Source organism: Neovison vison, chromosome 1, assembly GCF_020171115.1.
Source record: "Neovison vison isolate M4711 chromosome 1, ASM_NN_V1, whole genome shotgun sequence".
NCBI classification, from domain to species: Eukaryota; Metazoa; Chordata; class Mammalia; order Carnivora; family Mustelidae; genus Neogale; species Neogale vison.
Genome location: NC_058091.1, coordinates 147,718,644 through 147,840,935, shown reverse-complemented (window position 1 = coordinate 147,840,935; position 122,292 = coordinate 147,718,644). Strand labels below are relative to the sequence as shown.

At 43.4% G+C, this 122,292-nt stretch overlaps 3 protein-coding genes, 10 non-coding genes and 2 pseudogenes across 13 annotated transcripts; 7 read left to right on the top strand and 8 right to left on the bottom strand.

Moving 5' to 3' along the window:
• Positions 1 to 10,961: 10,961 nt before the first annotated feature.
• Positions 10,962 to 11,043, bottom strand: TRNAS-GCU. Its single transcript has one exon. It is a non-coding gene; the product is annotated as a tRNA-Ser (tRNA).
• A 5,940-nt stretch (positions 11,044 to 16,983) lies between these two features.
• TRNAP-CGG lies at positions 16,984 to 17,055 on the bottom strand. Its single transcript has one exon. It is a non-coding gene; the product is annotated as a tRNA-Pro (tRNA).
• Positions 17,056 to 24,792: 7,737 nt separating this feature from the next.
• LOC122909480 lies at positions 24,793 to 25,283 on the top strand (annotated as a pseudogene).
• A 5,947-nt stretch (positions 25,284 to 31,230) lies between these two features.
• On the bottom strand, positions 31,231 to 32,130 carry LOC122909426 (putative vomeronasal receptor-like protein 4). The gene has a single exon (XM_044253610.1). The coding sequence runs from the start codon at positions 32,128 to 32,130 to the stop codon at positions 31,231 to 31,233; it is 900 nt and encodes a 299-aa protein (XP_044109545.1).
• A 5,922-nt stretch (positions 32,131 to 38,052) lies between these two features.
• LOC122913849 lies at positions 38,053 to 38,446 on the top strand (annotated as a pseudogene).
• A 9,272-nt stretch (positions 38,447 to 47,718) lies between these two features.
• On the top strand, positions 47,719 to 48,660 carry LOC122909359 (putative vomeronasal receptor-like protein 4). The gene has a single exon (XM_044253480.1). The coding sequence runs from the start codon at positions 47,719 to 47,721 to the stop codon at positions 48,658 to 48,660; it is 942 nt and encodes a 313-aa protein (XP_044109415.1).
• A 2,717-nt stretch (positions 48,661 to 51,377) lies between these two features.
• TRNAS-GCU lies at positions 51,378 to 51,459 on the bottom strand. The gene has a single exon. It is a non-coding gene; the product is annotated as a tRNA-Ser (tRNA).
• Positions 51,460 to 54,420: 2,961 nt separating this feature from the next.
• On the bottom strand, positions 54,421 to 54,940 carry LOC122914140 (transcription elongation factor A protein-like 8). The gene has a single exon (XM_044260778.1). It carries the CDS (start codon positions 54,891 to 54,893, stop codon positions 54,540 to 54,542), a length of 354 nt encoding a protein of 117 aa, XP_044116713.1. The 5' UTR covers positions 54,894 to 54,940; the 3' UTR covers positions 54,421 to 54,539.
• Positions 54,941 to 66,584: 11,644 nt separating this feature from the next.
• TRNAI-UAU lies at positions 66,585 to 66,678 on the bottom strand. The gene is made up of 2 exons: positions 66,641 to 66,678; positions 66,585 to 66,620 (listed from the first exon to the last, which is right to left on the bottom strand). It is a non-coding gene; the product is annotated as a tRNA-Ile (tRNA).
• Positions 66,679 to 75,125: 8,447 nt separating this feature from the next.
• Positions 75,126 to 75,198, top strand: TRNAR-ACG. The gene has a single exon. It is a non-coding gene; the product is annotated as a tRNA-Arg (tRNA).
• A 4,763-nt stretch (positions 75,199 to 79,961) lies between these two features.
• Positions 79,962 to 80,034, top strand: TRNAV-AAC. The gene has a single exon. It is a non-coding gene; the product is annotated as a tRNA-Val (tRNA).
• A 467-nt stretch (positions 80,035 to 80,501) lies between these two features.
• TRNAA-AGC lies at positions 80,502 to 80,574 on the top strand. The gene has a single exon. It is a non-coding gene; the product is annotated as a tRNA-Ala (tRNA).
• A 3,126-nt stretch (positions 80,575 to 83,700) lies between these two features.
• Positions 83,701 to 83,773, top strand: TRNAM-CAU. The gene has a single exon. It is a non-coding gene; the product is annotated as a tRNA-Met (tRNA).
• A 7,682-nt stretch (positions 83,774 to 91,455) lies between these two features.
• TRNAI-AAU lies at positions 91,456 to 91,529 on the bottom strand. Its single transcript has one exon. It is a non-coding gene; the product is annotated as a tRNA-Ile (tRNA).
• Positions 91,530 to 104,151: 12,622 nt separating this feature from the next.
• TRNAM-CAU lies at positions 104,152 to 104,224 on the bottom strand. The gene has a single exon. It is a non-coding gene; the product is annotated as a tRNA-Met (tRNA).
• Positions 104,225 to 122,292: the final 18,068 nt, after the last annotated feature.

The following is a 122,292-nucleotide window of genomic DNA, read 5'->3' as shown; positions in this document are numbered from 1 at the left end:
GTCCAACCTAGGACTCCACTGGGACCATGACTGGGGCCTGAGGCAGACACCCAGCCCACGAAGCCTGCCAGGTGCCCAGAACGCTTTCCTTAGTAACCGGAGTGGCTGAAACTTCCTGCAGGTGCGCCCTAGCTAGTAACCTGAGCAAGGTAACCCCAGGCCAAAACTGTTCCTACACTGGGAACCCCTGAAAGTGAGCCTGATGCCCTTCCCCGTATTAAGCCTCATTTGCCTTATCTAGTCAGTTGCACACCTGACCTACATGCACCTGCATAATCGAGAATAACTGTAATTGTGTATAATGGTGCAGGGAGCATGGGCGGTTCAGTCAGTTAAGCGTCTGCCTTTGGCTCCGGTCATGATCCCGGAGTGGTGGTATCGAGTCCCACATTGGTGGGCGGGGTGTCCTGGCTCATCAGGGAGTCTGCTTCTCCCTCTCCCTTGGCCCTGCTTGTACTTGCTCTCTCTGTCAAGTAAATAAATAAAATCTTAAAAAAAAAAAAAAAAAAAAGAGTGTTTGATGGTGCAATAAACAATTACTGTTGACGAAGTGCCTGTCAAGAACTGTTTCAGGCATCTGGGAAGCAACAAGGAGTGAGGCATTGTCCTTGCTCTCACAGTCCAGTAGAAGAGAACAAAGGTGCTCTTGGACTTAACTCCAATAATCCCGCGGCCACAAATTAAGTTTTGTGTTCAGGGCCTTCCTCAACTCCGTAGCCCCCCGCTCCGGGAGCTAGTGCTGAGTTCCCATTCCTTCCCATTCCTTCCCACTCTCAGTCCTTCAGGCTCTCATGAACACAACCCAGGAGGAGGCAGAATGGCTTCTTCCGTAGGAGTAGGACCAGACCCTCCAAACTACTTTTGTAAACTCAAAAATCATCCTTGCCAGTTTCCTCCTACTCCATTCTGATAATAGGGCAGGTCAGTGCTGTAACATGGTGGTTGGGCTTTCCATCTTTATTTGATTCAAATACCATTTTAAAATATTTTTATTTTTATGCTTGATTAAAAAAGTCCACCTGATGTAAAATATTAACAAGTTGAGGATTAACAAACCATAATATATTTAAATTTATGTTTACATTAATTATGTTACAAAGTCAATACTTTGAAGTTTGTAGATTTAAATTCTAAAATTCCTTTATTGATTAAAAATAATATACACATGTTGGGGCAAGTGGGTGGCTCAGTGGGTTGAGCCTCTGCCTTCAGCTCAGGTCATGATCTCATCAGGGTCCTGGGATCGAGCCCCCCACCAGGCATCGGGCTCTCTGCTCAGCAGGGAGTCTGCTTCTCCCTCTCTCTCTGCCTGCCTCTCTGCCTACTTGTGATCTCTCTCTATCAAATAAATAAATAAGATCTTAAAAAAATACACATTAAAGTATTTGATTGACTCCTAATGGCATAGAAGTTATGGTGACATTTTATTAGGGCTAATGTGTTAATTTGTACTTTAAGAATGCTTACAAGACAATTTCAGGAAATGCTAACACTTTAAAGTTTAATGTCCTTGGTTGCTTTTCAGTTGCTTTTAGTTTTGGGGGCTATTATAAACTCTATGAATATTTTTGCATATGTCTTTTGGTGAACTTATGCATTCGTGAACTTCAGGTATATAATTTTAGGAGTAGAATTGACAGTTTGTAAGGTAGTCATATATTTACTTTTCATAAATACCGACAAATATTTTTCCAAAATAGAGAAAGCAATTCAGCATGAGCAGTATAAAATGATTTTAATTGCTTCCTATCTTTGCCTTTATATTGTCAGGCTTGTTGATTTTTGTCCTTCTGAGAAGATGTGCAGTGATATTTTGTTATTTTAATTTGAATTTTTGGTTCCTTTCTGAGTAATGATGTTATATACCTTTTCATATGCTTCCTGTACCTTGAACATCATTAAGTGGAGCATGTTATTCATACCTTTGAGTATTTTCTATTGGGTTATTTAACATTTATTTGTTGATTTTTACGAGTTTTTTCCATATGGGTATTTCCATATAGACATATGGTTGACCCAACACAATTTATTAAAAGACAACCCTTTGCCCAGTCCACACGCCCACTTGTCCGTCACAAATCAGGTGACTATATACATATCAGTATATTTTTAGCCCAATACCATCAGAAATAGACATTTTTTAAAATTTCCTTTATAATATGATAAAAACATGAAATGTTTTGAGATAAATTTGCCAAAAGATATTAACCACCTGTGCCTGAAAATACAAAAATATTTTTGGGAGAAGTTAAAGAGGACAACTCAATGTGAAGATAAAGTTCATTCAGAAGTCAGAAGACTCATATTGTTAACCTGTCAGTTATCCCCCAACTGATCTGTAAATTTAAAAAGCCCAATCAAAACTCAGAAGCTTTCTTTGTAAAAATTTACAATATGATTCTAAGATTTGCATGGAAATGATAAGGATCTAGGATAGCCAAAGCAACTCAAAAAGAACAAAGATGAGTGGCTATCAACTACTGATTTCAAAGAATTATTATAGAAAGTAAGATAGGCAAATAGGCCAATGAACATAACAGAGCATAAGAATAAACTATCGCATATGAACGACCGAGTTTTGAAAGAGGCCTAAAGGCAAATTGGTAGAGAAAGGATAGTCTTTCTAATAATTGGAAAAACTGAATATCCACAAGCAAAAAAAAGAAGAGAAAAGACAACTTGGGCCCATAATTTGCAAAAATGACCTCAAAATGTATCATAGACTTAACTATAAAATGAAAACCACAAAACTCCTAGAAGGAAATATAGGGGAAAGTTTTGTGACCTCAGATTAGGCAAAGACTTCTTAGCTATGACAACAGAGAAACAATCCAAAAAGGAACAAATTGATAAATTGGGCTTCTTTAACATTAAAAAATTCTGCCCTTCAAAGGACAAGAGAATCCAAAGTCAAGTCACAAACTGGGTCAGATCTTTGCAGAGTCACTTACTTGACAAAGGACTGTATTTATAGTGTGCTTAACATTCAACACTGGGAGAATAAGGGATCCAATTAGATAAATGGGCAAAAGATATGAACAGACACTCCATAAGAAAGTATGTGCTTACCAAATAACTATAGGAAAAGATGTTGAGAATTGCTAGCCATTAGGGAAATTCAAATTAAAACCACAACCAAAGACCACTACACACTTACTAGAAAAGCCAAGTTAAAAAAAGAATCATGCTAAGTGTTGGAGAGGAAATGAGGGAACAAGAACTCTCCTAGTAAACTTCTGCTGTCGATGGAAAATAATTTGACAGATTCTGAGGAAGTTAATCATATAATCTACAATATGATTCAGCTATTGCACTCCCAGGTTTTTACTCAAAAGAAAATCAAATACATGATCATGGTAGGCGTGGAAAGATCCTCCCTTCTTCCCTTCTGGGTCCTTCGGCTGGTCTAATAATTAAACTGACATAAGACAGAGTAATAGGAAAAGAACAGATTCGGCTTCATAGGTGCAGGGGCCCCATGGAAACATGACTCAGAGACATGAGCTAAGCAGGCAGCTTCTGTCCTTGGGAGACAGAGAAACAATGCATTTGTAAAGAACTGACAAGGCGAGCCGGACGTGCGGTAGTAAATTAGTGAAGTACCAAGATTTGTTTATACAGCCTCTTTGGGCCTAAATTCCCACCTCTGATGAGAAAGAGGTCTTCTAGCCTCCTTGGACAGGGAGGGCACCTTTCACATGGAAGATTTATTTCCTGCTTTCCGGGGAGGGGAAATGAGGGTCAAAGTTCTTCTTATACCAGCCTGTTCTCAAGTAACTTTGTTCGAAATAATTGATGTGCCAAAGTGGCACATTCTGTGAGGGCATACTGTACTGGAGGGCATACTGTACTGCCTTGCACCGTACGAAGACTCATACACCAGTGCTCACAACAGCCCTCTTTGTATTCGCCAAAATGTGGAAATTGTCTAATGTTCATCAGCACGAGATGGCTAAAAGATGCGGTCTATTTGTGCACCAGAATTCTACTAAGTCATGGAAACGAATGTGCAGCTGGTAGTCAAACATGTTGGTTTCCTACTACAGCATAATACACTACCACTGCTAAAAAAAAAAAAAAAAAAAAGTGACTAATGTCACACACACACACACACACACACACACACGAGGTCCCAAATTGAATTGTTCTGCCAAATCAACCAGACTCACTGAGGCAGACACTAACACCACGATTAAACCTGCCAACATTAAGAACTTACACACAGAATAGGCTCAAACATCATAGCCAGGACCCTAGTCTCTCCCATTTCCAAACCCTTCTCCAGCTACAAGTTCCCAGTCTAGAGGAGGGAGCAGGGGTTGACTTGCTATGAGTGTGATGCTGATAATCTTAGCTGTCCGCCACCCCCCATTTTTAGGTGACTGACCATCTCTCACACAGAGAAATGTAGTGAGCTATAACTCCACATGTCATCTCGAGAGGCAATGGATAAATGGATAAATGGATAAATATTTATCTTGCAGCTTCTCTCAACATTCACCAGGCCCTTTAAGTTAAAACAATGATCCCTCCCCACCTGGGCAAAAATAATGGAAGTTGCCTCTCCCTGTTAGGGATGGGGGACTCACGTTCAGCATCCAGGAGACCAGGCTGGTCACCAGCATCCTCCCTGGATCTCAGCCACCAGCCTCCCCAGGTCCAGATCCTTCAAATATGACTGATGTCAAGACATTGAGGACAAGTGAAGCCATGCTTGGTTCTCCCTCTCTAGACGTCTGACAAGGGAAGCAGAAGTTGTTTGCAGATTGTCAAACAGGGATTTTGAAGTAGTCCACGGGAAAAGGACATGTCAGTCAATGCCTTTCTGAGTTTTTCTGTAACTCCAAAGAAGAATTTACCATTGTGGTAAGTGAGAAGGACTGAGAATGTTCTTGTTTCCAAATGATGTTGTAACATATGCATAAAATGTATACATAACACTAGAGAGAATATTTGAATTAATTAATTTAGAGAGGTTGCTGGATACAAAATGATGTACAAACATCAGTTTTATTTCTCTCTATATTACAGTCACAGATTGAATGATGATATTTTAAAGGGCTCGTTTCTCCTCAATTTAATCAGTGGCAAAGAGCTTGTTTTCCAAAAAATTAAAAAACAAGCAAACAAACAAAAACACTCCCTAACCGAGTAAAGATAATGAAACCCATAAAAAAAAAAAAAAAACTGTCAAGACTTGGAAAGGCACTTTCCACGTTTCACTTTCCCTATAAGAGGGGGCATAGCTCAGTGGTAGAGCATTTGACTGCACTTTCCCTATAAGACTGCCCCTGTAAGATGTCAGTCAAGTCCCAAGCTGTTACCTGTGCTTTTGACTGGCTCCCGACTGGAGGTTCGCAGGACCTCCTCCTCTTTTAATTTGCTAGAATGGCTCACAGAACACAGGGAAACAACATTACCAGTTTATTAAAGGATGTGATAAAGGATATAAATCAACAGCCAGATGAAGAGATGCATAGGGCAAGGTGTAGAGAAAGAGCAAGGAGTATCTGTGTCACACCGCAACTCTGCATCTCCACACGTTCACCAGCCTAGAAGCTCTTTAAACCCAGTCCTTTTAGGTTTTCATGGAGGTTTCGTTGCACAGATGACTGACTAAGTCACTGGCCATTGGCTGATTCAACTTCCAACCGCACTCCTCTCCCAGAGGTGGGGGTTAGGACTGAAATTTTCAACCCTCTAATCACATGGTTGGTCCTCCTGGCAACCAGCCCTGTCCTAGGGTGGGATCCAAACATCCCCTTCACTAATAACAAGACACCCATTTCATTTTTATGGCTCTGAAGCATTTACAGGAACTGTGGATGAAGACCCAATATGTTTCACCATTATATTATGGAGATATACAGAGCAACGAGGTTATACCATCAAGAAAGTTTAAGTGTCCTATAACTATTTGGGATTCTTTCAGTCCTTTGCATAATGCCCATTATGTGGCAGGATGAGAGTTCAGTGCTTAAACCAAAATTGAGGAGTTAAAAAAAAAGCCAACTGGAGTTGCAAGTTTAAGTATGATTGATAACATTGAGCAAAGGCAGGCTATATATTCCATTCCAAAAATGTTTTGAAAAAGGGTCGATTTTCTTTTTATTGAATTAAGTAGTATTTATCTCTACATGCAATTAAGCATTCTTTATATCCTTTTTGCTCACTATGTCACTGCCTCATAAGATTTTGAGATCCATGAAATATAGCCCATGTTTCTGTGATTTTGATTTTAACCCATGTCAACAAATAACACTCAACCTAACTTTAAATGGTTCTACGACGTGGCAGAGCCATTTATATTTTTAAGGAGACTCCCCTATTATTAATGTTTTCTCTAAAATTTGCTCAAGGTTGAAGGGGTAGAAGAATTCCATTAGCAAAGGAATGGTATGAGATAATTCCTGTACTTCCAGATCATCTACTTATTGTGTTTATTTTTAAAAAATAAATGCCACCAATGGTAAACACATATTACTCACTGAAGTTGAGTTCTAATGAAGTATAGAAAGAATGCAAGGATTAAAACTCACTTCTTACACTGAGGAGCTCCCTTCAGGCATCCAACTCTGAAGACTGTGAGCTACATGTAAAGGACTCTGGGGCCAAGCTGCCATTTTATTGGAGCAGGTGAGATCACACCTTTTACCCACATCCTGCCACACCCATCTTGACTACTCTCTCCTTTGATTGGATTTTCCATGACAAAGCTAATCAAAGTAAGGCAGGAATTTCACCAGCCCATGTAAGACAGCCAGCTACATACACAAGAAAAGGATACACAGTAATTTCAAATACTCCTGGGTTCTTGGAGACAACAAAGCAAGGCAACGTTGGATTTTTAAATATGGGGTCTTGGAAGGCCTCTTAGACCTGATCCTTGAGGAGGAGGAGGGACCAGCCTCATGAGAGCCTCAGGGAAAGGGAGAGTTTAGAACAGAGGATAAGGCAGACCAAACAGGTAAAAATCCTAAACATGCAAGCACATTTATCAGCTAGTGACCTTGGGACAGTTTAAGTTCTCTGTGCCCGGATTTATTAAATTTTAAATGGAGATCATAATTGTATCAGATTTTTTTTTAATGGGAATGTGACCCACATTTGATTCGGAAGTGCTTCTCACCATGTCTGGCCCCTCTTAGACCTCCATGCCTTATTTAATGTGTGTGGGTGTGATCGTGTCTGTTTGCTCCTACATCTGTTTCTCACGTGTGTGTCTGTGGGGGTTCCTCTGTCCCTGTACCACTCTGGGTCTGTGTGTTTCTGTCTTTCAGTAGTACTGTGTATGGTTCAAGTTGCGTCTCAACAGCATGACTTTGTGTCTGTGTTAGGGTCTATGGGGTCACGGTCTGTATCACCTACCAGAAAGGACTTCCTTAGGGCTGTTCTGGGTCACCTCACTGTGCCCAAGATTGCCCAGCCCAGACCCACATCTGGGAGAACCGCTTAGTGATGATGCAGGACATTAACACCGGAGTGGATGAGATATGCTGTTTTGTGCCTGTCTGTTGCTATCTCGCAGCGTCATTGTGTGCCTCCATCATTTTATCAGTGGCAACCACCATACGGGTCCTTGATTAGATGAATGCCTGATTTGTATCTGGGTAACACTGTGTAGCAGTATCCGTGTTTTGTCCTGTCATGAATGTGTAGCTTTTCAGAATCAGTGTGTTCAGAAGTCATTAACTCTGGCTCTAGATTTGCCATCACGTGAACCTCACAAATGCCATGAGGGGTGCAAGCTCCTGGATTTCTGGGTTTTGCTATTCAAGGACTATATACAAGGGCTGTTTCTGCTCTTTGAACTTGACAAGACCCCAGACCTAGACCCATGTACAGATGTACCCAGACTCAGTACACAAAAATTCTATTCTGGAAGTAACTTTTTCATTTACTATTTCTTTAGAAGTCCATTATGTACCAGTCTTGATAGCACAGACACTCTATAGAGTGGGACACGATGCAGGCCCTTAAGGAGAAAGGGAGACACATATTATGGGGGATGGATATTAAACAAATGGCTGGGAATATTTAACTATAATTCTCATATGTGCCTAAAGAATTACAAGGGTCTCTGAGAACTTATCATGAGGTGTCTTAATCTTTGACACGGTGGTAGGCATTAACTACCGAGCTGAGGATAGCAGAAGGGCAGGAAGACACTGCAGAGTGTCAGCATACAGCTCATTTTAATTGGCATATTTTCTGCTTGAAGGAAGAAATCTCTGGAGAAGCTTTCATGTTATCAGAAGATACTGCATTGAGAACAAATTACCATGACTCTTCAGTGGTCTAGTAAGCTAGGAAGGTTTCTACACATTTCATATATATTTGATAGAAGCAGATTAACTGTACCCAGGTGAGTGGGGAATGGGCTTGTTGAAGAAATATCACCCAAAGCAGTGCACTTGAACAGATGTCTAATCAGCTGGTTCCATAATGAAGCGCCACACATTACAGAATGTAGAACCACTCAAAGTTGAGAAGTAAATAATCAGTCCCTTTTCTCCATAATCATTCTACAGAGGGTAAATCTGGAAGTGGTCTTTGAAAAAATATAACTCCATCAAGGCAAAAGGAGCAGTCCAGATTGCACAAACATCCTGAGAAATGGGTTAGGTAGGAAATCATAGGACACGGGTGAGAGAGATCGAAGCTTCACTCTGGGGAGTATTGAGTTAAGAGCATGGAGGGTTTCGAGCACTGACATAAGGACTTGGGTATTGATCTAAGAGACACAGTCAAGTTGTGACCATTTAATGTACATTTCTTACTTTACATATATATATATGCACACATAGAATTATATTATTATACACATGTGTGCATTATATTAATATATCTACCACATGTCAAGATTTCTCAACTTTGATACTAATAGCACTTTGTGCTGTCAAATTATTTGATGTTGGAGGCAGTCCTGTTCACTGGCAGCATTCCTGGCCTTTACCCACCAGAGGGTTCCTCTCTAGTTGTAACAACCAAAAATGTCTCCAGACGTTGCTGAATGTCCCGATGGGGAAAAGTAACCCGTGAGTGAGAACCGCTGCTATAGATCCCTCATTCATGAGAGGGCAAGCCTGGTGGGGCTGCAGAAGCCTCAGCCCTAACTTGAAAAAGCAGAAGGGCCAGAGGCAGCAACTCCTTAGGTTTGTTTTGGATCTTCTGCTGAAGATCCAAGAAGTTTGCAATGAGCTTTGGGGAATAAGAACATCTCCAAGAAGGATGCTATGTGTTCCTGCTGCGGAGCAATGTAAGTCCAAGAATTCAGATAGAAGGTTCATGTCATCTACCTTTATATCATCAACATTCAGTGAACTCATTAATACTTCTTAATCAGTTTTATAACTGCAGTAAAGTGCATGTATCACAGGAAACTTTACCTAGTGAGTGGATGATTGAGTCTTTGAGGTGGAGAGACTTCTCTATAATGGTGCCAACAGATTTATTCAAAATAAAGCTCACAGGTGTAAAGCAAAGGTGGTTCCTTCACTGTAAGGAGCAATGATCTTCCCTCCTCAGCACTCACCTCCCTCACAGTGCCAGAAATTAACTCAGGGTCGACTCCTGTCCAGAATGTTCTCAAGCTTACTGAGAGGGCCTTTCAGTAGACTATTTTCTCTCTCAAAAACAAATGTCCCATCTCAGTTTCAAATTCCCCACCCAGCTATTTCTTTCCCTAGAATTGTGTGCACTGGTGTGGTGGTGAAATGCTGGGCTATGCTCCTCTTGGCACTGCTAGTATGGGAGAGCGCAGTGAACACCGAGCTGACGACCTCAAAACACATGCGTATCCTCATCCCCTGGGGGGGGGTGGTGTCAGCATTTCCTAACATGACATTTCTGACTGCAGGCCTGCTTCTCCTCAAATCCACATCCACACAATGAAGAAATATCAGCCTTTCTATGACTAGCATATAAAAATAAACTGTATTTAAATGAATTAATAAACAAATTTTCAAAAATAATAGCATATGTCATAGCATATTTATATATACCATATTTAATAGCATAATTCAGATACTTAAATACAAATATCTAACATAATCTATGGCCTATATTTCCATGAAGAAAAATCATATAAGACACTATTGAGATAGAGAAGACAATCGAAGGGTATAATACGCATGATCCAATTTCAATAGCTAATGTCTATTATATTCAAGTTGATCTACGGATTCAAACAAAATTACACCAGCCTTCCCTTTTCTGGGGCAGAAATTTACAAAATGATTCTAAAATATTTAAGGAAATACAAAAAGACTATTGAGAACCGGCCAATCTTGAATAGGAACAAGGGGTCAAGACTTATCACAAAGTTATAGTACATAGGACAGTGGGTTATTGTAAACTAGGCAGATGAAGAGAGTAGGAACCTGAAAAGCACCACACACACGGACATTTGATATAAATAGCAAAGGTGATTTTGTAGAGCAAAGGCGGGGGGGGGGGGGGCTAAGGTAAGGCTTTTAGACAGTGGTGTTTGAATACGAAAATGAATATCTTTATCTATAGATCAATGATAGATCAATAAATAGATATTCCAATTGATTTTTCCTCCCACTAAAAATAAATATTAGTCCAGGTGAATTGTAGATCTACATATAAGAGGTAGAACAATATAGCCTCCGCGCGTTAATAAAGGGCAAGATCTGGGATTTCTAGAGACATTTTTTTCAGCCTCATCTAACTTTCACTTTCTCTCCTCCTTCCCCCGCTCCACCCCCTCCTTTCGCAGGCCCCAGAAAGGAAGCAGACCAGAAGGGACTCGATTAATCACATAAAAGCGCGCACCTAGACAATCAGCACTCGAACAACCATAAAGGGGAGAATCCAGTTTACCATAGTGAGAGTCTGAAAGTAGGGAAGGGAGGGAACCGCGAAGTCAACTTTCCCGGGAAATGGACTTTAATGGGATGTATTTCTTCCCGCTCGTCCTTACTAAAATAGCTAGTCGACGAAGGTGGGATTCGAACCCACGCGTGCAGAGCACAATGGATTAGCAGTCCATCGCCTTAACCACTCGGCCACCTCGTCACGGCGCGCCGAGCTTTCTAAGTACCTTATTCCAGAGTTGACACTCGGGAGCTCCTGGCTGTCTTGGATGGAAGTGCAGGAGGTGGCTTGGGGACGTCCGGGGGACATGGGCATGGCCTGCTCCCATACAAGCCGACCAAGAAGTGGACTGGAAAACTCGCCATGGGGAAAAGACGGGATTAGCGCTCCCAGGAGTCAAGACAAGTGTCGAGAGGCGACAGCAGCAGCACCTTGTCGGGGGTCAGACTCCCCGGCGCGGGTAGCCAGGCCCCTGGGGGCGCATGCGCGCAGGCGGTGGGCGTGGCCCGGCTGCGCGGGAACCCGGGGGCGGTCGGCACCTGCGCTCCCAGGGCGCGGCCTGAGCCCCCCGCGCGCAGACGCGCTCCCGGAGCCGGTGTCCCAGGGGCCCACCTCAGGGTCCTGGCGACTCGGGACCGGGGATTCGTGGTAACTTAGTCTGGGAGGTTAGACGACGGGTCCGAGCGCGGCCGTGCTGCGTGTCTACTCCGTGTCCTCACCGCCTCGACGCTGCCTGGTGACAGTGCGCAGAGAAGACCCCTTAACTCGTGGGGCTCTTTTCTCCGCCTCAGAGCAACGGTGGGTTCTGCTGTCCCCCCAGATACCTCTGTGCCTCTTGGGTGATTTTATTGGGGCAGGTTGCCCAACTTCCATTCGATTTTCCAGAAATGCGGTGCTAAATATGTTAAAAGATTCACTGCCGGCGAGAAAATTATTTGGGGGAAAGGATGGCGGGAGGACTATTTCAACTGCATTTTAAAAGATTTTTGACTTGTTTCACGGAATGAATAAAACGCACATAAATGAACATGGGTAGGGCTGAATTCTGACTAATCAGAATGAATCATAAATGCCTGGGGAAAAAAGGTCATGTTAAAGGTGGGTCTGGGGGCGCCTGGGTGGCTCAGTGGGTTAAGCCGCTGCCTTCAGCTCAGGTCATGATCTCAGGGACCTGGGATCAAGTCCCGCAACAGTCTCTCTGCTCAGGGAGCCTGCTTCCCTCTCTCTCTCTCTCTGCCTGCCTCTCCATCTACTTGTGATTTCTCTCTGTCAAATAAATAAATAAAAATCTTAAAAAAAAAAAATCTTTAAAGATGGGTCTGGCAGAGGAAGTTTCCTAGAAGGGGCCAAGAGAGGGGTGTCCTGAGGAAGGGGCCTGAGCAAAGGCAGGAGGCTCGCGGGATCTAGACAAACGTGAAGAATCTCTGTGGCTGGCGCTGGAGCATTTGAGTGACTGACCGAGCAGGGAGCATCCATAAATCTGAGAAGGAAGGTGGCCATGAAGATTTTTTCCCTGAAGCCCAAGCAGATGAATCATGGATGAACAACAGGGAACATGGGCGAAATCCTGCAGGAGCGGATCAAAGAACCATTCTCTCTTCTTACTTGAAAAAAAATCCTTCTATTTTAGTGCTTGCCGATTGACCTGCGTAGATCTTCAGGCTCAGCTTCACCCACTGCCCTCTACCTTGTTTTCCACACTCATCCAATTACTGATTTTTTTGTTTAAGATTTTATCCATTTATTTGGGACAGAGAGAGCACAAGCAGGGAAAAGGGTCAGAGGGAGAGGGAGAAGCAGACTCCCCACTGAGTGGGTCCCCCCAGGCGGACTCCATCCCGGGACTCTGAGATCACGACCAGAGCTGAAGGCAGCTGCTTAAGTGACTGAGCCACAAGGTACCCCCAATTCCTGATTTTTGTGTCAAGAAGGATCTATTTTTTGTCTTTCCAATAAGACCTTTTCCCTCATGGGGAGCTCTTGCCCTTCCTCATTTGAACCTGGATAGATTTTTTTTTATTTTTATTGTTTTATCCATACCTTGGTTCTCAGCTCAAAGCTTATTTTTTTTAATTAACATTTTTTGGATCAAAGTTAACCGCACATGTTTTAAAATTTTAAGTACTTCAAAAATACGTGTACATGAAGAAGTGATCTTCTTCCTCTTATTCCCCCTTAAGAGAGGCAAAGGTTTTCAGCCATTTGGCTTTTTGTTTGTGTTGTTTTGTTTTTACGAGCATCCTATCTCCAAATCTCATGCTATGGCAGAGAGGGCTAGTTGTCCATCAGTGTTTGTTCCTTTCTTCCAAGAAATGGACATTTTAGGGCTCACAGCTACCCATGAGAAAAATACAATGCACAACTTTCTTTAAGAGTTAAGCGTGGCCACAGTGACCGGTTTCTACACTAGTGCATTTGAGAATAATGGTTTGTGAAACTTGCAGGTTATGCCCAGAAGAGGAAAGAAATATGATCCACTTCTCTCTTCCTACTCTTGTTGCTTGCTGGACAAGGCAACACCATAAGAATGAAGGTCCATGACATACAAAGCAACACCATAGGAAGGAGGGAGCCGTGAGGTAGAATACTGGAACCAACACCATGGGGCCAAAGCACCCCCCTGGGATTGACTATACCTTCAGAAAAGTATGTGAGAGATGAGTAACATCTGCTTCCTTTAAGCTACAGCATGTTGGGGTCTTTATTACAAAGTCAAAATTATATTCTAATACACATGCTTTTATTTCTACTTATTGATTTTTTTAAGTTTAGTATTTTCTATTGATTACCCATTACACAAAAAGGAGTCACCTTTCCTGAACATGAGAATTGTTTTTTCCAAGTTGCCACAAATAACCATGTAAGTTTTGCCCAAAAAAGGGGAAAGAAATTAAAGCTTTCTGAAGTTGCTGTACAGTTTTCATCATGATCCTGTACATTTTCTTCCCCTGCCACTGGTGGTAGATATCCCATATCTTAAGTCTTTTTCTATCTTAATTTGCCTCCTCCTTTGGTGGGACAAAAGCTTCTCTGCATTGTAGAGTAGCTTCGTGGAAAAGAGTTCATTGGAAATAAGGGTTTTAAGTATTTGGGCATTGGAGAATATCTTTTATGTTTCTCTAACATTTGATTAAATGTTGTTGGGTATGGAATGCTGGGTTGGGGAGTATTTCCTAATTCATTTGAGAATTAAGAAGTCATTCTAATTATTGATACTTCATTTGTAATTAGCTTTTCTCTCTTCCAGGATAATTTCTCTGTCCCCAGTGTTCCTAAATGTCTGAAAGGTAAGCCATCATATGTTTCTATTTTTATTCATTGTTCTGAGAGCTCTATTATTTCATTAAATTTGGAAAATCATATATTTCAGCTTGGAAAATTAGCTTTACTTTTTTGTTGTTGATTTTCTCATATATGCGTTCTCTATTTTCAATCTTTTTTTCCTGAGATTTCTTTTGGCTCGGATTTTAAGCCTCCAAGATGTTTCTTCTTCTTTTTTCTTTCTTTCTTCTCTGCCCCACTTTTTTCCCCTTACTATTTGCACTCTTATTTTTTTAATAGACTTATTTTTTAAAGCCAGCTCTAGATTTACAGAAAAATGTTTAGGAAAGTACAGAGTTCCCACATACCCTCTCCCTTCTTCTACAGCTTCTCGTATTATTTACATCTTACATTATTGTGTTACATTTGTTACAACTGATGAACCAATGAAACTAAAATCCATAATTTGCATTAAGCCTCACAGTTTTTTGTGATTCTGATGTTTGTGTTGCAGATTCTATGGGTTTTGACAAAGATGTAATGGCATGTGCCCATCATTACTGTATGATACAGAATAATTTCACTGGCCTGTGCTCCATCTCTTTATTCCTATATCTCTCCCTACCCTTTTCAGAGTAGTTTTTTTTTTTTCACTTAACATTATGATTTTAAGATTCTTTCATGTCTTTTTTTGGCTTGATAGCTTATTTCTTTTTCTCACTAAATAATATTCCATTGCATGGATGTACCAGTTTGCTTATCCATTCATATTTTTTAAGATTTTATTTATTTATTTTAGAGAGATAGATTTTAGAGAAATAGAGAGGTAGAGAGAGACAGGGGGAGGAGTGTAGGTAGATGGAGAGAGATTCTCACCCAGACTCTACACTGTGCTCAGAGCCTGACTCAGGACTCAATCCCAGGACTCTGAAATTATGCCCTGAGCCCAAACCAAGAGTTGGACGCTTAACCGTTGAACCACCTAGTGGTCCACCCCATCCAATCATTTAATGAAGGACATTTTGGCTGGTTCCAAGTTTTCACAATTATGAATAAAGCTGCTATAAGCATTTGTGTGCAGGTTTTTGTGTAGTCGTAAGTTTCAACTCACTTGGGTATGTACTAGGCAGCATGACTGCTGGAGTTTCCCTTTATATTTTTACTCCATATTCTGGAAGATGTCCTTCACATTAATTCCAGTTATTCCATTAAGTTTTTCATTTCTAGTCTCACAATTTTAGTGTGAAGAGGCTTTTTTGTAATTAAGTTGTTTTGTACAGCATTCTTTCTCTCTGTAATAAGTTTCCTGAGAAGTTTTCTTCTCTCTGCAAAATATTTTCCTTTATTTTTTTAGTTCACTTTAATCTCTTTCATGTTAGACACTTACTGTAGATGTCTAGTGATCTTTGGTTGCTGCCCTAAAAATAACTGGAAACTGAGATTATGAGTCCAATTTATTGAATGTGCGCTTGCCTGTGCCATTTACTATAAGACAGTATCTTTAGCTTCTCCTTCTTGGGATAATAAAATGTCTTGAAGAAGGATTATTCAGTCTCTGGCTTAGATGACATAAAACTGACTTCCTGCCTCCTAAGAAAATTCTTGAAGGACAAAGTTTGAGGGAAGTTCCTTTTGAATTTCAAACTTAATGAGTGACACCATCTACTTTAAGTTAGAAAATTGTGCTTCCAAATAAATTATAAATTCATAATTCATGTAGAAAAAGAGACAATATATTATTACAACTTCTGAATAAGGACCTACATCTTCAATGCTAATTAAGTCTCCACAATTGACCAAAACAAGGAAAGGTAGAAAAGGTCACACACTTTCAGAATACTAAAATGAGCTGGGCCAGTTGAGCTTTGAAAGAAATTGCAGTGCTTTGTGTGTGTGTGTGTGTGTATGTGTGTGTGTCCACTCTGTGTTGGTCACAAAACAGCAGTTATTTCTAAGGAAGTATCTTAATTTAGCTGGCATGAACAGAGTAACTGGATTAATACCTTCCTCTCCATCTTTTTTTTTTCCTTTAAAATTTGTATTCGTGCCTTTACCTGAGCATTTTCAACAATTCCTAAGTGAGGGCTTTTTCTGGGGGGGGAGGGGACAGTACTGGTCAGTCTCGGGCACGGGGCAGGGAGTCCCCTGTGGTTTTAATCTCGGATGTACAAACCCTGGCCGGCAATCCCTGGTTCTCCCGGCGTTTATGGAAGTCTGTCCTTCCTTCCTAGGACGCATGAAAATGGTAACTATTTAGTTTCTTGTGATACTAAATTCCGCAGAAACGAAAGCTTTATTATTCCTCGCCCACTCCCACGTCCCTAGCACGGGGCACAGGCTGACACGCGGCAGCCGCTGAACATTCATTCGCCGAGGAGCAAAAGAACGAGCGCCCACCGGTGCGGCGCAGGGAGAGAGAGAGAGGGAGGGGAAAACAGAGAGAGAGAGAGGCAGAGAGGCGGGCTCTCCCAGCCGCGGACCGCAGCGCGAGCGGGCACCGTGCCTGGGGCCGCAGCGGACGCTAGCCCGACAACGTTCCCCGCGGCAACCCCACTTCCGGCCCGGCTCCCGGAAGGAAGATCCGGCCGGGCGCCGACCCTCGCGCCTTCCCCCGCGTCAGGTGTGCGCATGCGCGTGCGCGCTCGCCGGCCACACCCCCGACCTTCCTCCCTGAGAAGGGATGCGCTAGGACGCCGGCGCGGAGGCTCTGCGGCAGGTGTCTCGCCGCCCAGGAGATGCCGGGGTGCGTGCGGTGCTCTTCCCATGGCGGTGCCTTTGTGCATATGGTGAAAGCCCAGTGTTTTTGGCAAGAATATTTGGGAAAATACTTTTTTAAATTTCTTCCTTGATTCTGTAAATCCAATTGGCTGAAAAGGAAGCGGGCTCGTCCGGGATTTGAACCCGGGACCTCTCGCACCCGAAGCGAGAATCATACCCCTAGACCAACGAGCCGCCTACGTGCAAAAGCCTTCCATATTTTGGTATAAGAAGAAATAGAATAAAATTCTCCGTTTTACTTTGCTTAAAATAATTTTGTTTCCTGAGAAGGTGTAATTCCCCACCAATCGCTTGCATAAATGAGACAGCTGGAACAGTTGTTTGTGTGCACGGTTTGTTGATTGCTTAAAACACCGTGATATCACTTGGTTCTAAGAAAGACCGGTTACCTGAAGGAAATTTGGACATTTTCTTTTTCCTTTGTTCTACTTTGCTAAACTACTCTACGTAACTGATCTTGTTTTCATTTAGCTTTTAATTAAATTCAGTTAGAAAAATTCATGTTTTGGAGTTTTCCTCTTCTCACTATTATCCTTTTTAAAAGCTGGCTATTACTATTTCTGAAGGGATTGGGAAACCATTTGCTCTAACAAGAAGTCTTTGCAGCTACCAGAATCTCTGCAAATTTTAAGAACACTCTGAATCTCTAAATTCTGCTGATTCGATTACATAACATCAATTTTTTTCAGGGGCAAAAGAAGTTTGTATTAGGTGAGTTTATTAGCTTACCAAAACTTATGGTTAAAGTCAAAGTTTTTACCAGGGGTCATTAGCTGATATCTGTAAACACCATTTTAAATCCATGTAAATATGTATGCACCGAACTAATACACATTTCAGATTTGCTGTGCTAAATTCATTGCCTTCAAAATTTAAGGCAGTTTGCCCCATTACATTCATTCTTTCAATTATTCTATAGTTATTTATAGAATGCCAGTTTGTTTTTATTTTTTTACCCCAAATGAAATTCTTTTAACAAAGATGAATAAAAATAATGATTTTCTTGAATATGTGAGAAGAGAAATCAGTCCTTTGTGAAAGAGAGAGTGCACTTAAACTAGCACCCACTTGACATTTTGGGTAAATGGGTTTGGGTTAAAATTTACAATTTGGGTTAAATGATTATGAAGTTACTAGGCACTCCTCTTTCGATATCCTACTCACTTAATGTTGCAATAGTGTGATTCCAGAACAATCCAACTGCTTGCTTTGTACCTTGACAGTTTAAAACTCTTGACTGATTTCTCTAAAACATTTATCTTTGGGTAGTACTAATTCCTCACTGCCCTCAAACTCAAACCTTGATTTAGACTCAATATATCACTTTCAAGAAAACATGTTCTCCTCTTAAAGAAATAACATCTTATATTCATTTACAGCTGGGTCCCCTGATATAGGACTATAATAAGACTTTAAATCAAAGTTCACATACTTCATTGTGGAAAAGAATTGTTCAACCTGAACCCCCAAATTTCCCAAAGAATCAATTCCTTGATACTCACCAGAGTACTTCCTTTCATCTTGAAATCAACTCAATAGATTAGTTCACTAATTTTTGAACTCAGTGCAATGGTCTAGGAGTCACACCCTCCACATTCTAGACTTCAAACTTCTTTCTTCATTTCCATAGTGTAATATACTTTCCCCTTTCTCAATCCAATTTCCCTGAGAATAATAAATTAATCAGTGAGAATTCAGACTCCAAACAAAGGTCATTATTTAAATATTACTAAAAGTAGCATCATTTTACACAGTAGATGACCCACATGTAATTTATATTCCAGTCATTTTACTGAGACATTTATTGCCCTTGTCTAGGCCATGTAGGTCATATGTAGTAAGATGCTTAGTTATGTTGACAAACATGATTATATATTCATACTTAAATTCATTGGTAAACAGAAGGCACATCATAAAGCTATAGTTACAGAAGACAAGTTAGGACAATGATACCCTAACAAATAAGAACAAGACTTATTCACCAAGTTTCTATTTAATAATTACTTGGTGTCAGATTTTTAAAAAAATTTTACTTATTTATTTGACAGACAGAGATCACAAGTAGGCAGAGAAGCAGACTCCCGGCCAAGCAGAGAGCCTGACGCCAGGGCTCCATCCCAATGCCCTGGGATTATGGCCCGAACCAAAGGCAGAGGCTTTAACCCGCTGAGCCACTCAGGCAAAGGCAGAGGCTTTAACCCACTGAGCCACCCAGGCGCCCCTACTCAGTGTCAGATTTATGTTAGGCCTTAGGTTACCAAAGGCAAATTAGAGTTTCAGTCCTTATAGAGATTAACTGGCTCTCTGGGTAGTTACAACTTTCACTTTTCTAGATATTCTCAGCTGAGAGTTTTTTCATGTTCTCTCATACCTCTCACCAAAAAGCTTCCTTATATGGATTGAACTCTTCCGTTCAGACTACTTATACTTTGGATTTAACTGCTATGGACTTTCCTCAGGGATAGCTCTCATATGTTGTAATGGTAGGCTGATACAATCTTTACACCTGTCACTTAATACCATTATCTTTGGAACTATTACTGAATCACTAGGTTTATTACCATTTCACAGGTGGGAAAAAGAAGCAATTGTGGCACCAAGTATATAAGAGTTAGAGAGAACTTTTCTCTCTTCACACTTTCAGAATCAAAAAGAGGAGCCACAATCTTCTTGCCTATTTAATCAACGTAACTATATTTAAATGACTACTAATATACATTTGGGGGCCTTCTGATGACTTCTTAACTTAGGCTCAGGTTACTAAATTTTTCATCCTTCCCATCTGTTACGTGAGAACCACTGCCACCTGAGTTCTATCTGTAGACTAATCTGTGACTTGCTTAACATTATAAAGTTCAAAACTCTAGTTTTGATCCGTATTTTTACCTAAAGTATATATTTGGACTCTATTGCAAATTTCATAATCTACTCTGTGGTCTGACAAATGATTTGAGTGACATTCATATTAATTTCCTATAATTGACTTTCACAGAGGTAATTGCCTGACATTTTCTTTGACAAGTCCCACAGAATTTGCTTTCTCATAAGTGAGACAGAGTGGACACTGTGCTCAGGTCTCCTGATCCCCAACCACAAACTCCAGCATTTCTCGGCTGCCTCCATCAAGAGAAAAAGCTAAGACTCTATGCCCTTGAGTATCCTGTGTTGCAGGAATTGCAGAAGGAGGATGCTGACTGAAAGAGGGTTCTTGATTGTAAAGACGAGACCAAACCAGTCTGCCCCAAGACCGAGGACAGCACTGACTTTTCACCCAAGTTCTCCCTCATTATAATACTAAAAAAATTACCCCGAAAGGTAGAGATGTAACATGCTAATTAGACATGTGACACATGAAGAAGCTCAAAGACCTTTAAGCACATGGTAGCCAAGCCGTCCCCTCCTCTATATTCCCACAAGCCCTCTTTAAAGCTCTCCCTGACCCCCCAGAGCCAGCCTGCTAACTCCTCTGTGCTGCCTCCCTCCCGCTCCAACAGAAGCCCCAACAAAACCTTATCTTTTGCCTCCTGTCAATGTCTATTGTTCAGGGAGCCCTAGAGCCCAGTTAGGCGACAGAAGTCAGCATTTTTGCCAACGTATTTATTTCAATACGTGGATTGTACCTAACACTGGATTGTACCCCAAGTCTGGGTCATTGCTACTGTATCTGGTTTGTGACTTTGAAATCTCTGTATTCTGCTATAACTAAGCACGGAGTCCTTCAAAGATTTAACACATCAGTGCAAGCTGCTGTCTCCAAATTCTTTACAGACCGGCATCCCTGCTTGTTGGCAAGTGAATGCTTTGTGTGTGTCTCCTGTGTATGTCCTTAGCTTTAGAAGATCTGGACTTTTCAGTGGGATTGAGAAGGAGGAATTTGTAATGGCAGCTCCTTTGAAAGATGGTTCATCAACCAATTAATTATCTTATAAAGGGTTTTTTTTTAAAATCAATGTTTTTCTGAAAATTTTTCTTCATTCAAGGAGAAGACCCAGGAGACAGCTGATATTTCTGTCAACTCTAACTTCTTTGTCTTCATTAGTTTTCCTGTCTTCTATCTTGCGAGGATGCTATCTGCTTTGATCATCTCACACTTCATTTCTATTTGTCTGATCCAGTTTTTCCCAAAGATGACTAACAGGCCAGTTTTGGAGAGAACAGCAGGGCACCGAATCACCCCGTGGCCTGATGCGCCCATGGGACTTCTCAGAGCCAGAACAGTGCACCAACCTCATTTTCTCCTGGCAACACAAGTCACGATTGTCCTTTGGTTTGTATTTCTTTCTAGAATGAACTGAAGTATACCTGTGACTCTCAGCCTTCTGGAATTATCAGAGCTTTGGAGGGGGAGGGTGTAAGTTGTGGAATTCTTGGCTCTTCTGGATAGCCCTGAGGTCAGACACTGCCCACGGCCCAGATTCCAAGATTACACCCAGGCAAGGAGGGAGGCCACCTCCAGATCCAGGGCCATCAGCGGCCAGAGGCCCAAGGACAGGAGCACCGCTTCTTTAAATGTTTTCTCTCCACTTACTTGTTTTTTCGTCTTCTAGTACTCATTTGTTGTTGGGTTTTGGAAAGTTATGTTAGTTTCTACCTTTTGATACCTTTGTGATACCTGCTAAGATTGTTCTTTGACTTAATATTCTAGTTGACTAATTTGATCTTCAGGTATAGCACCCATGGTCTTATCTGATAGTCTGTTGAGTTTTCAAAAAATTCATTCATTGCTTATGCATATGCAGGGTCTCTATTTATTCCAGCATCACGTTTCTGTCTCCTTCCTTTATGACTTTGTAAATTTGTATTAGGTTTATTTTAAATCTATATTTGAATCTCATCCATAAGTTCTTTCACTTCTAGCATAGATTTCCTCATTATTGTCATTTTAAGATAGAGTTTGCACCCTGCACATGTCTCCTGCCCAACCTCTGGGCCCATGCTCTCCCTTTGTTGATAACATGTGTTTCTGGTAATAGGAGAAAAACCCCCTTCCTGATTGTGCAGATCCCAGTGATACAAGGTGAGAATGGCCATGCCACATGGCAGACCCTTCTGGTTTACCAAGTTGGCCACACTACATCTCATTTGCCCCCTCTCCACAAGGAAGCCATCCACCTCTGCCAAGAAATTTTCCTGTACCGTCTGCTACAGCGCTGTGGTTTTTCTGCAGTATGTCCCTATTTTTCCTGGGATGTATGTGAGAAGAAGTTGGCTGGATTGAGAGCAGGGAGACATTACTTTGTCTGCCTTTTAAACACAGGGTTTGAGTCCTAGCCTGAGTGATAGCAGGTACCTAAATCACAACTCTGAAATTGTTTCTACCACTGGACATTCTATGAATTCTTTGAGACAGGTAGTGACTACAGCAGCATAAAGCTCCAAAGAAGTGGTTTTCTTTCTACCCCTCTTCTCACTCTGTATTTTTTTATTTTTATTTTGGTTATTCTTCAGGAAATACACCCACTCTCCTCTTGTCTCCATCCTGGCTGTGTTACCGCATAGCTTCCAAAAGTGACTGATAAAGGGGAGAGGTAACAAGGGAAAAATCCAAACCTCCCAAATGCATACTTTAAGGAATATCTTTAGGATTTAAATACTTTGCAATAATGAATTGAGTCTTCTCATTAATGAACCTGGTATCGCAAAACTGTGTCCTTTCTCTCAATTACAAGTCCCAGCCTCTTTATTCACACTGATTTTAGCTGTTCAAAGTTTCATATACACTTTGCTCTCCGGCACACAGTTTTACCTTAATTGTCCCCGGCATGGGAGGGAATCAAGGGGCAGGACCAGTCACAGCTAATACTGTTCTCAGCTCAATGGTGTGGTCAGGGGTGCAGAACTCACACGTGTTTCGGGGAAACCACAGTGTGTCTGGAAACAAACGAGAGGTTGGTGTTAGTTTGAGACTTCCAGAACTTCCTGAGTGTAATCTGAAACTGGCCCCTCTGAGGAGAGCAGGGAGAGACTGAAGAAAGAGGCAGAGGCAGCCATCTCTAGGTTGGTAGGTGGCACTTTTAATTAGCAAAAGAATTTACATACTAGGCTTGTCTTTGGTGGCCGAAGACAAGTCGACCCCTGCACCTGCCTGCCAAATCTTAGAAGTTCATACAGAGGAGGTCCTAACTGGGTTCACTCTCATACAATGTCTAGAGGGTGTCGAAACACTATCTCACTATCTCAAAGCTGTGTCCTCGGGGTGGCTTCTAGAAGCAGGGAATGCTTACAGAACCCATATTCCAAAGACAGGGGAGGGAGTGAAGAGCTCCTGTTGCCACGGTCCAGCCCACGAGTCAGCCAGTGACCACATCCTCTCACTGACCTGCCCAACATTTGGAAGAATCCATTTAATTGGATTCATAAAGTTTCAACCTTTATCTCATTGTCAGAATCAGGGTCCAGAGTTCTAATATGTAAATCATGGAATAGTATTTATTCATTTCTTTACAATCAATGAGTGATTACAGGTACTGGGAGTGATCCATGTGTTCTGGACATTTCTCCCGTTATCCGTTGTAAAGGTCATGATGTCACTATTCTCAGCCCCAGTTTTCAGGTGAGGACTTTCTGAGACCTAGTGTATTTTACTCACCACTCGGTTATATTTTACCACTCAGGGTTTTATAATAACCTGTTAAAAGTTATAGGAGCCTGAAGAAAAAGTAACATTAGAGAGCCAGAATTTTGTTATTTTGATGAAAACACATTTACATGACACATAGCATCTCCCATCAGCAGCAATCGTCTTTAGGCATATGAATGCTCAGAAAGAATTTCCATAGTCCAGGCGATTCACGTTTTATTTTCATTGAGGTAAAACATACATGAGGAGAGCCATATATAGCTTACACACACAGCTCGAGGAATCTCTGCAAACTGTACATATCTAGAATACCATCCTCCCGAGGAAAGACAAAAACCTTAGCAGCAGTAAGCCAGGAGGATCTCCTGTTGCTCCGTTCCCCTCACCATCCCAGAGTCTTGACTGTCCCGACTGAACAGATTCGTTTCTTTGTCTGCGGCTGGCTTCTTTCAGGGGGAAAATAGACAACCAGCCCTACTTCCTATCTCTTATGCTTCCAACACTGCCACCAAAATATATTTTGAGATTTAGATTACTTGATTTGAAAACAATAAACTAGAGAAAGAGGAACTATAATAAGGGATACAGCCAGAATTCTGTGATGACCCCTGTGGTTCCTTTTTCTCTGGTATGCAGACCTCATATAATCTTCTCTCCTTGAGGAGAAGGAAAAATTCTTCCTCTACTTTTCAAGGTCTTCCAGCTGGTTTAAGAGTTAAATTGATGTGAGACAGATTAACAGGAGAAAAAAACCCCATAAAGTTCTATTACATATGCCTGGAGGACCAATAATGAAATGGAGAACTTAAGAAATGACCAAGACAGGTGGTTTTTATACTTTTTAGACAAAGAAACAATACATTTTTGAGGAATTGACAGGAGAAAGCAAACAAATGTTCGGGAACTTTACTGAGTAAGGAATTCTAGGTGGAATTTGGACTGAGATAGCAGATTAGTAAAAAACATAACCGGCTTGGAAATACAGCCTTATCCGCTCTTAAATTTTCCATCTCTGGTACAAAAATGTCTTTTACTTCTTAACACTTTCTTTCTTTCATATGAAAGATGTATTTCCTGCTTTCAGGGACACCACAGAGGGTCTGTTTCCCTAATAGCTTCAATTCAATATATCAGTATGTGACTGTGGTACATTTGGGGACAACCTGCCTATGGCCCCTACACTGCCCTGATTGGATTACATTACGTGACAAAGTGGAAGGGGTTTTTCAGATGTAATTAAAGTTCCTAAGTTAAAAATAATAATAATAAAAAAAAAACAAAGATTAGGCCTTACAGTTGCTGCCTCCTGGAGCCACCTGTGGGGCCCAGCCATGGTCAGCTCCACTGTGTTCTTCAGTGTCACCCTGGACAGCAAGCCCTTGGACCAACTCTCCTTCATGCTGTTTGCAGACAAAATTCCAAAGACAGCAGAAAACTTTCGTGCTCTGAGCCACGGAGAGAAAGGATTTGGTTATAAAGTTTCCTGCTTTTGCAGGATTATTTTGGGATATAAGTGCCTGGGTGGTGACTTCACCTGCCACAGTGGCACTGGCAGTAACTCCATCTGTGGGGAGAAGTTTAATGATGAGAATCTCATCCTGAAGCTTATGGGTCCTAACATCTCATCCATGACAGACTTGGACCCAACATGAACGGTTCCCAGGTTTCCATCTGCGTGGCCAAGACTGAGTGCGATGGCAAGCATGAGGTCTTGGGCAAGATGGGACGGGGCAGGAATATTGTGGACGCCAGAGAGTGCTTTGGGTCCCGGAAAGGCACAGCCAGCAAGAAGACTGTGACTTCTCACTGCAGACAAACCTAATACATTTGACTTGTGTTTTATCTTAACCACCAGACTATTCCTTCTATAGCTCAGGAGAGCAACCCTTCACCCATCTGCTCAAAACATCTTACAATCTTTATGCTCTCGCTGCAGTTCTATGGGTTCCCTATTTTCCTTACTCCCCTGCAAGTCTAGCTGGATTCCAGAGTTACGTTTATGATTGTGAAATAAAACCTAAACAAAACAGTGACAAAGAGGGTGACTGGTGATCCTGGATGGGTCTGACCTAATCAGGTGAGCACTCTGAACGAGGGTCCAAAAGAGACATATTTAGAGGGAGAGGGGCTCCCCTGCTGGATTTGAAGAAAATAAACAGCTATAATATGAACTGCTTCTGAAAAGGGTCATGTAGCAAGAATGGTGCCTTTAGCAACCAAGAGTCTGAGTTCTAAAGCAACAAGGAACAGAAGTTTGCCAACAGTTGAGTGTGCCTAGAAGAGCCTCAGATGAAATTGCCACCTTAATGACACTGAATTTAGTCTGCTGAGACACTAAGTAGAAGATACACCTAAGCATTATTCCTAGTCTGCTGAAACTATGAGATAATAAATTTGTGTTATTAGTCATTAAATGTGTAGTAGTTCGTTACATCTCCATAGAACACTAATCTACGAAACTATGTGAACATGGGGATTTCTTAACTGACAGTCATTCAAGTAGACTGTCCTTTTTAGAGAAAGAATCATCACCATGAACTGTGACACTCTTAGTATTTCTAGTATCAACAAGAAGTGGGGAAATGAACAGATTTCTTACAGTGGTTTGATCAATTTAGCCAGTTGTCAAATAGTAGTTTTTAAGGTATCATGGACACTTAAATATTTGTTCTTGGCAATTGGTCAAAGCAGCCCATAGGTCTCATTTAAAATTTTCTCTCACTTGGTTAATCATCCAACTTTTGATCTCACCTCACGTCTTGATCTCAGGGTTGTGAGTTCAAGCCCTAGATTGGGCTCCATGCTCGGTGTGGCACATACTAAAGAAAAGCAGAAGGAGAAGAGAAAATTTCTCTCATTTTCCAAAACCCTTCTTGCCATTTCACCTCCTGTGCTATTTTCCTTTCTTCTGTTCATGCATGTGTTTTACTTGCATTTCCTTATGGTTGATACAATAAGCATTGTGGACTAGAATCAGCTTCCCCACTTACTTGCTATACCTTGTTTGGTAATTGGACATTAATTCATTTACATGTTTATTCAATAATTATGAACTTTATTTGTGCAAGGAAATAAGATGGGATAAAAATAAGTAAACAAGAAATAAGATCCCAATTAAATCCTACCCCGTCCTTTTCAAATATCTGAGTCTCTCATTAGCTATCAAGTTTTCACTGGAAAACAAGGTTTTGTTTTGTTTTGTTTCCATTTGTTGTCTCAAGAAAGCAGGACATTTGTGTACTAGAAGTTTTCACAACTGAAGTTTTCCCATTATTATGCTGTCGTTAACCATGCTTGTATCCCCCTTAATTCTTGTCATTTCATAACTACATTTATAGCCTTCATTAAATTTAGTATGACACGTTACGATTAGACAGGTGCAAACTTGAAGGGGCAGATTTTCCATTAGGGACTGATGCTATAGATGATCCAAGTATGGTAAGCATAACTACGATAGTTCAAAATCCTGTATGGAGAGATGAAAATCCTGGAATAGACTTTAGAGCAAGAGAGGTTTTAGAGCAAAGCCGTGTGTATTTCAGAGGCTTATGTCACTTAGTCACCAAAAATAAGGATACCTTTAATGGACATGAATCAAACAGTCTGACCCACAGAGATCTTTGCATTGACTCATTTCAGAAAATATTCCATCTGTATTTCAGAAACAGTTAAGAGATAGTTCGTGTTTCAAGCTAGAGATGTGTGTATGGAAATGGACATGAAGGATGTAAAACCAAGTTTAAAAGAATATTGAGTTAGGGGCACCTGGGTGGCTCAATGGGTTAAACCTCTGCCTTCAGCTCAGGTCATGATCTCAGGGTCCTGGAATCAAGTCCCACGTCAGGCTCTCTGCTTGGTGGGGAGCCTGCTTCTTCTTCTCTCCCTGCCTGCCTCTCTGCCTACTTGTGATCTCTCTCTGTCAAATAAATAAATAAAATCTTAAAAAAAAAAAAAGAATATTGAGTTAAAAATGTATTGAGACGGATCCACTCAGCAGAGATTCTGAATTCAGGATTTTCATTTAAGTGGCTGGAAATGGCTCAAATATTTTGAGAGGTAGGATGACAGAAAGATGAACCCAAATGTGGCCTACACTTAGTGAAGTGGAAATATTAAGAAATCCTTAGTATATTTAGAGAAAGTTATGAAAGCTTTGAGATTATTGGAATTCTAAAGTATTTATTCTGTTGGATCCGTTCATCCGAACCAAAGGGTTCCACAACACATGCCTCTCACCATAGCTGTGACAAATAAACTCTTGAGTGTAGCCCAGCATCCTAGAAGAGCTTTGTGGGAGTTCTTCCTACACATACAAAATTACATCAGGAGTTACTACCGCTGAGCTAGAACGCCTAAATACAGTCAGAATAACTTGAACCCAGAAAGACAGGTGCCAAGTGATGTCACTTAATCACCGAAAATAAGTGCAGCATGATTCCCCTCATGGACATTAACGAAACAATCTGACTCACAGAGATCTTTGCATTGACTCATTGGTTATGGTTCTGTAGAACTGATGTATATAAGAGGTCTACTAAAGTCTTACTTGGTCTGGAAAAGGAGAAAATTCCAGGCCTTGTGAATATAAACCTGACTTACGTAATATAAATCACTCAGACATCAAGGATAATCACGGATCCTTAATCATTCCCAGACTTGAGCCAGTTCCATGACCCAGAGCCCCTTGAGTGACAAGAAACATAGATTTTCATGAAGAAACCCTAGCACACTGTCAAAAACATACACTGAGACCTTCCCCCCACCCCAGGCACCCCCAGAGGGACCTACACTCATTCACTGTGGTGACTGAGGAGTGGATAAAGGGATAGAATAAATCTTTGCAAAGATTCATGGTCATTGGCTGAAGTGACAATACTTCCTGGAGACCCAAAGTCTCCCTGGATCACCGGCAGAGGAGGAACTTAATAGGGTCGGATGGTCAATAAAATCTTGTCTCAGGTCCACAGTTTCCTCTAAGAAATTCACTGTCATTTAAGAATTGTGGGAATATATTGTTTAAGATTTCTTTTCAAGATATTTCATTTTGCCTGTTTTCAAGATATTTCATTTTCATTTTTACAAATTGGATTATAACTGATCTGAATATAAACATTTTTGAGTCTATACTGCTTAGAACTCTCTTACCTTTTTGAATCTAGAAGTTTGTATTTCATCAAATCTGAGACATTTTCAGTTATCATTACTTCAAAACTTACATAAGATTTCACAGGCCAAATCGATGCCAACTTCCCTTTCCTACTCTGTTTTCCTGGTAACAAAACTACGAATGAGAGGCGAGCCATAGCTGATGGGGCTCCCAGCCATGTCAGGGAGCGCTACACATCAGTATTCCCAGCCTCTGCTTCCTACCTCCCACTCCTGTCCGTGGGGGACAATTTCACCATGTGTTTCTCAACTTGAAATTACTTTCTGCAGAAGAAATTACTTTCTGCAGAATTTACTTTCAATTTCAATTTCTCAATTCATCTAACTTTTCTGAGAGAAGCACAGAATAGCACTTATTCAAGAACCCAAAAGCCAGGCTGTCCGTGATGGCAATGTTGTGTGTCAACTTGACGGCTGGACGGATGACCAGATAGCCGGTAAAACTGAATTTGTCCATGAGGGTATTTCTTCAAGAGATTAGCATGTGCTCGGTAGACGGAGTAGGGCTGCGCTCTCACCCATGCATTAGGGGCCCTAATGGAACAAAAAGGCAAAGGAAGGCTGCTTTCTTTCTCTCTTCGTGAGCTAGCAAGTCCATCTTCTCTGGTCCTCTGACCTGGGAGCTCCTACTTCTCGGGCCCTCAGACTTGGCTACTTAAATAAGGAGCCCTTGGTTCTCAGGCCTTGGGACTCACGGTGAGCTATCCCACCAGCTTCCTGGTGTCCAGCTGCGCGCAGCAGAATGTGGGACATCCCTGCCTCCATAACGAAGTGAGCCAACTCCTATCGCTTCAGAGAGACACAGATGTATAGATACAGATGCTTCCTATGGATCCTGTTTCTCTGGAGGACCCCGACTAACCCACGATCCGAACCAAGTTTTGTCACCAATCACACGTCTCCATGTTCATCTGGATACTTGTTATTTTTACTGCTTAATAATCTCTTCTTCATAATTAACTTTTAAATGCTATTCTCATTTTCATTTCCGAGCTCTCACATCCCTCCTTTTGGGTCAATTACCAGTGACCAGTTCAGGGAGTGCTTATTTTGCCCTGTTCTCTATGACAGAAAAAGATGTCATCAGAAAGTTATGGGACTAAGATAAATAGCATAGTCTGGCTTTAAGCACGCACAGTTAGATCAGGAAGTTAAGCTTCTATACATATTACAATATAATATAATAACTTAAATAAGTTATTTAAAACTGTGTTGACACAAAACCAAAGGGAATGTCTACAAGGGCAATCAAAGAGATATGGTACAGGCATTCTTAAAAATGAGATGGAAAATGTGTATATCAATTCAAATACTTTGCATTATAAAAGATGTAAAATCAGTAAAAGAGCATCCAGTATTTTTCCAAAACAGTTTGAGGATATATCTTATGGCCAGAATGATGAATTCTACCCAAATACATATTTGGGTTCCAATTTAAGAAAAATATAGGCCAAATTTCCTATTCAAATTACTGTAGAAACTGAATTATTGTGTAGCTCTCTGATGGGACACCAGTATGAGGCTGGAATACTGGCAATGTCAGGGCACTAACAAATGTGTCTTGAAACAAGCCACACGTTATTTTCAAAATTAATTTTTTATTCATCTTTTTTATTTTTAGAAATTTTTTTTAAGATTTTATTTATTTATTTGAGAGAGAATGAGTGAGAGAGAGCATGAGAGAGGAGAAGGTCAGAAGCAGACTCTCCAGGGAGCTTGGAGTCCGATGCGGGACTCGATCCTGGAAGTCGGGGATCATGACTTGAGCTGAAGGTAGTCGCTCAACCAACTGAGCCACCCAGGCGCCTATTCATCTTTAAAAAGCTATATTCAAAGATTTTAATGACTCAGAAAATACAGAAAGATGCAAAAGGAAATTGTACTTACTTGTTTCATTCACCCTGTTTCTCTGAAACCAAGTAATACTGCTTTAAGTTTCCTTTGCACTCATGCAGAAAAGGATCTAAGATCAAGTTAAAATACTCCATTCCATTTTTGAGTGCCATTGCTTTTGAATTCCTGTCTTTTGTTAATTACAAACACACCTTGTACATCATTCCATTTAATGTATGTTGAACTCACCCATTCTTTCAGAAGCTCAATAAAATTCCTTTGTATGGCTGGATCCTCTAGGATATTTCCACATAGCCAGCAAAAGAGCCTGCTTGCTGGAAATTTAGTTCATGATTTTTAAAAGCCTCTGCAATGCATAATAATCTTTATACTGCAATTCTCATATAAGCAATCCTCCTAGAAGTGAAACTTACAAGTCAAAGAGAAAATACATTAGCATTTTGAAGGAATTTGCCAAATTCTTCTCCTTCCCGGAGGAAGTTTCGTAGAGAAAGAGGCATCTTACAAGCAGGAGCTCTGGAATAGGCTTACCCTTCCCGAGGGGAGCAGGATGGACAGAAGAAGGTTAAATCGCAGAGGTCATTATGATCTCCTTCCTGTGTGAGCTCAGGGCTACTGGTCACCAGCTTTGTTGTATAACATCATACTTTAATTTTTGAAGCTACGCTTCATTTTTTTTTAACTCACAGCCATAAAATGTCTTATTTGAAACTTGCTATCTGAGGGATCAAGGAAATAGGGATCAAGTCTTAATGAAAGTTCCAGCATTTAGCCAGATGTGCATCTCTGTGAATCAGCACAAACGGGCTAACAGTTGCATAACCGAGGGTTAAAATTTCTAGAATGAATAATATTAGGAACTTACTATTAAAGGAAGAGTTTAAATATAAAGACATAATACAGTCTGTCCAATAAAAGAAAAGAAAACAAAGCATCAGCAGGAGAACACTGTGAGCAGCTCTTATCTCAGGGGGTTTGTGGTAGAGAACCTTGGATTTCTGCAGGTAGCGGGCATGCTGGTGGTGCCTATGGAGAACGCGTACCATGTAGACACTGGCCCAGCCCATCAGACTCAGAAAGAGGATGTCGCGCAGGGCCATGAGAATGAGAAAAACCCACTTCATTGTCTGGTTTGCTGGTAGGAAATAACAGAAGCTGCCCCTTTGACCAACCTGTGATCTGTTTAGGCTGTTGATGTTTTTGATGTAATAGAGTAAGTTCATGCTGACCAAGGAATTGAGTACCCACAAGAAAAGGAAAAAGGGAAGGATACAGCATGTGGATGCTGGCTTGAAGCTGGCACATGCAGAGGCTCTGGGGCTGATGGTGATGGCCTGGACCACAGTCAGGAAGCTGGTGGTGCTGATGGAGAGACCCCGGGCCACCCGCTCCAGGTACACAAAAAATGTACAGCCTACATCATCCGGGAAGTTTCTCAAACCAAAAGTGTCTATTGTTTTTAGCGTTACCTTGGAAAAAAGAATTATGATATTTGTAAAAGCCAAGTGGATGAGAATTAGATGTGTAGATTTCTTTTTAGTGTCCCAAAAGAATAGGTACATGTAATTCACAGCAACGAAGACATTCCCCACAATGCCAGGTCCAATTACAAAGAGGAATATTGTTCCTTTAATAATCACTGGAGACATTTCTTACTTCACGGGCAGAAACTCTTGGATCTATCAAACACCTCTTGAAGAAAGCAACAGTGATGATGATACGTGTCTGCAAAGAATAATGCACATCAGAGGGCTTCCCCGGTGTGTCAGGGACACTGAGCCATGAGTCGGGATATGTGCAATGGAGAAGGTGTTGTCCAAAGATCTCTATTTCTGTCCTTCTGGGCACTCACTGTGGGTGATTCTATGAGCCTGAAATACAGTTTTGGGGATGAGCAAACAACAATCTAAATTTGCAACTAAGAATTTTTTCTGTGCTCCATCCCAGCAAGACAACCCGCTTGTTCAAATCCTTATGTATTTCACAAACGTTTAATCTCAGCATGTGCAGAAATGAGCCAAAACGTCCCCCAACCTGATGTCACTCCGTGTTTTCTACTTCCTCATGTGATGTTACCATCAGGCAACTCCACAAAAGTCTGGGTTTTCTTAACCTCCCCACGCCCTATACCCCACAACAGAGACTTAATAACCCCTCTTGCTTCCACGTCGTTCACAGCGCTGAGCCTGTCTCGTCTGTCACCGCGCCCCTTCTTTTGTTCAGCATGCAACACGTACCTCAGTTTGATTAGTATCACAATTTCCTCGCTTGTCTCCTGATTCCCGTTGTTTTTCTGTGGGTTTTCTTTGAGTTGGGGGACGCAGAGGAAAGGCAGGTTGGGGAAAGGCAGAGGGAGCGAGAGAGAATCATAAGTAGGCTCCACACTCCTCATGGAATCCGATGCGGGGCTGAATCTCAGGACCCTGAGCTCATGATCTGAGCCAAAATCGAAAGTCGTGCACTCACCCACCGAGCCCCCTGAGCACCCCTACCAATCCCAATCTTTATATCTCTGATACATACATCTTAATAGTTCCAGAGCTGTCTTTCAAAACCCCAAACGTTCTCTGTATGTTCATTGTTAAAATTTCCAGTGAGTTTTCCTAGTTTTCAAGATCAACTGAAGCTGCATAGATCCCAACTTTTAAATGCTCCCCAGCCAGAGACTTCCAGAAACCGGCCTGTGGGCTGCCCAAACTCAGATCTATGACTTGCAGCAGCCTGGGCAGCCTGGGGGACCTTGGATTGCTGCCAGCGAGGGTGTTTATAAGAGGTCTGAGTCCCACTGAGGAATCAGAGGGTACACTAGGCAAAGCCTGGATTAGGTCAGGATGTTTGACATCTCCCAAAGGGTTAGCAAAGCTAATCATGAGGACCTGGGTGCTGCCTGGAGACAAGGGCAGTTTATGAATGAGGGATCCCCAAATTTGGGGACATACAGTGAAGGGAGTTAGTGCATCCTTGGGAAGAAAAGAGTGTCCACTGAAACACAGTTTCACTATGCCATTTCCTAGCTGCTGAAGAACCTGTGAAGAAATGATTCAGGCGAGTAGGTCCGTGTGACCGATATCAATTCTCTGAACCTGACTGACACTACAAGTGATTTGATCCTTACCAGTCCAAGCCGACTGTCATGCTTCCTGGCCTGAGTAAGAATTCCTCTTTCACTACTAAGCTTTGAACCTCACTTCACAGGTAGACATTTCTAGAGAACCACTGAGTATTTCCCGGGAGCCAAAGAAACCAGGATTTCTAACCTCCAATTTGCATAGGTTCCATAAACTTGCAAATCTTCCCAGAACCTTCTCACCGCACCGTGTCCTCCCCCATTTAAGGCCTGGCCTTAGCTGCGTCCTTGCCCGCAGGTGTCTGTCAGCATGAACCCCGAGAGCTCAGGCTCCTGTTCCGGTTTGGTACCGGGTGGCCTCAGGGCTTGAGGAACGTAGATTATGGCCATCAGCCTCCTGTTCCTTCCCCAACAAATAGAAAGACTAATGCCTTTCTTTCTGACTGAATAATAGGAAGAGTGTCAGAGTGGGGAGGGATGACACCCTCCCAGATTACTTTTTGCAAATGGTCAAGTAAACTATTTTAAAAGACAGGCTTTACACTCAGGCAGTTGGGTGACGCCCATTCTGGATCGAACACCTACCAGCTAGTCCAACTCTGTGCATCCCTCTCAGCCTGTTTTCTCCTCAAAGAAATGAGAAGCCTATTCCTGCTAGGGAAGACGATGGTAAAGGGAAAGTGGGCAGCCTCTGGGTACTCACAAGCTGGCGATGCAAAAGTAGGGATTTGCCAACAGCCCCTGTCACTTCAATCCTCATGGCTACTAACAGGGCCCCATCCAGCTGGCGTGTGGTGGGCGCAGTTGGCTTACGTGGATGGTGTTAATACTAGGATCCGGAGGCTTAAGGACAGATGCAGGAGAAACCTTCCAATTACACACGTGAACTTGGGGGATTTGGAACACGCTGGGGAAGACAAAGCTGGCTCGTTTGCAAAACACAGGAATGCACCAAATGAGGGCTACAGATTTTATCACTGTGAGTGATGCTGACACAGGCATAATGCAGGGGCCACGGACGCTGAAGAGGCAGAGCTGCTCCTGGGAACCGGAAACACTCTGACCCTTCTCGATTTCCGGATAAAGAATGTGGGTCCTTTCTCTGAGAGGCCACCCCACAGCTCTCCCATGGGACCATATCCTGCACTCAGGACACAGTGCTCGCCCATGTCTGGAGGCACATTTGGGGCACTGGTCCCCATCATCTCTCTGCCCCGGGGACATACCTTTGCAAGCTCAGGAGGCCACAGGCTCAGGCTCACAGAACCTCTCTCAATCTGCCTTCCTTAGTCAAAGAGAGAAGCAAGTTCCTACACCTGAGGGAAAGTTCCTCTGGCACAGGGAGTGAGACTAGGATAGGTCAGGTGTGCTCACCTGCTCCCTTCCATGCAGCTCAGCCCTTTGTCGCTCCTTCTGGCAGGTGAACCCCACACCTCAAGCCATATTTGTACCCTCTGGATGTGATGAGCTCTTGGCTAACAGGCACTGAAAGCAAGACTTCACTTTGCAAAGCTGTCAGCCTGTCAGGGAGGAGAAAACCCTCGGCAGGATCTCGGTCCCTGAAGTACAGCTTTCCCTGTCCCTCCACAATTACAGCAAGTGTTTGGCTCAGAAGTGTTGTCAGTCTTGATTAGGTTTAATTATATTCCTAGGAAGGATGTGCGGTGGGGAAATGAGCGATTAGCGAGGATTCCGGATCCAGCCTTTCCCGTTTTTCTGATCCTCCTCACCTTCCCTAAGTCCCAAGGCTGTGAATCTGAATGGGGACCTGCTCCCAGACACATGGAAGTCACTTTCCTTTCTTTCTCGAGGTTTTCTTTATGTGTGGGGATATGGCAAAGGGGATGGCTAGAGATTCTGTTTTCTGAGCACATGACAAGCGTGGATCCGGAGAAGACAAGAACCACCACGATCCTCCTGTGCACGTGGGGTTTTGGTGGGGAAATGGCTTTCCTCCTACCCTCTGAGTTCCAAGCTGGGAACTCTGTGATTCAAGACAGACGGACAAGGGAAAATCAGGCAAGCATTTATTATCCCTTATTCCTCATGTACACATAGAATTTTCCCAGAGAAAACTGAGCCACTCTCTGAGGTGGCTTGGACCTTGGGCTAAACGCCATTATACTGGAGCAAGGGTACTGGGGGTGTTGGTCTTTTAGGAGAAGGTAGATGATTTTTAAGAAAGATAAATGGACCTTAGGTGCATAATTGGGAGGTATGATAGTTTGTGACCAAGTTTGCTTGGGTATGGTCCATTTCCTCTCTCCTCTCCTGTGACGAGAGCCAGTCTTCCCTGGTTGATGAAACTCCCAGGGAGATAATTTATGACAATTGAGTTCCTTTAGAAGAATCTGTCTTTAAGTCAATGGGGAGGGAGGTTTGAGGACACCTCTCCTTGCTTTCCTATTTTCCAAGTGCCCACAGCTCAACAGACTTAACATACCAAAGCGGCATATTTTGGGGTAGCGTATTCTGCTGACTTCAGGGCTTAGAGATCTTTCCTGCAAGCAGTTGGCTTTTCTGTCTGTTTTTGTGTTTTTAAAAGATTTTATCTTTGATTTGAGAGAAAGGGAGCACAAGCCTGGGTAGGGGCAGAGAGAGAGGCAGAAGGAGAAGCAGGCTCCCGCTGAGCAGGGAGCCCAGGAAGGGATCATGACCCCAGCAGAAGGCAGAAGCCTAGCTTTTTCTCCCCCTGTTCTTGCAATCCCTTTAGTAGTTTGGCTAATGCACATCACATTAAGGTTGAATATTTTTAGATAATAAGTGTTTTCCTTCCCTTTTACTTTTATAGTTAAGTCTCGTAGGTTGGCAGGAGATTTTGTTTCTAATTCTTTTTCTCCAATGCTCATAAGTAGTAAATAAATGGTTGAATGGAGCAGGAACCCAGAGACTCTGACACAAGAGCATATGCTCCTCACTCCCAGCCAAGGCTCCCTTCCCCTGTTTGATATCTGTTCTTCTGGTCAGTCTCTCTTTCAGTGTGTTCCCCCTCAGCACCACTCCCGTGTCCCCTAGGCTCTGCCCATACCTTTCTGCATCTAGATGTGTGTCCCTCCACCTCTCCTTCCACTGGGAGTCATGCCATTGGTTGCAGGTCTGAGGTTTCACATGGATTACACTGGTTCCCGGTGAAGTGGAGGGAAAGTATTTCCTCTACCCTTCAAATTCTTCCAGGTCATGACCTCAGGGTCCTGGGATGGAGTACCTTGCTCAGTGGGGAGTCTGCTTCTCCCTCTCCCTCTGCCTCTTCCCCTTCGGATAAGCTTACTAGTCTATACACACACTCTGGAATATTAATCCAAATTGCACCGCAACTTAAGAATGATTTGAGGAAGATATGTGCACTCCTATGTTTATTGTAGCCATATTTACAAAAGCCAGGGTGTGGAAGCAACCTAAGTGAAGGATGGATAAAGAAGGTGAATGGTGTGTGTGAATATTCCTGATCCATAAAAAAGAATGAAATCTTGGCATTTGTGACAACACGGATGGTCTTCTAGAGGGTATTATGCTAGGTGATATGTATCAGAAGAGAAAGACAAATACCATGTGAGTTCACGTATAAGTAGTACCTAAAAGACAAAACAATGAACAAACACACAAAAACCAGAAACAGGTCCAGAAATACAAGAAACTACTGGATGCCATAGGGGAGCTGGATGGGAAGTTAGGCAAAACGGGTCAAGGGAAGTGGGAGATACAGGCTTCCAGGTATAAAATGAGTAAGTCATGGAAATAAAAGGCAAAGCATAGGAAATACACTTGATGGTGTTACAGCGGTGTTTTACAGAGACGGATGGTAGCTACACTCCTGGTGAGCCCAGGATATGATATGGAGTTGTCAAATTACTATGTTTACACCTGAAACTAATGTAACAGTGCCAACTACACTTCATTTTTAAAATTTCATTTTATTTACATTCAGTTAATGAAGGTATAGTATATTATTCCTTTCAGAGGTAGAGTTCAGTGATTCACCCATTGATGTATACTTCAATTTTTAAAAAGTAGAATTTGGAGAGAATTGACATTTTAAACATAATGAGTTTTTCTTTCCATGAACATGGGATTCTTATACATTTATTTAGCTTTAATGTATACCAATGTTTCATAGTTTTCAATGGAGAAAGCATAAGTGACTTCTTTATTTTTTCTTGGATTTGATTTTTAAGTTTTTAGTAAAATTTTCCATTATTTATTGTGAATATGTAGAAGGCAATTAGTTTTAAATTGACTTTCCATCTACTGAACTAGCTAGTTTTCTTTTTCACTCTTTCAAGTTTTCTGCACACACAATGCTATTAATGATGACTAAAAAATTATTTTATTTCATTCCATTTTCTTTTCTTTCTTTCCTTTTTTACTTTCTCATAATGGCTAGAATCTCCAGAAAAATGCTGAGTAGAAATGATGATGATAAACATCTGTCTCATTTCTAACCTCAGAGAAAAGCATTTAAAAATTTCTGCATTGGGAGCGCGGGGAGGTGGACGAAGTTTCTGGGATGCAGTGGACGGCGGGCGCTGTTGTGGGAGGAGGGCTGGCGGTGGCGGCCGTGCCCGCGGTGCTGGGCGCCCTGGGCTTCCCCGGGGCCGGAGTCGCTGCTTCCTCGCTAGCGGCCAAGATGATGTCCGCCGCCGCCGTCACCAACGGGGGTGGTGTGGCCTCCGGCAGCTTGGTGGCGACGCTGCAGTCGGGGGGGCAGCTGGACTCTCCACGTCATCCAACATCCTGTTGGGTCAGCTTTTGGAGCCTGGCTTGCAGGTTCAAAAAAGGGACCTCCTTCCTCTCCCCCAGCAGAAGAAGAGAAAGAGGCTGAAGAAAAAGAGCCAAAAGAAAATGAATCCCAAGTTGAACTTCCCAAACCCCCCATCGGGTCAGAGAAGCAGGAGAAATAAAGATCATATGCAGACACACACACACACACACACACACACACACACATTTCTGCATTGAATATGATGTTAACAGTGATTTTCCTGTAGTTAATCTCTATCATATGAAGAAACTTATCTTCTATTATAATTTTCCTGGGAAGTTTTATTTATATATTTTTAAAAGTCTTTATTTATTTATTTATTTGATACAGAGAGAGGGATCACAAGGCAGAGAGGCAGGCGGTGGGGGGGGGGAGCAGGCTCCCCACTGAGCAGAGAGCCGGATGCAGGGCTCCATCCCAGGACCCTGAGATCCTGACCTGAGCCCCTGAGATCATGACCTGAGCCAAAAGCCGAGGCTTAACCTACTGAGCCACCCAGGTGCCCCTTTATTTATATTTTTAATGACTAGGTGTTGGTTTTTGTCAAATGTGTTTAGGGCTCTATTAAAATGAATGTATGTACTTTCTCCTTTCGTTGTCTCTATGAGATTCATTATATTCCTTGATTTATTGAATAGTAAGCCCTTCTGGCATCTCTGGAATAAATGTTATCCCTTTTATATATTGTTGTGCTCCATTTGCTAATATTTTCTTTATAATTGTTGCATCTACATTCATGAGCAATGTTAGCCTGTGATTTTCGTATCTTGCAATGTTCTTTTTCCGATTTTGGCATCAAAGTTATGCTAGTCTCTTAAAGTGAGTTTGGAGGTGTTCCAGGGATTCTGCTCATGGCCAGATTTAGCTCCAGAACTCCCTTGTTCAACTCTCCTTAGTCTGGAAGCTGGTCTAGGATGCTTTCACCCAACTTGTACTATCTGTCCTTCACTTAGGATCACACAGCTGGCTCTTCACCCTTCCTGGCTCCCTCCCTATTTTCTTGAAAGCATTTGCCCTCACCACATCTCTGCACATTTCATTGCATCTTGCTGTTTGCTTCTTGGAAGACCCAGATTGGCCTACTAGTTCTACAGTACACTTCTAATTCATCTGGACAGAATTTGTGCTGGGCAAAAAAAAATAATGCTATGTGATGTACCTTTAGCTACAAATGGAATCAATATAAAGAACAGTTTTCCCAATTCCTCAGTGAGCACTGCAGCCATGAGTCAGGTGGGCATCCCTGCTGATCGTCAGAAAGGAGCTGAGACCAGGGTAACAAAATGTCAGAGATAATTTAATATTTAACATGATGGGGACGCCTGGGTGGCTCAGTCAGTTAAGCGTCTGCCTTCAGCTGAGGTCACGAACCCAGGGTCCTGGGATCGAGTCCTACATCAGGTTCCCTGCTCAGCGGGGAGCCTGCTTCTCCCTCTGCCCCTGCCCCTGCTCTCACTGCCTGTGCCCTCTCTCTCTCTCTCTGACAAATAGATGCAATCTTTTTAAAAAATATTCAGTATGGTGTAATTATTTGTCAAGAAGGAGCCTATGCAGAAGGAGAAAATGAAATGGTGTAATTATTTGTCAAGAAGGAGCCTACGCAGAAGGAGAAAATGAAATGTGCCCAGTAAAAGAGGAAAAAAAACAGGTCATGAGCACGAGAGCAGTCTGAGATGCTCTGATCTTGGGGCTGGAGTTTCTCTGAAACCTGGAGCTCTGAAGGGAGAGCACACTCTGGGGACATTTGTATAGACAAGAGCCATGGACCCATGAGGCTCTGAAAGACGGCATCGTGCAGATATCGCCAAATGGATAACCATAAGGTCCACAGGGTTCCCCTCCACCCCTCCCAGGTCTCAGGAGCAAAGTATATCCATGTCCCACCAATAAAAAGAGGTTCCCCCCACCTCCAGGTCCAAGAAGTGAAAGCAAGATTATTCCCTGGGTGATCTTACTCCAAATCATGTTCCGCTATCATACACGGAGCTAGGAAGAACTTTTGAGAGACACAAATAAGTAAAGATGACATAATTTAGGTCCAGGGAAAAGAACACTTTCAGTTCTGAAGTTTGTAAATATACATTGTTCTCTCACTTGTAAGTCTCTGATCTCATTCTTTGCTCTTTCTTCTTTTCTCCTGTTTCAGTTGATATGGCCAGGGTGAGAACTACAGTGTAAACATTCGGCCCAGACATCTCTCATATATTCCGCACTAGGACATCCACCTGCCGATCAAAGAGGTCCTTCTACCCTATACATGTACCCCTCATGTGTACATTTCACGTGACAACATTCTTCCCAAACAACAGCTGGGCAAAAGGCAACATCACTCCGTCAGTTTCTAAGCTATCATGCTGAACGTCATTTTAGAGGCTCCTCCCTCACTGCTCAGACCCAGTAAATGGTCTCACTGCAGAGGGCTGTGTTGGTGCTCCCTCTCGGTCCTCTCTACCAGCCTGTTCACTCCTCGCCTTCAGAGACCGTGAACGCTGGGCTGACAGAGTGGTAGTTTCTCCAAAGATCTGTACTGGGCTAAAGGAGGGTAGTTTCAGGAGGCAGGCTATGCTGCTTACCCCTCTCCTTCCAAGGGCAATAGGAAAGCCCAGACCCCTTGCCTCGAGGGGGTGCTGACTCTGGTAACATTTGTGCTCCTGACTTTCTACGCAGGTGGGGTCAAGTGGGAGCAGCAAACCATCAGTGGAAGAGCTCCGGCTGCACAGGATCCAACCACAGACACAAATCTTACTGACGCACCCTCTTCCCTGTTGTCAAATTTAGTGGCTTTCTTCATCAGAAGTGCCCCGCCCTGAAGGCCAATTCCTCAATAGCTCAGGTTGTGATTTATAAAACCACTTTATAAATGGTATCACTCTTTCTGTTTATCTTCTTTCTATATTATAGTCAAGATGAGCTTTTGACACACAAATTTCTTCCTTTTGCTTCACTGCCTACAAACCCTAAATGGCTTCCCATGTCAACCCTCTGTCTAAGCATGTTTGTCCTTCCCAATTTGGCCTCTTCTCCTTCTTACCAAATTTGTTTCTGAATGACCTTCACTCCCCGGCCCAGAGATGTGCACGAACTCCAGATGCTAAGATGGTCTTGTCCTCTGCCACGTCCCTTCCCACAGCAGGCTGCCTGCTGACTTTCCCTGAACTCCCTGGGCCCTGTTGCCACATCTACTTACCTGTTTCCTTCCTTCCCTCCATGGTGGAGCCCTGGAGAGGAGGTGCTCCTCTGCACCCAGGATCTCCGTTTCCCAGCACAGTGCGGCTAGGAAATGCCCACCGAACTGTTTATGGAAACGTTATGGAATGACACCTATGGTTATGGTCATAAAAGTGCCTGTTACCGAGGGAAGAGTTTGTGAGCCAATTTGGAGAGAAATTTGAGTTGATTTGTGATCACTTACAAATGTCAAACTGAATGAGTTGGAGAAGCCAACCCACCTAGAATGATTTGAGTGTTTCTTCAGATGTGTCAAAGCTACACACTTATATATGATCTGCAGGATATTGGAAAGAGAGAGTTTATATATATTTTAATAACTTTTCAAAGCCTCTTGCTTCCATCATTTAAGGGAGAACAGAATGCAGGCTGCACGAATCAACGCACATTCCAGAGGCTTGTGCCGGATCCTTGAAGGGGGAAAATAGCAGTATTTAATACCTACTTTCCTATAATCCAATATTCATAGGCAGCAAAGATTAATAGTTTGATCTATGGGCTCTGGAATTAATTTTCCTGTGTTTGATGTCGACTTCCATTAATTGCTAGCTTTCAGACCTTAGGAAAGTGATTTACTTACTTGTTACTTTATCATCAATAAAACAATGGTAGTAAAATTAAATTATTTAAAATTTGTGAAGCATTATATAAACGTTTGATGTTTGAAAGAGTAAAATCTCAGGGTGCCTGGGTGGCTCAGTGGGTTAAACCTCTGCCTTCAACTCAGGTCATGATCTCAGGGTTCTGGGATCGAGCCCCACTCTGCTCAGCAGGAAGCCTGATTCCCTCTCACTCTCTGCCTGCCTCTCTGCCTACTTGTGATCTCTCTCTCTGTCAAATAATAAATAAACTCTTTTTAAAAAATACATTAAAAAAGAAAGAAAGAGTAAAATCTCTCCCAGACTGAAAGAGTGAAAATCAGCTCATGCTGAAAAAGAAAAAAAAAAAATCCACGTTTATCAGGCTGAGAGAATATACCCAGATAAAACAGGCTGTAGAGGGAACAGGTAGCACCCTTTCCTCCAAGGTCATGGAGCAGCTAAAAACACTGTAAATGCCCCCCCTTGAAATGACTACTACTTTCATACTATGGTGCCCCAAACCAGTTTCTGTTGCTGGGAATACCCAATTGCTAAACCAATATAGACTCATGCTTGCACTCAGTTCTTACTTAATTTAATGCCGGCTTCCCCTAATTACTAATCCCATCTCAGAAACATTAACCAAAAAAAAAAAAAGAAACAAGATGGGATCAGGAGGGAGACAAACCATAAGAGACTCTTAATCTCACAAAACAAACTGAGGGTTGCTGGGGGGAGGGGGTGAGGAGAGGGTGGTTGGGTGATGGACATTGGGGAGGGTATGGGCTATGGTGAGCGCTGTGAAGTGTGTAAGCCTGATGATTCACAGAGCTGTACCCCTGGGGCTAACAATACATTATATGTTAATTTTTTTAAAAAGAAATTAAAAAAAAAAAAAAACATTAACCAGTCCTGCTTCCCTGAGCCCCTACTCAGAATCCTTTAGCAGAAACCCGAATACTAGAAAAGATGCTTCATATCTTTCACTTATAGGAGAGACCATTATATGGTTCCTCTGGAATGTTCTCCCTCTACTTCTTGACTGACAAATTAGACTTCTTTAGCCCATAACTTTGTTTCTAGAGATCTGATGGTTCCTGGATAAAGCTGCTCCAGCATTAATGTGTTGTATTAGGAGGATGTACGGATACCCTTGGATTTGTGTTCAACGTCCCCTTGATCTGTATTTTTCCCATATTTGTGTTTCTCGTTTCTTCTTCTTTGTCTTTTTTTATTAGATTTTTGGTTTTGCTGATTCCCCCCCCTTTATTTTACTTTTCTTCTCCTCCATACAGCCATGTGGTATTACATGTTTTCAGTTCTTTGTGGGCTCATTATGGATAATTTTATTGTGCATGGTTGACTTTACAGAGCCTAAAGTCAAGCTGCTTCATAACCTTCTCCAAGAACTATAGCACTTTAACAAACTTTACATGTAATTGCTTCTGCCTCTTAAACTATTCTGAGCCAGTATTTTAATTCCTACCTTTTTAATCAACAAAGGAGATATCATTTGTCATCATCACTACCTCTTATACTGGCAATGTTTGCTTATGTTTATCTATTTACCAGTTTTTTTTCTCCTACAGTATAACTCTCCTAGATATATATATATATATATATATATATATATATATATAAATTTTTGGTAATTCTCAAAGAGTGAACTTGAACATTCCTTAGTAAAGTTTGTCAGTGGTGACATTGCTCTGTTTTACTTCATCTCCTTTGATATTTATTTTATCCTCATTCTTGAAAGATAAATTTACTTTGTATAACCCTCTGAACTGACAGCATTGTTTTGCCTCAGCAGTTTCAAAATACATCTTGTCACTTCAGACTTTTATATTTTACTTCTAAGAAATCATTATCAGTCTGCGCATCCTTTCCTCAGAAATCTTTTTTCTGGTTGCTTTAAAATCTCTTACTCTTTTGTATTATGAATTGCACTACAAAGCATCTGATGAGATCACCTTTTAAAAAAAATATTTTATTTATTTGACAGAGAGAAATCACAACTAGGCAGAGAGGCAGGCAGAGAGAGAGGAGAAGCAGGCTCCCCACAGAGCAGATGCCCGGTTCGATGTTAGGATCCTAGGAAACTGGGATCATGACCTGAGCCAAAGGCAGAGGCTTTATCCCACTGAGCCACCCAGGCGCCCCTGATGAGATCACCTTCTATTTAATCTAAGACTGTGTTGTGCTTTCTGTGTCTGTGGGGATCCTATATTCCCTCACTTCTGGAAAATTGTTCTCTCCCATCCCCTTCCTTATTACAATGGTGTTTAGCTAAAGTGCCAAGCCACCTCAGAGAGTGGCTCAGTTTTCTCTGGGAAAATTCTATGTGTACATGAGGAATAAGGGATAATAAATGCTTGCCTGATTTTCCCTTGTCCGTCTGTCTTGAATCACAGAGTTCCCAGCTTGGAACTCAAAGGGTAGGAGGAAAGCCATTTCCCCACCAAAACCCCACGTGCACAGGAGGATCGTGGTGGTTCTTGTCTTCTCCGGATCCACGCTTGTCATGTGCTCAGAAAACAGAATCTCTAGCCATCCCCTTTGCCATATCCCCACACATAAAGAAAACCTCGAGAAAGAAAGGAAAGTGACTTCCATGTGTCTGGGAGCAGGTCCCATTCAGATTCACAGCCTTGGGACTTAGGGAAGGTGAGGAGGATCAGAAAAACGGGAAAGGCTGGATCCGGAATCCTCGCTAATCGCTCATTTCCCCACCGCACATCCTTCCTAGGAATATAATTAAACCTAATCAAGACTGACAACACTTCTGAGCCAAACACTTGCTGTAATTGTGGAGGGACAGGGAAAGCTGTACTTCAGGGACCGAGATCCTGCCGAGGGTTTTCTCCTCCCTGACAGGCTGACAGCTTTGCAAAGTGAAGTCTTGCTTTCAGTGCCTGTTAGCCAAGAGCTCATCACATCCAGAGGGTACAAATATGGCTTGAGGTGTGGGGTTCACCTGCCAGAAGGAGCGACAAAGGGCTGAGCTGCATGGAAGGGAGCAGGTGAGCACACCTGACCTATCCTAGTCTCACTCCCTGTGCCAGAGGAACTTTCCCTCAGGTGTAGGAACTTGCTTCTCTCTTTGACTAAGGAAGGCAGATTGAGAGAGGTTCTGTGAGCCTGAGCCTGTGGCCTCCTGAGCTTGCAAAGGTATGTCCCCGGGGCAGAGAGATGATGGGGACCAGTGCCCCAAATGTGCCTCCAGACATGGGCGAGCACTGTGTCCTGAGTGCAGGATGTGGTCCCATGGGAGAGCTGTGGGGTGGCCTCTCAGAGAAAGGACCCACATTCTTTATCCGGAAATCGAGAAGGGTCAGAGTGTTTCCGGTTCCCAGGAGCAGCTCTGCCTCTTCAGCGTCCGTGGCCCCTGCATTATGCCTGTGTCAGCATCACTCACAGTGATAAAATCTGTAGCCCTCATTTGGTGCATTCCTGTGTTTTGCAAACGAGCCAGCTTTGTCTTCCCCAGCGTGTTCCAAATCCCCCAAGTTCACGTGTGTAATTGGAAGGTTTCTCCTGCATCTGTCCTTAAGCCTCCGGATCCTAGTATTAACACCATCCACGTAAGCCAACTGCGCCCACCACACGCCAGCTGGATGGGGCCCTGTTAGTAGCCATGAGGATTGAAGTGACAGGGGCTGTTGGCAAATCCCTACTTTTGCATCGCCAGCTTGTGAGTACCCAGAGGCTGCCCACTTTCCCTTTACCATCGTCTTCCCTAGCAGGAATAGGCTTCTCATTTCTTTGAGGAGAAAACAGGCTGAGAGGGATGCACAGAGTTGGACTAGCTGGTAGGTGTTCGATCCAGAATGGGCGTCACCCAACTGCCTGAGTGTAAAGCCTGTCTTTTAAAATAGTTTACTTGACCATTTGCAAAAAGTAATCTGGGAGGGTGTCATCCCTCCCCACTCTGACACTCTTCCTATTATTCAGTCAGAAAGAAAGAGCTGTGGTATATTAGGTGATACAGAAAGTGGTCCCAATTCGGATTCAAGCTTTGAAATCTGGGGAAGATGGAAAGAAAGCTCAAAAAAGGGGAAACATTTTATACAGAGGAGTATTGAATATAGGCCATTAAATTTTTACAACTTTGGTAGGGTATGGGGCAGAGTGGAAAGGCTTCTCAAGTGTATAGAATCCATGTAAATCCTGGAAGTTAAATCAAACATCCTGGTTTCTTTCATTTAATGAAACTTGTCAGCAGTTTCATATAAATTCTAGGTGAAAAGTGAGATTGTTTAGGTTAATGATGAAAGAGTAACAAGTTTCTCTCCAGGCCTAACCAGTTGTCAATGGGCTTGGACTAGTAACAGTGGAGTCAGTTCTGTTGTTAACCAGGTTGGGAAAACAGAGATGGGTAAAGCTGACTGCTAAATTACTTGAAAACATTGTTTCTCCGGGCTTATTCAGGAGTGGTGAAAGCCCATTACAACCCTTGGTTTTAGTGATTTCTCTTTTCTTACAGAAGATGCCTTTCCCCGTTTTGCTTCCCTTCACCATTATTAGGGATCCCTAATTCAGAAACTGCCCTCATTTCCTGACCGCTCCCAGTTCCTTGTTAATTGTCTTTGCCTAAACCCCTAGCCCCCAGGGAAGTAGTAACACCTCCTGAACCTATCCAGGCTTCCCACAGAGCCTCCGATTCCTCAGTGAGACTCAGACCTCCTATAATGACCCTTGCAGGCAGCCATCCAAAGTCCCTCCAGACCCTTGGCCAGGGCACGCCACGTCAGATCTGAGTTTGTGCAGCCCACACATTGTTTCTGGAGGTCTCAAGCTTTAAAAGATGGGGGTCCTATCTCAAAAGGCTATGCTGTTTGATTTGATGTTGAGAACTAGGAAAACCCACTGAAAACTTGTAAGCAAAGAAATTACAGAATCACTTTGGAATTTAAAAGACAAGTTTGGAAATACTAAAGTGTATGCATCAGAGATTGGAATTGGAATAATCAGGAGGCAAACCAGGAAACTGTCATACTAATTAAACTGCGGTATGTGTTGCATGCTGAACAAAAGAAGGGGCACGGTGACAGACGAGACAGGCTCAGTTTGGAGCTCTGAACGACGTGGAAGCAAGAGGAATTATTAAGTCTCTGTTGTGGGGTGTGCGGAGGTGGGGGTGTTATGAAGACCCAGACTCTTGTGGAGTTGGCTGATGGTAATATCACATGAGAAAGTAGAAAACACGGGGTGACATCAGTTTGGAGGACTTTTAGTTCAATTCCGCACATGCTGAGATTGAACCTATCTGGGATACATAAACTATCAAGCACATAGGTTGTCTTTGCTGGCATGGAGGGAGCCAGAAACCAAAATCTAGATTGCAAATTTAGGTTTTTGTATTCTTGTTCCCAATATTGCATTTGTAACTACATAGAATAACCTACAAAGAGTGCTCCCAGGGAAAGGAATAGAGTTCTTGGCACAAAATTCTGCTCCATTACATGTACCTTGACTGTCCTATATACAGTAGAAAAGCCCTTTGATATGAATTATTCTTTGCAGATATATATCATCATTGCTGTTGCTTTCTTCAAAGGGTGCTTGCCAGATTCAGACATTTCTGCCCATGTGATAAGAAATGGTTGTGAACGATATCAAAGGACCAGGATTTCTCTTTCTCAGTGGACTGGGCATTGTGGGGAACGTCTTTGTTGCTGTGAATTACATGTGCATTTTCTTTTGGGACACTAAAAAGAAATCTACACATCTAATTCTCATCCACTTGGCTTTTACAAATATCATAATCCTTTTTTCCAAGGTAATGCTAAAAACAATAGACATTTTTGGCTGGAGAAACTTACTGGATGGCACAGCCTGTAAAACCCTTGTGTACGTGGCGCGGGTGGCCCGGGGTCTTTCAATCTGCACCAGCAGCTTCCTGACTGTGGTCCAGGCCTCCACCCTCAGCCGCAGAGCCTCCAAGTGTGCCAGCTTCAAGCCAGCATCTACCTGGTGTATCCTTCCCTTTTTCCTCCTCTTCTGGGTACTCAATTCCTTGGTCAGCGTGAACTTACTCTATTACATCAAAAACGTCAGAAGGCTAAACAGATCACAAATTGGTGAAAATGGTGGCTACTGTTATTTCCTACCAGCAAGCCAGATGATGAAGTGGATTTTTCTCATTCTCATGGTCCTGAGAGATTTCCTGTTTCTGAGTCTGATGGGCTGGGCCAGTGTCCACATGGTACACGTTCTCTATAGGCACCACCAGCATGCCCGCTACCTGCAGAAATCCAAGGTTCTCTACCACAAACCCCCTGAGATGAGAGCTGCTCACAGTGTTCTCCTGCTGATGCTTTGTTTTCTTTTCTTTTCTTTGATAGATTGTATTATTTTATTATGCTTGAATTCCTCCTTAGAGAATAATTCTTCCCTGTTACATATTCAAGAATTTCTAACTCTTGGCTATGCAATCGTCAGCCCGTTCTTGCTGATTCACAGAGATAGACACGGAGTTGAATGTTTGGCACACTTAGTGAAACTAGAAAAATGTCTGTTTTGTCATTGCTCCTTTCAGTAAGGAGGTTTGAAATAGCTATTTTGCTGTGCTGTGTTTAAAAATAAAATGGGCACAGGTAACGTGAACATGTAACAAATATGTGAAAGATGGAATGAAACTTGTTCTCATACAAGAAACTGAGGAACTTGGGCCCCGAGCTGACACAGGAGACCATGACCAGGGACTCAGCCTTCATGTTTTCCATTCCGACCCCCTCAAGAAGTAGCTTAAATTCTCATGTTGGTAAGAGGGTTCCTTCACTGCCAAGACTCCAGAAGTAGGAAGCGAGAAAACAATTTGGCCAAGTTTACCAAAATTACGAGCGCATTTACCCTTTGATACAGTAATGCTACTTCTAGGACCTGATCCCATAAATATAATGGTTTATGGGAGAATTCCTGTAGAAACATACTACACATTGCAGAGTTGTTTTTTTAAGAAACACCTTAAATATCCAGCCAAAGAGTTTATTTGAAAGCATCCCTACATCCATAAATATCCATCCTTCCAAAGGGATTTTATGAAATTTATGAAAGAATGAGCAAGTTCGAAAGTACAGATAGGGTGTGACATCCATGGGAGATTTTATTCAATGAAAGAAAAGCAATTCCAGAGTAATAGTATCAAATGGAATAAAATATAGTTAATTTGATGTTATATTCCAGAGTAATAGTATCAAATGAAATAAAATATAGTTAATTTGATGTTATATACATAAATAATCTTTGGAAAAATAAAAGATAAACTGTAAGAATGGTTTCCTGGTTTGAGAGAAAGCAGGTAAATGGAGGCCTAGTCGGCAGAAGTTCATTTTATATCATTCTGTATGTTCTGATTTACTAACCATGTGAATGTATCTTTTTGTTTTTAGTTTTTTTCAGATTTTTATTTATTTATTTGAGAGAAAGATAGCGAGAGAGAGAGGGCACAGGGGGGAGAGAGAGAAGCAGGCTCCCCCTGAGCAGGGAGCCTAATGTGGAGTTCAATCCCAGGACCCTCCAGCAGTGACCTGGGCCTTAGGCAGATGCTTTACCAACTGAACCATTCAGATGCCCCAGTAAATGTATCTTCTTAAATGAATAAATAAACTAAGTTTGAAACCAGTTTATAGTGTTTTTTTTTAGACATCATTTGTGAGTGCTCTGGTACCCCCACGATGCAATCAGTGTCTTTATTATCAAAGAACACAAAATAATCTGGCTTTACATTAATTTAAATGAAGAGTTAGTTCTTAACTTCTGAAATTAGAATTAATTATAGGCATGTGTGTACAGTGTATGGTTCTGGCAATAGTGTGGGTCCTGAAGGAGGACATCAGAGGTCACAGAGGGAAATGAGCTCGGGCTCACCTCGAGGAGGTGTCAGGGGTGCACGTGTTGCTCTCACCCATTCACCATTTCTCTTCATTATAAATAACCCAAAATGCTAGATATAGTCACAGGCAGGGCTATGAGGTTTTCAGTGGTTATTGTACTAGGGGATGTGGAAGAGGTGCTATGAAGTTTGTTTCCTGAAGATAGAATCCTTCCCCAAGGAGAGGAATTGGAAAAAGCTGGCAGACAGGAAGTGCGAGGGCTGGGCCAGCCCCTAGAGGACAGTCCTGAAGCTCTGAGATGAGTCTCAGAGTATTTTTATGTTACTATTTCCAATTTTCAGTGTGTTTTTAAATTGCTGTAACAAAATGCCTTTACCTTTTTTTAAAAGAAGATTTTAGAAAAATATTTTTAGTAAGTTATCTTAAATATCATCGTTTTTAAGCAGAAGGCAATGTAATAGCACAACCTAGTTGACATTTGAGGAGGGAAAAAAATTCCAGTCATGTTCCTGAATGGATAAATCTCAAACATCTATCAATCTAAAACCTATATTTGATTGTTATATAAATATAAAAAACGAAATTTCTGCTATCCTGGAGAATCTGACTTACACAAGTATCAGTGGTAACATTGTAAACAACAAATATGGAAACTGGCCAATCTGGCGGATTGCTAAAAAGATTTGACCAATTAGGGGCGCCTGGGTGGCTCAGTGGTTTGGGCCGCTGCCTTCGGCTCAGGTCGTGGTCTCAGGGTCCTGGGATCGAGTCCCGCATCGGGCTCTCTGCTCAGCGGAGAGCCTGCTTTCCTCTCTCTCTCTCTCTCTCTCTCTCTCTGCCTGCTTCTCTGCTTACTTGTGGTCTCTCTCTGTCAAATAAATAAATAGAGAAAATCTTAAAAAAAAAAAAAAAGATTTGACCAATTAATTCTCTTAATTCTGAATAGGTTAAAAACAAAAGCCCTTCAGGGAGTATGCTACATATCAAAAGAATAGATTCGATTGGGTAAAATTGAGGAATAATCTGCAAAGTCTGCTTTAAAAAATTAAATGTCACAAATGCAGGAATACACCCTTAAGGAAGGAAGGAAGGGGTGAACAGCAGAGGTCTTATAGTCAGTAAAGATGAAGGTAACTTTCTCCAACTGACACTCAGGACACTGAACAGATTTTCTCTCTCTCTCTCTCTGTCTCTCTCTCTCTTTTTTCTCCTCCTTTAAAAAAAAAATTATTGATATAAGTAATCTGGACACCAAAGTGGGTCTGGAACCCCTGACTCCCAGATCAAGAGCCACATGCTCTATCCACTGAGCCGGCCAGACGTGCCCTGAACAGCTACCTGGGGGGAGCATATCCCCAAATGGAAATGCCAGGAGGAGACTTTTGAAAATATTCATGCATCTGTCACAGCAAAAGCATACAAGCGACGAAGGTGGGACTTGAACCCACGCGTGCAAAGCACAATGGATTAGCAGTCCATCGCCTTAACCACTCGGCCACTTCGTCTCCACACTCTGCCTTCTCGTGTCCTTTATTCCAGAGTTGACACTCGGGAGCTCCTGGCTGTCTTAGAAGGAAGGACACGCAGGAGGTGGCTCGAGGACGTCCGGGGGACCTGGGCATGGCCTGCTCCCATACGAATGGACCAAGAAGTGGACTGGAAAACTCGCCATGGGGAAAAGGCGGGATTGGCGCTCCCAGGAGTCAGGACAGGGGTCGAGAGGCGACAGCAGCAGCACCTTGGGGGTCAGGCTCCCCGGCGCGGGCGGCCGGTCCCCTAGGGGCGCATGCGCGCAGGCGGTGGGCGTGGCCCGGCTGCGCGGGAACCGGGGGGCGGTCTGCACCTGCGCTCCCAAGGCGCCGCTGAGACCCCGCGCGCAGACGCGCTCCCGGAGCCGGTGTCCCAGGGGCCCACCTCAGGGCCCTGGCGACTCGGGACCGGGGATTCGTGGTAACTTAGTCTGGGAGGTTAGACGACGGGTCCGAGCGCGGCCGTGCTGCGTGTCTACTCCGTGTCCTCACCGCCTCGACGCTGCCGGGTGAAAGAGCGCAGAGAAGACCCCTTAACTCGTGGGGCTCTTTTCCCGCTGCTCCGCCTCAGAGAAACGGTGAGTTCAGTGTCATAATAGTTTCAGATGTAAAAGTCCGTGACTCGGCACTTCATACAACCCCCACGTCTCATCCCAAGTGCCTTCCTAAACCCCCGTCCCCTATTGCCCCATCCCCCCACCCACCTCCTCCCTGGTGACCGTCAGTCAGTGTGTTCTCCAGACTTCAGAGTCTGTTCTTGATACCCCCCCCCGCCCCCACGCCTTGTTCCTGTGTTTTGTTTCTTAAATTCCACAGGTGAGTGAAATCATACAGTATTTGTCTTTCTCTGACGGGCTGATATCGCCCGGCGTTAGACTCTCTAGCTCCATCCGAGTGGTGGCAAATGGCAAGATTACATTTGTGTGTGTGTGTGTGTGTGTGTGTGTGGCCGAGTAGTATTCCATTGTGTGTGTGTACACGGCCTTTCTTCCTTATCCGTTCATCAGTGGATGGGACTTGGGTGTTCCCATAGTTCGGTAACTGCAAATAATGCTGCTCTAGACCTCAGGGTGCGCGCACCCCTTCGAAGTGATGCTTTCGTCTCCTTCGGGTAAACATCCAGTAGTGCAACTGCTGGGTTGCTCAGGACTAACCTTCGGAAAAGAGAACTGCCCTGTGAAGTTTAGTCTGGAGCAAGTTTTCTCGAGGTGGCAAGGGAGAGGGTATCCCGGGCTGGGGAAGGGGCTGAGCAAAGGCAGGGAGGCTCCCGGTCCCAAGAGGAGTGCTGAGGAGTCCCTGAGAGTTCATGCTCCTGAGTCACAGCCCCTCAGGTTCAGTATTTGCCTTCTGGACTAGTCATTGTTATTTTTTTAAGTTGGTTTTTTTTTTTTTTAATTTAGAGATTTTTACAAACAGTAAAGTTTGAAAGGTCAATTTATAGCACCAAGTTTATTCTTGTGTATGGTGTGAAGAATAGATCTAATTTTAGTTTTCTCCAGACAGGTATATAATTGAATGAAAAGGCTTTATGAAAACCTTTTTCTCCAGGATTTGAAATACCACTTTGATCTTGGACTAGACTCATATAGGTAGTTGTAACTGTGAAATTTCCATTCAGCCCACTGTCTGGCTGCCTACTCATGTGCCAGTAAGGTACTGTTGATTAGAGATGTTTCGTTGTATGTTTTAGCGAGGGGGCCAGTTTTCCTTAAAGGTTTTCTCTTCGGTATTTTCCTAATTAACTTAATGGTAAACTTTTCGAGCTCCATGAGGAAGCTCACTGGATATTTTTAATGGGATCCACTAAATTTGCAAATGGCTTAGGAACTCTTTCCTCCAGTTTCCTTGCTACCATAATGGTGCCGTGATGTCCTGGCTGATGCTCTCAAGAGCATTAACATAGCCGAGAAGAGGCAAACGCCATGTTCTTATTAGGCCAAGCCCCAGCTGTTTCCAGCTGTGATGATGAAGCGTGGTTACATGGCTGAATTTGAAACCACTGTTGACCACAGTGCTGAGAAAATTGTTGTGAACCTCACGGGCAGGTTAAACAAGTGTGGAATCATCAACTCTCTATTTGATGTAAAACGGAAAGATCTAGAAAAATGGCAGAATAAACCTCCTGACCCACCAGTTTGGTTCCATTGTCCTGACAACCTCAAGTTGGTATCGTGGACCAGGAAGAAGCAAGATGAAAACCAACAGGAGGGAAACTCCTGGGATTCTTTGTCTAGGTATGTAATGCATACATGGAAATAAAATGCCTCAATGGACAAATACATTAAAATAAATAACTTGGGGAGAACTCAGTTCTTGATGATGATGTGACATCCTAATCAAGAAGGAGGGTTGTCTTTCCATTTGTTGAAGGCTACTCTATGTCTTTCAGTAGTGTTTTAAGTTTTTGCTAAGAATTTGTTTGTTGTTTTTGTAAGTGAGGTTTCCTTTTTTTTTTTTTTTTTTTAATCTGTAATAATTGCCAATTTTATTCCTCTGGCTAAGAAATCCAGAGGTAACTTGAGGTTTACATTTTTTTAAATAGTTCTTCCATCAAGAGTTTAGGTGCCCCCGTTGCCCTTATAAGCTGGTTGCAAATTATTTAACTCTTACTTATAAAACTTTAATTCTTTTTGTGTGTGTGACATGTGTTCGTGAAAAAAAAATACATATAAGCATAAAGAAAAAAGCTCACGCCACAAAGAAATAAGCAGTTACATTTTTGATATATGTCTTCATGTATAACACACATCCACACAAATTTGGGATTTAATCCTACATATGTGAGCTGATACTAAATATACCGCTTTATAACCTGTTATGTTTTACTTTACAATATAGAACGAATATATTTCCATGCAAATGTGTTAAACTTTCCAATTGAAAAACAGACCTGGAGAATGGGTCAAAATGCAAAATCCAGGGAGATGCTGGTAACAAGGAAACTACCTAAAACAAAATTTCACCAGATGATTAAAGTAAAACGAAGGTCAAAGATACATCAGAAAACACTAACAGAAAGAAGCAGGGGCCAGATTTTAGTATCAGACAAAAAAAATTCAAGGCCTAAAGCACACAGGGTAAGGATGGCTGCGTGAATGTCTTTGCTTCCAATGCATCATCACAAACTTGTTTCTTACTCTTCTAATCTCTTCCCTAAGCCTTTCCAACTCATCTACTCCTCTTATCATTTCTTCAGGGTCCAGATGCCTCACAGGAGTGTCCTCTTTAAACCCCTGGCCAGGCTGGGTCAGCCCTCCTCTAAGATTTCCTTCTGCTTCCTGGCTTACACCTTCTTGGGAAGGTTGAGGATTTCCATCTGCCTCCTGTGGTACATCTTCCGAAGGGCGGTCTGCCTCCGTCTTTGGCATGTTCTGTGGTTTTCCTTCATTTTCTTCACAAGACTTTTGCATGTTGAGTATTTTTCTGTTATTTCTTTTTTAATAAATTAATCCTGAAAGAATCCGGGGCACTTTTCTCTTTCTCCAGCAATACCGAGCGGCTGTAAGTGAGGTTTCCTAATGCATTGGTCCCCTAATTAGTAATTATTTGGGTATAGAAATGTTACTTTTTAAAAATTTTCTTTAAAAGACTTATTGATTGATTTGAGAGAGAGCGCAAGCAAGCAGGGAGAGGGACAGAGGAAGAGAATCTCTCACGCAAAACAGGCACTGAGCTCAGAGCCTGACGTGGGGCTCAATCCCACCACCCATGAGACCATGACCTGAGCTGAAATCAAGAGTCGGATGCTCAACCAACTGAGGCATCCAGGCGCCCCAGAAATGCTGTTATTTTTACATGTTAATTTTATATTATCTTGCTGAATTGTATTCTGGTTTATTTGAATTAGCTTTATCATTGATTCGCTAGGGCAGCATTGCCTAATGGAAATTTCCTTGGCAGAAATATCCTGTGTCCACACTGTCCAGTGTGGTAGTCACCAGCTATCTGTGGCTGTGAAACACTTGAAATGTGTGACTGAGGGAACTGAATTTTATTTTATTTATTTTATTTGATGAGTTAATTTAAGTGTAAGTAGCCAAGTGTGGCTAGTGGCTTCTGTCTTGATGTACGTCTAGAGCTTTCCCTGTATACTATATGTCACCTGTAAATATATTTGTCTATCTTCTTTTCCAGTTCCTACACCTATAATTGCTGACTTTAGTCTATCAGGAAAATGTTTCACATGTAGTGAAAATAACAGGCATCATTGCATTGTTTCTGCCATTAGTGCAAATGCGTTCAGGGTTTCCACATTAAGATCTTGGCCTTAGGATTAAATTATGTATTTTTAAATCATGCTAAGGAATAATTAATTCTTCTATATTTTTTCAAGGGTTTTTCTTAAAAATGGGTGAATTGTGTCTGAGGCGTTTTCAGCATCAGTGGAGGTAATCATTTAATCATGTGGGGCTTTTTTCCTCCTTAGAACTCTTAATTTGGTGTGATATTAATAGCTCTCCTAATACTGAATCATTGTTCTATTTCTAGTGTAGACCCTGCTTCTTCATGGTAGGTTAATATTGGGTAATGTTTTACTTTCTCAATATTGACTAACATTTTATTTCAGATTTTGCATTGGTTTTAGAACATGATCTGAAATTTTCTTTTTGTGCATATACTAACTTTTTCATGTTTGGGTATTAATATTATACCTGTTCATTAAGAGAGCGTGGAAGTTTTCTCTCATTTCCTACCAACTGAAACAAGTTACATAGTATTGGGACTATTTGTACCCCAACAGTTTTGTGGAATGCCCTGAGGTGTTTTGTTTTGTTTCGTTTCGTTTTGTTGGTTATGACATTTTCTTGATTACTTTTCATCATCCGTAGAAGTTTGGGATTGCATCTTTAAAATGCATGTTTTTGAAGATTTCCCAGACTTCCTGTGGGTCAAACAGTGTTTGGAAGGAAATATATTTTACAGAAACTTTTCGTTTTGACGTGAGAGGCACCCCCAGAATATTTGGTTGATCACATTGCTCCTCTCTGCTTCCTCCTTACATTCTAATCTGAAACTAGAAGATGTAGGTTGAAGTGATGACTGTCCTTTGGCCTTTGTTGCTTGTCTAGTTAATAGGTTAGCCATAGGTCAGAGTCTGGCTCTGGTGGAGAAAACTGACTTTTTTCAGAGTATATGCTTCCTGGTGAGGATTGTCCAGTTTTGAAAGTACTGTCACTGGCTAATTACTAGGGAAATTAGGAAAGTGAGAACACCTGAGTTATGAACTATTCCAATTTAAAATGTATTCAATTGATTATCCAGTGTTTACAGTTGGATCTCTAGCTTATAAAGATATCCAAGCCAAACAATTTATAGTCTCTAAGGCACTTAGCTATCAGTAATAAGTAAATACTTACAATCCATTACCTTTCTAGACAAGCAAGGTTAAGTTTCTCTTCTTCTGTGTACCTACAAATTACAACAGATCTTAGTCTCAGTAAAACTGTTGCATGAGATTTCCTCCTCAGTTGCTGCCAAACATTGCGCCTCCCTGTGGCTCTCCAGGCTCCTTCGGGTCACCACTCTCCCCAGCCAGCATGCCCTAATCTGTAGGCCAGGGGGGCGATGCAGCACCTTACATAGACACGGAGAGAGGGTCGGTGACCTAGAAACATACACTGTTTCTCCAGCACTGTGTTTGAGCAGTGAGTCTAACAGATGGTGTCTGCTTGTCAGAGACCAACTAGGAGGCAGAAACTACCCCAGTTCCTTGCACAGGGTGAATTTAATATCGAGAATCACTCCATCATGACAAGGTTATTAACATGGCAACTCTGAGTATAAAAGACAACGTGAAGGTTTAGCAAAGGCAGCAACCCTAGGAAGCAGCTGGTAACCCTAGGCCTAGGGAGCAAAGAAAGAGGCTGGAATAACTGATGATGACCCTGGGATCATGACCTGAGCTGAAGGCAGAGGCTTTAACCCACTGAGCCACCCAGGTGCCCCAACTAGCCATTTTATTTTTGAGGTTGACATCACTTCGTGTCAGAGAAGTGGGATGCAGAGAAGTGCCCCAACAACTTCGAGGCTGGTGAGCAAACAGGGGCCAGGACCCACTGGGTCCATCAAGCTCACTGCTTTCTCCCAACCCTGGAGTTTGAGGGTAACTCTCCTCCTGGATTCAAGTTCTTCTCGCTTTGCATTGTTTAGGCTCCGCAGGCTTTATCTGGGATCTGTTCAAAAGGCTTGTCCTTTTTGTTTTTATAAAGGCATCACTTTTCCTGATAAGTACTCTTTGGTTTCTGTTCTTGAAGCTTCCTGAAATCACCCATCCTGTTCAAAAAAACACATTGAGTTGCAGTGTTTTAGAAGAGCTATTGGAAAACAGAGCCCTCGTAATTAAAATACTGTACGGACCACTTATCTGGTCCCTGGGCCAAGCTCTTGTGCCTTTCTGGGAAAATGGGTGAACTTTTGAATAACTTGGAATTATAGTCACCATTATAAGGAACATTCTAACTGGATAAGATCCTTTAAGAAGTGCGCTTATAAGCAAAGGTTTCAAAATTCCAAAACTAGTTTCATTGAAAGCTTCATTGCAAAAACAGCTGATTCAAAATTAAAGACACAAGAAGTACCTAATACAAAAGACTGGCATAACTCTCACTGCCCCCTTCCACCCTCCTTTACCTGAGTACTCATTCTGCCAATCCTCTGCCTCAATTGCCTTCACAGGACCATGAACAAAAGTCTGCCAAATTAATCACCTACAGACACCCTTATATCTACTTTTTTTTTTTTAAGATTTTATTTATTTACTCGACAGAGAGAGAGATTACAAGTAGGCAGAGAGAGAGGAGGAAGCTCCCCGCTGAGCGGAGAGCCTGATGCGGAACTCGATCCCGGGACTCGATCCCAGGACTCTGAGATCATGACCTGAGCCGAAGGCAGCGGCTTAACCCACTGAGCCACCCAGGCGCCCCCCCTATATGTGCTTTCAAAGGAGGGTCCCAATCCGGGCTTTTCCCAGAATTGACAAAACTGAGAGATTTTCTGGTAAACATTATTGCCTTAAAAAATCAAGGGGAATCTCTAGTAGATATCAGAGCCTGCAGAGGGGATCCTGGAAAAACTCGCAAAAGCCAGTAAAGGGTTAAGTTTCTTACCAGAAACCACTTTTCTGAATCTGTCTGTAGTACTCCATTAAGAGAGGGAAAAAATTTCACATTGTCCTTTCCTTTCCAAATCCAGACACATTGGTTATTGATTCTTTGTCTCCCAGAGATGGCTACTGCTTCCTAGATCTTATTTTATGTCCTAAGAACTTGGCTTGACTTTCTGCTGGAGACACGCAGGTTCTTTTCTTTGAGCAGTATTTGGGAGTTGCTCTGGATCTCAGCAAGTTAATATCCTGTGCATTCTCTTTGGGGTCCTGTCTTACCCTCAAAGGGCGTATTTCCATACTGCCAGAAACATTTGTTATTTGTTCTAGCTGAAAAATGATAAGACATTTAAAATAATTTTGTTGGGGCACCTGGGTGGCTCAGTTGGTTAAAACCTCTGCCTTCAGGGATCAAGCCCCACATCAGGCTCTCTGCTCAGTCTGCTTCCCTCCCCCTCTCTCTGCCTGCCTCTCTGCCTACTTGTGATCTTTGTCTATCAAATAAATAAGTAAAATCTTTTTAAAAAAATAATTTTGTTTTAAGTAGATCTGTGGTCAAAAGTTAGCCAGGTTGGAAACTGATAATCAGAGACTGGTAGGAATTTTTCAAAGTCTTACTCCCTACATTAAATTAGAACTAGGTACCCAGAAAGAAAGTAGCAAACAGAGGATAATGAAGTTGAAGAGATGGATCTATGATGTCATTTAAGTTACAACCCAATTCTTTGAGAAAGTGGGAGCTACTCTCTTTACCTTACAACTTGTAAAATGAGAAATGAGGCTCTAGAGGCAGGTCACATTCTACCCATTCACTTCCACCAGTCCCAAAAGCTCCCCGATTTATCTCAAAAGGCTTGTAACCTCTTCAAGAACTCTTATCTACATCATCCCCAACTCCATAAGCCTGGAGAGAAAAGTGGGGGTGGGGGGTAGGGAGATGGAAGGGTGGAGGAAGACCTTTTAGAAGCTCCTCCTCCCCCATCTAGCCCACAGTTTCCTCGAGGCTACTTGTCAAGGACAAATACAAATTATCAGTGTCTTCTCCACAAATACCAGTTGAAAAAGTTTCTGCCATCTGAGCAGCTAACCTCAGTTTATCCCACCTGCCACAAAACTTTGGATCTGGCTACTCTCCTACGAACTAGTGAATTCCGCATTGTTAATACCCTTCTCATAGCTTAAGCTTGAAAACAATAAGGTCTCTGCGTCTCTCTGTATGTTCATATATCTGTGTGGTACGTATAAGGTATTTTCTACCTCCAGATGGCACTGTCAAGATTAATTTGTAAAAGAGGATTAAGGAAATTAAGCACTTACATAAATTAAATTATCAGAAATATAATAGAAACGTAACCCAAATGTTTTTAGGTTCACATGATCTAAAATTAATCTTTAACTAATAAAAGCTATCTGAAGTTTGTTGATTTCATTAAAACAGGTATGTTTTTAGAGTTGTTGGCATTGAATATAATACCTCTATCTGGGTTTACTAAAAATCAAATAAGCTTATGTTATCTCAAATTACAGAATTTGTTAGCAAGGAAGATAACTTAAAAATGATGTTGAGCTGTTTAGTGTCCATGTAATGTTCATAAGTCATCTAAACATAATTATTAAGAGCAAGTGAATTAAATAGATGTAAGGTAAAAGTATATATAAATTTTTCAGCAATATTTATGTCTATGAAATTAGTTTCCCCACATCTTTTTGGTAACTTAAAATATTAGAGTTACACTACATTAAATTAGATGATGTGTAGTTGTTCAACATGTACACTTCCAGATAAGATAAAATGCTAAGACATTATTTACTGTACTTAGGTTTGTTTACTTTTGGCTTCTTATTACAGAGAAACTAAAATATATTTGGATATGTTGGTGTTACCTTGGAGAATTTTTTAAAAAGGCATATGTTTCTAGAAATTATAAAATATATTCATAAATTTCTCAATCTAAAGAATGTGGTATAACAGTTCACAATTGCTTACTATTTGGTTTTCACTAGAAACTAAGATTTCTAAAAGTTAAGAATTCTAATTAATATATATAATTAAAACTACTAGAAATAGTTCAACAGTTGTATATGCAAGGGAAGTTAAGATGTTGGTTTTTGGTTTCTTGTGTGGTTTTGTTTGTTTGTTTTAGTTTTTGGTAAGAATAAGTAGAAGAAATGGTGGTATATTTTTGGTTAGGGTAATGAATGGAATTTTGTCCTCAGGTTAAGCTGGTTGTTTTTGAATGGGAAAGAGAACAAGAGACAAACTAAAATGGGCATAGAATGTTGTAGAATTTTTGTGAAAAAGGAATCTTGGGAAAGGAATTTTAAGCATGATCAAGAGGGATAAGATTGAATGAATTTGTTATAAGGGTTTGTTGGTTGATTTGTTTGTTTTTTTGTTTTTAAGAAAAAAACTTTAATAGCAACAGTGCTCTTATGTACTACTAGATCTTTAATTTCTTTCATCTGTAAGAAAGACAAAGTTTATTGAACTGTTGTTCTGCACTTGGTAAGAAATTAAAAAATATTTTGGGATTGTTAAAATATTTTTTAAAGTTATTTGCCTTGAAAAGAAGGATTCTATGTTTTGCCAAAATACTTGCCCCGTATTTTTCAGGTCTTTGATTGTTTAGGAAAATAGAACCTTCTCAATATTAAAAAAGCTGATTTTTGTGAACAACCATGTGACCTCCCATATTTGCCTTTAAAATCTTTTATTATCACTTTGGTGTTGCTTCACAGTGACCTTTGATCATATTTGACCAAGTGCTTTAAAACTTTTTTGGTATTTTTCTCAAACTTCCCAAAATCAAATTCTAAATAGAGTCTTTTGACCTGGAAGAACTTTGTGATTCTTCCCAGAGGGTTCTGGGAATACTTCAAAGCATGTGTTAAACTCATCAGGTCTATTTAATATGTTAAATTACATGGGCATTGTCAAATAAGTAGTACTGAGCTTTCTTTATGTTGTATTTGCATAGATATGTAAGTGTTCTAGAAATTATGTAAAATTCTCTTACCTTCTGAAATGGTTGTCATCAAAATGGAGGCTTACACCAAAATGACTAAAGCTAAGTATTGGAGGAAACACCCCAGCTGGCTTTCATGCAAAGTCAGTAGTAATGTTCTATAAAAGTTGTGGCACATATGCATGAAGTCCATTCTGCTTCTGCAAAAAATGGCCCCTCATTGCCTGACTTTTTCCATCTTGATGTCTTTGTAACATGACAACAGTATGCTCCTGAATCAGAGAAATTAACATGAGTAAACATGGTTATAGAATATGCCTAAGAATGAAAGTGGACCATTTCCTTACACTATACACAAAAATAGATTCAAAATTGATGAAAGACCTAGATCTGAAACAAATCCATCAAGATCCTAGAGGTACCAGATGACTGTTATTTCTCGGCCCAGAGCCAGGTGGGGGTCCGGGAGCCTCCACTCTGCCAGGTTCAATTCTGGGCGGGGGTTGTGAGGTTACAGAGTGCCTATAGAAAGTCTGCTGGTAATTTTCCACCTCCTCATGGGTTAACAAGCGAAGGTACAGAAGCAGAAATAGCGGTAATGGTTATCATTTAGGCATCTCAAAATCAATAGAGTTTGAGTAAAGCAGATTACCCACCATAATGTGTGGGGGCCTTGTCCAATCAGTTGAAGGTATTAAGTGAAAAAGATAGGTCTTCTGAGGAAGGGGGACCTCTGCCTCCAGACTTCTTTCAAACTTGAACTGCAAAATCTTTCCTAGGTCTCCAGACTCCTCATGTGATATCTATATCTATCTCTGATACAGGTATTGATATATTGATATAGTGCCATATATATATTGGTTCTGTATCTGTGTGGAGCCCTGACTAGTACAATGTGGAGTGTGCAAGTGGAGAAATCCAGAAGTGAGCCAGAGTCAAGAATCTGGAGCACAGGAAGGTGGTCCTTCTTAATATGATACAGGATGTCATCTTAGGCCATATGATTGTACAATATAGATTTATGGTTCTTAAATTTTATTCAATGATAACATATACAGAAAAAAAATTTTTTTAAGATTCTATTTATTTATTTGACAGACAGAGATACAGCAAGAGAGGAGACACAAGGAGGGGGAGTGGAGGAGGGAGAAGTGGGCTTCCCGCAGAGCAGGGAGCCTGATGTGGGACTCAATCCTAGGACCCCGGGACTGTGACCTGAGCCGAAGGCAGATGCTTAACAACTGAGCCACCCAGGCGTCCTACACAGAAAAATTTACACAAATTTTGAGCAGATGACAGATCTTTGAAAGTCATTAATATAGACCCACATTAGCTTAACATTAAGAAGTAGACCAAGGACAGAATCTTGGAGGGAAATGTCATAGAGAGAAGGGGAAAACAATGGGATAGGAGAGTTAGAGAAGGCAATAGAGAAGTTCACCAACAAGAGATTAGTCAAAGCCCAAAACTTGTTAAGTTCAAGTTAGAGAAAAATCTAGGGTTGGTGGGATTTCTGCAAGGAGGTCAACTGAATGTCCTTAATGAACAGTTTTAGGAAAATGGTGGGTGGATGCCAGTTTGCAGTGGGTTAAGGACCAGAAGGAATGGAGAGGTGTTCATTCAGATTTCTCTTTCTGGAAATAAACTTTAAAGAGAAGAGAGAAGGGGTATTATATTGAACCCGGCAGTATGGATCTTAGTTTTTTCTCTTCAAACACGGTGACTCTACTGTCAACTCTTCAGAGAAGCCTTCCCTGCTACCCCATATTTTGTGTGTCTTTTTAAAGATGGCAGGCTGATGTATATATACATGTCTTTAGGTTAAGTTGTCGGTAGGGAGTTGGAATTTGGAGGTGTGGATGAAGACTTTAGTCTCTAAAAGAGAGACAGAGAGATTTTTTTCCCTAGAAAGATGAGGTGGCAAATTGTGGAATCTGGAAAGTGATGCAGATGAATTATAGATGTATATTGAGATGGGATTGGGGGAGGTGATGTGAATCAGAAGAGCTAGTTTCTCTGAAATAGAAGGGAAGTTCACTTGCTGAGAGTGAAGACACTGTCATGGAGTTGGACACTAATGGGAGTTGAAGGAACATGCAAAAACTGTTCTGGGCGGATGGGGGGCATCAGGCCTAATATTGCCATAGGCTCTTGGGTTATATTGCCATAGGCTTTCTGGACCAGCTCTATGTGGTCCATAACCATGCAAAGCATATGGAATTAGTCTTACTTCCCTTTTTCCTCTAGGTCAGGTAAGAGTATATGATAAAAATTTAAAAACGGGAAAATATGGACATAGTGATGATGCTTACATATTCTGTCTTTTTCTAATGATTTTGTGACTATGCATCAAGAATTGAATTAAGAACTCCTCTTAAGATGTCTCTGATACTTCAACAAAGACAGAATGAAGGAGCTAGTCATTGCTGCCTATTAAACTATCCTCAAAGCTGAGTTGGGGAAGTCATCTGACCTAGGCCGGTTCCACTGGGAGACTCTACTTCTATCTGCAGGCAACAGGAACAGCCAGAAAGCTTTTCTCTTTATGTCTCTTGTCCTCCTGTTCACACCACTGAGCAAGCTGGGTCTTGTTCTTATGTCAAGGACAAAGGTACAAGATAGCAAGTGGAAATAGGCAGGACCTCTTAAGGTCCAGGCTGGGAATAAGGACGCTATTCGTTCTGCCCCATGTTGAGTGGCCAAACCCAAAGTCAAGGGACCATGTTTTTCAGTTATCTATAAAATCGGGGTGGGTGGGTGGCGGGGAGACCCACCTCAAATGTAGTAGGTTAAACACTGCATCCAAATACAGTGACTTAAAACAGTGATTATTTATTATGATTTTATAGCTTGGGCAGGGATTGACAGAGATGGCTTCTCTCTGCTCCATGGGGTGGCCTTCAGGTTTGATATTTCAGCTGGAATGTCTGGAACAGCTCGGAGCTCGTCAGGAATCTCTGTATAGGCTTTCCCTGTGATTAGCCGGAACCTCTTCAGAACATCACAGTCTTAGACTTCTTACATGGAATCTAGCTTCTCCCTAAAGGCAAAATGAAAGCTGACATATTTTCTTAATGCCTGGACTCACAGGCATTAAGAATGTTGCTTTCACTGCATTCCATTGCTCTAAAGAGTTGGCAATCCAGTCCAGCTTCAAGGGGAAAAGAAACAGAGTCCAATGATAGGTGAGGCAGTTCCAAGGTCAAATTGCAGAAGAGAATGAGAACTATTTCAGAACAATAATCAACTATGGATGGAGACATACACTTCACACACAATCTGGGTATGGATACAGAGAGGGACCAATAATTTAATCAACTGCACATCCTAATATAAATGTGTGTATTAAGATTTAAGATGAGGGGGCACCTGGGTGGCTCAGTGGGTTAAAGCCTCTGCCTTCGGCTCAGGTCATGATCCCAGGGTCCTGGGATCGAGCCCCACATCGGGCTCTCTGCTCAGCAGGGAGCCTGCTTCTTCCTCTCTCTCTGCCTGCCTCTCTGCCTACTTGTGATCTTTGCCTGTCAAATAAATAAATAAATAAAATCTTTTTTAAAAAATTGAAAAAAAAAAGATTTAAGATGATTCTAGGGTCAGGCCATTGTGTGGGTATATCACAATCTGGAGGATGGTGAGTTGGCATCATAAAGAGAAATGCATAGTGCAGAAGTGACCTGTAAAAAGACTTTTATTTTCTTTATCCTTGATTAACATCAGAGACTCTGCTAATAAACATAATGAAATATTAGAAGTTGGTTTTCTTGGGGGCACCTGGTGGCTCAGTTGGTTGGGCGTCTGCCTTTTGCTCAGGTCATGATCCCAGAGCCCTGGGATCAATCCCCACATCTGGCTCCCTGCTTAGCGGGGAGACTGCTTCTCCCTCTAACCCCTGCTCTTGCTCTCTCTCTCTCTCTCTCAAATAAATAAAGTATTTTTAAAAAATAAAAATAATTTTTAAAAACTGGTTTTCTTTAGTGAAGTTTATCCTTGTTAATCAATTATGATATTGGAAATATGGTCATACAGGATAAATTAGTTGTGCCCAAGAATTGTGAATTCAATATTCAAGAGATTCTTTCCAAAGATAGTAAGAACTAAATGAGCTCTGTAGTCTTTAACACAAGAGTCGGTGTCCTGCACTGGAGTCTTCAGTGGTCCTGTGTCCTGCTGCTGGTTTTCCTGCCTCAGGGTTCATGAAAAGTGAGTTTTTTGGCATGTGGGGTGGGGGGTGGAACCCAGCCCATCCATACAGTGAACAGACTAGTGGTTGACAGACAAGTGAGAGAGGAGGTTGCAAAATGGGTTAAGGCAGTCAAAAGTCAAAAATCACTATTTCCTACATACCTCAAGCACAATTGTGGTTATGCTCACTCCTGTGACTTTCTACAGACTTCTGGTTGCTGGGGCTCTTTATCACTCATCCTATTCCAGCCCCAGACAATTGCATCATCTGAGGACACCAGGTTCTGTTTCTCAGTTGGCAAATGCTGCTGTATCATCCCTCGTTGTTGGTTCATCAGGGTAGACTTAAGGGTGGTGGGGGACAATACTAGAGGTGATGCCACCATCTGAAATCAGAAATTTCATTGTTCTCCCAAGCTGGAACTTTAATCAGGCTGGGACCTTGTACAATTTCTCACTTTTGAGCTCCCTCTCATGGAGTTCAGTGCTTACCACTGCAAGCACTTTCTAAGTATGTGGCAGGGGCTCCCCGAGCAACCATCACCATTAGAGCAAAGTGGGAAGGCGGGGTGTCAGGAGCTGTGCATGGGGGAACTCTTGCAGGACCCGGTGGGGATAAAGAGAGAAGCTTAACTCCCTGCAGCGCAGCAGATTCAGTCTGTAAACGCTGGACACTGTACAATTTCACAAGCGCCACGGAGAACGGCGAGGACACAGGATTTAGAACAAATTCAGACACATCAAAGATGGTGCGACATGGTCCGGAAGGACCTGGGGCGGCAGAGGAAAGGGTCTGGGGAAGCAGAGTAAAGGGTCTCCCTCGAGGGATATAGCCTCTGGTTGGAAAACGATGCTCCAGGTGAGGCTCGAACTCACAACCTCGGCATCCCTCGCACACATACTGCTGTATAAGTACCGCGCGCTAACCGATTGCGCCACTGGAGCACCTGCTCCTCACTTCCGGTCACCGGCTACACGGCCTACGCAGACACGGCCGGCGTCTCTGCTGGGGGCTCCCCTGGAGCGCCGCGGCCGCCTCTCGCTCGCCCGGGCAGGGCCGGTCCTGACGGCCCGGGGGCACCGGGGCCGTTCTGCGCGCGGAGACGCCGGCGGCCACTTCGCAGAAGACCGGGACACAGAGGGGCGGACGCTCGGGCGACCCCGACGGGCGGACACTTCCCCGCCTAGCTCCCGCTCTCCCCCAGCCAACCGGTTGGAAGCCGAAGGATGTCAGAGGCTGTTTGAAGCCGCGAAGGGGTCCGAGCCACCGCCGGTGGGAGAGGAGCCCGCAGCTCCCCGCCCGCGGGCATCCCTCCCTGGGACGGGCACGGGCCCGAGATTGGGGCTCTCGAGTTCCCGGTGTCTCTCTGCTACGTTAAACGGGGGTTTAAAAAAAAAAAAATACCTCATACTTCGCAGAGTTTTGAGATGGGAGGATGGGGAAGGAGCTCTCCACAGGGGCGCGCGTGCGTGTGTGTGTGTGTGTGTGTGTGTGTGTGTGTTTACCCAGAGGGTGGGCGATGTGGGAGAGATTTTGTAGAATTCGCTGGCATTTCTATCCCAGTTTCTTTTCTTTCTTCTCTTAAAAAAAAGAAAAAAAAATTGTTCGTGGATAGGTGCTTAGGATCTGTCAAACAAAAACTGTGGTGTAAGATGGAAAAATGTGGAGAGTGGTGTGAAAGGTGCTGTGTATATTATGTTCCAAGGAGGAAAATGCCACTGCAGTCTTCTTGAAGTTTTTATATAATATTTGCTCTTAAAGGTAGATTGTCTTCCAACTCCAATAAAAGATTTCCACCGAACTAAAGGGCACTGAGCAATGTCCTACGACCCTCAACAACACAGATAAAGGAGATTTGGGCACCAGAGGAAAAGTGTACTGAGTTTTTTATAGATACCTAGACCCTGAGAAATCCTAAGCTTTTCTTTTCTTCCCCCCCCCCTCTTTTTTTCTAAGCTTTTTTATTTATGTGGGAAATGGTTGGGGGAGGCTCAGCTTTGGTCCATCTTTCCTTCCTCAACAAACATGCAGTGACCACCATGGGCCAAGCAGTGTGCTAGTCAGTAAGGATGGGGTCAGAGGCATCACATGTCCTGACATCATCCTGATGAAGGAGGTGAAAGGTGTAGTATGACCCATGGCACCCTTCATATCAAACTGTTTTCCACTTAACATCTTCCAGATCATTCCCTGATTATCCTGTATTCTCTCTCGAGTGCCCTTTCTTCACTCTTGAACAGGAAAATACAATCCTCCTGCCTACTCAGGATGAGAAGTGAGAACCAAGGGCATGAGCCATGACTCTTGAGGCACATGTGTGCCAAGGAAAACAGACCTTGCCGGGCAGAGACGTATGGGAAATGATACGTTTTTAATTCTTTTCTTTAAGATTTATTTATTTGAGAAAGAGAAAGCGCCCAAAAGGGAGGGGCAGAGGGAGAGAGACACTCAGGCAGACTCCATGCTGAGTGGCAGCCCTCACAACCCTGAGATCATGACCTGAGCCAAAATCAGGAGTCAGACACTTAACTGAGCTGCCCAGGTGCCCTTTATTTTTTTAAGTCATCTCTACACCCAGTGTGAGGCTCGAACTCATGACCCCAAGATCAAGAGTCACATGCTGCATGGACTGAGCTAGGTACCCCTGGGAAATGATATGTTTTAAAACACACACACACACACAAACAAAACAAAAAACAAAGGCAGCAGGGTAGGATTTCACCTTTTGTTGGAAGGCAGCATTCACACGCTTATGATGTCACTGAATGTTCCTACCAGTGGGGACACAGGAAAGGACCGCAAGGTTGTACTCTAGAAGAGGAGGTTAGGATGTACTCTGCGTAAAAAGGTGTAGAAAACAGAGTGCAGTCAAAAGATGAACGCTGAAACAGATTACAAGAAGAAATAAGAAAAGGTAAGCTGGGATCATTACCATAGGAGAAGTGGGGGGAAGGGGCTGTGATTTCTGGGAAGTGACCATGTCAGGGAATGCTGAGCCTCACAAACAACTTTACTTCTCTTGCCATCACCGAGGAATGTATTTGGCGTATGCCATTTCTTCCCCGCTTCCTGTTATCAGTTATTCGCTGAGCTCCTCCTGCATGTGAAGCAGGGGGCTAAGTGTGTTACTAGGGAGGCTACGTCAGGGCTACTGTCCTCCAGAGACTTCTAGGTCAGGTGGTGAGACAGGGCACCAAGACGCGCAGGAACACTGCAAGGCTGTGGGTGGTCCTGTGGGGTTCCACTGAGTGGGGGCGGAGGGACATAAGACCCTACTGGAGAGGGTCACAGGGTCAGCATGGGGCTGGAGAGGCTTGGGTTAGGGGAAGAGGAGGTAGGGGGAATTATGCCCACTGAGTATGAGAAAAGGCAAGGAGGTTGGATTCTCATAAAGGTCTTTAAGAATGGGGAGAAATCCCAAAGGAACTGAGAAAATAAAATGCATTTGCCTTCCCCTCACTTTTTTTTCCAATCAGTACCCTTTTGTGTGGCTGCACCCTAGTATGAGGGACTTGCTGCCTCTCCACCTGGGCGAGGAGAGAGGCCAGGCAGCTCCCAGCTCCAATCCGTGCTCTCTTCTTCACCTGCAGTGGTGAGGTCACAGGTGGGAGTCCTTCATCAAAATCAGGTCAGTTCTGGCCTCAAGAGGGAGGCCCCACACCAGCCCTGCTCCTCCCAGGAATAGTCAGCCTCTCTTTCTGCCCCATAGCCCCCAGCAGGAGCAGTGGCTCATTTCAGCATGGGGGGAGGGAGGTTTGGGTCAGGACTCTAGGAACACCACCCCAGCTAGAATCACTATTCTAGAATCACCTTCTAGATCATTTGGCCGCTTCCTCTTCCTCCATCCCTCTGCTTCCACCAGCTCCCATTCATTCCCACTCTGTCCTGTTTCTTTAGTGTTCTGGGGATTCAGACCCAGGAAAGAAAGGGACCTTAGAGGGAGATGTTGGCCTTTCTCCCTTCTCCTTCCCTAATTCAGACTTCACATTTGGTCAAATTTTCCTGATCAGCTCCCTTCGTCTCTCCTTCCTGAGTTTTATACTCCTGGCCTTCCCTCAGTCCCTTCCTGATACCTGGAAACAGGACTTTGTCTTCACAGTCACCTTCATCCTAGAAAAGGGATGGGAGGAAGAGGAGCCCCTTAACCACCCTGGCTCTGGGCTGGTGTGGGGCTTCTCTGGGCAGAGCCCCTTAGAAACTGGTCAGGGACTACTAAGGAAAAAGATAATCCAGTGCAAATGAAAGGAGAGAAACAGAGTTGGGGAGCTAACGTGACAACATAAGGTCTTGGGACTTTGCCCTAAGGCCACAGACCAAGCTGACCAGACACACTGTGGCCCTTTTTCCTGACAGGTGTCCCTGTGTTCCTGGCATGGCTGTTGCACATTCCTTATATTTTGGAAGAAACTAGCTCACACAAGGAAGCGAAAATCACCTTTCTCTACCTCTCTTTCATCCTCTCACTCAGCGCCACGCTGGTTTTCTTACCTGGTGAGTGCTTTAGGGGCTTTGGGAGTTCTTGGGGCAGGTCCTGAATCCAGAACCATATCTGTGAGAGAGAATTTGTAAGATAGATTATAGCAGGGTGCAGGGTGGGTGGGGGAAAGAAATGGGAGAGACAGAGGAGTCTCTCTGGCTTCCTACACCACACACCACACTCCCATTGGTCAAGCCTGTTTCTAAAAACTTAGAATTGTTAAATTTCTTAACATTTATGAAGTACCATAGTCATTTCTCTTCAATAGGATCATTCTCCCATCAGGAATTCTCAGATTCGTCAGCTCCCATCACTATTGGCTTCAGTGAGCTTTACAGCAACAAATCCAAGGGCGGACCCAAGCAAATACCAGTGGCCAGTGGCCCAGTTACAATGGTAGAGGAATCTGGGTAAAGATGGTTGGCTGACCTCAGTGGTGGTGAGAAGGCTAACTTTAATTGAAACATCGTGTCCAACCTGTTAATTCAAGACTTCACAGCCTCACACACACTCGTGTTTAATCACTGTGTAAGACTGGGAAGAGTTGGCCTGTTGCTAATCCTTGTATGGGTTAGGATTCTAGAAGTTTAGGTCTTCATAAGAGAGAAGACACACTTCGGGTGTGGGGAGGGATGAGTATGCTTTGGCTCTTGGGGACTTGACAGGAAAACCTTCTCATCTTGAAGATTCCCTAGGTCCACCCCTCAACCCCCCACTGATATTCCTGGTCTCCTGGAAGTAGTTCCCTAAAAGTAACCACAGCTCATTCTCCACCTGTGAATATAGAGCTTTGATAAAAACGCTCAGCCCTCTGGAAATTTCACGAATGGAATCTTTTTACTATTTTACTCTTCAAGACTCTTTGTTGCAGGGAACAAAACCTTATTCAAACTACCTTAAAAATGACAAAAGGCTGAATTTATTGGAAAGATGCAGGGATAGCTCAGACTCAAAGAAAGTTCTGGTAGAATCAGGGCTACACGAGAGACTTTGGGGACTAGAACCTGGAGCTCATATCCTTCAGGATACTTTTCTTTTCTTTTCTTTTCTTTTTTTTTTTCAGTATTCAGTGAAGTTTACTGGAATTTCCTGACCCACAGATACATGCATTATCCTCAATACACTTGCTCATCACTTTTGATGAATCACCAAGGTCCATCCTTTCCACCTCAGCCAGACCTCTGTTCCCCTTTCTGAGCCCTCCTCACACTCAGTGGCCAGACCAGTCCTTGTCATACCTTTCCAGACTACCCGGTCTCCAAATGTGGCTTCTCCCCCATGGCATTCTGTCCTAGTGGTGCCTGGTTCAATCTTCCCGAGACACAGAACTGAGAACATTCTCCTTAAAAACTCACTTTGTGGGTCTCTGGGTGGCTCAGTTGCTTAAGCACCTGCTTTTGGCTCAGGTCCTGATTCCAGGGTCCCAGGATTGAGCCCCACATTGGGCTTCTTGCTCATTGGGGAGCCTACTTCTCCATCTGCCTGCAGCTCCCCTTGCTTGTTCTCTCTCTCTGACAAATAATTTAAAATATATAATACATATTATATTAAATATATATTTAATTAATAATTATAAAATATTTATATTATTATATATTATATTATATTATATATTATATGTTATATGTTATATAATTTATATATTATATAATTATAATTAATTATAAAAATAATATATTAAATATATAAGTATATATTTATATGTATTTGATATATTTTATATATATATATAGCCTTCTTGCCCTCAGGATAAATTCCTTATCTTGATAAAGTTATTTACAAGTTGGCACCAACGTATCTCTCAAAATGTTTTAATTTTTTATTATGTGCATGCCATACGTGCAAAAAAGTATTAAAATATATAGGAAATGAACCACCAAATCTAGAAAAAAATATTGTCCTTATATGTGAAGGGACTGGTGCTCCCCCCACCCCCACCTTTCCAGCCTCTTTCCCTGCTGCTCCAGTTTCCTTTCCCCACCATCCAAACCTGGTTTTACCACAGCAAACTGCTTTCTTCCAGTATGTCAGGCACCTTCTGCAACTTTTGATCTTGCACAGCCTGAACCTCTGGCCCCGTATTTCCTTCTTCACAAGGTCAAATTTGTTTCTCCTTCAAGACTAAGCTTTGCTGTGATCTGGTCAAGGAGAGCCCCCACCCCGACTTCCCCTCCAGAGTTCATTGCTTCACTTCCACACCACTCACCCATTTTCTTCTTAATTTCTGGGGTAGCACGTCTCCTGTTTCATTGTAGTTATGAGTTTAGATTGGTCTCTCTGACTGGATGTTAGTTCCTTGAGAAATGAGGATGAAGCTTTGTCTGGGAATCCTTAGCGGTCCACATTTTGCTTGGCAAATGAATATGCAGTAAATGCCTTTCGAGTCATTGAGATGAAATTTTAGAAGGCAGGGATGGAATTGGACATTGCTGTCAATGATGATGACATTTTTTTTAAAAGATTTTATTTATTTATTTGACAGACAGGGATCACAAGTAGGCAGAGACACAGGCAGAGAGGAGGAAGCAGGCCCCCTGCCGAGCAGAGAGTCGATCCCAGGACCCTGAGATCATGACCTGAGCCGAAGGCAGAGGATTAACCCTCTGATGATGACATTTTATTGACAGTTGAAATATCTGCCAGGACTTTACTGTGTCCTGCTATTTGATCTCACAACAAACCTGCAATGTGACGATCGTCCTAATGTGACGATCGTCCTCATCTTGCAGACAAGGTCATGCTGTGACTGAAAAGTTAGTTTGTCCAAATTCCACACAGCTAATAAAAGACGGAGTCAAGATTTTAACCTGGGTCTCTCACTCCACCTGCTCTTACTTTCCACATCAACTTTCTTCCCATGAACAATGATCAGAATAGCAAGTAAAATTAAGACAGGAAATGCCAAACTGGTTGTGCTGGAGAGGAGCAGACTGTGATAACAAAACAAAAATATCAACAGCTATGAAGACGCTGCAGAAACAAGTGTGCGCTGAGAACATAGATGTTATAGACAAATGTAGGTGGCATAAATTACTGATTTCTGGAACTAATAACATAAGACACCTGCTCTGCCCCCAGAGAAGTGGGTGGAGGCCTCAGTTCCCGGTTGAGTGCCAGCGGACCTCCATTCTGTGCTGCACCCATTAGCCTCTGACACCTCACGTCTAGAAACCATAGGATCGTTTGACAGAGCAGTTATAAAGATCTGGGGTGTATGGCCTTATTAACAGCCACAATTATACAATGTCAATGTCAGAGTCCATATGTAATCCTGTACAATTAATGTCATATGCAAGTCATGTACTCACACCGAATACAGTAATGAACACAAACTATATAGGTCAAATTCCTTCTTTGAGGCTCTGGAAGGATCTAGAAATCTAGCTATGGTCTAATGTAGGTTAGTGTAAGCTCTCTGCTCTCAAAAATGCTTTAAAAGTAATTTGATTTCGGAAATGGGGCTGGAGCAGCTGACCCTGCTTGGCCAAGCCACACCAGTTGCTGGCACCCCTGCCGCCAGGGCTCTTTTCCAACAGCCCCAAACAAAGAATTATGATTGACCAAATCAGTCACAGTGGTCCTACTCTGGGAAATAATTGGATTAGGTGAGTGTGAGATGCAAATCTAGCCAGTGTGGGGGACATACACTGGGCGCATATAGAGAAGGGGTCCTCAACAAGATACCAGAAAGAAGCCTGTCTGTTTTCTGTTTTCTTCTGGACTTTATTTTAAGATTGTGAGAGTTTGAGGAACTGCAGGGAAACCAGCTGGAGTGTGAGATCCATCAGTTGAGAAAGGCAGAGTACAAAGAATTATTTAAAATGTGGTCCTGATGACATCATGAGGCCACTGAATTAAGAGGCAGACAGCTTGCCTACCCTCTGGACTTCTTATGTGCGATAACAAAACTACTTTATTTAAGCCATTGAATGTCGTACTTTCAATTGTTGTGGATCTACTGCTGAGTTTCCCATTACTGGGGAAGGATCTTGAGCGGTAGATCTCGGGTAAGTTTTGTAATAAGTTTTGCGTAAGCTTTATGTTCTAAATCCCCCTGATCACTAGCATTAGGGAAAAACTCAAAACCAGCCACATACATGGTATGAAAAATGTCAGTCTGGTGAGCATTTGGTTCACTAAGCCTTCTCATTCTTCTCATCACCTAGGAAGCCTACTTCCCTCAGCCTCTGGCTCTGGCCGTCACCAGCTTTAGCCTTAATGGACACACCCAGCCCCAGCCCCTGAGCACAGAAACCGCCACTGTGAGCCTCCAAGCTGTATTCAGGAAAGGAGACTCCCCTGCTGGACAGTCCTCTGCTGCTCTTTCATTTAAACATCCGAGTTAGAATAGCACAGAATCCCAGACCTGGGATGCCTACCTACCCCACAAGCTAGGCCTTTTTCCTGAAGCTCAGAGGCACTTGTCTCAATTCTTCACGCATGCGTGCAGACTTTTAGTGGAAAATCAGTTCCTGTAGACATTGAGGGTGCTGCCCTCAAGGCATATACAGTTCAGTGAGGAAGACCGCTGAGCAAAGAGCAGTTTACACCATAGGCCCCAGGTGCTGGGTGTGCTCTGCACCTAGGAACACAGGAAAGAAAACCCAGACCGGGTAAGAATCGTGTTTCCTTACTCTGTCTGTTCACGCTGGTCCCTGATTCCCGGCTTCCATCAGTTCTCCAACAGCTAAGCTGTAAAAATACCATCATCCAGGGCTTGGCGGGTGCTTCTCCATGAGGTCTATGACCTGAGGTTGGCAGGATAATGAACTAATGAGTCTTCAAGACTGACCACATTCTCTCAGCTGGGAAGCTGGAAAGCAGAAAAACCGGAAGGGGGCCGGGTGCACTTTGGCCTCCGCGGTGCCTTGTAAAGACTAATTAATGACGCTTTAGAAGACAGCACTGTCTGTAGGGCCAGTGGCGCAATGGATAACCCGTCTGACTACGGATCAGAAGATTCCAGGTTCGACTCCTGGCTGGCTCGGGATCCTCCTTTGTTTTGGGAGGAGATAGGGGTGGTATGCTCTGTTATTTATAACCAACGTGGATCAGATCAAATAATCCCTCTGAAGCCGTTTCATTATGAGGAGGGCCTCATAAAAGTTGCATTACACCTCCACACCCTGGAGGAGGACTGAGGGAAGAGGAGGGGGGAGGTTGGGAAAGATGCACAAAGGAGTAAAACAAGAGTTTGGCTCAAATTGACTATCTTCTGTACCAGCGCATTTTGCACGAGAAAGTCTCCCGTTCAGGAACGCTTGCCTCTTTGTTACTGCTCTCTTGAGAATCCCGCTTCATTTCCTCCAGGGTTCAGCTGTCCAAGCCCAGGCCAACACAATCTGCCGCCGTCCCATAACCGACGGAGCAGAGAAGCTGCTGTCGGATGACTGCAGAACGCGCAGGAATCACAGATGGGGAGGGAAAACCTCCGGGAGGAAGCAGCAGCTGGGAGGCGATGAGCCCTTCACAAGGCGACAGGACCACCTAGATCTCGTGAGTATCAAGGGACCAGGGTACCGGGCTGGGCTCGGCTGGGAGCGGGTGGCCGCCCAAAGTGCAACGGGGGTCCCCTCGCAGGTGTTCGCAGAACAGCCACCCCACGCGGCGCCAGCGGCAGGTCCCGGTGGCTCCCGCCGCGAGTACTCGTCCCTGGCGGGGCCACAGAGGCACCCGCGAGCGGGCCAGGTGACAGAAGGGCCCAGCAAAAGGACGAATTTTCCTATCCTAGTTTGAGACGGACGCTGGAAGAGTGTGGGAGGAGGCCCAGAGAATCTGAGTGTCAGGAAATAGGAAAGAAGGGTCTGGGGTCCGCGGCGCCTTCCATCCTGGCTCTGCTATGACCTGGTAGGATCAAGGAGCCCAAACTTAACCTTTTAAAGTTTGGAAGAGGAGACACATCCCTGGAGTCAAAACTGAGACGCCACCAACGGCACCGTCCTGCCAGTGACAACCACCATTAATAGCACTGGTATGTCCCCTGAAGAAGAAAAGTATTGAGGAATTTGCTCAGGCACTGCCTTTCTATTTTCAGTCTCATTGGTACCAGACCTCCCGTTGTATTTAGGCTTGAGTCCGCTTTGGAAATTCCTAACACAGTCATGGCTATCTCCAGTACCCGGATCACTAGCAAGGTCATGGATATTAGCAGCGTGCTGTAACCATCAAACTTTAAGAAAACTAACACTATCATCAGATCTCCCAAGCATTTCCCTGAATGGTGAATACTAATCCACATTCTAGAGGGACTCTACCTCCCCCTTCAAATGCATTTAGGAACTAGAAGACTTTATTACCTTCTCTTTAATGTGCCTCAACTTCGGACTGCAGTCCCAAACCTGCTATTTGTAAAAGGGACTGTGGGAGTGTATGTTTTCTTAACGTCTCTGTTGATTGGATTCATTGTGTTCTTGAAACAGATAAGTCGATTGATGTTTTGTACACAAGAAAATAAACTCGCTTTGAAACCCCCACACTGGGATCTTCAGACCAGAAGAGGTAAGTTCCACCCAAAACTCTGCTGGACAGAGTTGTTGCCTCCAACTTCAAAACCGAGTCCCAATTCCTCTTCCTTTGTGCCACGCTGCCTTAGGGAATGTCTTTTCTCCTCTAGGAGCAGTGGGTCCTCAGCACCTCTCTATGTAATTCAATATGAGGTCAGATTTTGAAAGGGTTTCTCACCCAAGGGCCATGGGCCAGTGCCACCTAGCAGCCCTGAATCCCAGGGGGCATGCTGACCCCCCCACGCCCCAGAGTCTAGCATGCAGTAGGATCTGTGGAGTGAATGAAGGTGTCTAACTCCAACAGAGTGTGCAGATTTTCTGCCCAGACCACTATGATATGATTTGACACCCCCCCCCACTTTGCAGTCAGCTCTTAATTCCGCCCCTGTTGGAGGGGGTACTGAGATGCAAATTCAGTTACAGTCCAGACTAAATTCATTTACCAGCAAACTTAGCTAAAGAAACTGTCCAAATACTTTATTCTGGCACCAAAGCCATTCATGAAGAAGCCTGGCCTGTCCAACAGTTTCACTCCTGGAATTTTATCCCATGCAGACTCTGAAAAAAGTAAGTCACTCTTAATTTACCTTCAAAACCTGTTCTCTCATTTTTCTGAGACTTTGCAAATTCACTTTGGTATAGCAGCTGAATGACCTCTCATCCTTAAAATGTAATTATGGGGGTGCCCGGGAGGGGCAGTTGGTTAAGTGACTGACTCTTGGTTTAGGCTCAGGTTGTGATCTCATGGTTTTGATCTTATGGTCTCGACATGGAGCCCCATGTCCATATCCGGCTTCCAGCTCAACATGGAACCTGCTTGAGATTTTCTCTCCCTCTCCCTCTGCCCCTCCTACTCATGCTCTCTCTCTCAAATAAATAAGTCTTTAAGAAAAGAAAAGAAAAAGGTTGTGAGCACTGCCTTGAGTGGAGGTGTAAAGGAAAAGAGAGCAATAAATTGAGAAAACTCAGGTTTTTGTTCCCTTTCTTGTCTGATTTGACAGCCAGTGCCCAGAAAGGAGCACAGAAATTTTCTCTATATATTTCTTCAGCATGCAACAAAACCTAGCTTCCAGCCAAAGCCTCAGATTCGGTTTCAGGGCAGAGGGAGTAAAAGCAGAAGATTCCAGACTACCATAGTCAGATTCCCACCAATGTGCTACAGTCATAACCAGAGTCCTTAACACTATCTGATCACGCAGGCCACTAAGAAAAGCCGATTACTTCTACTTCGTATGAGTGAATCATGGCAATTGCCTTCTCACTGAATCAGTAAGAGCTCCAAAGGGTGTCCCGTATGATTGCGAAGCAGAAACAAGTATTCAAAACATCACGGGTGAAGTAATCTTTCTTCTTTCCAGCTGTGCCCATTGACCTTGTCCGTTCCAGAAAACCAGAGGGCCTCACAGCTGCCATGTTGCCTCAGTTTAAGAAATGCTTCTTCTTGCATTTACCCTCTGGAAGAACACAACCCAGAGGAAAGCTTGTCCCCTCCATGTCACTAAGGTCTGAACAGGCAGTAGCTGAGAAGAGCATCCTAACTCTAGACCCTGAGAGGATGGAGACTGGCAACCTGTCCAGAAGCTTATCCCATAGAGGAAATACGGAAAATAAAACAATAATTTAGTATCCTTCCCAAGACAGAATTTTATAAAGATGATGAAGAGAGAGATAGGGAGGGCACTGATTCCTCTCGAGAGGTCCAGGAACAACTCTCTACAGCAGTAACATTGAAGTAATGGCCTCAGTGATGAAAAAGAGTCGGCTGTGTCCAGTCTGGAGCAAGAGCAGAGGGAAGACATGAAAGGCCCGCCACTAGGGCAGGGGCCTCCGTGCACAGCAGGAAGACAGCTCCTCAACACAACCAAACAGGAGATTTTTCTTTTCCTCAGTCCTCCAAGCTGGACATCATAGTCGTAAAGCAGTCTTGGGTCTCTGAAGATCCCCTCTGTTCCCAGAAGCCCTTGCTAGAGGCTCGTGTTGGGCTCTCTGTGTCTCTAAGGCTGAGGCTCAGACTCTCACTAGATCTGTCAGTTGGGGAAGGCATTACCTGACAGCATTTCCTGCTGGGCATTTACAGTGTGATTGGGTCAGTCTGCAGCTCAGTGGGTCCCTGGCGAAAAATCTGTCTTGCGAAACAGGTATGGCCTTGGAAAGGGTCCTCATGGGTTCTGTTTTATCATGTAGTACGCCACCCGGAAGAATTCGTTATGTTTGTCATTAAAAAGTGGGCTTACCACAGCAATGGGCCCAGGCGGCGACGGAGGGTGACGACCACCTGTAACTGCCTGCGGGGGGTTTTCTCAGAACCCTGGTAGGTGCCAGAGACTTCGGTTCCCTCGCTCTCGGATGTCACGTAATCTCTCCGTGCCGCAGGTCCACGCATTTCCACCTGGATCTCACGTTTCCTTCCAGGTGTCACGCTTTTCCCTTTCTTATTTCCCAGGCTCAACCTTCTCACAAATCTCGATCTCCAGGAGCCGAGAGCCCTTCCTGCCACCACTGAAACCGGCTCCCCTCGGTTCGGGGAACCGGGAACGGGTGTCCGCGCTGATCCCCTGGAACTGAGGGCGCTCAGCGCCCAAGACAAAAATGCCCCTCCCGGCGCGGCTGGGAGCGCCTTCTCTCTCCCGGGATCCCCGTCCTACACCTGCAGCGTCCCCTAGGCTACTCCCCGCCTTCCTCCACCTCCTACAGCCCATCACTTTCAGTGGGAGCGAAGTCACTGCCTACCCCGTCCCGTGTGCGCTCACGAAGGAGAGGAAAAAAAAAAAACAAAAACAAAAAAAAAACCAGAAAGATCCAAGATTGCGGTCCCCGGGCAAGGCCCCGCGGCTGCCATCGGGTGGTGAAGACCCCGCCGGCGGGGACCGGAGGGCGCGGAAGTGGGCACAGAGTGCGCTGGCGCGCGGCGGCCACTCCCCGCCTAGTGCGCGCGCTCCGCGGCCCCGCTCCAGCCGCCCGCAGGCTCCGAGGCCGTTCGTTTGTAATTCAAATAATTCAACAGGCATCGCCCTCCCCACCCCCACCCCGAACAATTCCTACTACCGCGCGGGCTTGCTTCCCCCGGGTTCCCTCCTCGTCTCCGTCCCGCACGGCTCAGCCTTGGTTCCTGCGCTCGGATGCCCCCGTGCTTCCTGGCGCGCTTCTTCGCGAGCCCTTCGTGGGTCCTACTGTGACTGCGGCTCGGCCCACTTTTCCCGCGGCGAACGCGCATCTCAGAAGTAGGAAATAGCGTTCTAAGGAAGCGGTTTCCGTAGTGTAGTGGTTATCACGCTCGCCTAACACGCGAGAGGTCCCCGGTTCGAAACCGGGCGGAAACACTTAGTTTCTTTTGCCGCCACAGCCCACCACGGTCTCCACCGCCTGCTCCCAACCCAGCATAGTCTCCACCGCCTGCTCCCGGATGCCGTAACTGCGCGGAGCCGGCGGTCCCCATCCCCGGAGCGCCGGGCAACCCCGCGGCCGCCCTGCAGGAAAGCGCGCGCTCCTCTCCGGGAAAACGCGCAAGGGGCAGTTTCGGCGGCACCAGGTCTTTGTATTGGCGACTTTCTCCCCTTTTCCTCCCGCAGAGGAACCCGTGCCGCCCCAGCCCGGGGTCGTCTGGAGAAGATGCGCTCTGCGCTCAATCCTGTTCTGCGTTAATGGCCTTGACTTGCCCTGTGTTCTCGGCACCAGAAACAGTGAAAAAAAAGAGAGAGAGAGAAAAGAAAAGAAACAGTGAGTAACGAAGCGGAGACTCGCGCATCGAGTCCTGGAAGGAAAATTGGAAAAAACGGGAAGCGTCGTAGGGGTATTAGCTCAGGTGGTAGAGCGCTCGCTTAGCATGCGAGAGGTGGTGGGATCGATGCCCACATTCTCCAGCTTTTGTCTGCCCGAGGCACTTCGGGAGGAAACCAAACCTTCTAGCGCCCTCAAAAAAATGAGCAAGTGGCGGGCATTTTCAACACTGTAGTGTTTTGGCCGTTTCTTTAAAGTTTGACGGCTGGGCATGGTCCAGCCGGGGCTAGCGACGGCCCTACCAAACGTACGCATGCAGACGGCCGGTTTGTAAGACCTGTTTCTTCCGCGGAGACGCGATCCCGAAAGGAGGAGGCATACCCTCTTGCTGTTTTTCTCCCTGTGTTGCCCTGCAACTTGGCCCTAAATTCAACCCAGTCCGAGAAAGTGCAAAACACATAAATCAGATTCAAGAAGTTCAGTAAAGCTCAAGAAGGATAAATCCAAAGAAAAATCGCGTCTGGGCACATCACAAGCAAATCGCTAAAAATTAAAGAAAGGAAAAGAAATTGAAAGCTGCCAGAGGAAAATGAAAAGATGTTGCATGTTTGTGGATTTATCAGAAACCACCAGAGCTAGAAAGGAATGGAAGAATATTTTTTAAACGCTGAAAGAAAAGTAACTCATTCTGAAATTTTATCGGTAGCAAAAATATCCTTCAGACATAAAGGTGAAATAAATACATTCTAACTTGAAAGCACACTGAGAAAATTCATTGGTAGCAGAACAGCTTTTTTAAAAAGATTTTAGACTGAAGAGAATTGAAAGGAAATTTAGAACATCAGAAATGAGAGAACAATAGCTGAATAGGAAATATCTGGGTAGATACAATCGACTATTCTCCGGAGTTCTTTCAAGTTTTTTACTCTTTTTAAAGTAAGCTCTTGATGACTGACAGCAAAAATTATAACACATCATATAAATATACTATATACACAACACAAAGGGGTTAGAATAAAGGTGATAAATGGTGATAAAGTTTCTATATTTGACTTGAATGGTATAACACTCATTCTAAAATAGACTGTAAAATGTTAAGTATGTATATGGTAATACACATACCAGTCACTATTAGTAACCTAGACTAATTGCTAAATAGCTATACAAAGAGATATGGTAAAAAATATATAGAGAGAGAATAGTAAATATGTTTTTAAAAAGCCAAAAGGAAGTAGGAAGACAGAAATAGAAGAATGAAAAACAGAGGGAACAGACCATAAATAAAGTAAAAATAATAGATTTATATACAAACATACCCATGATAATGTTACATGTAACTAGTATAAACACATCAGCTACATACTGCACATAGTCAGACCATATTAAAAATAAAACATGGCCCAAATATGTGCTGACTATAGGAATCTCACCTCAAACAAAATGGCTTAGATAGAGTATAAGTAAAAGAATGGGGGAAATTAAATCACAAAGCGAAAAAAAGTGTGATACAAACATGTATCAGACAAAGTATATTTCAAAGCAAAGAAATTTTCTGCATTGAAAGAGAGATGTTATACAATTATTTGGTGTATGTTACCAAATAGATAAAACTGTCTTAAATGCCCACACATCTGGCCATAGACCTCCAAAACTGAAACAAAGTTGATAAACCTAAAAAAAAAGATAAAGTAAGAAAATCCACAATTATAGTTGCAGATGTTAACAGTCTCTCTATTGGGGCACCTGGGTGGCTCAGTCAGGTAAGTGTCTGCCTTTGGCTCAGATCATGATCCCAGGGTCCTGGGATCCAGCCCCACTTCTGGCTCCCTGCTCAGTGGGGATCGGCTTCTCCCTCTCTCTCTTCCTCTCCCCCACCTCATGCTCTGTCTCTCAAATAAATAAATAAAATCCTTTAAAAAAAAAAACAAAAAAACTTCTATCAATTGATAAATTTAGTAGAAAACAAATCAAATATATTGAAGAACTAAACACCACCATCCACCGATCGACCTTATAGAACAAAATTACGATGTAGGTAAGAAAAAATGGCCAACAACTGTGAGAAAAGCAAGATCATATTGAAACTAAAAAATCAAGAATGGCAGTGTGCAAAAGAGAGTGATATTATTAAAATTGATATTTTAGAATGAGTTATTTATCTGTAGATGCCAGGAAGACAAAGCGGTGAACCTGGGAATGGATCCTTTCTTGTCCGTACTCACCCTTCCATCTCTTGAGGTCTGGAACTCATCAGATTCCTTCTGAATCCCCTGAGCCTAGCACAGTGCCTGGCAAAGAACAGCTCTCCAGGGAATGTGCACTAAAGGAATGGAAAAGAGGTCCTAGATTCAAAAGAATCGCACAAGAACAATGTTCAGTAATTATTAAGTCACTGGTGGGATTTGAAGGAGGCAATGAGTTGGTATTGACTTGAAAGTCTAAGCCCAAAAGACCAGCATACAGGAAGCAGAAAGTTAGATATTTGTGTATCAGTGAATGAACCACTACGGAAAACAGAGAGGTCTTGAGTTGGAGCAGAGAAAGAGCTTACATATTGGAACCTAAATATCTGCTTCTCGGGTCAGGTTTTGCCACTTAGGAGCAATACTTAACGTATCTGAACCTCCATTATATCTGGGAAGTGCAGATTTTGATAGTTTTGTTGCCAAAATCCAATTGGACGCTATGAGATAATCTCCATGAATCTCTCAGTATAACTAATGGTACCTGACAAAGCAAAGCAAACAGGAGATTTCTATTAAGTTCAGCTTCTTTGTTTTGTAGGGAGAATGTCTCTAGTCACGTAGATGTAAGTGGAGATAAAACAGACTAAGAGAAGTTTTGGGCTGTAGGCAAGTGTGAGGGTTACTTATTCGCTTATTCTTTCATTCAGTCAACCAATCAGTGAACTAATATTAACTAAGCGCCTCCTATGTTTACTTTCAACAAAGGAGACTGCGGAAGGTGTAAAAATCACCTGAGATCTCTGAGGGCAGAAAAACCACATCGTTAGAACACCAGAGCAGCAAAAGACAGGCATACCTGCCCCCAGTCCCGCAGCCCCGACGGACCTATCCTTGCGTGAATCCCAGAAAGGTTGGATTTCACTGGTCATGGGTGTGAAATCCTTTGGGTGCACCACTGACTTTTATGGAGTAATTTTCAAGTAGCATTGATTGTATTCCTTAATGATGGAAACTAATAAAACAGCGGTGTTGGGAAAATAATACTTGATATTTCACTTTAAATGGGAGGGGCTGTGCTAAGTCGCCCTCTTAGCGCAGTAGGCAGCGCGTCAGTCTCATAATCTGAAGGTCCTGAGTTCGAGCCTCAGAGAGGGCAGGCTGGGTTATTTTTCTTCACAGGCTACCGGGCTAAGGTTATTATGGTTAAAAAACAGGAACAGAAAATAAAGTTGTCGAATATTGACTGATAAGGATTTTTGAAAACTGACGCAGTATTTGCAGAGGATGGTTAAATCAGCTCTGTAGTTCTTTGGGCTTCCCAGTAGTTTCAGGAAAATGAAGGCGAAGTAATTTAGATTGCATCAGAAACTACAAGCTATGCTGTATTTGCAGTCTTCCTCTCTGCCTTATGGAAGAAGCAAGGGAAATTTCTCTTCCCACTTCCTGCTCTGAAGGTCACCCAACCAGTTAAGGGGTGAAAGAAGTGTAAAATCATTTATTCTCTTAATCATTCAACACATATTTCTTGATTACATATCTTATTAATGGAGGGTTTTGGGTGCCATAATCACAGAGTGAAAACAAGGCAAAAACTGCCTCCCTCCTGGAACTCCATCCAAGTTGGGAGGTGTAAGGGAAATGGACAAGAAGCAAATAGGAAAAATACATAATGAACTAGTGATAATGTTTGCTCTGGGATGATCATTAGCCAGCTGAGGGGTCAGGAGTGTGGAGGTGGCTCCTTCTACTTCCTGGGAAGAGGAGAGCCCTCACCATGAAGATACTTTCTCCTTCCTTCTTGATTTCATTCCACAGTTTGAAAGGCATATGCACCTGCATTTTTCTCTCTTGAGCTCAGGCAAGAAAGGAAGAAAAGTAATGTTAAGGTTTTCTTTCGTGGTGGAGAAAAAGCCTTTCCCCTTCATTCCTGATACAAAATCTCACTATTTCTGACAGATGATTAGAGTGTGAAGGGATTTCTGACCCCCAGAACATCAACTTTTTTGTTGTTGTTCTTTCCTGACCATTTTTAAATTTCTTTAAAATTAAGTGCTGAGTAAAAGCCAGTTTTAATGTTCTTTTAAAAATTCTTTCTCCTCCTCCTTCCCCCCATCTTATCCTTGTCCCAGGATCCTAGTGTCTCCCTATGCCAGTCTTCTCTTTCTCTGGAAGTTAGGAGACGGATTAAGCCCTCTCCAGTGACCTGGGCCACATTGGGAGGGGATGGTGGTGTAGGTGAGAAGCCCAGAGATGCTTTCCCACATTCTCCTCTATATTTCTAAATCAGGTAACAATCACAGCCCTGTTTTTATAGTGAGATACACAACTTCTGGGAGAGCCCTATCATTCACCTGGGTCCCACTTGTAACCTTTTGTTTGCCTTCTGTCATTCAAGATAGTGAAATTGTTTCAGTGCTGGATCATTCCCATGGTGACATACTGTAGGTCGCCCTTTGCCCCCACAATCCCTGATAGGATTCCTAGTTTTTCACTTGTGCTGAAGTGTTTGAGATGATCTACCCTTAGTCGGGTCCTCTTTGATGGCAATGAAGTAACCCAATGGTACCAGGTTAGTTAGACCCATACAACTAGTTAGGGCATGAGCTTAGAATGACCGTAAGTCAAGAAGAGGGTGAAAGCATGGGAATTGGGTCAAATGTCAGAATACCTTCTTTGCACTCAGAGCTGGTGGGAAGGACACCGGTTTTCTCCAGTTAGGACCCTTCATTCCTTCTTCATAGGCACCTGTGGTCCCCAGATCTTCTCTCCTGAACTCAACTCCAAGAAATATTGGAAATTTTTTTTAAAATAGCAATTTATACATTTCTGATTCTTATTTCACACACAAGGCAGCTCAGGCTTAGTCTTTGACCAATTCTCTCTGTCACTGAGCTACAGAAAAAGAAAAGAGCTGAAAAGCACTGTAGAGAGAGTGACCATCATCCACATGGGCCATGCTGGGCATTTCCAACTCAAGATTCACAATTTTTGGCTAGCAGTAAAGGTAGATGTCCTACTCCTGTTTTCTGGACAGAGAGACCCTGATGAGAGGAATACCTCTCCATGACTTTGTAATTGAGATTTATGGGGTCACTCAGCCTGGGGATGCAAAGAAGTCTCGTGAGGGTCACCGAGAGAGACAGGATGCCAGAGAGAATTTGTTGGTCTGAGGTCTCTGAGTAGCATGGGTCCAGAGGGGATCACACAGACCCAGACTGTCAGAGGGGGAAAAGGTTGTGGAACTAGGGAAATTCTTAGAGAAAAGCCATGAAAAGAGAATAGAAGTAAGATCTTTGGGTAGTTCTTCTTTAAGGAGATTCCTAACCTATCTGCCAGGACCTACTCATTCATTCATGTAACAGATACTTTTGAATGAGTGGATTTATTCTTCCATTTATCAGACATGAATTCAAGATCTCTTCTGTATCTGCCCTCCTGGCTCAAGACTTCTAAGTGCCTTTGACTCCTTCTCCCTCAGATCTCTACACCCAGTGTCTTGACAAATACTCTAAATCCTCCCCCACATACCTCTCCAGAATCTTTCTCTGTCTTCTCATTCATCTATCCCTTCATCCATTCCGTGGTGTTCGTGGAGAATATATTCTATGCCACGCAGCAAACAGACCATACAGAAAGACTCCTGCTACTGATATTCTCACGAGTTAACAGGATAAACCCCTGCCCTTCCATAGCTCTATACCTTCTTTCCTTTCTCTTCAACTCTAGTTTCCTCATTTCCAGCCTCTTTGGCATTCCAAATTAAAAACCTTTCCTAAAATGTTACTTCGATTGTGTAAGCCACCTGCTTGGAATTTTTAAAAGGTTTTTAAGCCTCCACAATGTACCTCTCCTTAACAAACTCTCCGTGTCTATTACACACACGCCCCGCTGCAACTGAATAGGTATATTTCTTAACACAAGAAATCCTACATACACCCTATGTTCACTCCTCATCCGCACCCCTCCAAGTCCATTTTTTATTTTTTCATTCTGATATGATTTCTCCTCTTATTTCTTGTAGGTCTCTGCCTGTTTGGTTTTAAGGGTGTGTTTTGCTTGGGGGTTTGGTTTTGTTTGTAATTTTTTTTCAGCTCTCTCCCATGCTGTGCATAGGGCACCGCTCCATGACATGCCTTAGCAAGAACTGAACACTGATCTCGGATTTTTTCAGGAGGCAAGTCTCCGTAGTGTAGTGGTTATCATGCTTGCCTAACACGTGGGAGGTCCCCAGGTGGAAACAGGTAGCTTCTTTTGTCTTGGGGTGAAATCACCTCCTCTTTCCATTCTGGGCGGCTCCAGCTGAAAGGAATGAGTCACGATCGTCCTTTGGTTGTTGTGTTTTTGTTTTTGTTTTTTTTTTCTTTAAAAAAGCAGATAACCATCCTGAGCTAGCTGTGACACCTGAGCCGGAACATTCTGAGGGAGCCCTCCCTCCCCCATGTCCTCTTCTGGTCCTGCAGTCTAAACCATGGGATTTGGGGGATGCTAGAGTTTTCCTATGGCTGCTTTCTTCTCCTTACTCTGGCAGAGAAATCGTACCCATTGCTCTCTGGTCCCAGTCATGCTGGAGAAGATACACCCTCTTTTCATATTAATGGCTTTGACGGTTCCCATATTTCAGGCTGCTCAGAATAGTGAACAATGAAGTGGAGACGGGGAAGGTGAAAACCTGGAGAAGAAACCAGAGAGGACAAGGGAATTAGCTCAGGTGGTAGAGTGTTCACTTAGCATTTGAGAAGTAGTGGGTTTGATGCCCACATTCTCCAGATTTTACCATTTCCACCCCAATCTCCGGCTCACAACCCTGCATCTTCCAGCTTATTGAACGAATTGAGAAAATATTAGACATCTTGAACACAGTCATTTGGATGCTTGTTTCCCATTATGACCTCTGGCAAGTTCAAAGACAGGCCTTTGCACTCCCTACCTGCACTGGGTAAGCAGATCTATCAATTTATCATTTACTTTTTGTTTCTTCAGAGGAGCTGTGGTCCTGAGGGATATAACCAGTTGCTCTCTTTCTCCACGTCCCCTGAAGCTTGGCCTTCTATGTGGCTCAGTCCTGAGAAATGCGGGGCAGAGCCAGGAAGGAAGCAGCCAACCTTCTTGTCAGCAGACTGAGACCGTGAGCCCCCAGGGTGACCAGACAATACAATACATGGGAAGACACATGGAAAGCAAACACATAAAGTTATTTATGAGCTCTTGAAGGCACTCTTGAGCTTGAGCAAGTGCCTCTGACCTTAAGCAACACATTACAGACTTCGAGAACTGCAGCAGGAGCCCACTGCCCGAGTCCACACTGGCCGCGGGGTTGCGCACACTCCGGGAATCTCCAAATCGTATCGTAAGGGCTTTGAAAATGGAAAGGACTTTGAAACCACAACATTTAGAAGGCTGCTTTGTACCGGGAACGTGAACACAAGGCAAAGTGCCTACAAAAACAAAATGGGCAGCATTCACCATAAAATTTGAGTGAGACACGAAGTCTTACAACATATAAATGGCCTATAGTCTGAAGCTATTCAGTACATGAAGAACCAAGAAAGTTCTAAATCACTGGGAGGAGGGAATCGACAAGTACCAATTCTGGGATGGCACAGGTACTGGAATCATCTGGCAAACACTTCAAAGGTGTGATGAGTAAATGCTCCAAGAATTCAGGGTGAGAATTCTTTGAAGTGAATTGTTAGAAAATCTTAGCAAATCATCCAAAGATGTAAATCCAAATTGAAATTTCAGAACTGTAAAATGTATTAGCCAAAATTATGAACAGAAGCACTAGAGTGTGCCAGTAGCAAGAGATGACTGAGAAAAGTTCAGTGAATATGAAGATAGAATAGTAACAACCCGATCTAAACGATAGAGAGAAAAGAGTTTTTTAAAAGATGGACAGAGCCTCAGGGACAAGTAGGAAAATAACAAATTCTATTTACATCTTTGGAGACCCAGAAGAGGAGAAAGAGCTTCTTGGAAAAAAAAATAATTGAATTCTTAATGGCCGAAAAATTCCCAAATTTGGCAAAAGACATAAATCAGATACAAGAAATTCAGCAAACCTCAAGCAGGATATCCCTGAACAAATCCACACCCACACATATCACAGTTATACTCCTGGAAACAATAGGGGGAAAAAATCCTTGAAAGTTTCAAAACAACCATAGGGTCATAAAGAAATGACATCTCATTTATTAAATGCTGAAAAAAAGACACATTAACCCCAGAAGGCTAAGTAGAACCAAACTATCCTTCAGACGTAAAGGGGAAAGAAATACATCCTCATTTAAAGGTAAAACAGAGAATCTATTGCTAGCAGTAGTGCTAGAAAAGAGTCGAACTTTGAGACAGCAAAAATGATGCCAGAAGGGAACTTAGATACTAAGAATGAATAAACAAGAGCAGAGATAGGAATTATCTGGGTAAAAGGAACCACTGTTATTCTCTCTTGAGTTCTTTAAAGTATGGCTGATGATTGAAAGTGAAATTACAACATCGTCTAAGGGTTTTCTCATCATAGCTACATGTATGACACACATAACATAAAGAGGTTAGCGCAGAAGGATAAAGGGTGGTGAGGTGGGGCACCTGGGTGCCTTGACAGAGTCAAGGGTCTGACTTTGGCTCAGGCGTCCGATCTCTGGGTTCTGGGACCAGACCCTACCAGGGGCCTCTCCCCTTACCCACCCCCACACTCTATGCCCCTGGCCACAGAGCTTCAAAACTCATAAACAAAAGCTAATAAAGCTGAAGAGAAAAATAGAAAAGTCGACAATTATGATTGCAGACTCAGTACTTCTCATTGTTTGATCGATGCAGTAGAGAACAAATCAGCAGACATACTGAAGAACTGAACACCTTTCACCAGTGGATCTACTTGACTTTATAAAGCAAAATCACAAGATTGATATGTTGCCAGGACCCCGGGCCTTGGGGCCAGCCAGACTTGAAGGAGTTGCCAGACCTGAAGGAGTTGCCGAAGGTTCTTGGTCCTGTCAGAAGAAGGAATTCAAGGACAGACACACAGCACATCAGATAAACAACACAAGCATGAAAGTTTATTAAAGTGAAAAGTACACACTAGTGATATGGGTGGGGGGCAGAGGACGGGAGAGAGAAGGAGGGGGAGAGGGAGAGAGGGAGAAAACTGGGTGCGCTGGGGGTTAGGTTTCTATCTTGTTGACAGCTGTCCACTATAGGGTGGAATATTTATCCAGAGTTTTGCACTTTATCTTCCTAACTAACCCAGCCTTGACAGGGTTTCCTGTCGTGGCGCCGCCATCTTGGACCTGCCTGGTGGGATCCAGCTTCTCGGGGACGCTGCCAGGATGGGGCCCTGACCTTCCCCACCTCCCTTGAGAGCCTCAGTAACTGCCTAACTGACAGACAGAAGGGCCAAAGAGTTGGGAGGAAAGCAAGATATCAAAACTAAGAAATCAAGAGTGGTCAAAGTGGGGAAGATTGAAACTGATAGTTTAGAAAGTTAGTTACCTGTCAATGTCAGGGAGGCTGCAAGAGGTGGAACCAAAAGGGATCTTGCAAGAACCCCAGGGGTTCTGACACAGATTCCTCTCTCCCATCTCGAAGCCTCAGCCTAATTCAACCTTCTAGACTTTCCCTGACTTTGGGTCTAGAGGAGATGCCCTGTTCTGATCCTGGTACCACCACCTTGATCCTGGGGACACGTCAAACCATTCCGAATGAGTCTCAGGGATACCTTCAGAGAAATGGGACCAAACGCCATGTACTGTAGTCTACCCCTCAGTGGACCTCAGTGCACCGTGTTCAGACATCATGATCCCACAGGCCTATAAGGTCCATTTGAAGAACTAGGCATGCTCTTTCCTTCAGGCCTGCGCACATTTCTTTTGTTCTTCTATCATTAATGCAGACTTTTTAAAGTACTTAGCACCAGGTGATAAGCACCCTGCTGCCAAGGCTCTTACAATCTCATGGGGAAGATGGCTGAGCCCCAGACATTTGCAACTCGGTAAATGCCACGAAACAGATATTTTTCTAGATCTCTGGGAATTTTGGAAGGAACACAAGGCAACCTCAGAAAAGTGGTAGAGGCATCAGGGACAAGATGCCTCCTGGAGAATGGTTTTGGGTGTAACAAGTAGCTGGCCAGGCAGAGAGCAGTGAAAGTTTGGGCGATCTGTATGAAACATCTCTTTAAGTCCAGCAACGCTGCAGTCAAAGGTGAAAAAAAAAAAAAAAAAGAGGAAATAATGAAAAATGGGGTGAATCTGGGGCCCGAGTTGCCCTGAAAGGCTTTGCTGGCCCCGCTCAGGCCAAGGACAGCCTTCCCTTCAAGTAAGCAGGTGCATAACTAGAAAAATTCACCTGAGGAGCTAGTCAAGGTTGAGGAATCTCTGGACATCGCGGGAAATGTAAGAAGATGGGAAAGCCCACCGTTCCTGTTTTCCACATTGCTCCGCATTTCAGTTTCCTTCTCCCCTGAATCTCCCAGGACAAGACTTTGGAGGCACAAAACCACGGCTGATCTCTCTACACCCTGTCAAGATTAACGTTCATGCATTATTCTACTTCCTGAATCTTTTCCGGATTTTTTTTTTTTTAAGATTTTATTTATTTATTTATTTTTAAGATTTTATTTATTCATCCGACAGACAGAGATCACAAGTAGGCAGAGAGGGAGGGAGGAAGCAGGCTCCCTGCTGAGCAGAGAGACCAATGCGAGGCCCGATTCCAGGACCCTGAGATCATGACCTGAGCCGAAGTCAGAGGCTTTAACCCACTGAGCCACCCAGGTGCCCCATCTTTTCCGGATTTTCAGACACAGCATTTTTTAGGAAGCGGGCCTAAAAGAACGTCATATGGCCCGTACGGGGATCGAACCCGCGACCTTGGCGTTATTAGCACCACGCTCTAACCAACTGAGCTAACCGGCCAGCCGCGGTGCGAATTTTCCTATCCTTGGTTACTTATCAAAAATCAATATTATTCCAATCACTTCGAAAGAAAGTTTTTTCTTCTAATTCACCTTTGAGCTTGGAAGGAGTTATGACCACTGATTCATTCTAAACCGGAAATTTCAGTTAAAATTCAGTATCACACAAGGAAAGTTCAAATGTCGTCTGCTGAGGTGTTTCGTGACCTTGGGTTTTCGTGAGCCCCATATTTAAAAGACAGCCTCATCACCCTTCATCCTTCCGCGGGCCCATTTCCTTCCCACCTTTCTAGTTTGCTTCCAGAGTTCACTCCCACGGGGTCCCTGGCGGAAGTCGAAACCACCGCTCCTTGTTCTCCACCTGCTCCCCTCCACGTGCTTTCTCGCACAATTCCCACTAGGTCCTCCACCCGTTTTCCTTTAGAGGCAGAATTTTCTCTCTTCTCCCATTTTTACCTAATTCGGAAAAGCACGCCCATACTTCTACTTGCAAAAGTCACTTTAGACAAACACGTCCCACCGCAGTCTTTGGGTCCGCATTTCTTCTCGAAACAAGGCAGTCCACAGACACCTCGAGCACAGAAGACTCCGCTTTTAAGTTCAGGCTCACGGCTTTTAGACTGGGGGGCAGACCCGCAGGGAGCGCAGCGGATCTGGAGGTGGGACGAGGGGGACCCCCTCCGCTCCAAGGAGGAGCCTTGGGCGGCCGTTTCTCCCGCGCAGGAATTCTCTGCGATTCCTTTCTGGAAGCGTCTGGGGTCTTGGGCGATGGGTGGGGCTGGGGCCCGCAGCGGTGCAGAGCCGCGCGGCTGTGCGACGACAGGACCCAGGACCGCGTGGCAGGGTGGCCGTGTGCCGAACTACGGAATAATAAAGGAGCTCACATCACCCGCTGCGATGGCAGGTGCGCCTCCTCCCGGCCCGGACCGTGTTGCTGGGGTCCGCTGCTTTTCGTGGCTTTTGGACTTGACTCTCACTCTTTCCAATTCTCTGTTCACCGGCTGGCGGGCCCGCGCCCGCGCTTGGGGATGTCCGGACACCGTCCCCGCGCGCAAACACCCCTGCTGGTCCTCCCGCGGCCGGCCGACGCGCTCCCCGCGGGGACAGTCGAGCCCCCCGCGCCCTCCTTGACCGCCTCCCCCTCCTCCGCGGAGCCGACGGCGGCCCAGCCTTGGGCAGAGGCGGAAAGGGAACAGGAAAGGAAGCTGCGAGAAAATGAGTGGAGGAAGCGCATATCCTGTCTGTGCCTAGCGGCTGGTCTGAGGGCGGACCGCCAGAAAGGGGAAGGACAAGACCGAAAAAAGAAACAGTGGGAATCCGCGGGGTTGCTGTGCCTTGGAGCAGAGCCCTCCCGCCCTCGAACCGCAGGGCAGCCGCGACTTTATTGCTCAGTCGGCATGATGAGCGTTGTAAACTCGGCACCAACGCGGTGGGTGGAATGAGCAAGTTTTCCGTGCGCCAGGATCCCACGACTGTTCCAGAATCTCCAGAGAACCCGGCATTGTGCTGCGTTTCCTTAGCATCACCTGCTTGCGTGCGAATTTCCCGCATGAAAGAACATCTCGAAGAGGAAAGCTCTTCCCCTCCTTGCCTCCAAATGTTGAGCTTGGTGACTAAACCCAGTGATCGTTCCCCCCCCACCTCCCCCCACCACCGCGGGTCAAAACCCTTGGAATCTGAAAAAAAAAAAATCGAAACAAATATTTTGAGTCGTCAAAAAAACAAAACAAACATGAGACACGGTGACCAGGATGTGGAGAAAAGGGAACCTTGGTGAGCTGCTGGAGGGAATGTAAACTGTGCAGGCGCTGGGTCCAACGGTCTGGAGACTCCCCCCAAAATATTAAGAAGAGAGCTACTATATGACCCAGTAATTCCATGACCCAAAGAAAATGAGAGCATTAATTGAAAAGATATATGAACCCCTATGTTTATTGCAGCGTTATTTACAATAGCCAAGATATGGCCGCAAACTAAGTGTCCATCAATCCAAGAATGGATAAAGAAGATGTGGTGGTTACATATATGCCATGGACTATTAGCCATAAAAAAAAAATACCTTACCATTTCTATCAACATGGATGGACCTAGAGCATATTATGTTAAGTGAAATAAGTCAGAAAGACAAATATCGTATGATTTCACTTACATGTGGAATCTAAAAAAGCAAACAACTACAACAAAAAAAAACAAGACAAAAAACATACTCATAAATACAGAGAATAAACTAGTGGTGATTAAGAAGCACAAACTTCTGGTTATAAAATAAATAGGTCACAGAGATAAAAAGCACAGCATAGGGAATATAGTGAATAATATTGTCATAAAGTTGTATGGTGACTACACTTAGGATGAGCGCCGAGTGATGTATAGAATTGTCCAATCACTGTGTCGTACACCGAAAGCTAACACAGCACGGTTGTGAACCGGACCTCAGAAATAATAGCAATAAGAGCGCTGAGAAAGAAGGAAGGGGAAGGAAGGACAGAAGGAAAGGAAGGAAGGAGGGAGGGAAGGGAGGACAGGAAGCAAGGGTGAGAGGGAGGGAGGTAGACTGGAAGACCTCCAGCCTGGGGTGCCCGGGGAGTTCCAGGACAGCCGCTCTCTCAGATCCGTAGGGGAGCCTTGAGAGAGACGCTGTCAGCGACCCCGAGCCCTCTGCGGGCTTTCCACCGAGGGCGGCTGTTTTCCGCGCGCCGGGAGCAGGGCCTGGCAAGCAGACGACCCGCGGGGATGGAGGCCGCTCCGCGCCCCAGCTACCCTCTTCTCACCGGAGTTCCCGGTTCTTCCCGCCCGCCGAGCGGAGCCGTCCGAGATCCGTCCGGGAGAGCTCCCCACCCGGCGACCCCAGGCCCAGGGGTGAAGGCGGCGGGCGATCGCTGGCACTGCCGGGTTCTGCGCGCGCGGGGCCAGGCGCGAACCCCAGTGGGAATGCAGCCCCGGGGCCGCGGAGCCCCGCGCGTCTCCGGACACCAAATCCCTGCGGCTGGAAAGAGGGTCGCACCCGGCGGGTTCTGGAACTGACAAAGCCAACTCGGGGTCCCATGCCATCCCTGTTTAGCTTGTGGAACGTTGGAGAAGTCCTTTCACTCCTGGACTTTCCTGTTTGTCACAGGAGACCATTTTCTCGAGTCGCTGACGGTTTTCGTAGCCCAGGTCCCCCGACGGCCCCGCATCCTGGGCTGGGTGACCCTCGTGGTGAGTAAAGAGGACAAACTGAGAAATGAGCAAATCGAGAATTCGTGAAAGCCCTAGGACTCACAACACAGAAGTTCACACACCATGCTGAAGGACACGAACTCAGCTTGAATTGTACCCAACACCGGCTTGTTCAGACCCCTTGTTCCAAGACAGGCCCAGAGCAAGCGGACGTCACCCTGAAGTCGTCTCCAGCCGTGAAAAGAATGAGCAGCGTGAACACGCTGAGTGAGCAAACCGTGGGAAAACCAAGAGCAAGATTCAAGGAAGGCTTGTGCTGCTGGGCAGCCACGAGACACAGCACGGCCAGGCAGAAACCTTGACCTCAGGCGTCTGGCCTCTGGGACCCAAGGCGTAAACGCGTGTTTTGAGCCCCACCCCCACCTCCCCACCCCCCCCACCCCCACCCCACCCCCGGCTTCTGGTCTTTTGTTATGCGGACCTAGGAGACTCTTAGGATGAAACAGTCCTATATCGCAATTGCGGGGATGTTAGCTGCGTGTACTTCTTTGTCAAAATTCATTGAAATGCGCGCATGTACAGATTATGCTTCCGTCGTGTTGACACTTTTCTCAAATAGGCACCACAGTATGGTCCGCGGTAAAATAAATCACCATAAATGAGTTCCCCAGTCCATTCACTTCTCTAAGAAAGCATTGCTAGATTCAGCGTATAATTCAGTAGATCAACTCCTAACTCCAGAAGGAAAGAGACAACGGCAGATCTCAACTCCCCTAATGGAGGAACAGTCAAATGATTAATAGATCCCAGAGAAGAGATGACTTATTTGGAGGAACAATAAGTGGAAGGGGTAGGGAGGTCCCCTGAGGGTGGGAGCAACCCAGAAACGAAGTGGCACTGGAATGAAATTTGCCTCAAAGTGATAAAAATAGGCAGAAAAACAGAGATGTCAGGGGGAATTAGCTCAAGAGGTAGAGCGCTCGCTTAGCATGCGAGAGGTAGCGGGATCGACGCCCGCATTCTCCAGCTTTTGCAGACCTGCCAGGCTCCCCCGGTTCTGGGGTTCACCAGCATCGGGGCCAAGGGCACTGGGCAGACCTCTCTTTAGCTCAGCCCTTCCTCTGCGTGCTTCCCTGCTGGGTTTAAAAGGAAGAAGAAGGAAAGAAAGAAAGAAAGAAAGAAAAACCGAAATGTGACATACAAAAACAAAAAGAACAAATGGGACAGAATGTCTTAGAAACACAGGTTTTGGGGCCTCGGCTCAAAGTTGGTAAAAAATGTTGTGTGTCTGGGAAAACCAAACTTTCTCCTTTGAGGTCGGAAGTGTGAGGAATGGCTTGAGAATTGTGTCAGGAGGCACAGGCAGGAGAGTGTGGATTTTCTGATGTTTTAATGTTTTTCCTTTTTTAATAAAGACACAGTTTATATTTTATAAATAGTAAATGTTACTACTTAACTTTTATCGCGATATTGTTTTAGTATTTTTTTCACAGTGACAACCCGTGGTAAGGTAGCAGATGTCAATTTGTCTTCTATCAGATCTCTAAGAGTTGGCTAAGTATTAAGAAGAAAGACAAAGAAGGAAAGAGATTTGGAGGATGGGGAAAGGAGTGGGCTAGCCTATTAACTCTGCTGTCAGATTAGCCCTGGCTAAAATGACATGGGGAAAGTCCCTCTACTGTCGTAGCGGGCTGAACTGAAAGTCTAGACAACCTAAGGAAGATGCGGTTGCCAAGTTGGACCAAGAGAAAGAGGGGTGCGGACGGAGGAGGAAGAATTCAAACAGCCCTGCATAGCCTCCATTTGTTTTTTCTTTTGGCCATGAGAGTCTTGAGGGCTGCAGCAAGAAATCTTCATAAGTTTTTTCATGAGGAAATGGAGACTGTAGGCTATCTCTAGGAATGTTCCCTGCAATAGTGTGTAATAATTGCTCAATAAATTAATACCCGTACTGCAGTGTCTGTGTAGGTCACTCGACTCATCCTCCGGGTCTGGGGCTAAGCAAGGGCTTCAGGAATAAATCTACAGGACAAGATTAAGACTCTCAAGGCACAATCTTGATTCCCGCCAAGGTTCTTCATCACTCCCTGAGCCCTACAGGAGAAGAGCGCTGTGTGCAGCCCCTGGAATGGGGTTCGCTGAGAAATCTAAGAAATCTCCACTACAGACTAGCCTCCCTGGGGACCACACTGAGGCTCAGATCAATGCTGAAATGGAGGTAGGGAGATCAAGATCTTTAAACGGGATACTTGGACCATAGCAGACGGCCTGCGACAGACAATATAGTAAGGTCAAGTGTGTTGATTCTATATCCAGAATTGAAGGAAAAAAGTGGAGGAGTGTTTACTGCCTTTAGAAAGGAGAGGGGGAAACTTGGCCATTCTTTCAGGCTAATGGCAAACTATTATTTCGGACTCACTATCCCCATAGATACTCAGTACTGGGAAAGGACTGATGCCGGTGTTTGCCTTCTCTGCCTTTCCTCAAAACTGTTATTCCAGCAAACTGAGCAAAGCTTCACTTAGACCTACTGGCCTCAAAATTCTCTCCTAGCCGCTCCTCTCATCCCCACCCTGGGCCACAGGTTTCACCTTCGGAAAGTTAAAGAGAATTAGGTCTTGGGTTTTCTGGGGTTTCTCTAGGAAATGGAAATAGGACTTTCCAGCACCTGGTCCCGGGGATGTGACACGGAAGGCTTGAGGCCCTGGGCTGGGAGAGGCCGTCCCACTGCATGTGTTGGGCAGCTGAGCCCGCAAAGACCAGTAATGACCCCAACTCTGGAGCAGGCAGGAATAGACATGGTGTCTCAACATCTGGAGTGTGTTCTTTTTTCTTCCAGGAGATCAGGAAAGTGAAATTGGGAAGTGCTGACAAGGCTTTCTGAGGAAGTTCCCATTCTTCACTCTCCAATGTTTGATCATCTCTTTCCTCCATCCAGTCCTGGCTGGTCCCTCAATGCCCAAAGTTCCCAGCAGCCCCCAGGAACCAGGAAAGTGAGAGGCCTGTGGTCCTTCTGCGCATGCTTATTATTCGAGAAGTTCTCTCCCACCCCCCTTCTTTGGTTTGTATATTGCCTGTTCTATTTACAAACCCAGAGCTTCTTACCTGGGAAAAGATCCAAGAAGCTTTGACACCTCTGTTGTACCCTTGTCACTGCTCCTCATGGAGACCCTTGGTCCACCTGCCACCATCCCTCCCTTCTCACTCCTGCCCCAGGCTTGGCACTTCTGAGTACTCAGGTCTCAACTCAAATTGTCCTTCTTCAGACAAGTAGAGCTAAAATGTTGCGTGCACAATCTCTCACTCCCAGTTCTATCTTCTTCACAAACGTTAGGTCCTCCAGAAAGTAGGTTTTTAAGTTATTGCTTTGTTTTTCTCTTTCCTAGAATGGGAGCTTCCTGAGTGCTCAGACACGGTCTGTACAGAACGCTGAATCTCACTGCGCCCCAGCGTCTAGAGCGAAGGTTCACATGGCTACTGCCTTGACGGGGTGGAATGGGTAGTGCAGGAAAATCAAACCCCAATGAATTCTTCAAAATATTATCCCACCATATCTCCAAAATCTTTAAACAACATCCACTAATTCATTTTGCTTCTTTCTTATGCTTTGTTCATCTTCCTTTTTTCCTGACATTTGAATGGCAATTTTAGGTCTTTTTTTTTTTTTTTTTTAATGACCAACTAGATTTGTTATATTCCAGCTAATCCCCATGTTTCTATTTAGCATTATTTTTTCTTGCTTTCTTTAGAAATAAAGAGTATTCAAGGATAAAGTTTTAAACTAGAGAGCAGTTTCTGCAGAACCTAAGAAATAAGTCATTGGAAATTTCCATTTTTATGATCTTTGAAATTCCCATTTTTATTAGTCTGACGGTATGCTTTTGATTTTCCTCTAAGGTGCTCATTTGAGAATTAATATTTTGCTTGCTATTGTGTTATTCTTTTAGTGATATTGTCTAAATTTATTTTTTGTACCAATTTTATGTATCAGTATGTGATTATATAAACAAGATATGGATGTGACATTTGAGCCCATGTATGAATGTTAATATTGATAACTAAAAAGGAGAAATTCAGGGACACCTGGGTGGCTCGGGCGGTTGGGTGTCTGCCTTCGCTTGGGCCATGAGCCCAGGGTCCTGGAATTGAGTCTTGGATCAGGCTCCTTGCTCAGCAGGGAGCCTGCTTCTCTCTCTGCCTCTGCCTGCCACTCTGCTGGCTTGTGCTCTCTTTCTCTGACAAATAAATGAATAAAATCTTAAAAAAAATAAAAAGGAGAACTCCAGACATTACACACCTCATAAAGTTATGCTCACAATACCTCTCAAATTTTGCTGTTGAAATATTTGAGCCTGAAGCTAAGTGAGCTTCTACCTCTAACTACCAGTTTACAAGAAATAGAGCAGTTCAAGAAATATGTCAAGGGCCACCTTGACAGAAGAGGCAGTAGAATAAATCCACAAGGTGGGAAATTATGTAGGATAAAAGATGCAGCCCCTTCAGCAAATCTGTTGGCCTAAACTACTCTTCTGTACCATACTAGAATAGTGGATACATGTTATACATTTGTCAAAACCCATAGAATATATGACACAACTAGTGAACTCTAAGGCTAACTGTGGACTTCAGTCAATAATAAGAATGTATCAATATTGATTCCCCTGTTATAACAAATCTCACACTAAGCACAATCTTAATAACGGGAAACTCAACAGGAGGAAGGGTGACATTGTTTATTGGGAACTATGTACTATGTACTGGGAACTATGTACTTCTTGCTTGATTTTTCTTCAAATCTTAAAGGGCTCTAAAAAATAAAGTGTATTAGTTAACTAATATAACTAATACATTAGTTAACTAATAACATTTTAAATAGAAAATCAAGGGATTGCGTATGGATGAAGAGAGACTTAAAACATTAAAGAAAGTGGATTTTGTTTGGTTTCTTCGTCACTTGTTAAGGGAGGTTGTGTCTGTGACAATCAGAGGTCTGGAAAAAATGTGGATGTTAGATCATATTCAAGATTATTCATTAATTAGCAGCAACCACCATATACACACAGACATAATGTTCTCCTTGAGCTAATTCCCTGATTCCACTTTCAAGAAGTTGGCACGGGACACCTGGGTGGCTCAGTCCGTAAGCCGCTGCCTTTGGCTTGGGTCATGATCCTAGGGTCCTGGGATGGAGTCCGGCTCAACGGGGAGCCTACTTCTCCCTCTGCCTGCTCTGTCTGCTCTTCCCCCTGCTTGTGCTCACTCTCTCTCACTCTCTCTGATAAGTAAATAAAATTAAAAAAAGAAAGAAATTCGCAGATTTCCAGCCTTATCTCTACCACCAAGTTCCAGAAAGAGAAATGTACATGAATGTCTAACCATCCCTCATTCCACAGCTTACTGCTAGACACTTGAGTGTGGCATTTCATTGAAACTGCCTTCGTTCAGACCACTGCGATCTCCTCAAAATTGTAAAATCCAATGGGAACATCTTCTGTATTTCATCTTACTTGGAGTTCCAGTTTCTGAAATACCCTCCAGCTCTCCCCCTCCCAAGTGAATGATTTCTTCCTTGGGTTTAGATAGGGCCAGTGAGTTCTCAAACTCTTTAGGGTCCTTTGTGTCCCCACTTTTTTTCCATCTTTCTCTACGAATGTTCTCTGAGGTTCTGTCCTTGGGTCACTTCTTATCTTGAGCTAATTGCGGGGGGATCTGTGACCATTCATTTATTGTATGGAAATAGATCTATAAATATGACCCTCTTCTCACCAAGAGGTTCAGAACAATTACCTTACATCCGTGCTATCCAACAGAGATATGCATCATACATATACTTTTGAACCTTCTAGTAGTCCCATGAAAAAAAGCAAACAGATAATGGTGAGCACTCTGGACTCTGAAAAAAAGCAAACAGAAAGAAGTGGAATTACTTTAATACTGTATTTTATTTAGCAATATATCCAAAATATTATCAATTCAACAAGTAATCAATAGAAAAATTATTAATGAGATGTTTTACATTCTTTCTCTCATGTCAAGTTTTTGAAATATGGTGTCTATTTTACACTTATATAGCAAATCTCATTTCATAGCATATTTCAAATACTTTATAGCCACTTGTCACCGGAGGATACTGTATCGAGTGGTCAAGCCTGTTTCAATTCATTTCTCCTTGCTTTATTACAAGCACTATCCATATTCTGGACGGCCATCTCTCCTGAGTTCCAACCTTTATCCATAATCCCTCACTGATATCTCCACTTGCACATGAATGAATATTTCAGAACTAATAGGACATGGCAAGAACCTAATGATTTCTTTCCCCAAACCCACTTTAGTGAGGAATATCAGTCTTGCAGAAAAGTACCACCATTGGGGCGCCTTGGTGGCTCAGTTGGTTAGGCATCTGCCTTTGGCTCAGGTCACGATTCCAGGGCCCTGGGATGGATTCTCCCATCAGGCTCCCCGCTGAGCAAGGAGTCTGCTTCTTCCTCTACCCCTCCCCCTGCTTGTGTTCTCACTCTCTCTCACTCAAATAAATAGATAAAATCTTTAGTAAAAAAATACATTTTTAAAAAACACGACCATCCAAGCAATGCCCCAAGCCAGAGACTTAAGGACTTCTCTCTCCCTCATCATCATCTGCATTCAGTTTTTCACTACATTCTGTCAATTCTATCTTTCTGTCAATATTGGAAACACTAGCTTCTTCTCATTTTTCCCTTTCATTAACTCAGGTGAATTTTGTCTTGAGACCCTTGCATTAGTATTCCTTCTGCTTCAAGGCTCAGGAGTCTTCCAGACTTCCCACATCATTTTTCATGTTATTTAGGCTCACCTCAAAATCATCTTCTCAGAGCACTCTTCCCTGAATCATCAAGTAGTTACTTCCATCATATCTGAAACTATATGGTTCAGTTTTTTGTTTTCACTTTTATCTCCCCATACAAGAATGTGAAGCTTATGTCTGTCTTGATTGTGACTGAACCCCCAAGACTCCTAGGTGATGTGGGACCCAGAAGCTAACAGTTTAGAGAGGCCCTCATGCCTTGTATGGGATAAATGAGTCTAACTTGACTGCCAGTGCTCGGTAAAGCCATTCGGTGTCTCTGTCAGGTCCACTGAGATGATGCAATCATGCTTCTCCTGAACTTTGAACTCAACCGTCATCTCTTCCCAAGTTATCTTTTGCAAATGGCAAAGTTTCTCATTTGAGAAAGACAGATTCAGCCATGTTGCAGTCCAGGGTAAAATGGTGAAATGGTGACCTTTTGCTGACAAGACAGCGCTCAGAGCCCCTCATCCTCTGGAACGTCATTCCAGTCTCCCTTCTCCGCAGTTGACCAGTTGTTAGTTCTCCATTCCGGTTTATTTTGTTCCTCTGGGACCTTGCCTGTGCCTAAAATGCCCATTTCTAAGTTAGTTGTTTTGTTCTAAATCCCATAAAATGTAATTACAGGTGTGGTCTTGAGAAGAAGAGGAAAGGGGAAAACGGGAGCAAATGTTCTTTTTAAATTTTCTGATTAGAACAAAGTGCAACTTCCTCTATCTCCGCCAAAGGTTCAGCTTCTGAGGGAAAGGGGATGGAAGAGAAAACCAGCAGCCTCTACCTGCCTGGCTTGGGCTCAGTGGACTTGAACAACAAAAAGCCCACCATTTCTTTTTATGTCTAAAAGACAGAATGTTTAGCTGGCATTTTAAACTTTTTTAAAAAGTGCTTATCTTGAATTGCATATAAACGATCATTTTTCCTGTATTCATGGTCTTTCCCTTACATGTGGACTAAACACACTGGAAACAGATGTGCAAACATAGAGCCTGGAATGGCCTACCCCAAAGCCACCTCCGGGACAGCCATGATGTCAGCCACACTGACATTCAAAGTTGATAATCACAACTTTGAAAAATATGAAAGGAGATTCTGGAATCCCTGTATTAACTCACCAGGCAGTTCCTGATGTGGTCTTTCCCAGATGGAATATACTTGGTGACTCTGGGAACGGGCACCCTGGTGGAGAGGACAGAGCTCACGCTCTCGCCCAGGGCACTGTCTGGGATGTTGGGTGATTATTCGGTCCTCGCTCCACTTGGGTGGCCTTAAAAGTCATTTGTGGATCAGAAAGGCAGGATCAGTCTTATTATCCAGGGGCCATCCCTTTCCCAGGACCTACTCGTGCCACCAGCATCACCCTCAGAAATCTTGGGGCTCGGGCTCATGTTGAAAATGTGAAAAGGATGTGAGAAAGAGCTGGAAGGCAGAGACTGTCCCACTGCCCAGTCCCACTGACTGAGTCCTCCCCCCTCCCCCCTTGCCTGGACCTCTGGGAAAGGATGGGGTGGAATTGCTTTTCTGCTGGGAAGCTTTTGCATATTTGTTTCCATCTCCAGGAGCTTCGAAAACAAAAGGTGGGGGAAACTATCTGGGTTCTGCGTATGGCACAGACAATGGCCCCTTTGTTTCCTTCTCTGATTTTGAAGGGTTTCTGAAGCTACCGCTCAGGGCTGGCATTACATTGGAAATAGGCAGGCCGGCCCGTGGTGATGGGGTCCCAGGCAGGTGGGGCAACACTCCGTTAATCACAGACTTCCCAACACTTGCTGCGTGAATTCAGTTTCTACAATGCCACTGGGGGTCGTAATCTTCCTTGCCTGACTCTCCGGCACTTTGCAATCCCCTCCGCAAGCCAGACTGTTTGGAGATCCAGCCCCCGCGTGTTACAGTCTAGCTTCTCTCGGTCCCCGTCATTGGCCTTCCTTTTTCCCCAGGTTAAATCCCCACGTAAATCCCAGATCCGGTTAGCAGAGAGGGGCTGTCACCACTAAAATGCGCTTCTCAAGGATGCCTGTAACGGGGGTGGTGGGTGCCTCCCGCTCCCCTGCACCGCGCACGGCCGACCTCCTCCCTCTCCGAGCTCCTCCGCCCGCGTGGGGACCCCCACCTCTCTTTCTCTGTGTCCCTTCCCCGGCCACACGCAGTCGGTGGCACGGTGGGTCAGGACATCGCCAGCCCTGCCATGCGTGGAGCCAAACGGGACAAAAGGACAGAAAGAGTCCATTTCCTACGCTGCGAAGATGTCCCATACTTCCCTGTCTTCCTCGTGCGCATACAAGGTGCGCACCTGCGCGCGGAGATGCCCCTGCTGGGACCCGGACCTCAGCGCGCGGGGGGAGGCGCCCGCGGCCAAGTGGGCGGAGCGCAGCGCCCCCGGCCCCGCCCCGCGGTCCCCGCAAGTGGTTGGGCGCGCAGGCTCCCCGGGCTTCACCCGTTGCTCCGCGAAGGTGGGATGGGGACCCAGCCGCCTGCTGTGGGAGCTCTGCATCTCAGGTGCCGTCACATTTCTCGGTTCAGGACCGGAAGAAACTGCATCCCAGCCGCGAATCGGCGCGGCATTCCCGGGAGGCACCTTCGCTCTGTCGTGTTTGTCGTGTTTGTCACCGGCTGTGGACGAGCTTCTGACAAAAACACATGCCCTCTCTGAGGCTCGAACTCAGGACCTTCAGATTATGAGACTGACGCGCTGCCCACTGCGCTAAGAAGGCGACGTGAAGTGCGTTTTAGCTAGATTTTAAAGGAATCATGTAATTTCTGGAAACTCTGGTGTACCCGCTGAATAATTGTGCTTGACCTTTGGCCGCTATTTTCCATCTTATTTCCTACTGATCTGGATCGCCTCTCCCTCATAGATACCGATATTTTAACGGTCCACAGCCTCCTCTGTTGAGGTAGTACACTCAGTAAATAGCAGTTGAACGAATATCTCCCCAACATATGCAGAGTCTATCCCTACCTGTCAAATTCAATCTGCATTTCCACCTGTGTCTCCTGAGATATTCCCCTTGAAATATCACAAACTGATTTTATAAATTTCCATATTTTCCCCACCTCTATACAACCAAAAATGTTGTTAAAGACTGCTCACATAAGAGCCTGGCGGGTTCAGTGGGTAGAGTCTGTGGCCCCCCATATTGAGTTTTAAGCTCAAGCCCCATGTTGGGGGGGATGGATTATACTTTAAAAATTTACACACATAATTTCCTTTTGTCTAACTTAATTTTTTGCCATAAATCAATGTATCATTATCCCCATTTTGCTGATAAAAGGCTCCACAGAATTAAACCCACAGCTGTTCAGTGACAAAGCCAGACCTTGAGAGCAGATTCTGAATCCAAACAGCATGCATTCTCCACTCTAAATCATATTCTCTCCACCATTCTTCTCCACACCACCTCATTCATTCAAGTAAGCACATATTTATACAGTTATGTATTCATAATACATAATTCAACATTCAACAAACATCAATTCACAACCTGCCCTATGCTTGACAACTGGGTTCAAAATTTCCAAGAGAAACTTGGCCCTTTGTCCCTCAAATCCCCACAGATACTTTATTTCATCAGTTCTCAATGTGTAGCAAACAGATCCATGGAGGTCCTGAGACACTTTCAAGATATGTGAGGGCAACAATATTTGCATAGTAATATCAAGGCTGCATTTGTTATGAAAAAAGCTGATGGTATAAAAACAGCACATAATTGCTCTTGCTTCCTGTGGATCAAGGCAGTTGATCAGGAGGTCGCCGCCCTCTTGTGTCCATAGCAGTCACATGGGGGGGGACATAGTTTACTTAAGAATATCCTTGATGAAGCAGTAAAAAAAAAATTTACTTGACTAGTTCTTACCCTTAAGTACCTGTCTTTTTAATAAACCATGTGAATAAATGGTAAGTGCAGAAAAAGCACTCCAGCTGTGTAAAAAATGAGATGATTGTCTAAGAAAAGTGTTTGGGTGACTTTTAACTTGCAAACTGATCTAGATGTTTTGTTTTGTTTTCATGGAACACCATTTTTATTGGAAAGAATAAACCATTACATATTCAGTCATTTTATCAAAAATCAAAGGAAATCAGTCTATAAAAAAATAATTCAAAGAAAATAATTGAGAGGATTTGCAATGATAAATTATTAGCTTTCAGTATTTGGTAACTTGCAGCTTCCCAATGCTTAGAGACATTTCTGATGAGATTGGTAATGGTGTTAATGTTCTTTTCTCTTTGTTTGATATTATATACTGAAATGCTGAATACCCCCACAGACTCATGTGCCCAACTTGTTACCAAATCACGCATAGGTAAAAGACCCATTCAAAGTTAGTGATGAGGTTTCAGACTGCACATTAAACCAACCCTAAAGAAGGTGCCATCTGTCAAGTTTGGTATAAAATCAGACAGGAATGTGCACAATTACCTGAAAAAGCTATTAAAATGCTCTTTCCTTTTCTAACAGTTTATCTGAATGAAGCCAAACTTTCTTCATATGCTTATGACATTTTGAATGAAGAAGCAGATATAAAAAAAAAGGAGAGTGAAAGAAAAAAATATATTTTTTTCATAAAATGTTATTTACAATAACACCTAATAGGTTGGTTGCTTTTATTTTAGAAAAAATTAACAAATACTTTCAAAATTTTTAAAATTATTTTTCTAAGTAATCTCTACCCCAACATTAGGCTTGAACTCACAACCCCAAGATCAAGAGTCACATGCTCTACCAACTAAGCTAGCCAGGCACCCCAACTAGTAAATATTTTTAAAATTTGCAGTTTTAAAACTTAATGTAGTAAATACTGATGGATATAATTCACAAAGACCTTTGGGTTTCACAATAACCTTTAAGAGTGTAAAGGATCCTGTGGTGCCTGGCTGGCTCAGTCCATAGTTCATGCAACTCTTGATCTCTGGGTTGTATGTTCAAGCCCCACACTGGGGGCAGAGACCACTTAAAATGAAAATTAAGAAGAAAAAAACAGAGACCTGTCATCAGAAAGCTTGAGGATCACTACAGTAGATTATTTCAACACAACCTCTCTTAAATCTCTCTTCCTTTTCACTCCATCATTCATTCTACTCATTATTGAGAACATGTTTTGTGCCAAGCGTTGTCCTGAGGTTGGGGATTCATAGAGAATTGAGCAGTCCTTGACAGGAGCTGACAGGGTAAACAAAGGCCCAATTCCCATTCTTCAAACTTCCTCATTCTCACAATTAAACATATCCTCTAAAATACCTCGTTTTGATAACATAACCCTTCCACTTGGTATTAGTCAGCTAGGGCCACGCTAACAAAAGGTGGTAGGTTACACAAGACAGGGTAGGTTACACAACAGAAGTTTTTCTCACTGTCGTGGAGGCTGGATCAAACCCAAGTTCAAATCAAGGTGTCGGCAGGTTTGGCCTCTCTCCTTGACTTGTGGATGGCCACCTTCTGTGTCCTTACGTGGTTTTTTCCTTTGTGTGCGCACATGTCTGGTTTCTCTCTATATGTCCTAATCTCCTCTTCTTATAAGGATACCAGTCAGATAGGATTAGGGTCTGCTCTAACGACCTCATTTTAACTTAATTCTCTCTTTAAAGGCACTATCTCCAAATACAGTCACATTTTGAGGTACCAAGGGTTAGGCTTTCAACATATGAGTTTTGGTGGGACACGATCCAGCCCATAACATGCTTAAATGTTCTAAATTATAAAATTTTTACCCTGAGATTTTCAGCCTTTTCTGTCACTACTTCCCTTCATGAGTATTTTAAAGCCCCCTCAATTTAAAAAGTCATACACCTTTCCTCATAGAGGAATTCCAACTTCATGTCTGGTCCGTATCTTCAAGGCCCATTCCTGATATTTTCATTCTTATATGATCTTGTCTTATTTTTCTCTGAATGCTGTGACTCCTTGTCAGTAACTATCTTATGGGTTTTGTTATTATAGTGTTCAGCATGGATATGCCGTATCTTTCAGTAATACCTTCTACTAGTCACCATACCTAGAAGGAAGTGTAGCCACTCTGTTCAACAGTCCAATAGCTCTCGTATACGTAGGTTCATTTTTTATATGGTCAGGAGGAATGACTGTCTCAGAGTTCTTGTTCTGAAGGTAGTTATAAACCTCAGTTTGTTTCCTTTTTATTCACTTGGATTCCTGCCAAGTCTATGGGATCTAATGCAGACCCCAGGAAAGGGAGGGAGGGGAGGTAATGCTAAGTCTGCTCCTGTTTCTACCTGCCTGGCTGCTTGGGGGAAGTTCTGTAACAACCATGCTTATGTGGGTTCTGAGATCTTTTTCTCTTTCTTCATATTTGAGTGAATCTTTTTTTTTTCTTCTTAATTTAGGCAAGTCGTTGCATTCCTTTCTCAAAGTCTAGTCCATTATGGTTCTCTTACAAAACCTCTCCATGCTACATCCTCTACAGAGTCTTTCCAGTTCTTATCTTAGACCTCTGCAGGGAGGGTGAAAGGAAGCAGGGAAACCTGGGCCCAAACCACTCTCTGCATTGCTGCACACCTCCGTTTGAGCTTGTATAGTTACCTAAATGAGGGGGGGAAACTAGTTATTGGTGTCTCAAAATATATAGCCCAAGTGCAAACAGGGAACTGCAGATAATGGACCAGGAATTACCTGCTTTCTGCTCTGGTTTAAAACAATTTTTACACTGTGGCATATTAAAGACAGACAAGTGGGAGCTATTGGCCAGAACAAGATATTATTCCAAAGGTGCGAGAAATCAGGACACACGCGACTTGTGGCTGATACCTAGAATGCTCTCGTTGCTGTAGGGGAGGGAGGCGGCTTCCACACATCCATGTTGGACTGACATAGTTCTAACAGACAGCAGGGCAGTTTCCTGATCTCTGAATGCTGCAAAGACCGACGGGAAGCTGCCATTTTCCGATTGCCTCCCTCTCTGATGGTGCCACCTGGCAGCGTCCTTGAGGGCCTGTTTTATATGGAGGCTATGGCGGCCGGCCTGGAACCGGGTCCTCCAGCCCTTCCAACTATTTCATAATTGTGCATGTCTTATTTAAACCATTTCCTAAAATTGCTAGGCTGGTTTCAATCATTCATAGTTGAACTCTGCCTGATGCATTTCCCCAATCCAGGGGAAGCCGAGATAACAGGAAAAGCCTGAGTTGACCCTGTGACTTGCTTCTTCTCCTTAGGAGTGCACAGTGAGACTTCTGCTTTCCCAAAAACAAGCCCCTAGTCTCCGTGTCAGCAATACCTTCAGACCTACCTTGCATTAAACACGCAACTCCAGGGGTCGTTGATGTTAAAAACATCTCCCCTGGGGCACCCGGGTGGCTCAGTTGGTTAAGTGACTGCCTTCAGCTCAGGTCATGATCCTGGAGCAGGCTTCCAGCTCCATGGGGAGTCTGCTCCTCCCTCTGACCTTCTCCCTTCTCACACTCTCTCTCACGATCTCTCTCAAATAAATAAGATCTTTAAGAAAAAAAAAAATCTCCCCACACATTTCTTAACAACAAAAAACGAGATGATGAGAAATGAGAGATATGAGAGATGAAAATCTTACCTTGCCACAATTAGTACTTAGAAATAGAACGTAAAGTACATATTTGGTTAAAGGCTATTTGTTTTGACTTACGATTAGGCCATGGAAAGATAAAATGATTGGCAATATTTGTTTTCCTTCACAAGGTAACGCTTTGGCATATAGAAAAGGACATTAATAAATTATATGAAGTACTATACATTATGTATATTAAAATGTCTTAATTCAGAAAAAAATTTGTTTGCCTTGCCTTATGGAAAGAAAGGAGGTGTAAAAACAAAAAGAGTTTTTTTAATTGAAGTGGAGTTGACATATAACATTATATTAGTTTCAGGTGTGCAACGTAATGACTTGATATCTGTGTATGTTGCAAAATGATCACAATCAATGTAATTAACATTTGTCTCCATACATGATTATGTTTTTCTTTCCTGTGATGAGAACTTTATTTTTTATGATGAGGTCTTCTAAGATCTCCTCTCTTAGCAACTTGCAAATATAACATAAGTATAGTCACCCGGGTGTACATTACATCCCCATGATTTTTTTTTTTAAAGATTTTATTTATTTATTTGACAGAGAGAGATCACAAGTAGGCAGAGAGGCAGGCAGAGAGAGAGAGAGGAGGAAGCAGGCTCCCTGCTGAGCAGAGAGCCCGATGCGGGACTCGATCCCAGGATCCTGAGATCATGGACTCGATCCCAGGATCCTGAGATCATGACCTGAGCCGAAGGCAGCGGCTTAACCCACTGAGCCACCCAGGCGCCCCATCCCCATGATTTATTTATCTCCTAACTGGAAGTTGGTACCTCTTGACTCCCCTTCACCCATTTTGCTCAACCTCACCCCCATCAAAGAAGGCTTTTAATTATTTTGCCATTTCCAAATTAAAATGATATAATTTTACACCCATACTCAGAAATTGGAAATGTCAAATGGCTTCTTTATGTTATAAACATTGCTGTATCTGCCATATGCATCATCTGGATTACCCACAGGGACACTGTCTCTCAGATCCGTGAGATGTTCTTTCTTACTGTGACAAAGTCATAATAATAACAAAACTAATTGACAGTCATATAACTTTATCAATTAGCCCTCTCCAAGCTCAGTGATATAAGTGTGACCATCCCCTGGGATATCATGGGATATAAAAATAGAGACCATACACTTAGGTCTTCCATTACCATTCTATTTCCATTCACATTTTTCCTTACCTCCATATGAAGACCTAGACAGTTTCATGACTTACCCCGAGTAATACAGTCTCAATCCCAAAACTAAAATGTTGAGCTCCCCGTATCCCTCTAATATTCATCCTTAGATGAATTTGGCATAAAGATCAAACTTTTCCCTTCACCCATTGGAGCTGCTGAGCGATAGCTCCTTGGATAGTTGCCAGGGAAAATGTTTCCTCTCTCTTTCCTCCTGCTTCTTGGTCCCTAAGTTACCTTCATTTCTCCACTTGGCCTATCTAAGCTGGCTTTCAGCTGCCCCCATGCCAATGCTCCCTCTATCCTCTTCCCCATCGTGTTGTGGGAAATGTTCATGCCTCATTGTCCCTGAAGAGCTATGACACTACAGACTAATCTTGATAAAGAATCAACGCCAGGCAGTCAAGCTGCCCATCTGTTGCCTTGATATTATCCATAGCCTTCTCCACTGTGTCCCCCATATTTTGTGCCATTGATCGGCCTTGTTGACAGCTCTCTAGTTAAGATTTAGCAAAAGGGACAAGACACTCCAATCTGAACTCTTCTCTGTGGGGAAATGTACAGAGATAATAACATGCCAACAGCTCGCTCCAAAATCCTTTTCATAAATTCTATTTCAATTGCCTTTGTTCTGTACTACAGGCTCAGGATTTGACATCACTGGCTGGCCTTCTGCCTCCCACAGACACCTTTCTCATGCTAATTAGGCTTTAACACCTCCGGCTGACCTAGCCTTCTCACTACCACTCCAACACCATGCTGCGGACCCTGTTCCTAAGTGAATGCCTTCTGCATCGTGCCTAGGTTAAACAACCAGCAACAAGCTGTTCATCTTTGTACTTGTCCCCCTTGTACTGCCTGGGCTCCTACACTCCATGCCCCCTCACAACATGGATACTTTCTTCACCTGGGAAACTCCAAGGCATCATAATTCCTCAGACCTAATTTGGTCTGACATGCCTAAATGACGGTAGTACTAAATTCCTCAGGGAGGAAAAGAAAAGTGAAACAGAATGGGGAGAGAACAGGAAGGCAAAAGAAGAGGGAGAAGAATAAGATGAGAATTTTTTTTTAATTGAAGCATCGTTGACATTAGTTCCAGACATAGAACATATTGTATAGGGTTAGCTAAAGGAAGTTGACATAATATATTAGTTCCAGGTATACAACATAGAGATTTGACAATTCTATCCATTATGAAATATTTACCATGAAAAGTGTAGTTATCATCTGAGGAAATTATATAGACATTTTGGCTATAGCATGACCTTTACTGGTAAAGGTCTTCTCTTCCCTTGCTATACATTTTTTAAAGAATGATATTGTATTTTTTTAAGATTATTTATTTATTTGACAGAGAGAGACCGAGATCACAAGTAGGCAGAGGGCAGGCAGAGAGACAGCAGGCCTCCTGCTGAGCAGAGAGCCTGATGCGGCACTCGATTCCAGGACCCTGAGAACATGGCCTGAGCTGAAGGCAGAGGCCTAACCCACTAAGCCACCCAGGCACCCAAAAATTATATTGTATTTTAACAGTTTATCTGTATCTGTATCTCTTAATATGGTCATATGTTTTTTCTCTCTTCTTAAGGAAATTATATCAGTTTTAGAGTATAAAACTATAGCTTTATAGTGTAATATAAAACTAAACTTATAAATCTATAATAAATTCAACTTAACAATAAAGATATATTTTATTCTTGAACTTTTATGTTTTCTTCAGTTTTATTTAAAATTTAATTCAGGGGCGCCTGGGTGGCTCAGTGGGTTAAGCTGCTGTCTTCGGCTCAGGTCGTGATCCCAGGGTCCTGGGATTGAGCCCCGCATCGGGGCTCTCTGCTCAGCAGGGAGCCTGCTTCCTCCTCTCTCTGCCTGCCTCTCTGCCTGCTTGTCATCGCTCTCTGTCAAATAAATAAATAAATAAATAAATAAATAAAATTTAACTCAAATTCATGTGTGAAAGTGGAATCTGATTTTTCATCTCGCATAGTCTCTCTTAGGTTTGGTGTATCAAAATTACTGCTAGTGTCACAAAATTAGTTGAGATATTTTCTCCCATTCCTTTTTCTGGGAGTTTTCATAAGATCAGAAATATCTTTATAAACATCTGATAAATTCATATCTCAGATCTACTTTGTCATGTATTTTTTATGGAAGATTTCAAATCATGGGTTCATGTTATGCAAAGAATTGTATTTTCTACTAAAATACTTAGTAAACCACGTTTTTCAAGAATATGTAAGTTTCGAAGTTTATTAGCACTAGATTTTCATCATTTTCTCCTAGCTTTTAAATCATGAAACACCTGTGGTTGTGTCTCTTTTTAAGTATATCTTTTCAGGGGTGCCTGGGTGGCTCAGTGGATTAAGCCGCTGCCTTTGGCTCAGGTCATGATCTCAGGGTCCTGGGATTGAGTCCCATATCGGGCTCTCTGCTCAGCAGGGAGCCTGCTTCCTCCTCTCTCTCTCTCTGCCTGCCTCTCTGTGATCTCTCTCTGTCAAATAAATAAATAAAATCTTAAAAAAAAAAAGTGTATTTTTTCACTGTCCGTTATTCCTGTTTAATCTTGCCAAATGTTTGTCTACTTCATTGTTTTGGTTTTTTTGTGGGGTTTTTTGGCATTATTGTGCTTCCCCCTTGTATTTTTGTTTTAATATTTTATTACTTTTCTTTTTATTTGAAAGAGAAGTAATAACTGATACCACAATATTACAAAGGATTATAAAAGACTGCTATGAAAAATTATATACCAGCAATTTGAACAACCTAGAAGAAATGTATAAATTCCTAAAAACGTACAGTCTTTCAAAACCAAATGAGGAAGAGATAGAAGATCTAACAAGACCAATTACTAGTAATAAAATTAATCAATGTAATTCATTAAAAAGTAATGAAATTAAATCAGTAATCAAAAGACTCCCAAGAAACAAAAGTCCAGGACCAGATGGTTTCAGAGATGAATTCTACCAAACATTTAAAGGAGAGTTAATACTGATTGTTCCCAAAGTATTCCAAAAAATACATGAAGGAATGTTTCCAAATACATCTTATGAGGCCAAACAACATTACCACGATCCCCAAATCAGACAAAGACCCGAAAAAACCTTGCAAGCCAATATCCCTGATGGACATAGATGCAAAAATCTTCAAGAAAACATTCGTAAACTGCACTTAACAATACATTAAAAGGGAGCAGCTGGGTGGTTCAGTGGGTTAAATATCTGCCTTCAGCTCAGGCCATGATCCCAGAGCCCTGGGATTGAGCCCCTTGTTGGACTCTCTGCTCGGTGGGGAGTCTGCTCCTCTCTCTCTCACTGCTCCTCTCCACCCCTCGTGCTCTCTCCTACTATCTCTCTCAAACAGATAAAAAAAAAATCTTAAAAAAAAAAACCCAAACATTAAAAGGATCATTTAACACAATCAGGTGGGATTTATTCTGGGGAGTGAAGATGGTTCAATATTCACAAATCAAGCAATATGATATACCACAGAAACAAAACAGGGATGAAAATCATATAATCATCTTAATAGAAGCAGAAAAAGCATTTGACAAAATTCCACTTCTGTTCATGATAAAAACTCAGTAAAGTAGAGTTTAGAAGGAACATGCCTCAACATAACAAAGACCATATGTGAAAAACCTATAGCTAATATACTTAATGGTGAAAAATCGGGAGATTTCCCCCAAAGACAAGGACGTTCACTCTCACCACTTTTACTTAACATACTCCTGGAAGTCCTAGCCATAGGAATTAAACAAGAAAATAAAAAAGCATCCAAACTGGTAAGGAATAAGATAAGCTGTCATTATTTGCAGATGACATACTATATAAAAAAAAAAACCCTAAAGACTCTACCAAAAAAAAATTATAAATAATAAATAAATTCAGTAAAGTTGCAGGATTCAAAATTAATAAATGGAACACTTAATAAGAAGAAGTAGAAAGAGAAATTAAGAAAACCAATTCTATTTATAATTGTATTGAAAAGAATAAAATTCCTAGGGATAAACTTAACTGAAAAAGAGAAAGACCTGTACTCTGAAAACTATAAAAAACTGATGAGGCAAATTGAAGAGGACACTAACAAATGCTCATGGATTGGAAGAATTAATATTGTTAGAATGTCCATACTATCTAAAGCAATCTACAGATTCAATTCAATCTCTGTTAAAATACCAACAGCATTTTCTGCAAAACTAGAAAAAATAATCCTAAAATATGTATGGAACCACAAAAGAACCCCAATTTGCCAAAGCAGCTTTGAGAAAGAAGAACAAAACTGAAGGTATCACATTCCCGGATTTCAAGATAATTACAAAGCTGTAGCCATCAAAACAGTATGGCACAAAACAGACATGGATCAATGTAACAGAAGAGAGAGCCAAGAAATAAAACTCACCCTTATAGGGTCAATTAACCTATGACAAAGGAGACGTGGATATACAATGGGGAAAAGAGAGTCTGTAGGTGTACATGGGGTTGTGCAAGAAGTTCCACTTGCTCATCTGAGTTGAGAATGAATCTCCTTAAACCACCTTCTTGTCTAAATTTGAACCCAACTCCATGGGAGGAATAGACAGGAAATGGACAAAATGACCCTGAAGTAGGAGACAGACTCCTGGCACAGACTCCTGGCAGATGCAACTCAAAGACTAGGTGTTCTCACTACACAGTGGGGAATCTCCTAAGCATTCAGTCTATTCCGGGAATATGTTTTAGGCTCAGACTTCCTAGGGTTTACCCTCCTCAGGTGGTGTTCATCCCCTTAAGGCTAGTCCTCCAGGTACATCTGGTTGAGAATGTACTGGAAAGAAAGGAATCCTGAGAAACAGAAGGAGAAAGAGAAAAAAATCAGAAAGTCACCAAGATATGAAGACCTCATGAAGTGGAGACAAAAAGAGGAACGGATTCCAACAAGCAGTCTCCAATTGTCAGTCTCTATTTGTTATGTACTGGTTTCAGAACAGTGTGGAGCCAAAGGAAACTGAAGGCATGGTCCATGCTCTTTAGAGAGCTATCATTTTAATGAGTACCTATTTCGTACCTGGCCACTGTACTGATCTCTTTGCCCAAAGTACCACTTGCATCCTTCCCATACTGTCCATCCTGCAGACCTGCTTGCCTAGTCTAGTTTGTTCAGCCAATGTAAATCTATCATCTACCTACTTGAAGTCGCTTTCCATCCAAATTCACCCTTCCATCTAAATATGGCCCACACCCTAAACCTCCACTGGCCCCTGACCCTGCTCCTCTCCCCCACACGTCCAAGACCTTATCCTCCTACCTACCATTAGACTCACTTTTCTCCTTTCTCAAATCACCACACCCTTCTTCTTTCCAAATATTTGACCCCAGCTACAGAAATAAATCTCTCCCTCCTATAATCAGATCTCATTATCTTAAAATACTCACAGGATCTGACTCCCTCATGTGATAGCTCTTCACCATCCCAAATAGATGCATCCTAGGAAGGTGTGGAATTTTCTGCCTCATCTTCTCATGAATCCTGCTACTTATAAATGAATTCCTTTCACACAATCCATCTCTCCTTCTACAAAGGCTACTTCTAGGGCTCCAAGTAAAATACAGGATGCCCAGTTTCATTTGAATTTCAGATAAACAATGAATCATTTTTTAGTATATGTAACCCCATGTAAAAAAGCTTAAAATACATCGTTTATCTAAAATTCAAATAGGACTAAGCTCCCTGTATTTTTTTCTTTCTAAATCTGGCAACCCTGGATATCACACACTCTCCTTGGGACTGATGTGACATCTCATTTTCTAGTGTCTCATCTCAGAAAAAGGTCTCAGACTGATGAAATGTGCCTGTCCAGGGTTGTAGGTCACAATTTCTAGCCATTCAACCTTACTCACAGTGGTTGTCCTTTAGTCTTCCTCTCAGTCCCCAAATCCAGATACTCTTTAGAACCAAAGCAAACAGATGGGGATCCCTTACCTGAAGTGAATTCCCAGATGGCAAAAACAGCTAACTCCAAGGGAAAAAGAGGAAAGGTCTGTAAGGATGCTACCAAAATGAGGCAAAAGAAGCAGAGTTCAATGGCAACGACAATTAAAACACTCCTCACCAATATTCTGAGGAGTAAGTGGGAATTCCAGCTTGGGACAGGGGTCAATTCTTTTAGCTTCCAAGCTCCCATACTATCCTCCGCCTCCACCTGCCCTGCTCATACTTACACACTGTCAAGAGAGGAGGAGCAGAGCTGAGAGAGAACTCAGAGAGAGCAGGTGAACTCAGGGACAAGATGCTGGAGGACTCAGAGAAGATGAAGAAGGTAGAGAAAATGGAGAAGTTTGAGTTCTGGGATGAGAGGAGTTCAGTAAGGGTGAGATCTCAGTCTGAGCCTCTTGGCTTGCTGGCATTTACCTGGAGGTAAATCTGCCTGGAGGCCTGCATTTCCTAGAGTCTTCCTACTATCCCAATATAAGGTTTGGGTCAGGACCACCCCCCTCATAGAAAACCTGGCCTACAATAAAGTAACCACTCCCTACAGTTGTCACTGGGTTCTGCTTACCCTTTGCACCAGAAGAAAGTCAAAGGCTGCCTTCAAAACAGAAGTCCCAGACCCTGCTGAATGTCAGCTTGTCAAGGAACATGACAGGTACCCAGTCTAAGGACATATACGTCTATTTCATCAAGAAGATGGCCATGAAGTTGAGGGCCAAGACAGAAACTTGACGTTTCTTCAGTTCTTGGGAGAGACGCATGTTCTGGTGAAGATGGAATGGATGGAGCCACTGTTGGCATAAGACAAGATGCGCTTAGGAATATCCCTCTGCTACTTCTCCCCTCCAGACTTGAGTTAACTCCTCCCACTTGAGCTCTTTTGAAAGGAGACTTTGGATATGGCCAAATCTTCAGTTGCTTTCTGTCAGGTTGCCCAAAGAAAGTTCTGTCCTCCACATATAATCCACTCCCTCCCAATGTACTAGATCCTGCATACTGCCAACTTTATTTCTTGTTGCTTCCTTATTCCAAAAGCTGATTCTAGGCTTTTGTTTTGTTTCATTTTAACCTCTTACCCCTCTTACTCAGTGGATATCATTATTTCTTCATCTTCCCTTGCTATAAGGGAATTAATTCCTATTCCACTGCCCATTTACTTAATTATTTGAGGTTCTAGTCCTATGGAAGAAGACGTATACACATATACAACACGTCAGGGGGAGCATTCTCCATACAACTGTCATGCTGAAAATAAAGAGACCACTTTATTCAATCCAGTACTTCCTACATTTACTTGACAAAACAACCATTTATGTGACCTCCCCTCCCTTTCCTTCACCCCCATCCCCATGTGATATCCATGCTCATCTTCTTCTATTGGAATAGAACTTGCAAGTAGGTGTGGCTATGAGATTAAGGTCTACCCACTGAGATGCAGGTGGGCTGCCTGGCCTGTGGCTTTTTGGAGACTTCCTTTAAAAAGAGCTGGCATGTGCCCTTTGCCTTTTCTTGTCTCTTCCTCCATCTTTCTGTCTGAAACCTACCCACCAGATAAGAGATGAGGGTCTATGAACAGGGAGGAACACAGGTCCCTGCAGACTTTGTGGAACAAGGCCATCTCCACAACCACGGACTGCCTAACTCCTTTAGTCAAGTTTCCTCTGACCCCCCAAGCAGAAACACCACTTCCTCCAATGTTCTTACTGCACTTTGCACAGATCTTGCCTCTAATACATGTTTTACCAAATTAAACTAATCTCTTATGCACAGAGATTTAAAAGCCCATTCTGATTAATAAGCCATGGGTATGCCACTGAGGAGGAACCCGAGCCTAACATTTTGTTGCATGGAAAAGAAAGTCACAAGTGATTGGTGTCAATTGCCTTGGATATGACAAGGAGACTGGCAATTTGCCCCATAGAGTTGCCCCCTCTGAAGTCGGCGTATATTGATTTCAGTTTTAACTATGATTTCTAAAGGGTAAGGAACGAATCTTTTCTTATTTTCTATTGCCAGTGCCCAGCTAGATTATGGGGTGCAAAGCGCATGACTTTTAAAGATAAAATAAGGTTGCTAAGTTAATGTTGCTAGTGAAGAGCAGCAGGGCTGCCAAGCCACATGGGCAGAAGCAGCCGTGGCCTCGGGGCCTGCACACCAGCCACAGACAGCATTCCACGGGCCAGCCGGTGGCGGAGGGCAGGGAAGCTGGGGTCAGCGAGGCACCCCCAGAACAAGGAACAAGCAGCAGTGGGGCCAGCGGTCACTGGGCCCAGGAGGTGGCCCCGCACAGCTGCTCTCCTCCCCTAGTGACCAGTAGGAGACTCTACAGGAGCCGTCAGTCAGTGTGCCCCCAAGCTGCTGCCGGACACCATGGGAAACCAGTGCCCAGTGAGCCAAGCGGGAGGCATCTACCACGTTTGGGACTCAGCCAACTTGCTCCTCTCTGGTTGCAACCGCAGTGTCTGAGGGAAGCAGCAGAACAGACACTTCCTTGCTCAGGCCTCCCAAGCCTGAAGGGAGCCAAGGGCATCAGCACACACACATTCAGTGTGCACCGAGCCCAGCACCCCTGTCCAGCCAAATGAACAGACCTGTCAGAATCCCTGAGAGAAAGTTTTATTTGAGCCCAGCTTGGGCCGCCTGCCAGGGATATACTCGTCACAGGGAAGAAAATGTCCTAGAGAAGGAACAGGTTTTACAGGTCAAGAGCTCAAAGATTCTAGATTGGCATACAGGCAGGAATGAGTTTAAACGCAAAGGAATGCCAGGAGTAGGAGCATCCATGGGTACCTCAAGGACAAGCTGGTTTTCCCTTCGGCTACTCATTTACAAATCAGATGTACAATGTATGTGCGGAGGGCGGCACACATTAGGCTCTTGGTTTGAACCAAGTTTCTGCCCAGTCATGCTACCTTAGAAAGAAATTTAAAACAGCTTCCCGGGGCGCCTGGGTGGTTCAGTGGGTTAAGCCTCTGCTTTCAGCTCAGTTCATGATTTCAGGGTCCTGGGGTCGAGCCCCATGTTGGGCTCTCTACTCAGCAGGGAGCCTGCTTCCCCCGCTCTCTCTGCCTGCCTCTCTGCCTACTTGTGATCTCTCTCTCTGTCTGTCAAATAAGTAAATAAAATCTTTTAAAAAAATAAAATAAAAAAATAAAATGGCTTCCCATGTGTATGAGGTCTTCAGAGAGTTTTTCTCTCATCACACTTCTGTTAAGAGTGGTGTTCTTCAAAGCTCTTACATGCCCTGCTCCCACCCTGGAGGCTCTGGAATCGCCCCACACCGCCTGGAGGAGGACACTGTGTGGAGTGTGGTCGCTGAGGGATTCATCCACATGAACTGGGAGAAGGCCACAAAGGAGCACAGAAGCATGAGGACCATGTCTGAAGAATGAGCTCCTTCCCCTTTCCTGAAGTTGTAAATGACTGCGCCCCGCAGCTCTGCTGTCCTCGTTGCACCTCAGTGGTGCCCATGAAGGGGGCTCGCGAATGTGGACCCAGGCAGCTGGTTCCATTGGCCAGTGGCCATCTTGACCTCTGTGGTTTGTTCCAGATACTCATTTCTTCAGGCAGCTCTTTGTTCCTCCTCAGCCCAGATTTGGATGTAGGCTAATTGACAGCCGTCTTTCTCTTCCCAACTTCTGTGTGACCTGTTAGGAAAATAAATATTTTGAACAGTGAAGCAATGACTGTGGCTTAACAACAACAAAAAGATAAAATGAGATCCTCAAATTTGACACACTTGTTCATTTTCCTCTTGCTTGGGTGTATTTCAGTGAGAAGATCTGAGCTGCTCTAGGAAATCAAGAGATGAAGAACAGCAATGTTGTACTCTTGGAACTGTTGGCCCATCAACTCCGTGATTTTTTAAAATATACTGTTGGTTGTTACCGTTGGAGTAGATCAAAGAGAAAATACATTTGTGAGAATATAACCCCGCTGAATCAGGATTTTGGTGAGTGACTAATTAATAGAACAAATTGGAAGCCTGATGAATACGGTCCCTGTGGCTAGTTGCAATTCCTTCCTCCAAATCTTAAAAGGGTTTCTGAACAAGACCCAAGCAATGCAGATATATTTTCATTCCTCTGATCTCAGATTCCTTCTCTGGTTAAAGGATCGATTCCCCTTAGTATCTGAGAACGCAGCCTCCCCTATCTCCTGAGTGGCCTCAGATAACCCTTTCTTGAATCTTCAACTTCTCTATTGGTATTTTTCCTTTAGCAACATATTCAACTCTCTTTTACCCTGAAGCTGTAGGCCCTATTCTCTCTAGATATCCTATATTCCACAGTAGAGAGGACCTTCCATTGTTCATTCTTATAGCCAAGATTCTGGAAAGAAACGATACAGCTTATGTCCCCTTCTTCCCTTTCCACCACACTCCACAGAAACTGCCCTTATTAAAGATGAAAAACTTGATTCCTAAACTCCACAAATCCTCTTCAGAAAGGGAGTATAAGATGGTGGTAACAAGCACAGACTCAAAAAATCAGACTTCCAGGGTTTAAATCCCCATTCTGCCACTTAACAGCAGCGTGATCTTGCACAAAACACTTCACTTCCTTCTACTTCATTTCCCTCATCCGTAAGATGGGGTTGTTGTGAGGATTAAACAGCAAAGGGTTCTTGGATGATTGAGTTAGTACATATAAGGAGCTTATAACATGCCTAGAACATAGAAATTCCCAACTGACCTCTATAATATATGACACTGCTAAGATCAACCTTTTACTTGAAACTCTCCTCCCTTGATTGTCCTGGCCCATTTTTGTTTGTTCATTTTCCTCATAATTTTCTGGCAGCTCCTTCTTATTCTTTATCCTTGTCTCCATGTTTCCTGTTTTGTTTCTCTCTATATTTTAAAATAAACTCATCTTCTGAATAAATACATAATAAAAATAAAAACTTTCAAAAGAATTTTAAGTCTGGAGATAATTCAGCTATCTTATGAATGGCTTCCATTTCCTACAAGGTCCTTTAATTGAAATCACATCCAAGAATCTCTTTTTTCCCATCTTCCATTCCAGTCCCATCTTCAATTCATTGCATCTATTCTTTTAAGCTTCATCTCATATTCCATCACTTCCAGAGTGTTTTCTGAACTTTTCTCAAATGAATTCTTAGTTATGCACTCCTTCTCTATGCTCCCAGACTATAATATGTAACTCCTACCTTTATGATACCACTCATGGCACCTGCTGTCTCCATGCTAGGGTGTGAGCCATTAGAGGAATGAGTCTGAGACTTACCTGTCTTTAAATTCCTAATATCCAATATGGATTCTCACGAACTGGCAGTGCTCCATAAATATTTGTTGAGTGAATGAAGCAATAAATAAAATGAGCACTCTGTCTGGGCAATGTCTCCTGAAAGAAAGGGCTGAAGCTTTCACCACCTACTGAGACCTTCCTACGTGCTGTGCAGGTGATGAGGGAGCACGGGGCTGGCTGAAGACAAAGCAAAAGCTGGCGCCTTGCACCCCCCTCTCCATCCGCTCCCCCTCAGTCATATGTGTAGCATCCCTCAGGCAGCCCTGACTGCCATGAACAATAAGCAAATAGTTAACTTGCAGAGCTCACAATCCTGTTAGACAGGAGTCTCCCTTGGCTTACAAATGTCCTAAATCTCACTAACAAAGACGACTGATAGCAGGATTGTGACATCCCACCAAAAAGTCTCCCAACTATCTTAAGGTTAAGAGTTGGTCTAACCCTGGGTGGCTCAGTGGGTTAAAGCCGCTGCCTTCGGCTCGGGCCCTGATCTCAGGGTGTGGGGATCGAGTCCCGCATCGGCCTCTCTGCTCCACACGGAGCCTGCTTCCTCTTCTCTCTCTCTGCCTGCCTCTCTGTCTACTTGTGATCTTTCTCTGTCAAATAAATAAATAAAATCTTTTAAAAAAAAAGACAACACTGATCAAGCCGCAGGGCAAGGCCTCCGGTAGGCCTCGGACATCCTGGCACCTTGTAGGCCCTCTTTGGCATATGAAAACTCCATTGAAACCTCCCTTCCCCTCCCCTTCCCCCAACAGCAGGGTACATAACCTGCCATCCCTCACAACCCTGGGCAGCAGCTTTTCCTGC

What these genes read in the sequence shown, in the direction of transcription:
- LOC122909426 (XM_044253610.1), bottom strand. Translation starts at nt 32,130, where the DNA reads ATGTCTCCAGTGATTATTAAAGGAACAATATTCCTCTTTGTAATTGGA.
- LOC122909359 (XM_044253480.1), top strand. Translation starts at nt 47,719, where the DNA reads ATGGTTGTGAACGATATCAAAGGACCAGGATTTCTCTTTCTCAGTGGA.
- LOC122914140 (XM_044260778.1), bottom strand. Translation starts at nt 54,893, where the DNA reads ATGCAAAAGTCTTGTGAAGAAAATGAAGGAAAACCACAGAACATGCCA.